Source organism: Nycticebus coucang, chromosome 6 (genome assembly GCF_027406575.1).
Source record: "Nycticebus coucang isolate mNycCou1 chromosome 6, mNycCou1.pri, whole genome shotgun sequence".
Lineage (NCBI taxonomy): Eukaryota > Metazoa > Chordata > Mammalia > Primates > Lorisidae > Nycticebus > Nycticebus coucang.
The window spans coordinates 62,569,397-62,683,095 of NC_069785.1; the positions used below are offsets into that span (position 1 = coordinate 62,569,397).

A 113,699-nucleotide genomic window follows, 5' to 3' on the forward strand; every position below is an offset into this window, starting at 1 on the left:
CACCAAGGCTGGCAGGTTTGAATCTGGCCCAGGCCTGCCAAACAATGACAACTACAACAAAAAATAGCCAGGCGTTGTGGCAGGGACTTGTAGAATTGCTTAAGCCCAAGAGTTTGAGGTTGCTGTGAGCTGTGATGCCACAGCACTCAACTCAGGGTGACATAATGAGATGCTGTCTCCAAAAAAAAAAAAAGAGTATTTGAACTGGATAGGCCCTAAATGCAATACAATCTTGAAGTTGTGTCATTGATCTAAGAGCTGGATTTGGCATGGAGTTGGGTATATTTGGGGCTCCATACAAAGCTAGTATTTTTTCAAGAAGAGGTCACTTAAACTCTCTGAGCATCACTTATTTCTTCTCCTTCAAATATTTATTGAGCACCTGCCATGTGTCAGCACTGAGGTAGGAGTTCTAGAACTGTCTCTAATCTACAACTGCATTGTTCATCCTTTTGTCCCCAGGACCTAGGACAGTCCCTAGCACATAGTACATGGGACAGTAATGGAAGTTGTCATCATCATCGTCACTCTTACCATTGGCAGGTAGGTTCACGCATGAGAAGAGAGGAACATTTTTCAGAGATGAACTCCTGTGAACTTCACGGAAGCCGTAAGTCCTGCTCCCAGCAGCTGTCAACCACCAAGTGACATTTTGCAGGGGAGTATAACAGAGTCCATGCTTCATCAGGCTTTCCCTCTCATGAGATTCCACATAAGTGATGAAAGCATGTTATCACGAGGCTAGAATGGGTTAACCTGTGAATGTGTAGGAAAATCATCCTTGTGCTCATCAGAAATCTATAGGGTGAGCTTTTAAGGGAGGCTTGCATATATCACACTCATTGCTTCTGAGCCAAACTACAAAAAGAAACTTAGTTAAGAGTCAAATTATTTTAACCATGACTTCTTTGACTCCCCAAGGCAGGGCACTTTTTTAGGCAATTGACATGCAGCGACTCACTTCAAGCTCATCACATCCTCCTGTGGTATCCTTACTGGCTTCCTGTCCTACTTCACAGATGAAAAACCAAGTCTGAGACCCCCAGGATGCCATGGAAGATGAGCAGGGAGGCCAGAGTGACACCTGCCAAGTCTAACAAATCCTTCTTCAGGAAAGAGAGCTAGGAAAAGTCCTGATAAGGGTGACTGGTGTGAGAGAGAACATAGGGAGTTTGGTGGACTGAATCTAGGAAGCCGTCAGCCTGGGGAAGATGGAAAATGATAGGTGACACGATCGAAGGCTATAAAATTGTCAAGTGTAGGGAGAACATAAACAAGGGTGTGTTCACAGAACGACAGACCAGACAAGGGGAATGTGAGGCGTGGAGAGAGCTCCAGGGCTAGGTGCAATTACCTATCTACAGAAAGAGATGAAGGCCAGGGTCAAGACTTAGAGACAGGCCAAGAAAAAGGCATGTCTACAAGACAAATATTTACTAATTCTCAACTAGGTTTCCAGCTTCATGCTAAGCTCTTTCCCATAGATGATCTCCTTTGATCTTTTAACAGCCCCTCAGGGAAGTGCTACATAACTGCTCTAATGCTTGGCAATTTAAATTCAGTCCTTGTGACTGCATTCTATAGGAACACCTAAGTCATTTTCAAGTCTTCATAATGTCTCCAAATTCATAGTCACAGTCACTCAGTCATGTGTTTATTACCTTATTCCTCTGTTCCCTTTCACTCTCTTGTTAAATTGGGAGTAACCCTGTCACTTTGCACAACTGTGCTTACCCAGATTCACTCTTCTCCTTTCTAATGAAGACTCCATCAATCTCCTCATCTTGCAGAAATCTAGGATTTCTGGGAAAAAAAAAAAATCCTCAAATCACAAAACAAAGAAAGCTATTTCCCCGGGATCTACAATAAAGCACAGTCGAGGTCCCAAAAGCTAGAATAATAAGCTGCAGGTATTTGATAAGGTGTTATTTAACTATGTTAAATACAAGTATCTTTGGTTGAAAAATAATTAAAAAAGAAACAGAGATCTGGTCAACAGTAAAGCCAATATGAATCACCAGGGTAATGCAGCTTCCAGAAAAGATAATGTGACTCAGGCCTCATTAACAGCGACTGTACTCCACACACATCAGAACCCACCCCCTGCCTGGACACTGCTTTCCCTTTCAGGAGCTGCAACTAGAAGAATAAGCTATCACTCGCTTGCAGCAAGTGACCACAATCGTGAAGAAACTCAAGCCCTGTTATGTGAGGAATGAGTCAAGTTAATGGGAATGTTTAGCTTAAAATATTGGAAGAGGCCCAGGGGTCAAGAAGAGACAATAGTAATCTTCAATTATGCAAAAGGCTTCCATGTGGAAGAATTGGTTTGTGTTCTACAACTCGAAGGAGCAGAACAAGAACCAATAATAACGATAATAAAAGCAGTTACCCTATTTTGTGTTCATTGTCTGTGCGAGACACTACGCTAAATACTTGATATTTCTTCCCAATTAATTGCCACAAAAATCCTAACATTAATGAGTGGTAGTTACCAAGAAACAGATTTAAAGCCAATGCACTGGAGAATATTCTAGCAAGGAGAGTCATCCAGAGGTGAAATAGACTACTCTGGGAGACGTTGAGTGCCCTGTCCCTGGATTTTATCAGTTGTGGGCTGGAAAGCCCTAAGTGAGGGGATGTCGTGGAGAGAATTCAAGCCTCAAATGGATAGAACAAAAAAGAGCACACTTCAAGTCCCATCTATGCCTTGCTAAAACAAAAGCTACTGTGTAAGCAAGGAACGGCTAGCAGATACTTTGAAATGGCTAAAACCAAAACACTTGAAACATGGAACGTAGGTTAGGAGAAATAAAAAATAATTGCAAGAAAAAGAAGATGCTGTTAATAGAAACCCAGACGTATTTAATAACACAGCAAATCCTCATCCCTATGGGTTTCTTCCTTTCCCCCGTGCAAATGAGGCCTGGAGGCTGGGTGCATCCTCCCAGTTTTGTGAAAAAAAAACTTCAAGTGATGTGCTTCCTCCCAGAATTTTCAGAACTTCATAGCTCCTAAATTCTAGAACCCAGCAGAAGGGAAGCCTCCAGACTCCCGTGGGTTCCAATCACTTCAAGCCGCTATTCTCTCATTGTTGCAATTATTAATACTAAAAAGCATCAGTATGTCAAAACGGACTCAGTTAATTAGCTGAGAAGCAGCCTCATGTGTTCTAAAAGAACTTCATCCAAAAAACCTACCAGCAGCAAGGAAAGCTTTGGGAAAATGAATACATTGGAATTCTTAAAGATGACAGTGGGAAGATTTGGGTATGTAGGGCAAGATGTGCGATGAGGCAAGTTTTTGAAAAACATCTCCAGTGCCCCATCTTAGTGCTTCTTTCTGCTTTTTGTGTGCTTTTTGGTCTAAGGGAGCAATCGGATATGTTCTCAAAGTTGTATTTTCTACAGGAAGAGGAGGAGGAGGGAAGAGAAAGTCAGGGAAGATGGTGGACTGGAATACAGAGGGGAAAGAGAAAGGAAAGAGAAGAAAGGTATGTTCACAGACAGATGCCAGGGCACCCGTTAAAGACAGGAAGGGGTCATGAAATGCCCACATCTAAGCAATCAGAACCTGGGTGTCAGTTCTACAAGACCCAGTACTGAAGACAAGCAGAGAACGGAAAAGTCAATCATCACCCAACATTGCGACCTGACTCCTTCAGAGCACTGCCAGGCAGCCAGAGAAGTTCATATCAACAGTGAACGTTCAAAAGCCTTTTAGACCAACTTTTTTCCAAACTGCTACCCCAGCCTATCAGCCACCATGTTCGTCCTGTAGTTTTGGCCTAGAAAGGCAGGACTCCCATTTGCTAAACCATCTTTCTGGAAGAAACCCGTGTTCTTGGGCAGCAGCAAAATGTGCAGGAAAATTCAATGCAAGCAAGAATCCCCTCAAAAGCAGTTTTTCCAAGTTCCCTTGCATAAAGCAGGTTGTTCTCTCCACTTAAACAATAACAATTTGTTTTACTTTGATAGGTCCTCGTGAATAATGGTTTCATCATTAAACATCTGGCTTCTTCTCAGCAGATTAGGCCTCCAATGAGGAAAGTGTGTTTATAATTCTAATTTGAAACACAGCACATTAATATGCTGATTCTCATAATGTTTGCCTTAACCTGTTTGGAGAAATTATGACTACAAATATATTGTACACAACACCTCTAACTACCAGCTTGTACAAACAACATAAGAGCCGGAGCCGCCTCATTCAGACGATTGGAACCACTTCAGAGGTGATCATGATTAGTGCTTTGGCTGGAAGCCATATTTTACACGTGAACTCAGCATCTGCATCTGAGATGCTGTCCCAGGCTGGCAGACCCACCTCTGCTGTCACTAATAAGCACGTTCGCCGGAGCCAGATGGGCTGCCGCGAAGCGCGCTGCCTTTTCCTGCGCTAGGCACACTGGAGGGAGGGCACCCGAGCCGGCTCCAAGTCATATTTCCTCAGGCTCCAGGTTTCTGCAATGCTGGGTGCAAACAGGCCACACTAAAAAAGAATGTAAATGAGGGTGCTATTTATTATTTACGGCTGGCACCTTGCCATGCCCTCCCCCTGCAGGCCGCGCTTGCCTGGAGGTACAGGGAAGGCGCGTGGAGCCAGGGCCGTCCTGGGGAGGGAGGGACAGCGAAGCAGTTTCTCAGCTTCTGCCGAGGAGGCTGCAGGCTCAGCAATTCCGGCCCATGGAGGAGCTGAGCTTTTCACTTTCTTCCTAACAAAGCACCGGAGTTCCTTGGCCCTCGTGTGTGTGTGTACCGAGAGGTTCATTTACACCCTAACCTACAAAAGCTGACTTGCTGCTCTGTTCGCATCCGTAGCCAGGTCCTTTACCCCATGGCTAGGTTCAGGCCCCGGCAGGGAGAAAAGAATGAAAGGGACGTGGGGGAGGGTGGGAAATGATCTGTACGAGGAGAGATTTACAAGCGAGTTCTAGACGACAGTGGCTGGAAGTTGCAGCCAGAGAATGACTCATTTCTTTTGGGCGAGCATCTACAGATCTTACACGATAGTACCAAATATTTCACAAGTTTCTATCATCTCTCCCTAACTGATTTGAGCTACATAAGGGCATAAATAAATATTCATGTAATTTTACATTATACTTATTTCGAACTTCTCCAAGTGCCCATCTAACACAGGGTCCAGAAAATCATCAATAAACTCAAATAATGGCTTTTAACTCTCTAGCACACTTTTTAAATTGACTATAAAGTGCGAAACTTAGCATTTTTAATTGAATTGAACTTATCTCAGCAAAAACTGAGCATTCTAGTTGCTGGGGTTGACATGGAGCAACTTTGTGTGTCCCAAATCATCAGCTTCCTTTTTGATCCCATCTTTCAATAGTATAATTCATAGTCAAAAATAAATTTAAAGATTTGATTATTACACATTGTATATATGTATCATGCTATCACATGTACCCTGTAAATATGTACTAATGAATGTTATGTAGCAATAAAAATTTTAAAAGATCATGGACACGTCTGTATGATATCTTGCTTTCATATGGTGTTGCAGAAAGACAAGGCCCAAGGGAGAGAAAGAGCATCCAAACACCATGTTTATACGAGGAAGGGCTTTATTCACCAGCCGGAGTTCCGGGGCTTATGGCATAGAAGAATTCCAAACAGCCACGCTCCCCCACTAGCTTGGTCTTTCCCTTTTTATTAACAGTCAAAAAGTCAAAAGTTCCACCCCACAGGTACCCTTCTTGTTGGCCAGTTTGAATCAAGCGGGAGATGCTATTCCAGCCCCTACAGAACTACAATGTTTCACAGAACTTGGAAATTTCCAAGTTCCAGGAAATTAAGTTTACAAATTTCCAAAAGCTGAGTCACCATAGAGAGGACCCTACAAGTGTATCCTTGTGGTCTCCTTGAGAAGACCGTTCTCCTAGACCTCACCCTTCTCGGGTAGCCTCCCTCAATAGAAAACTTTTTGTCTGATGATATAAAACATGTTGGGTAGTAGGATTAGTCTGGACTGTTTGGTTACAAGTGACCAAAAAAGGGCCAGGTGGAGAGATTTGTTAGCTTCTGACTTCAAACTATGAAAAGGGAAAGGATGGAGCTAGGCTAGGGGTCAGCTTGATTGGTGGACTCAGAGGCCGTTCTCTACTTATTACCCTCCGCCTTTCTCATCTCTTTATCTGTCTGCATATTTGCTTCAAATTCTCTGAATAGTTAAGCTTACATACTGAAAATATGGCTATAGGTAGTCTAGACTGGTAACTCTCTAGCCACACGGACAAAGGCAGTTTCAATTAGAAAAGGGAAGAATCCTAATTGGCCTAATGTGAGTCATGTACCTTGGGTCAGTCATGTGACCAAGGGAGGGTAAATGATGATTGGCCATCTCCATGGCCTGGGAAAGAGAACCATGAAGTATCCACCAGTATTGGCTGAAACTGAAATAAAGCCGTTTCCCAGAAATAAGATGTGCTTAATACTTATCCAGTTTTTCTTTATTCTTTGATTTGCTTCATTTTGTTTTTGTTTTCTGTTTTGTTTTGCTTTTGAGACAGTGTCTCTCTCTTTTGCCAAGAGTGCAGTGGTATCATAATAGCTCGCTACCACCTCAAACTCTTGGGCCCATGCAATCCTCCTGCCTCCACCTCCCAAGTAGCTGGGACTACAGGTACACACCAGCATGCCCAGCTAATTTTCTTATGTTTTAAGAGACAGGATCTCACTAATGTTCAGGTTGGTCTTGAACAATGATGTTGGTTTTATTCATTGATGAAACCCAAAGACCTAGAAGAGTGTCTGGCATGTAGTAGTTACTCCATAAATGTTCATAGAATGTTGAATTAATGGCTTATTTGAGAAACAAACTTAGGGGATCCCATCCATGAGAAGTCTGTACCAAATATTTGTCATCATTTTGGCTGTCCCGTGTCTGAACCCTCTTACTATGCTTGGGAGCTCCACAACTGGTGAGTCAGTCCCTTCTCCACCATAGAAGGAGAGACTTTCCCAGCTTTTCTTGTGGTCAGTGAGCAAGAACAGGTCAAGCTTTGCTACTAGAATATATCTGTCCTAAGTGAGGGCCATTCTACAAAACACCAGCACAGCACCTTCAAAAGGGCCAAGGTCATGAAAAACAAGGAGACTGAATAACTGGCATAGATTAGAGGAGGCTCAAGAGATGTAACTATGTACCTGTACATGCAACATGGAACCGTGGATTGGCTCCTGGAACGAAAAAGGACATTAGTATAAAATTTGGTGAAATAAGAATAAAGTCTGGGCTGGGCTCAATGCTTGTGCCTGTAAGTCCCAGCCACTCAGGAGGCTGAGGCATGAGGATTGTTTGAACCTACAGTGAGCTATGATTGCATCATTATTCTCCAGCCTGAGCAACAAACCGAGGCCTTATCTCTTAAAAAATAAAATAAAATTTGTAGTTTAGTTAATGTTAATAGCATTGCACCAATATTAATTTCTTAGTTTAGACATGTGTACCACCATTATGCTATGTATAAGATAAGAGAAGGGTATACAGGAACTCCTTGTACTAACTTCACAACTCTTATAGAAACGTAAAATTATTTCAAAATAAAAATATTGTTTAAAAAGAACCAATGTATTAAATAAAGTTTGGATATGGAGAGGAATCTTTAAAATATTGCTTTAAGAAAGAGGTATTTCAGCAAACATGATTTAATTTATACCTTATCCAAATTTATGACCAGGGCTTAACAGGAGTACTGTGCTACCAGAAAGCCCATCCATGTCCCTCTTTAGTGTTGTAAATTTGTGGTCTTTCATCACCATTCCAACAGTATTAGTCTCTTCACAGTTAAAGACCTAAGCCAGGGGTCCTCAAACTTTTTAAACAGGGGGCCAGTTCACTGTCCCTCAGACCATTGGAGGGCCAGACTATAGTCTAAAAAAAAAAACAACTATGAACAAATTCCTATGCACACTGTACGTATCTTATTTTGTAGTAAAAAAAACAAAACAGAAACAAATACAATCACATCGCCTCATGTGGCCCGCAGGCCGCAGTTTGAGGACCCCTGCGTAAGCTCTAGAAGAAGCATTGAAGAAAGATCCACATTACAAGTCAGGTTAGTTCCTAATGTTCAGCCCCTCAACAATCTATAATTACAATTTAATAGCTCATTTAGGATGAGATCATTAATTTCTAAAGAGTATTTGGTCAGTAAAGGGCTGACCACAGGGTCAGAATGGTCTACCTGCTATAGCTATAATTTCAACTGGGTCTTCTAAGAATCCTTTCTAAAGTAGTACGAGGGATTATAATTTTATCACTTCTATCTTTTTTTAAAATATTTTTAATAATAGATGTACATGTTTATAGGATACATAGTGTTGTTCTGATATACAAGATATATAAGATCTTGAAAAGATCAATAAGCATATTCATCATCTCAAACATTATTATTCCTTTGTGCTAGGAGCTTTCAAATCATCCTAGCTATTTGAAACTATAATAACATTGCCTTTAACTGTAGTCATCATGTAGTCCTATTAGACACTAGAACTTATTTCCCCCATTTTGCTATAATTTTGTATCCTTCAACAAATCTCTCTCTGATCTTAGGTATCTGTGCCATCTTTAAGTACCTGGGTCCACCAGAGCGTGGTGCCGCTAACCTTAGGAGAGATGGTACAAGCCTCGTCAATACCAAAAGAGATGTGGTGTTCTCGTCAGGCACAACAATATGTTTTTTTTCCATGAAGTTGTCAAATTATATTGACCAAGTGATGGTCCTGATTCCATGGATCTTTAATAGATGCAAAAGCCTGCAGAATTCCATAGACATTCAGAGGGAGTAAATCCATCAGCGAAGCTTTGATGGGCACTCCCAACTTAGCATTTGCAAAGCAGTCAGTGAATTACCATTCACTCAACTTCACCCCCTCCCAATAAAGCATCTCATTGCTACTGTATGGATTCTGAATGTCTGCCCCGCCCATGGGTTGTTCCTAGGGGAAGGATGTCAGAGAGGAAAAGGGCTGACCACAGGCTGCCCCACAGGGACAGGAGGGTCTGTAGCAAGCAGCTGCCAAAATGGTCCCTAAGGCTTGAAGATAATGAGCCTGGGACAACACAGCTGGAATGAGACAGATCTAGCTTTGTATTACTCCACGATTGGGTATTTTAACACTTTAGCTAGATAAAAATAGTTTGGGATATTTTTTTTTTTTTTAATGCCAAGGTCTTGGTAAATAAACATTTGCATTTATTCTAAATCCTGGGAACTGATCCACATGGAAAAAGTTGGGAGTACAAGAAATTAGGTGAGCACATCGAAGTAACACCATTTTCCTTGAGCCCTGTGCAAACGTCAATTCATCTGAAAGTTTTGAAAAACTGGAATGCGGGAAGATCAGGGATGTAGGGGAGGAAGGGACATTCCAATGATGAGGTTTGTGAGTTCTTGGCACACTTGCTCACACACATACACTTGCAAATCCACTTCCTCATCCTGTCAGAACACATGGCCTCCTGCACGGTAAACTGGTTATTTTTCTTCCTGGGATCCTAGTCCTCCAAAACAGCTATAGCACTTCTGCCAACTGGGGCAACACAGTCCACTCCGTCATCTTTTTGGTTTGAGATCTGGAATGTACTGTAGTGCAGATGTGCCACAGGAAAGGGTGACACGAAGCAAGAGAGGAAGAATAAGCCAAATACATTTTACCCACAGCCTGGCTATGTCTGGAGCCGGCCCTGAATCCAGCAATGCTATGTTGGATTGCAGCACTGCACCTGGTTACCCCTTACTGATCACAGCAAGCTCTGTTAATTATAGTATCCCCGTTTTATAGACCAAGAAACAAGTTCACTCGTGGTTAAGCCCCAAAGTTGGCCGAGATCACTAAGTTAGAGGTAAAAGTGGAACTCACACCGGACAGTCTGTGCACCAGCCATCCACCACAGTCACCACCCTCGCCTGACTTCACACCCTGGGAGGCCAAGAGACTCACACCCACAGAAAGCCAGAGTGTGAACAGGCACACACAGGACAATCAAGAGCAGGGGCAAAGGGGATACTTCAGTACACTAGCAAATAAATATTGTATTTAATGTAAACACTGGGTAGCAATGCAGAAGAACATTGGAAGAGGGGGTTAACTCCAAGGAAGCCTTCCAAGCTATCAGTAGTCAAACTGAAATCAAACTTAGACCCTCCTGGGAATGGGGTGCATTTGAGGAGCCATTTGCTCTCAGAACTAAAGACACACAGGGACAGAAATAGACCAAGAATCAACCAGATTTACCAGGATCAATACAAAGCTTCACAGCTCAAAAGCACTGGCCAATACAATCAATGAGCTTCCCCAAACCCACTTTCTCCCATGGTTGGGAGTAAAAAGAATGCTCAACAAGGATCTAGAACAGTGATTTTCAACCCATGTGCCATGAGAGGATCTTAGGTGTTCTGTGAAAATTTTTAAAGATCTTTAATTAAATTATTTTGAAAGCAGTTCAAAGCCATATTTTTCCCTTTTTTTTTTTTTATCAACATAATTTAAGTGAGCCACGGAAGTTTAACTCTAGGTTCAAGTGTGCCATGAGATAAAAGGGGTTAAAAAAACACTGGTCTAGAAGATCAGGTGTAAATTCCTATCCATCCGCTGGCTATGTATCTTTATGCAGTCGCTAAACCTCTCTAAAAGACAGATGTGGCCATTAAAGAATAATATTTTAAAAAGTACTGGACTTCAGAAAACTCATCCAGATCACTGCAGTCAAGTCATGGCTGAGCCTTGTGTTGAACAAGGCTGCTAACGTCTACCTGGAAGCAGTGCTGTGGGTGAGGAAACCTGTGGAGAGGAGCCAGGTGAGCTATCAAGGTGACATAAAATGATAGGGCTTACTGCCACCAAAAAAAAAGAGGGAGTCTAACCAGGAGAGCCTTCAAAAATTCCTCCTGGTTACTCTCCAATGATCTGCTGGTGGGAAGAGCTGATCAACTGCCTGCTTCTATAGCAAGTCCACTAGGTGACCAGCAGGGCCAGCGGCATGCATGTGTGACCGGTGCAGTGGCACCGCACGCTGCATTTAGAAGGGTTCCACTCTGGGACTGATGTCCTGTTGTTACGGTCTTTTTCACTCTGTACTGACTCCTGTGGGTCATGCAGCAGGCCCGGTGCAGGCACTGGGCTCAGAATCCAGAACACTGCTGTAAAACCAGCCAGCACCCACAAGGTGCTCCCCAAGCAAGAAGACGGTTTTGGAAGCAAATCTGACAAAACAAACAGGACACTTAAGGAAAGACAGAAGCTTGCATATTTTAATCCAAGATTGAAAGTTCCAAAGATTAAAGGGGCTATTTGTCCTCAGGACAGGCCCTGTCCAGCTTGCATGTGAAACTCACACACATGTACTTGCAGACTCACCCATCAGCACCCTTCCAGGGGGGATGATGTCTTCCTGCCCCGATGGCAGGCTGGGTCACGTCCACCCAGCTACACCTTGGGTAAATGAGTGCCTAGAGCTGCCCTTCTCAAGGTGTGGTCACCAGACCAGCAGCATGAGTGTCACCTGGAAGCTTGTTAGAAATGCAAATTTTCCAGCCCTACCCCTGACCTGCAGAATCAGAACCCCTGAGGGTGGGACCTGCAATCTGAGTTTTCACCCTGGAGACTCCCACGCACACTGAAGTTTGAGAACCATTGGCCTACGTTATCAAATATGTTCACTTTAATATATGGTCTTTCTTCTTCTTCTTCTTTTTTTTTTTGCTGAAGAAAGTTGATGAGTAGGGTGAGGAACTGTCAAGCTTGGGCCTTCCCAGCACCTTCCCCCACACCACAATCACTTGCGTTTCCCAAAGATTGGAATCTTTTGTATATTTCCTGCAAAATTCAGTGTAACTCACACACTTTGATTCTGCCTGCCCATGGAAGACACAGCGCAGCCCCAGAGTCCCTTGTGAACACACATCCCACTTGCACAGGTCAAGTATCTGATTCATTTAGACTTATCCCAATTGCTTAATGTCCGCAACAGAAGCCTCCTGATAGTCTTGTTGTAAACAGCTGAGTTAATACCCTCGGACAAAGGGGGCTTGGTGTTTGGGTGAGCTCCCCTGGGTCTGACAGCCACAAAGAGACGCTTGTTGAATGCACACATAAAAAGAGGAGAGATAGGAGGCAGATGCTGTGATCTTTATGACGCTCTGATTATTCCATCAGTTAGTTAAAGCATAAATCCATCCCCGGACCTAACAAAATACCATTTTACTTCCTTTTACTCCGTATTTTATCTTTTATAGCCAATAAAACATAAAAACCTTCCAAAAGGTTATGTTCTCATCAATTTTTGCACTAAATGACAATAAATTAAGCGGAGGTTACTGCAGCAGCAACACAGATGTCAGCTGAAAACTTTCTTGGAAGACAACCTCCCAGTGCAGACGTTGAAAGCTGCTAATCAAAGATGTCTCCGTTAAAACGAAAGCCCACCTTTAAAGCGGTATTTAATGCCATTCCATTAATTAAAGTCGTCTCTAGCCTTTTCTCTTGTTTCTGAAAATTTGCTCTCCAATTAAAAGGAAGGTAAAAAAGTAAAAAAATAGGGCGGCGCCTATGGCTCAAAGGAGTAGGGCGTCAGCCCTATATGCCGGAGGTGGCGGGTTCAAACCCAGCTCCGGCCAAAAACTGCAAAAATAAATAGAATAAAGTAAAAAAATAAATAAAAATGTTGCCAGGAGCACACACACATGCACACTTTGTGGAATCACTTCAAGTCCAATGTCTTCCAGTTGTTCTTATAATAAACAGTCTCTCAAACTTTCACAGCGCTAAATAGTTACCCGATATAAGAATTCAAGATTTATTTTTCATTTCTATACAAGACATTCTACTGACATTTGTCAAATGTTGACATTAAATGTGATGGCGATACCAGGCACACAGCAAGGGCTCGACAAGTGTTAGTTCCCCTCCTTACCCGTGGTTGCCCTTGCTGTTGTTGTCATTACGTTATACGCTCTTATGTGCTAAGTATTAGAAATATAATGACGAGTGAAACAGATGCGGCTCGCCTGCCCTCCTGAAGCTGATGGGCTAGTGGTGAAGACAGACATCCAATACTCACACAAGGAAATGTAAATCGCAAACTATTATAATTAAGACATAACCATATAAGAAGGAGGAAGACCCAAGAAAAGCCCAGAGCAGTTTCATATCATTTTGATTTTGAAACTCCTTGGATCTATAATGTGGACCAAATGATGACCTTTTCTCCAAAGGTTTTCAAGACCTTTTCATTTTATTATGCTAATTCCAAATGGAAAGCAGCCAAAAAGATCAGCAAACACTCACATTCATGATCACATCGCTCAACATCAGAATGTTCTCTCCAGATTTGTAGATCAAAATTTATTTTTGTACACTATTAACACTTCCAAGTACAGAAACTAGAGTATCCCCCCCAAATAAGCATATGATGACCAGATACATTTGAGGAGTCTTCCATATATTTTTTTTCAGAATTTTATGAAAACTGCCAAATTAATTTAGCCAAGGTTTACCTCTAAATACAGTACACAGTCTTCTTTCTTGAACCTTATGACTATTTCTAGATAACACCAATTGTTTTATTTAAAATGGTTTCTATTCTCTTAGCATGTTTTTAAGCTATAAAATATGTTTTCTGATGGCTTTACTTAGAGCCAAGAGCGAGGAAGAAAATGCGTGGTCACTGAATGTGGATATCCATTTTTAAGTAGAATCTGTTTTAAAAGGAGGACTAGAGAAATTCAGAAAGGCCCAGGAACGTGTTGACCGACAGAGTCTCGCTGCAGAGGCTGGAGCGAGAGGGCAGCCGGGAGATCACCCCCCACCCCCCAACTCCTGCAGGCACAGCAGGAGGGTGAGGGCAGGGCTCAGGGCCGGCTTATGTGTGATCTTAGGGCACAGAGCTTAAGTTTTCTCCGTTTCTGTCTCCTGCTCTGTGAAACAGGAACCAGAAGGAAGTAGTGAGGACTGGTGGGAAGACACACACCAACTCCCCTTAGCATACACTGAAACACCGGGAGACCTAGTTAGCCCAGCCTCTTCATGAGATAAAATCTAAAATTATTACTACAAAAAAACAAACAGGCTCCCAGAAATCCAGTTTCCACTGCCCCTTTGCTTCTACTTGGGCAGAATCATCCTCTCCCTGTCACCTGGGAAGCAAACTTCCTCTGAGCCTTTAGAGGCCTCCCTGCCCTGATCTCCTGATTCATTCCGCCCTGGCCCACATCTCATGAAGTAATTTATTACCGGAGTAGAAACTGTAGCTAAACCAATCATTGAAGTAGAACTTTGCCCTCTATAGTTACTTGATCAAGCAGATCATGTGTACTCACTGCTCATGAAGAAAAAAAAATATTTAGACCATTGTCCAAAACTCATTCACCCATTTACAACACGTATGAAGTGTGTGCTGTGTGCCAAACTCCATGCTAAGCCTGAGATATAAAAATGCATAAGACGTAGGCCTTGGCGGCACCTGTGGCTCACTGGATAGGGCGCCGGCCCCATATACGGAGGGTGGCAGGTTCAAACCCAGCCCTAGCCAAACTGCAACAAAAAGTAGCTACTTGGGAGGCTGAGGCGAGAGAATCACCTAAGCCCAGGATTTGGAGGTTGCTGTGAGCTGTGATGCCACTGCACTGTACCAAGGGCAACAAGATAAGACTCTTGTCTCAAAAAAACAAAAAAAAAAAAGACTCAGGCCTTGCCTATAAGGTATTTCCCAGTCTTGGAGGAGGGAGATACTTAATAGCTAATTATAACATAATGTAGTTGGTACAATGACAGAGTTATACACAAAATGCTTAAAAGTTTTCCCTTTTAAAAATTTGACTGACAGAGTCTCACTGCAGAGGCTGGAGTGAGAGGGAAGCTGGGAGATCATCAATATAATTATTCCAAATTATTCCACAAAAATAATTATACCTCATTGGCTTAGCTTTCACATCTCCTAAATCAATTGTAAAAGAACCATAAAATGAAGATAAGCAAAAAGAAAAATAATCACCTATACTCTTACCTCCCAAAGTAACTACGGTTAACACTTAGCTGCAAGGCCTTCTAGGTTTTAAAATACAGAATTTTTATACACAATATGAGATCATTTGATACATGATATAGTAACCTGAGTTTTTCACTCATCAACAAACATACAAAAACATATTTTGAGAATATTAAATGTTCTTCTAATTTACCATTTTAAATGGTTTTATAGTATTTCATGACAGGTACCATAATCTCTTTACCCTGTACTTTCGAATAGTTAGACATCTTCCAATTTTTTGGCTATCATAAACATTATGACATTCTTATTCACACATATTTTTAACCTAGTCCAATTATTTCTCCAGAATAACTTCCTAGAAGTAGAATTATTTGGATCAAAAGGAATGCACTTTTTTAAGACTTTGATACCTATTACAGAATTGCCCTCCAGAAAGATTGTGCTATTAAATACCACCATTTCCCCCACATCTCCACCCTCTCTGCATAGTAGTACTCTTTAATGTAATCACTTTGGCTAAAAATATTATTAATGGGAGCATCATTTTTAGAAACGGTTGTGACACTTACTGAAATTGGGCAGTGTTGAGCTGGGCCATAATTCTAGTTTGGGTTTGGCACAACGGTGCTTCTCCAACTCCACCATCCATAGAAATCACCTGAGGATATTGTCAAATTGCCGATTGAGTTTCATTAGGTAGGGGGTAGAGACGGAGACGCTGAAATTCCAACAAGATCTGTGGGACCCCAGTGCTGTGGTCCAAGAACTAAGTTTATGGAGAAAAGCCCTCAATCTTCTTATCTTGGATTCCTCTCAAGCCACCAAAGATGCCCACATTTCCCACCCCACCCCTCAGAAGCACCCTGAGATGGTTAAATTATTCTGCCACTCCCTTGTTGGATTATCTTGAGCAATTCGTTGGAGGGCAGAGGGCCTCTGTTTACCCATCTGTGAAATGAAAAGCTTGGAGTAGCTGGTGTTTAAATTCCTTCCCGTCTCTAACAAGAAAGAGTCTTCCCTTGTCCAAATGTAACTAAGCACATCCTAAATTGCTTTTCACTGGGGCAATTTTTTGAATACCTCTTCCCTTCATCCCACAGGGCTATGCTACACTACTGGAAAACAGATTGTGGGACCAACCTAGGAGCCGACGTGCAAGGCGAGGCTGTGGTGGAAGCACATGGCAGGGGATAATCCCCCGAGAGGGGGCGCTGTGCTCCAACCCACATTTCGCCTGGTAGTGCCTGGTTCTAACAATGTCCATTTTCTCTTCCCAAAAGGAATTGATTTCAGCAGAACCTAAGGCTAATTTACCCCTTAAAGGAAGGAGTGGAATTAGGGAGGAGATGGACAGAAATATTGTGTCTGTAAATACCTTGGCAAAGAGCCTCCAGAAGTCAGTTCCTGGCTCAGGGAGTTTCAGTGTCCTGGACACTTGTAATGGTTACTCCCTTCTGTTCCGTTCTCCCTCTTGCTTTTCTGCGACACTGAGGGGTGGGCAGGAGCAGAACATCGTCCTTAATGTCTTAGCTGCGACAGGGGCTGTGTAAGGGATGGGGCCAACAGACATACTTTCCTCTGGAAATGCTGCATTCCAGTTCTGTAAGAACATGAAAACATGCCTTATCTCCCCTAATAGGAGACTAATTGCAGTGCTCCCCAGTTCAATTAAGTTATCAAATAAGACCATGAATGGTTGTTTAATTCAATTCCCTGTTTTTGAAATACTGGGCTGCCCAGAGTGATTTATTTCTAGTAACAATTCACTCCCCCCCCACACTCCACCTTCCAACGACATTTTTCTCCTCCTCTCCTTTGACTGCAAGAGAGTTTAATTTGTTCACAAAAATGCTTTTTCCCATGTTAGCTTTCCTTAAACAACCCAGTATGTTTTGACTCCTAGGTCAACTTTGCTTTCCTCTCTTAAGGAAGACGCCCTGTCTCTCTATCCAGGGTGTGTCTCTTTATCCAGGGTGTCCCACAGCATTAAAAGATTTTGTTTCTTAAATGAGGCCAGAACTAGGTCTGCTGATCAACTCTAATCAAAGATATTGGCCAACCTGCCAGCACCTAGAATAAAAATAAATAAAATAAATCAGCTAGCATCTTCCACATTGAATGTTGATTCTGCTGGGCACGCCCTAGAACCCACTTCCATGCTGCAAGCCCTCCTTCTGAGCTGTTTGCAGTCTCTTGCTCTCCGGTTTCAAGGTGGGTCCCCAGCCACAATGGACTTCTCTGAAGAGCTGCCCTAATTCCTCCTATCACTTGGAGGCTCATCAGTGGGACCCGAGCAACAAGATCAATAGGAAAACAAATCCCAACTTATTAGGTCCTGTTTGATCTTAAAACCGCATCATCCAAGGTTTCAGCTACCTAATGCTCCAGATAAGAGGAGCAGAGTTTTCTTATGAAAATAAATTAGACAAGCACAACAAGAAGAAAAAGAGAATGGACGCACAATTGCTGAAATGGCCAAGAGCCCTCAACGTGGCCGGCGAGCCACACAAAGGTGGTGGTTTCTTTTAGCCTCTACTCTCCATTCTCCCTGTGGCAAAACAAATACTTCTCGTTCAACACGTATTTTTAAGTCCCTACTTTTCAATTAGAGATGGCTTTATCTCTTCTGGTTGCTGGGGTTTTGTTTTTCCCACTGAAATTATAACGACGCTAAAGATGGCAAAGGGAGGCCCTCAGAGCAGCCTTGCTACGTACAATCCATCAGCTGTGATAATATCAAGATGAATATATTGTCAGGAATCTGTATGTAGCATTTCATTTATCCTACCCCCTCTCGTAAGAGCTGCTCCACTGGGGATTACATTATTATTCAAGCTTCCTGGACTCACTCCAAATGCAGATTGCAACTACAATTCAAAGGCAAACTTATAGAAGGTGATAGGAAATAGACCTTCCACAGAACATTTTTTTTTTTAAATTAACCTTTTCAGACTTTAATTCCATCCTATATACCCATAAATAGACCAGCTTTCAGGAATGAAAAGCTAATCCTACAGTAATAACACAAAGCTCGATTTCTCATTCCATATAATCATTAATATTGCTTTAAAAATCATGAGAAATCTCTTCAACTTCTTAAGCTTTGTAATTCATTTCTGTACACCGATTCAAGAAACCTCATTAGTTTAGGTGGCCTTTTCGCAGTACACACAAGGCATGCAAATATTTGGAATTTTTACCTGAGGTCAGAGTTTAAGAAAAAATTAATTTCTCATTTTCAGAAGGAATTTAGGAATGTGGAAAAATGCTTTTGTCACAGTAACATGTTTGTGTTGCCTAATTCACAAATAAAACAGACAGGCAGAAAGACTATATGAAGCAAAAGAGAGAAAGAAAAAAGAAAGATGTTTTAAAAAATGGTAGGGATTTTTTTTTTTTTAAGAAAGAAAAAACAATCTTGTTCCATCTTTAACATTCTTTTCTATAACCCAGTTTCGATATTCTAATCAAATGTAAGATGGAAAAGCTTTGATTTGGGAGGGAAAAAAAATCCTTTGAACATTGATCGACATACAATTTGTGCAATTATTTAACCTGGATTTAACTCCCTACACTCTATCCTCAAATCATTTGATTGACTGAGATGCTGTTTCATTGAGCTGGGTTTACAATTATCCTTAAACAAGCGAAACTTCAAAGGCTGCTCAATGGGTATTTTCCATTCTTCATTAGAACTCGTAAATGTATAACCTGCACATAAACAAGTCACTCTACCTAATTAAATGGAATCTCTTCCTCTCTATTAAAAATTTAGAAGTGCTGCCTGGGTATAAACATGTCATCTGAGAAGGTGGGAGGGGAGACCTTCTTAATATCCGTGAATAACCAGCTGAATCTCCTTTCAGCAAAGCCACGTTAATAATAGCACAGATGCACATAAATTATTCTTATAATTTTATTATCAGCAAAGATTGTTTAAATGTAAAGGGTGTTCATTGTTGGCAATTACACACTCAAGTTTTATCTGCCTACTAGGGAAATGCAGTCTGGGTTTTAATTTACTTTGGAGACTATCACATAGCTTCTAGCCCACTTTTCTTTTCCAAGTATCTGTATCCTAGAAGAGGTAACAACAGCATTTTCTCTGATGGCCCTGTCTAGATTGGAGAATGAGCTTTGTATCTTAACATATTTCTAAACTTACAATTCTTAGATAATTCACAAGTGCTCTAATTTGGAAATGGAAATGTTCTTAACGTGTCTTGAGTTTGTTTTGTGTTGTGTTGTTTTGCTCTGTTATTAAAGTAAGGAAAGGTTTTTGGTAAGTCTTTGCCCCTTTTGGGAAACAACTGATGGAGTTAATCAAAGTATTTTAATTTGTGCACAAGACTCACTGCTGAGACTCCTAACCTTCTTTAAAAAAACTCTTTTCATAAAGTTTGAAACAATATTTGTGACAGATGTTAAGCTTTATATCCTAAGACCTGCCAGAAATTGCACCATGTAAATGTTTGAGAAGGGAGATGTATATTTTTGAGCTGCGAGGCGTTTTGTTGGAGCGCCCTCTTGTGATCTAATGTCATCAGGACAACTCTTTCGCTTTCTTTTGAGGGTGCATTTGCAAACCCATGGTGGCTCAATTTTGACAAGGACAAATTGCAATTTAGTCAAACTTTTTAGTATTTTTTTGGATTTTGGATCATCTCTCCTTCTCCAAAAACACTTTAAAATGCATTCATTCAAGCAAGCAGAAACGTATGAGAGTTTTAAATGTACGAGAACAATTCAAATACATAAAAATTACACATGAATGCAAAGTAATGGTCCTTAGTGATTTGGGAACAGAGAAGGTCTTCTTCATGAAATTACACTCATCCCCAAATGTGCTGGAGCTGGCCGTGGAAAAGATGGTTCCTCCTCCTAGCATCAGCACCACTTGTCAGAGGCCAACAGCATGAGGTTGATGCAACGGTTATAGGCTGGTGAATAGTGTCACCCACCACCGCCTAAGACTTCCTAAAATACTGTCACATATCCCTTGTGGATCAAGGCCCCAGCTGCATCAGTGCTTGAATAGAACCAAGTTTTCCTTTCCTCTGATAGCTCTTCCAACAGGGTTGTGGGAATTTAAAGTAAGGGAAAACCTATCAAAGGGAGTCATTATATTCAAGCATTTCCATAATTCATTAACTGTGTAAAATTTGAAACCATTTTTATGGTTCAAAATAATCTACTTAGAAGGTTCACTAAAAATAAGGATCTCTGCGAAAATTCCTGCCTTTGAACAGAAACCTGGGTTGGTAATGACTGAAAAACAAGGGCTTCTCTTTGACATCTCAGATCACAGGTCTTGAAGGGACCCTGGAGATTACAGATTTCAAAGATGTCATTTTACAGATTTTGTTTGTTTGTTTTAAAAACCCAAACCTAGTAGAACCTGCCTCAGGTCTCATGATAAAAAGCATCCAACCTGGGATTAGAAGAGAGTATCCCAGCTGTAGCTAGCATGACCCACTGTCCTTGGCTCCATCTTGCTAAGGAGCTTTTTAGTATCCAATTCCCCACACTGGCCTGCAGTCCTTTATTTGGCTCAGTCGCCTCTGCACCGCTACTGAGGAATCTGTGCCTCTACTGACTTGTCTGCCAGGATTCTTTCCTCATAATGATAAATAAATGATAACCACATTATTTAAGCTGTGACTGGCAGCTTTTTGAAAACCACAACCAAACTCAATACAACACTGAATATAAAGCATCCTCTCTGGAAAAGTCTGGAATTCCCACTCCATGTAAGTCTGGGCACTATAGTATTTAAAATTAAATTTTATATACAATGGAATTAGAATATGTAAAGAGACTGATAATGTGCTGTTTTATTATAAATGTCAATTTCAGTACCCCTTAATGACTGACTTTATAGGATATAAAGTACCTTTTAGTCATTTATGGAAATAAATGCGCATAAAATTATTCAATGTAGGTTAAAGAAACTAAAGAAAGGTACTTGATCAGTTGTCCTAAAGCCTTCAGATGGTATGTTACATACAAGTGTGTACATATACAGGACGGTTGTTGGAGATTGGTGAACATCCCTTGGGCAAGATCTGCTTTGGCTGTGGTAGTAGTAGATGTCCCCACAAGATGGCGCTATTCTTTGTTTTTCATTCATCTTACTCTTTAAAGGGTGATTTTTACAGTCTCAGAATAAAAACTGTGAACTATGTATATGATAGCATATATTATCAGGTTTAATGTAACATGCATCACAGTTATAAAAATCTGCACCCTCCCCCCAACAAGAAAGGGCCTCCTGGGACAGCAACCAAGGGATGTAATATCGCCTACCACGTGGGAGAAGATGGTTCTCAGAGGAGGCGAATGAAGCCAAAGGAAGAGAATCCTGAAGGTTTTTTACTCCTGATTCCAGTGAAATGTGAAGCCAGAGTTTCAGACTTCCCCAGAGTTCCATGAGATACTCCAGTACTCTTAATAAACTCCCCTTTCCCCCGCCCCCAGGGGGCCAGGCGCTGAGAATGGAGGACTCCTGCCCTCCTGCCTGGCTTCCCTGAAGCTCTGGTGAGAGGGGCAGATGGTGCTCGTAGGGAAAGCCAGGCCTTGGGAGAAAGGCTGTGTGTGTGTGTGTGTGTGTGTGTGTGTTGCAACTTTCTGTGTTTTTCCTAAAAGGTGAATGCAGTCTCAAAAGTATATGAATTAGGTTCTCTCATGTATGAACCATTTTCTATCAGAGTTGGGTGTCATGGGTCACTTGAGGCTGGCAGTTCAAGACCAACCCAGCCAAGACAGTGAGACACCATGTCTAAATAAATAAATAAACACAGATCAATAGTTATAGATGGATAGATTAAAAGATAATTTTGAAAAGAGTTTTCTATCATTATGCTAAAGCAGAGGCTCTCTAGCCATGGCCCTTTCCTCTGAAAATTCCTCTCCTGAAGGCACTCAGCTGTCTCTAGGCCCTTCCTGCCACAGAAGATCCTCTCCTAGGCTATTAAAATAGCAATGGCTTTATAGTTCTCCTTAGTAGCAGCAGACAACATAGCTGATTTAGCAGGAAAATTAGTGAAAAAAAAAACAATAGTGTTTATTGGAAAACCTCACTGCCTGGGGCTGTAGTTCTCAGAGTTTGCTTCCATACTAGTCCCATGTCTAGTCCCATCAACATGACAAATATTTTGCTAATAAAAAAATTAGTGTTGGGGGGTGCCTGTGGCTCAAGGAGTAGGGCACCGGTCCCATATGCCGGAGGTGGCGGGTTCAAACCCAGCCCTGGCCAAAAAAAAAAAAATTAGTGTTGGTTTCTCAACAAATGGTGGTGGAACCATTGGAGACAAAGACCTCTTAACTCACACACAGATTAACCCACGATGGATCATTGTCCTAAATGTAAAATGCAAAACTATGAAACTTCTCAAAGAAAACATAGAGAAAATCTATATGGTCTTGGGTTTGGTGATATATTTTTAAATACAATACCAATAGCACAGTCCATAAGAGAAAAAAATTGATAAGTTGGACTTCATGAAAATTACAATCTTCTGCTCCACTAAAGATACTGCTAAGGGAATAAAAAGGCAGGCCACGGGCTGGAAGAAAATATTTGCAGAGCACAAATCTGATTAAAGACTTGTATTCAAAATACAAAAGAACTCTTAAAACTCACACTTAAAAAACAAACAATAGAATAAAGAGGCAAAAGATCAGAACAGACACCAAAGAAGATATATATGGCAAATAAGTATATGAAAAGGTGCTCAATATCGGTTGTCACTAGGAAATGCCACAGAAAGTAATAGAGATATCAATACACAAGTATTAGAATGGCTGTGCCTCCCCAAAATTGACAACGCCAACTGCTGGCAAAGACGCAGAGCAACAGGAACTCCCCTGCATTGTTGCTGGTGGCCACGCAAGATGGCACATCCACTTTGGAAGACAGTTTCTTACAGAACTGAACATAATCTTATCATATCACCCAGCAGGTATTTACCCAAATGAGCTGAACTTATGTACCGACAAAAATTCACTCAGGACTATTTATAACTGCTTCACTCAAAGGCACCCCAAACTAGAAGAAACCAACATGTTCTTCTACAGATGAATGGGCAAACAAATCACAGCATATCTATACGATGAAATATTATTAAAAAAAAAAAAATAAGCTATCGGGCAGTGCCTGTGGCTCAGTGGAGTAGGGCGCTGGCCCCATATGCCAGAGGTGGCGGGTTCAAACCCAGCCCCAACTAAAAACTGCAAAAAAAAAAAAAAAAGCTATCAACCCATTGGAGGACATAGATGAGGCTGGGGACAGTGGCTCCCAGCTATTTGGGAGGCAGAGGCAGGAGGATCACTTGAGCCCAGGAGTTCCAGACTGCAGAGAGCTGTGATCACCCCTGTTCTCTCTCTCTAGCCTGGGAGACAGAGCAAGCCCCTCTGTGTGTATGTGTAACTCCAACGTAATTAGGAGAAAATGTCCAACAAATTCGAATTAAAAATTCTCCAAAATACCTGATCAGTAATCTTCAAAATGTCAAGGCCGCTACCAACGAGGATACTCTGAGAAACTATCACAGCCAGGAGGAGCTTGAGAAGACATGGCATTCTAGATGGGGTCCTGGAAAAGGAAAAGGATATGAGGGGAAAACCAAGGAAATCTAAATCAACTTTGGACTTCAGTTAATAATGACGTGCCAGTACTGGCTCATTAATTGTGACAATCATATGATGTTAATAAGAGGGAAACTGGGTAAATGGAGGCACAGATACTCTCTGGACTACCTTCACAATAATTTTGTAAATCTAGAACTATTCTAGAATTAAAATTTTAGTTTAAAAAATGTCGATAGATGGGGAGGAGGAAGCAGGAGAGGGGCAGAGGGAGGGGGTTGGTGTGCTCCCACCCAATGGGCACAAGTTAAGGGTTTATGACACGCCTTTGGGCTATGGGACACACCTGCAACAGGAACCTCACCTAACAAACACAAACATTGCAACCTAATCATTTGTACCCTCATTAATTTTGAAGTAGAAAAAGAAAAATACTATCGATAGACATTCACCAATTTTGTACGTACACAGAGTTTAATGGATACATTTTTCTTCCCCTTTTATTCAAATTGCATCCCCTTGCAGAGGTGTAGGCGGAGGGGGCTTGGGTCCTTCTTCTTCTATAGCCCAGTGACTTTGGGAAAGTCTCGTAAGCTCGCTGAGCCTCGGATCTCTCACCAGTCAGATGGCTCATGACACCTCCTCCCCAGGCCAGCTGGAGGAATCAACTGCCGTAACCTATGTCCAGCACCCGGCAGTGCCCGGCACAGAGTGGACTCCCAACATTGTTGCTTTCCTTAGCCAACTAGTATGGATCGGAGGACTAAACAAATGTCTGGGTGGTACATGGATTTAAACAGAAAAACTCAGAATGTTTGTGGTGGACGAGAGAATGATAAATTCTTACTTTTAATCCACCAAGCTCGACTATCAGCTCCGGAGAAATATTCCATTGGTTATTTACCCCAGGTCCAAGCAATGTCTTCCAACTAGCAGAAAACCCTTGAGAGTTTCTTCTCAATCTGCTCAACCTGACCCCTGGGCTCAGCCCATGATGTGGGGTCTTCAGAGTCCGGAAGCCAGCGTCTCCTTCCCTCTCTCCTTCCTGGCCCTTGCGCCTTTTTTCACGTCGCCTTTTCTTTTGCTCCTTCACTCCCCTTTCTCCCCCCAAAGCCCCTCCATCCCTCCCTCCCATGTAGGACGTATATGGAGTGGGCATTCCTGCTCCATCTTTGGCATTTTCTCCATCAGGTTCGGAGAAAATAGGAAGGACTCATAGACCACAGCACCCGCGGCCCTGCAGAGATTCACTCCTACTAGCAAATCGCCTTCCTGAATGTTATTAAGCTAACGGTGCCCACCTGCATTTCGAGTCTCCCTGTAAAAGGCCGCTTCCATTTCCTGGCCAGATTCCAGGAAGACAGAGGAAGAGAGGCGCAAGGTGACGGAGAAAACCCTTCACCGGACATGGCATTTGTTAGAAATACTCCATGCATAACTGTTTCAGGCATGAAGCCTGCACATATATAATTAAAATTTCCCATTAGTAAAACTGCTCCTAGTTGATATAATAAATGTAAGATGGATTTTTATTCCGTGATGTTCCCAGAACTGACTCGGCCCCAGGAGCAAGTGTGAGAAGAACCACCGGAAGTGAGACTTACCAGGCAGATTGAACAGAAACCAAGAGCTCAGGATTCCTGCCCTTTCCAGCATCTTCTAATCTAGGACCAAATCTCCCCTGAATCTGGTCAGCATGATGCTTCCTCCTGGTTTTACTACCTCCATTTAATTACAGAGTCCCGGTCACATGGTTCCGGGAAATGAACACTTAAGTCCTCTCCATCAAAGAACTGGTCCGTGTCAGGTCACCAGATTATTAATAAAGGATTTTCAGGAACAGGAGGGATTGGCCATCACAGAACCTATTTTCATTAACTTGATATGGAAAGTTGATGGAAACACTTTTTAAAAACTGCCTCATTGCCACGAAGATAAATGAAGTTGCTATGTAGGAAACTCAAGGCCATCCCCACTACCCCCAAACACTGCACACGTCCCTGATGGCTCACAGAGACAGGTTCTGATTCATGGACAGACAGGGAGGTAGGAGACAGGAGGCACATGCGAGATGACTTGACGAAGGAGCCATGAGAACCAAGGAGGTCAGATACCCAAGTGGAACAAGACAGGAGGGAACCCTGAAATGATTTCCCAGGGTCCTCTAGGGCACTTCCCAGGGCAGGAAGTCTTTCCTAGGCCCATGAGGGCCAACTCCCGAGTAATGCTGTATGATGTTGCTTATTTGTATATTATCGTTTAACGAATTAAACTTATTTATTCAATTTAGTAAGGGCATCCTTTATACCAAGAACTATGCCAGGAACATGACATGTGCTACCTCATCTAATCCCTGACAGCAACCCTATGAGACAGACACTACTGTTCCCAGGGGGGTAGACCCATTGGGGACACTAATTGGAGAGACTCCAGGTAAAGGATTCAGCTGAAGAGAATGTCTAGGCCCCTGGTGGGGTTCAAGGGAAACAGGCATTTGTTGGGGGGTGGGGGGTGGAGGGTGGAACCCAGACACCATCTTCCTGACTGTCCGATGGCCCTCTTACTGGGGACTTCCAGCCTCAGACACCTGCTACTCAGCAGCCTAACCTCTGAGCACCTTCATTCTTGCACACCTGATTTGGTAAGGTTGGGAAATGACTGATTTATTTAAATCACCTCTGAGGGGAGCTCCCCTAAACTTCTAGTATCAAAGCCAGAAATCCGTTGCAAAATATATGGAAAGTACACATAAGATGGGCCACTAATAGTGGCCCATCTTATGTGGCCCTTCCAGTTAAGTGTTTAATACACAGCCTCTATAGTTGACCATCTCTCTCCATTGACCACCTCCTGCTATTGACCTGATGTTCCTAGACTGGACATGCACCACATGTACATGTCAGTCCAGCAGGCCTAGTTCCTTGTGGTGACAACCTCCACATGCTGATCAATTCATCACAGTCTCTTAGGTGGTCAACTTACAGAGGTTCTACCGTATTTCGTTTCCAGTTATGCTGTACACTTCATTTTCCTCATACTCTATTGTATATTCCCTATCCCGTGTCCCATATTTTGAGAGCCATATTCTCTGTTGGAGAAATGATAAGCAGATATAAAATCAGGTATACCACCACCACCACCACCACACACACACACACACAATTAATACAGTATTTGTGCTGGAGGCAAGTCCTAATGCAACAACTAATGTCACAGGTGGAGTTCCTGGCAGAAGGGTGGAGGGATAGGGGAAGAAAGGAAAGGTTGTCATATGGTCTCTGAACTCGAGTAGCACACTTTTTGTGCCAAACAAAGAATTCGTGTCAGTGTGTGAGCTCATCGGCGCCAGGTGGGCTGTTAGTAAGATTAGGCAAGTGGGGAGCTGTAGTAAATAGTTACACATGATGATGGAGACAGCAGACCTCGGATCGAGTGGTAGGATGTCCCAGGTGCTAGGCAAGCCCCCCAGCCCCGTGAGAATTGCTGCCCCCGTTATATGGACTGTCACCCTAGAAGGAACTGAAGGGAATAGGGCAAGGAGGTGCAGGGAGAGGTCCCGGGCACAGGGAGGGGCTGATGCCAAGACAGGGCTCGGGAGCCTCCAGGGATGAGGTCTGCACCAGACAAGAAGGCAAGTCGCAGCCACCTCCACGGGGCCAGGGTTACCAGGGCAGGGACAAGGTGTAAGCCCAAGGCATGGCTCACCCCTTGCAGAGGGGTAAGGGGCTGACAGAGTCCTGAGGGCAGCAGGAGGCACAGCAGGTTGGTTAAATGCTCCCTGTTCAGGCCAGGACAGGTTGGAAACCAAAGGCCAGCCAGGGGGATCTAGATCTACATGGGGATCTAGACGTCATTGCCAAGGCGAGAAGCAAATGGGACAGAAGTCAGGAACGAGACTGATAGCCCATACCATCCCCTGCGTCTGTGACTCTAGGATGCTGAGTCTTAGCGACATGGAAACCTCATTTTAAAACAGCACTGGCACCTCTCCCACCGGAAAGCTGCAAAGTTTTGATTCTGTGTCTTCCACCATTTCAGCTATGCTCTGAAACCACTGTCTCTGGTTTCTTTGTTTTCCCAGCACCTTGGAATCCAACATGCAGACTGCAAATTTCATTTTCCTTTCCTTGTTTTACAACTCTAATGGGAACCTGTTTTCTCTGCCGATAAGTAAAATTTTGTTAATTTGGGCTCTTCAAAAGCACAAAGTGAGATAGAAATTATGGGGCCCTGAGGTGTGTGTAATAAATACTTACTGTGATTTATCAAGGATAGATATTGTAGCTCATAAGATGTCAAAAAGAAGACAAGGCTGGGCACGGTGGCTCACGCCTGTAATCCTAGCATTCTGGTGGATTGCTTGAGCTCACAAGTTCAAGACCAGCCTGAGCAAGCACGGGGCCCCAGCTTTAAAATAGCCGGGAATTGTGGCGGGCACCTGTAGTCTCAGCTACTTGGGAGGCTGAGGCAAGAGAATCGCTTGAGCCCAAGAGTTGTGGTTGCTGTAAACTATGATGTCACGGCACTCTGCTGGGAGTGACAAAGTGAGAATCTGTCTCTTAAAAAAAAAAAAAAAGAAAAAGGCATAGTCAGAGGGCACACTTAATAAGACTTCCTTCCAGCTCAGCTCTCCAGTGGGGTGTGCAGGCTGTCCTGGTGGCAAGGAAGAGGTGGGATTGAATCATACTGAGTTTGAAAGACAGGTTTTAACCCAGGGCAGACCTCATGCCCTATGCCCATGGTAGTCACCCCAACTTTCCAGAGGTACCTGACACTGTTAGGGTCGATTGTTGACTCTCTCACCTCCCCTGGATGCCCTATCAGAGGTTGGGGCACACCAGGCACTGCGTGGGGACTGGGTGCCTCCCTTCTCAGGCACCGGGGCTCCAGCTGTCTCAGGGGTAGGTTAATTTCTTCTCCCTTTCACCCTCTCTGAGACAATCCAGGCTCTACATCCTTTTGAACAAGACATTGAAAAATCTAAAGTCGGCCTGCGGTGGCTCACACCTATAATCTTAACTCTCTGGGAGGCCCAGGCAGGTGGATCGCCTGAGCTCAAGAGTTTGAGACCAGCCTGAGCAAGAGCAAGACTCCATCTCTACTAAAAATAGAAAAACGAGGGAGCCTTGTGGTGGGTGCCTATAATCTCAGCTACTGGTGAGGCTGCGAGGCCTTGAGAAGGCCTTCTCTTTTTGAGAAGATTGCTCAAGCCCAAGGGTTTCAGGTTGCTGTGAGCTATGATACCACGGCACATAGCACTCTCCCCAGGGCCCACCCTCTTGAGAAGGGAGAGAGAAAACCGCCTCCTGTTTTTCCCTAATGAGCTTACTGTCAAGGAAACAAGACTTAATTCTCAAGCAGGTCGTCCTGCCAAATATGTTACCAGTGATTCATTCCAGCTGAGCTTCCAGGTGATTTCAACTTTTTTTTTATACTTTTCTTCATTTTTCAAATTTCTGCATGATTCCCCTCTTAAGAAAAAAAATGCCATCACTACTCCCTCGCCTCCCGCAAAAAAATCCTGCTTTAGGGATTTTCTCCCTCAACGTAAAAGAGGATCAGCCACTCTGGATCCCCAAGCACCTGTGGTTTCCTCGGTTACCACCTTTATTCTCATTCAACATGGCCAGTGTTGCCTTTTCCTTATTCTCAGCTATCACCACATCCCCAGGGCTTAGTTCAGGGACCAGCACATCATGGGTATGTCTGTTGAATAAATGAATAAATTGATGCGGGAGGAAGCCAATGACTGAGGCCCAATATTACCTGCATCACTGTAGACTTTTAAAAATCTTCCTAGGCCTGGTGCAGTGGCTCATGTCTGTAATCCTAGCACCCTGGAAGCCTGAGGTAGGTAGATTGCTTGAGCTCACAAGTATAAGACCAGCCTGAGCAAGAGCAAGACCCCATCTCTACTAAAAATAAAAAAACTAGCGAGCACTGTGGTAGGTGCCTGTAATCTCGGCTACTGGTGAGGCTGTGAGGCAAGAAGATTGCTCAAGCCCAAGGGTTTCAGGTTGCTGTGAGCTATGATACCACAGCACATAGCACTCTCCCCAGGGTGACAGAGTGAGACTCTGTCTCAAAAAACAAAACCAGCCTGAGCAACATGGTGAGACACCCCTCCACCACCACCCCCAACTCTACAAGAAAGTTATCAAAATTAGCTGGGTATACTGGTACATGCCTGTAGTCTTAGGTAGTGGGAAGGCTGAGATTGGAGGATTACTTAAACCCAAAAGTTTGAGGCTGCAGTGAGCTATAGTTAATGTCACCGCACTCTGGTCCATCTGAAAAACAAAAGGGAATAGGGTGGTGCCTGTGGCTCAGTGGGTAGGGCGCTGGCCCCATATACCGAGGGTGGCGGGTTCAAACCTGCACCCTGTCAAACTGCAAACAAAAAAATAGCCAGGCGTTTGTGGCAGGCGCCTGTAGTCCCAGTTACTCGGGAAGCTGAGGCAAGAGAATCATCTAAGCCCAGAAGTTGGAGGTTGCTGTGAACTGTGATGCTACGGCACGCTACTGAGGTTGACAAAATGAGACTCTGTCTCTACCAAAAAAAAAAAGGGAATAAAGATATTCCTGGCTCGGGAGGCGGAGCAAGATGGCAGCCGAGTAACAGCTTCCTTGCATCTGGGCACCGTGAGTCTGGGGAGATAGGACTCCAGGCATCTCTGGCTGGTGGGAACTGCCTATCATCACTCCTATGAAAATACAGGGAGTCAGCGAGAGACTTCTGGACCCCAAGAGGAGGACTAAAACAGTGGAAAGCCGGCAAGTGGTCGCGTGTGTTCAATCCGTCTAAACCCGCCCACAACTGTAAGTTCAGTAGCAGCGAGACTGCAAACCAGAAAGGCCTTACCTGTGAACTGTTTTGATGTCCTTGGACTTGGCACTGAGTTGAACTGCCTTGGGGAAGGCCTGAGCGGGAGTGCGGAGAACTTTGGCCGTTGTCTAGGGCCCCAGTCTGAGCCACTGAGCCAGACGGAGCTGATAGTGTTTGGCGGTGGGTCACACGGATCCATTGTCAGTGATCTGCCCCGGCAAGCTCTGCCCTCAGGGTCGCAGAGCTAGAAACGGGTGGGAGCTGGGTAACCCAGCAACCAAGTAGCCTAAGGGTGGGGTCTGAGCCGTCTTGCAGCCCTAACCCTCAGGGGCAGAGTGAGATCGGTTTTGGCACACTGAGTAAGTGCATAGCCACTTCAGCAGCGATTCCAGCAAGAAAGCTGGGAAAGCTTCTGCTCAGCAAGTTTACAAGTTCAAAGTGCCTTTTAAGTAGGCTGAAGAGAGATTTAGGGTGTCTACCTGCTGGAGTTTGAGAAATCAGCAGCCTCCAGTCGTATCAGAACTGTGACTAACATCTCATACCCCAGAAGACCACGTGTTGCCCAGACAATATTCAATAACATATACAAACTGCTTTGTTTTTGGTTGTGTATTTTTTTCTTCTTTTTTTTTTTTGGTTTGGTTGATTTTTTTGTTTGTTTATTTTGACGTTGCTGATGTTCTTTTGTTTTTTTAATTTCAATCTTTTCCACACAGATCCCTTTTTCTTTCTCAATTTTCCTAGTTTAACTATAATTTCCCATTGCTGCCTTTTTTAATAACTTCAACTTCATTTTTGCTAGTGTTTCTACCGATATAATTTGGTTTTTCACCCAATTTTATCCCCGTAAAGTTTTCTGTTTGCTTCTTTTGGTTTGATTTAAAGCGTTTTTGTCTTTCCTCTCTACTTGGTGGAGGTGGGGTACTGTGTCTGATCAGGTTAGCAAAGAGCTGCTGACCTCAAGGGAACCACGCAACTGGGCACCCCCAGAAGGTGGGGTTTTTTAAGGTTGTGTCAAAGTACCCTACTGTACACCTAAATTGCCCTGTCTCCCTCTTTCTGTGCCTCTCTTCTTTTTGTCAATATTCCTTATACCCACCCCCTCTCCTTTCTCTATCTTTCTTTTTTTCTTATCACTCGGTCCTCCTTTCTTTCATCCCCTTTTTTTGCTCTTCAACCTTCTCACCCTTCTGGTCCTATAACCCTTAGTCCACAGGCACAAGAACTTAAAGAGCAAGAGGAAGTGAAAGGAAAATTAGGGCAAGGAAACAGATAAAAGAAATCACTCATGAGGAAGAATCAGCAGAAAACTCCAGGCAACATGAAGAACCAGTCTAGAACAACCCCACCAAGGGACCATGAGGTAGCTACTGCAGATGATTCCACCAGTATAGAAATGTTAGGAATGACAGAAAGGGAATTTAGAATACACATGTTGAAAACAATGAAAGAAATGATGGAAACAATGAAGGAAATTGCTAATAAAGTGGAAAATAACCAAAAGGAAATCCAAAAACAGAATCAAATAAGAGATGAATGATATGAAGAATATAAAAAGGATATAGCAGACCTGAAGGAACTGAAACAGTCAATTAGGGAACTTAAAGATACAATGGAAAGTATCAGCAACAGGTTAGACCATGCAGAAGAAAGAATTTCAGAGGTAGAAGACAAAGTTCTTGAGATAACTCAGACAGTAAAAGAGGCAGAAAAGAAGAGAGAGAAAGCAGAACGTTCACTGTCAGAATTATGGGACTTTATGAAGCGTTCCAACATACGAGTTATAGGAATTCCAGAAGGGGAAGAAGAATGCCCCAGAGGAATGGAAGCCATACTAGAGAATATTATAAAAGAAAATTTCCCAAACATCACCAAAGAGTCTGACACACTGCTTTCAGAGGGATATCGGACCCCGGGTCGCCTCAACTCTAACCGAGCTTCTCCAAGACACATTGTGATGAACCTGTCCAAAGTCAAGACAAAAGAAAAGATTCTGCAAGCTGCCAGGAGTAAGCGCCAGTTGACCTACAGGGGCAAATCCATCAGAGTGACCGCAGACTTCTCTAATGAAACTTTCCAAGCAAGAAGACAATGGTCATCTACCTTTAATCTACTTAAACAGAACAATTTTCAGCCCAGAATTCTGTACCCTGCTAAGCTAAGCTTCAGAATTGACGGAGAAATCAAATCATTTACGGATATACAAACATTGAGGAAATTCGCCACAACAAGACCAGCTCTACAGGAAATACTTCAACCTGTTCTGCACACTGACCACCACAATGGATCAGCAGCAAAGTAAGAACTCAGAAATCAAAGGACAAAACCTAACCTCCACACTGATGCAAAAGATAAAATTAAGCAATGGACTCTCACCAAATAAGACGAATAGAATACTACCACACTTATCAATTATCTCAATAAATGTTAATGGCTTGAATTCCCCACTGAAGAGACATAGATTGGCGGACTGGATTAAAAAACACAAGCCATCCATTTGCTGTCTGCAAGAAACACACCTGGCCTCAAAAGACAAATTAAAGCTCCGAGTCAAGGGTTGGAAGACAATTTTTCAGGCAAACGGAATTCAGAAGAAAAGAGGAGTTGCAATCTTATTTTCAGATACATGTGGATTTAAAGCAACTAAAGTCAAAAAAGACAAAGATGGTCACTTTATATTGGTCAAGGGAAAACTACAACAAGAAGACATTTCAATTCTAAATATTTATGCACCCAATTTAAATGCTCCCAGATTCTTGAAGCAGACCTTACTCAGTCTGAGCAATATGATATCTGATAATACCATCATAACAGGGGACTTTAACACACCTCTTACAGAGCTGGACAGATCCTCTAAACAGAAATTAAACAAAGATGTAAGAGATTTAAATGAGACCCTAGAACAACTATGCTTGATAGATGCATATAGAACACTCCACCCCAAAGATAAAGAATATACATTCTTCTCATCACCCCATGGAACATTCTCCAAAATTGATCATATCCTGGGACACAAAACAAATATCAACAGAATCAGAAGAATTGAAATTTTACCTTGTATCTTTTCAGACCATAAGGCACTAAAGGTGGAACTCAACTCTAACAAAAATGCTCAAGCCCACCCAAAGGCATGGAAATTAAACAATCTTCTGTTGAATAACAGATGGGTGAAGGAAGAAATAAAACAGGAAATCATTAACTTCCTTGAGCATAACAACAATGAAGACACAAGCTACCAAAACCTGTGGGATACTGCAAAAGCAGTTTTGAGAGGAAAATTCATCGCTTTAGATGCCTACATTCGAAAAACAGAAAGAGAGCACATCAACAATCTCACAAGAGATCTTATGGAATTGGAAAAAGAAGAACAATCTAAGCCTAAACTCAGTAGAAGAAAAGAAATATCCAAAATCAAATCAGAGATCAATGAAATTGAAAACAAAAGAATCATTCAGAAAATTAATGAAACAAGGAGTTGGTTTTTTGAAAAAATAAATAAAATAGATAAACCATTAGCCAGACTAACTAGAAATAGAAAAGTAAAATCTCTAATAACCTCAATCAGAAACGATAAAGGGGAAATAACAACTGATCCCACAGAGATACAAGAGATCATCTCTGAATACTACCAGAAACTCTATGCCCAGAAATTTGACAATGTGAAGGAAATGGATCAATATTTGGAATCACACCCTCTCCCTAGACTTAGCCAGGAAGAAATAGACCTCCTGAACAGACCAATTTCAAGCACTGAGATCAAAGAAACAATAAAAAAGCTTCCAACTAAAAAATGCCCTGGTCCAGATGGCTTCACTCCAGAATTCTATCAAACCTTCAAGGAAGAGCTTATTCCTGTACTGCAGAAATTATTCCAAAAAACTGAGGAAGAAGGAATCTTCCCCAACACATTCTATGAAGCAAACATCACCCTGATACCAAAACCAGGAAAAGACCCAAACAAAAAGGAGAATTTCAGACCAATCTCACTCATGAACATAGACGCAAAAATTCTCAACAAAATCCTCGCCAATAGACTACAGCTTATCATCAAAAAAGTCATTCATCATGATCAAGTAGGCTTCATCCCAGGGATGCAAGGCTGGTTTAACATACGCAAGTCTATAAACGTTATCCACCATATTAACAGAGGCAAAAATAAAGATCACATGATCCTCTCAATAGATGCAGAAAAAGCATTTGATAAAATCCAGCATCCTTTTCTAATTAGAACTCTGAAGAGTATAGGCATAGGTGGCACATTTCTAAAACTGATTGAAGCTATCTATGACAAACCCACAGCCAATATTTTACTGAATGGAGTAAAACTGAAAGCTCTTCCTCTTAGAACTGGAACCAGACAAGGTTGTCCTCTGTCACCTTTACTATTCAACGTAGTGCTGGAAGTTCTAGCCAATACAATTAGGCAAGACAAGGAAATAAAGGGAATCCAAATGGGAGCAGAGGAGGTCAAACTCTCCCTCTTTGCTGACGACATGATCTTATACTTAGAGAACCCCAAAGACTCAACCACAAGACTCCTAGAAGTCATCAAAAAATACAGTAATGTTTCAGGATATAAAATCAATGTCCACAAGTCAGTAGCTTTTGTATACACCAATAACAGTCAAGATGAGAAGCTAATTAAGGACACAACTCCCTTCACCATAGTTTCAAAGAAAATGAAATACCTAGGAATATACCTAACGAAGGAGGTGAAGGACCTCTATAAAGAAAACTATGAAATCCTCAGAAAGGAAATAGCAGAGGATATTAACAAATGGAAGAACATACCATGCTCCTGGATGGGAAGAATCAACATTGTTAAAATGTCTATACTTCCCAAAGCAATCTACCTATTCAATGCCATTCCTATCAAAGTATCTACATCGTACTTTCAAGATTTGGAAAAAATGATTCTGCGTTTTGTATGGAACCGGAAAAAACCCCGTATAGCTAAGGCAGTTCTTAGTAACAAAAATAAAGCTGGGGGCGTCAGTATACCAGATTTTAGTCTGTACTACAAAGCCATAGTGGTCAAGACAGCATGGTACTGGCACAAAAACAGAGACATAGACACTTGGAATCGAATTGAACACCAAGAAATGAAACTAACATCTTACAACCACCTAATCTTTGATAAACCAAACAAGAACTTACCTTGGGGGAAAGACTCCCTATTCAATAAATGGTGTTGGGAGAACTGGATGTCTACATGTAAAAGACTGAAACTGGACCCACACCTTTCCCCACTCACAAAAATTGATTCAAGATGGATAAAGGACTTAAATTTAAGGCATGAAACAATAAAAATCCTCAAAGAAAGCATAGGAAAAACACTGGAAGATATTGGCCTGGGGGAAGACTTCATGAAGAAGACTGCCATGGCAATTGCAACAACATCAAAAATAAACAAATGGGACTTCATTAAACTGAAAAGCTTCTGTACAGCTAAGGACACAATAACCAAAGCAAAGAGACAACCTACACAATGGGAAAGGATATTTGCGTATTTTCAATCAGACAAAAGCTTGATAACCAGGATCTATAGAGAACTCAAATTAATCCACATGAAAAAAGCCAACAATCCCTTATATCAATGGGCAAGAGACATGAATAGAACTTTCTCTAAAGATGACAGACGAATGGCTAACAAACATATGAAAAAATGTTCATCATCTCTATATATTAGAGAAATGCAAATCAAAACAACCCTCAGATATCATCTAACCCCAGTGAGAATGGCCCACATCAGAAAATCTCAAAACTGCAGATGCTGGCGTGGATGTGGAGAGAAGGGAACACTTTTACACTGCTGGTGGGACTGCAAACTAGTACAACCTTTCTGGAAGGAAGTATGGAGAAACCTCAAAGCACTCAACCTAGACCTCCCATTCGATCCTGCAATCCCATTACTGGGCATCTACCCAGAAGGAAAAAAATCCTTTTATCATAAGGACACTTGTACTAGACTGTTTATGGCAGCTCAATTTACCATTGCCAAAATGTGGAAACAGCCTAAATGCCCACCAACCCAGGAATGGATTAACAAGCTGTGGTATATGTATACCATGGAATACTATTCAGCTATTAAAAAAAATGGAGACTTTACATCCTTCGTATTAACCTGGATGGAAGTGGAAGACATTATTCTTAGTAAAGCATCACAAGAATGGAGAAGCATGAATCCTATGTACTCAATCTTGATATGAGGACAATTAATGACAATTAAGTTTATGGGGGGGGAAGCAGAAAGAGGGATGGAGGGAGGAGGGTGGGGCCTTAGTGTGTGTCACACTTTATGGGGGCAAGACATGATTGCAAGAGGGACTTTACCTAACAATTGCAATCAGTGTAACTGGCTTATTGTACCCTCAATGAATCCCCAACAATAAAAAAAAAAAAAAAGAAAGAAAAAAAAAAAAAAGATATTCCTGGCTCGGCGCCCGTAGCACAGTGTTGTGGCGTCAGCCACATATACCGAGGCTAGAGGGTTTGAACCCAGCCCAGGCCAGCTAAGCAACAATGACAATTGCAACAGAAAAATACCCAGGCATTGTGGGGGGCGCCTATAGTACCAGCTACTTGGGAGGCTGAGACAAGAGAATCGCTTGAGCCCAAGAGTTTGAGGTTGCTGTGAGGTGTGACAGCACTCTACTGAGGGAAACATAGTGAGATTCTGTCTCAAGTCACATTCAAGTTCATATCTGTTATGACAGAAGTGATTCATTAAGACCAATATGGCTTTCCAAAGTTCAAGAATCCATGGTAAAATTTGAAATCTGGCAACCTCACTGAGATAGTAACCTAAAATGTGTTTTAAATATTTCTTTCCTCCTGTTCCAATCTCCTTGCTATTTCTTAGTGTTTGGTTTTTTTTTTTTTTTAGAAAAGGGGTCTTGCTATGTTGCCCAGGCTGATCTTGAACTCCTAGTTTTAAGCAATCCTCCTGCCTCAGCCTCCCAAAATGCTGAGATTACAGGTGTGAGCTGCTGTGCCCAGCCCTTCTTAGATTAATTAATCCATCTTAGACATTTACTTGAAAGTATAATAACCCCAAGGTATAACGGATTATAGCTAAGAACATTCTCATTTGTCATCACCTACTGTTTAAAAATATCAGCCACCCCACAGCCAGGTTCCTTTACATAAAATGTCTTTTCTGGTTTGTGTCTCCTTACTAGAAAGCTAACGGTTCAGCTACAGCTCAGCAAGTGGGGGGGAGGGTCTGTTGAAGAAGTGCTGTGATCAAGCTTAGTATTTAAACATCTTTTGTGTTTTCTTCTTCCACTGTGATTTAAGAGCCTAAAAAAGCCCTGTTGTACTCCAACCATTTTCCATTTCCTCACTACTACTCTCATTCTTGTAACAGAAGGACAAAGCTTTTATTTCAGGATAGACTATAAAGTCTGCCCTACAAACCCACCTCGGGCAGAGGACATAGCAAGGTGTACGCAGCATGGTACAGACACTGACAGGAGAGAGGGTCCAGGAGGAAAGCTTGGGGGACTTAACTCCATTTTTGACCCCTTCCCAATTTTGCCCATAGCTTGCCTAGCTTTTAGTCTAGATTCAGGCTATTTGAAGTTGGAATTGTTCACAATCCCCAAGACGTAGAGTAACCCAAGCAACCATCAGCCCAGGAATGGATTAACAAACTGTGTTACATGTATACCGTGGAATACTATTCAGCCATAAAAGGTGGAGAATTTACATCTTTTGTGTTACCTGGATGGAGTTGAAAAACATTCCTCTCAGTAAAGTAACGCCAGAATGGGGGGCGGGGAAGTACCCAATGTATTCAATACTAATATGAGACAAATATATAAACAACTACACACCCACATGAAAGGAAAACATAAGTATAGTCTAGTGGGGGGAGGGGAGAGGAAGGAAAGGAGAGGGGGGTGGAAGCAGGGTGATTGGTGGGATATCACCTAATCTGCATAATGTGAGGGTCCTCTGCACACCCCCTGGGTGAAGGGCTTAACTACAACTTGAACTTTACCTTAGAAATAAAGAAAATGACGCTGGGCACAGTGGCTCACGCCTATAATCCTGGCACTCTGGGAGGCCGAGGACAGGTAGAATGCCTGAGTTCAGGAGTTCAAGAGCAGCCTGTGCTAGAGCAAGATGCTGTCTCTTTTTTTTTTTTTTTGTAGAGACAGAGTCTCACTGTACCGCCCTCGGGTAGAGCGCCGTGGCGTCACACGGCTCACAGCAACCTCTAACTCTTGGGCTTACGCGATTCTCTTGCCTCAGCCTCCCGAGCAGCTGGGACCACAGGCACCCGCCACAACGCCCGGCTATTTTTTTGTTGTTGCAGTTTGGCCGGGGCTGGGTTTGAACCCGCCACCCTCGGCATATGGGGCCGGCGCCCCACTCACTGAGCCACAGGAGCCGCCCAAGATGCTGTCTCTTAAAAAAAATATATATATATATAGCCCGGAATTGTGGTGGGTGCCTGTAATGGCAGCTACTTGGGAGGCTGAGGAAAAAGGATCACTTGAGCCCAGGAGTTTGAGGTTGCTGTGAGTCATGATGCCACAACACTCTACCAAGGGTGACAGAGTAAGACTCTGTCTCAAAAAACAAAAAAGAAAGAAAGAAAGAAATGAAGACAAGTAACCTAAACATTTGTACCCTCATATCAATCTGAAATAAAAAATTAAATTAGGGTGGCGCCTGTGGCTCAAGGAGTAGGGTGCTGGTCCCATATGCCGGAGGTGGCAGGTTCAAACCCAGCCCTGGCCAAAAAAAAAAAAAAATTAAATTAAAATGAAAAACAAAAACATAAAGTTGGAATTGTTGGGTCTGGATTTGAATTGTTGGTTCTTAACTAAAAAGTGGCTTTGGTTCACTCTCGCCTTACACTGTACTGTGGAGAACAAGACGGAGCAGCCTGATTCGGGATGCACAGCTGGGAGCAGCACAAATGCCGAAGACCGCTTGCAAAGGGGGAAAGTGTGCTTTTCTGTTTCAGGAAACCTGCTGACATAGGGAATGCCTCTGTTTTTCTGCAGAAATGCTGCCTTCAGTGGACAAAATTCAGCCACAATCAAGCTAATTGAATGCACAAATGTAATATTTTTCCAGGGCACCTCCAATTTAATGCTTGATGAAATTGTGTCTTTCGCACATATTTACAAAAGCTTTTCTTCATCCAGAAATGTCTGTTAAAATTGCTTATAGATGCTGAGATAGCAAATCACTCTTCTAATGTAATGAGATAAGTCATCTCTATAAACTTTGCTTGCTCAAATGTACTCGCATAAAAGAAATCAGGCTACAAGCTTTTTTCAATAAATAGAATGAACAACTAGAACTTGATGGCTTTAGCGTGTTCTGCCTCATTGCTAAGGGATGTTTAAAATTGCTCCCTCTCTCTCCATCTCTCTCTCGCACAGTGGAGTTTTCATTTTGGTGGTTGATGGGGAAAGGAGGTCAGATAAACTGATGTAAGAAGCCAAAGCCATTTGTCAAAACACAGGGAGAGGTCTAGAGACTGGAGTCATTTAAAGAGTAAAAATTGATTTAAAAGATTCCTATCCTTGAATCGTTCTTCTTGCTAAATGCAGCCATTCCGTGTGCCTGAATTTCCCTGCTATGGCTATCTTTATTAATAATTTGCACCAAGGGAACTCCGCCTACTGGGGAAGGTTCATATACATAATCATTTGTGCATAGCCTGGTAAAGCTGGTTCAAAGATCATGAGTCCATGAAAAAGTCAAGACCTTTAGGAGATCACTCATTTATTTTCAAGTAGTATTTGTCTTCCAAATTTTTAATCTGGAAGCCAATTCTGTAGTAAAATGTCTATTAGGCTATCTCACACATATCTGTAGGGGCATCATGTATGGCTGCTCAGGTTGCACACTGCAAAATTCCAGGGGAGATACCATTCACCTAGACTACAGCGTGCAGTGTGTTCTCAGGCTCTGTGCAATGGGATAGCCCCTGAAGGTCAGGGGAGGGCAAATGATCTTCTTGATCACAGTGTGTTGTGCTTCATGGCTACATTGTACCCGTTGCCTTTTGATGCCTCAAGGAATAAAATCAAAGTTCTGATTACCGACTCCCAAAATGTTAAAGCCTGCCTGGTGCCCTTTTCCTTCCTTTTGCAGAGTAAAATTGTTGGAGAAAATATTCAAATCTCCAGATGGTTCTCTTTACTTCAAGAAATGGTTTGGACAGCTTGACTGAGGACAGGCTGAAATCCAGACGAAAACGGGACCAAATTTCAAGTGCCCTTGCTATCAGTTTTGGAAAACACCAATCAGTCCCCACACACACGGAGCAGAGACAGCGGCAATGTTTCCAACAGCTCTCTGGGATCCTTCCCTGTGCCAGCCTGCCTTGTGGGTTTTCCCTCACACCTGCTGAAGGGTCTAGATTGGCCAGATGGGTGGTCAGGCTGTCCTGGGCACGGCAGGAGCAGAAGCTCCCCATCCCCACAGCACGGCCTTGCCGCCTACTAAGGCTGAAATGTAGTTATGGATGAGAGGAAATAAAGCCTAATTTTTCCCGATCTCACACATTGCTCTTGACAGCCTCTGCACAACTCTCAGTGCAACATGATAATTTATCATTAAACAGCGAGGTTCTGGCTCTTATGCAGTTCCTTGAACTCTGCTCCAAGCACATAGAAAAGTTTATTTGGGCATTTAGGGGATCAATTCTAATATGCATAGCAGTACACATGTGATAAAAGTCCCCTATTTTGGTATAAACTGCTTTTTTTTTTTTTTTTTTTGCAGTTTTTGGCCGGGGCTGGGTTTGAACCCACCACCTCCAGCATATGGGGCCAGCGCCCTACTCCTTTGAGCCACAGGCACCACCCGATATAACCTGATTTTTTAAAAATATCTCAGTGAACCTACAGATAGTTCAGGGACCTCTGGTGCCTCAAGACCCGTGCTCCATCTAAATCTCCATTTTTGACAAAGGGTCAAAAACGCCCTATCAGCTCACAGACATTTTGTTTGGTCACTCCCCACTGTTGCTGCTGTTTTCATTGACTATGAGCACCTGAAGCGGAGCTGGTGTCCCCTGTGCCTCTAGACTCTTCACTTCTTTTCGGCCTACTCCCTTCACACATTTATTTGCATTGCCCGTCTAGTCCCTGCAGACTACTGAGATTGTCCCACATCAGCCAGCACAGGATGAGGAGGGAATATAGTAGAAAGGTTTGGGACAGGCATCGACTTCCCCTCACCCCCCAGCCCTACACTCTGCCTAGGAAAAGCACTTGGGTAAAAAGGAATCCGCAGTATCCTGGGCTGGCCGCCTGACCAACACCCTAGCACTTCTTAACATGGGTACCTAAATACAGGCTGCCCCGAGTCATAAACACCCAGCTTACATACAGTGGTAGCGATTACAGTCAAGTCCCCGAGTTACAAACTTCTGACTGACTGCGACTAGCACTAATGAACAGAGGCTATTACAGGTATTAGGTAAACGTACGGGGTCCAACTTACGAGCAAAGCTATATAACCTGTCTCATTCATAATCTGGGCACGGCCTGCACGGATACATGCTTATCGTGCGGAGTCTGTCCACGCACAGATTATTCTCTCGGTACCGTCTGTGGACTTTGTGACCTTTGTACCAGTTGCATGAACCACTTACTGTCTGTTATCGGGGCCCTAAGAACCTGCACAGGCCCCCCCGCTGTGAGACTCCACCTTAGACTTCAGAGCACAACTCACAGGTGTCCGTCCTCTTTGTTGCCTTTCTCAATCCTCCCAAACAAAACCCCTTTCTCCTCTGAACCCTCAATCCACCTGTGTTAGATTTCCTTTACCGGAATGCTGTAGTAGCCTGATTCATGGAAGGGTGAGTCCTTGAGGTTGGGGCAGGTTATTTATTTCTGTATGTCTAGTGAGATTTACAGTTGTAATATTTGCTGAACAGAATCCTCCACCTTATCCCACCCCTCTCCCTGGTCTGTGGCCACCAGTGATGCTTGTTTTGCCTGTAGAAAGATGAGCAGGTGAAGGGTCATCCTGGGACGGGATCGCTCATCCCTGGGGCACAGAGCAGCGCTGCCCTCAGGACATTCTGTGATGCTAAAAATACTCTCTACCTGCATGTCCAAAACACCAACTGCTAACCACACGTGGACACTGAACGTTCGAAATGTGGACAGTGATTCAGACATGGAAGTTTAATTGTATTTCATTTCATTTAAATTTAAATAGCCATATCTGGATAGTGGCTATCCTGGGTAGCTCAATTCTAGAGCTTTCTTCTTCTAGGGACAAACTTACAGCTGAACAATACAACCCTTAAGTACATTTAATTTTCAAACAATTAAACTGAAAGCAAGGCCAACAAAGGACTCATTTCTAAAGTAAAAATTCAGTTTATTCATCTGTTTATGACACAGGACACAAGAGGCAAAGTGTTTCACATCACAGACTTCGCTTCCCACTCCTTGGAATGTTCATTTCTTTGGCTTAAAGGAGAGACTAGACAAGAAAGCCAGGCGATGCTCAGGCAGCTAAAGTAAGGCTGGGGGCAATGCTAACTTCATCCTCACAGGGACTGCCATGGGGGCTGTTAGGCGCAAGCTGGTTTTCTAGGCCTGTTAGCTGGAAGCACAGGGAGCGTGTTCCTGGATGCTGGTGCCGGGCCCGGCTTCAGTCATCTCCCCCGCACAGGTACAGCAGCGCTTTCTGGTAGTCACCCTTAGTGTCTTGCTGCAAATGGCCCAGAAAAGAAAGAAATATGGTATCAGGGAAAAGACCAAACCCCCAAGAACAGCGTGTAAACAACCTCAGTGTATAGCAGAGCCTCTCCCCCCAACACAGAACAGATTCTGCAGGACCCGCAAGACACAAAAAGGCCTGGCAGGCCGCACCGAGGTCACAGCCAGCGGCCCCTCTGTGAGTGTAGTCAGAGGAGCAGACAGGGAAGACGTCCAAGTCCCCTTAAGACTGGAGAGAAAGTGAGGTCCTGAGGCTAAACGGGGTGGGTGGCCAGAGCCGCTCTTACTGGGACATCCTGAGCACACCTCCCCCCTCCTCCCTCACCCTCACCTCTTACTGGGACATCCTGCAAACACCTCCCCCCTCCTCCCTCGCCCTCACCCCTGCACAGAGCAGCATGCCTTCCCACCTTGCTCTGCTTCTCCTAGATCCCTAAAGTCATGAGCTGGTGAGGTGAGGAGACAGCGGCTAAGACCCCAAGACTCTGACTAGTCCCCTGTCTGTAAACATGTGCCCTAATAAACCTGGTAGGCCAATTCTGCCTCTAAACTCATCCCTGGAAGGCATGGCATGCCTTTTTGGAAATCTCAGGATCTTTTTGAAAAGGGAATTGCAAAGCCTGCCTGAAACCACCATGAACGCCGTCACTCCACACTTGCCAATGGGCCATCATTCAAAAATGGGCAGAGGCTAAACTGACTTGGAGACATGGGAGTTCTGAAAACTAAAGTTGTCAGGTGTATCTCAAGATGTTTCAAGACACAGAAATATAATAAGTTATCTTCCAAGTCTCCGCAGGATGTCAGCAAATTTTGCAAGATTATCTTTATGAACATCAATTATCCCTGCAGAGTAACAGATGTCTAAAATATAAAATACACGACTGAGTGTCTAAGAGTCCAGGACATATCATAAATGGTGCTTTCAAAATAAATTTCTGATATTTGATGACCAGCATTTCTTCTCCAGAGACTTAGAAAACAGAAGATCACCATTCTGCTATCATTTTGACAGGCCGCCTCGGGCCTTACCTGGATGTAGTAGTACAAGGACTTGCCATACTTTCTCTTGAACTCAGACCTGATTTTCAACATGTCCACTTCACTGCGGGAGACCATGATTCTAATCAGGACCTTATCACGAGTGCCCTTGCCCTGGAAGTCAAAAAGAATGTTCCAAGTTAAATTCACTAACAGAGAATATTGTCACTAACAAAGAGTCTACAGGCTGAGCATCCCTCACCCAAAAGCCTGAAATATGAAACGCTCCAACATCCAAGAGTTTTTGAACGCCAATATGATACCACAAGTGGAAAATCCCACACATTGTACTTAACACAAGCTTTGTTTCATGAACAAAATTATTTAAAATATTGTATACAATTACCTTTGGGCTACGTGTATCAGATGTACATGCAACATAAATGAACTTGATGTTTATACTTGGGTCTCATCCCTACGCTATCTCATTACGTATATACAAATATTCCAAAATCCAAAAAAACCTGAAATACTTCTGGTCTCGAGCATTTCCGATAAGGGACACTCAGCCTATAGTATGTGTTCTTGCATGTGGAACTGATCTGAATTCTTGATGCTGCCCTCTAAGAGATTGCAACAGTGACATTATTTCCTTAAGAAAAATGAACATCTTGGAATTCCACACACACCCAGATTTAGTCAGCACAAACTCCCACTCTGTATATGCAATAAATGTATCCTGAGTGCCCTACGACTGCAAGGCTCAGTTCAAGAAGTCTGGGAGTTTACATATGTAACGAACGGTTTCTCAAGCTCAGGGCTCAGAGGGGACACACCAACACCCTTGTTTCCGGGCCTGCCATTTTTAAATGGTATGAGTAGTAAGGACCACTGAGTTCACAGCCAGAGCCCCAGCCCAGGGCACCCATGCGTCACATCTGATGTAGAACCACCAGAGGAGACGGGGGAGATGCTCCTAGAAGAAATGGCAACACTCTGGAAGCTGGGAAACATGCGGTGCATTTGAGGCATGGAAAACCAGATGGCTTCGTGGGAAGAGGCAGTTCATTCAAGGGAGAGTTGCAGGGCTGGCTTTCGAGTCAGACAGAGCCACGTGCAAATCTGGCCTATACAACCTCATCTCATCTATAAAGATAACCTGATAAGCCGCAGAGGTTGTTTTGCAATGATTTAAAATAAAATAGTAGCACACGTCAACTGTCTAGTGGATTCTTAATAATCTCTCCCTTTTTCACTAATCTTTACTTTGAGGAAACCACTGAAACACCAGAGCAGGACTCAGACACATCTACCATCTCATGTCTTTCTCTCCCACGGGACTCTATTTTCTGCTTGCAGACACACACCTGTCTTTAAGCAGTGGAGGGAGAAAGAAGGTGGACTTCTGATTTTGTCACCCATCAGATACAACCAGAGCCCAGTAGCCCAGTAGCCCCTCTCACTGAGAGGACCCTTTTCTCCAGCCACTAGTCAAGGTGACTTAGTTTGGGACCCAAAAGAAAACCCTAAAGCCTAAAAGCTCTTACCTTCATGGAGTCATACAGCCGATCGGCAAAGTACAGGGGCCTGTTCTGAATGCACTGGACTGAGGAGAGAAGGGAGAAGAGTCAGGAGGAATAGCTACTTCTCTCTCCCCAACCATGACCCCAGGCCACAAACTAAAATGACCCGGAGGCAACAGAAATGGGCTGCAAAACAGGCAAGGCTAAGGGAAGTCCAGGAACCCTCTGAAATCTACTGTGGGCTGGACTCAAGGCTGCAGAAACCCAAGGGCCGGCGTTGAGTTTCCCCAGCGCAGCCCTCCTTTCTCCCGTTGTCTTGGTGCTCCTGGCAATAATTGGCTCTGCCTGTTCAGGCCCTTCTTCACTATCACATCCTGATATTTATATAGTCAAGACGCTTCAGCACTGTCCACTGAAAGGTGCCGTCCCCAGAGGCAGAAGCCAGAACACTCACCCAAGTTCAGGAACGCATTCTCCAAGTCTCCCTTGACCTCCTTCTTGATGCTCTCCAACATGTCATAAGGGCTGTAACTCTTATACCTATCAAATACTGAGGAGAAGTGGCACATAGTTATCAGATCAGAGTTGTCAGTCAAAGATGTCAGTCATCACCCACACAGTCATGCACCACGATGAACCCCCCCCCCCAGGAGTTGCCATGGTAACCACAGCTAACAGTGCACCAGCATGTCCTGGAACAGCCGGACCCTGCACCTGTCCTGAATATTTTGACTATCTCCAACTCCCCTGAGTAACAGTACGCAGTACCCAGTAGAGTCCATGGCTTCAACAAATAGGACAGGACAAAATGACCATCGAACAAGACAGGGCAGGAAGCTCATGCCCCAAACATGGAAACCAGCTGGCAGAGGGAGGACTTACGGAGGGGAAATGGGTGGGCCCAGGAGAGTGCCAAGTGGAAGACAACCTTGTTCCGGGAGCCCCAGCCCCAGTGCAGACAGGCATGAGGCCACCCCCAGGCCCTCACACCCCCTCGACCATTGCCCACCTTTCTGGAGATGGCACACACTCCGCTCCGTCATAATGCTGATCCACTTGGGAACATCGGTTCCTTTCCTCTTCACTCCAGCATCATAGAGATCCTGCGAACACAACCAACCAGGAAAAGTGAACCACACAAGCCAGAGCAAGGTCGTAAGAAATGCCAGGCAGAAAACCCACAAAGCTACACATTGAAAATGCCACAGGAGACCAGATGACTGCACCGCAGACATGGGCAAAAATGTACTAGTTAGGTCAAAGGTCTTAATCACAAGCAGTCGTCCTCAGGCACCAACAAATAGAATTTGAGACCGCAGATTGTCCATGAGGTCAGGGCCACACAATCTACTTCCCTGAACAGAAACAGGAGGGCCAAGAGCTCCTGTTCGCATAAAGGACCTCATGAGTTCGTTAGCACATCCGCAGAGGCCAGAGGCCCTCGACTGAAGACAGCTACTTCCTAGAGACTCAGGAAATGACGGGAGCCACAAAAGGAGCTGGTCCAATCTCATTTTCAGCTTCTGGAAAATTTAGGGGCTACAACTAACGCTAACAATGGCAGGAAGGGCAGGAGGAAAAGAGGCTGATGCAAACGTGGATAGCCATTCAGTATTGCAAAAACCCAACTTTACCACCCCCTAAAAGGGCTCGCTGTGGAATATACTGAATTTTAAAACCAAAATGAAAGTTTTTTAATTTTTTTATTTCTTTATTTTAATTTCAGATGAATATGAGGGCACAAACAAATATTATAACAGATAGGAGTTACACTCTTGGCATTTGTTGGGTAAGGTCCCTGCTGTCGTTGTGACCCTGACCTTGTGCCCATTAGGTGAGAGCACACCAGCCCCCTCTCTCTGCCCCTCCTCCCAGCTTGAATGAAACTGAGTTTTTCTCTGGTGTGGGCGTGCACATTAGATCATCTACTGACTTCATGGCAGTATTGAGTACCCTGGCTATTCGCTTTTCTGTTCTTGTGATACTTTACTAAAGAATGTTCTCCATCTCTATCCAGGTTAACCCAAAAGATGTAAAGTCTCCCTCGTTTTATGGCTGTGTAGTATTCCGTGGCACACATATCCATTCATGGGTTAATGGGCACTTGGGTTGATTCCATATCTTGGCGATTGTAAATGAAGCTGCAGTAAACACTCTATTGCAAATGTCCTGACGACAAGATGACTTTTTTTCATCACCTAGTGATGAGATTGCACTAAAATGAATTCTTTTCTGTAGCTATGGTGACCTGCTTTGAGACAACTGAATAAGGAACGCCATTCGTAGCAGCTTGAATGAGCATAACAAATAGTGCTCAAAGATCATGAAATTAGAACTGGTAGAAGTGCTATTTAGCTGGAAAGGAAGGCTGGGCCTCTGCTGCCCTCCCTCTCCCCAGCAGGAGGAAGAGGAGCCGTCCAGCCCCCGGCGGTGCCTTCACCATCTTCTCCTGCTCCCCACTCACTCGCTCCCTTGAAATACACGCACAGCAGTGTGCACAGCCGGCTCACACCCTGCACAGACTCCTGCCGCCATGCAGCAAAGCCTGAGCGAGCAGATACAAGTCAGCTATTGATCCTGTAATTAATACCAGGAATATCTTTTAATAACTATTGCTGTCAGACTGTGGTGGGTTTAAGATACGACCACAAATTGTCTGATATTCCTCCCTTCCAAAGGTAAAGGTAAAGCCCTAGTCCTCTCCCATTGACTATGAGCTAGACTCAGTGACTCACTCCCAATGGAAAGACTGTGACAGAAGTGACAATGTGTGATTTCTGAGATTAGGTCACAAAAGACACTGTGGTTTCCTCTTTACTCACTGCCATGTTGTGCGGACACGCAAGCAACCCCGCAGAGAAGCCTACGAGGAGGGATTGTAAGGTGTCCTGCCAACAGTCATGGGGGTGTGTCACCTTGGAAGTAGATCCCTGATCCAGTCAAGCCGTCAGATGACTGCAACCCTAGCCAACATTTTGTCAGTAGCCTCGCAAGAGACCCTGAGCCAGGACTGTCAGGATGAGCCACTCCTCAGTCCCTAACCCACATAAAATGAGAGATACTAAGTGTCTGCTGTTTTAAGCACCTGTGTTTGGGGTGTTTTGCCTTACAAAGGAATAGATCACTACACAGACTATCCGGAGACTTAACAGAAAACAGAAGCGCAAAGCAAAAAGCTCAGAACTTACCCGGGCGTCTTGGTCAATCAGTTCATAATCAATGACTGAGCCATCCTCTGCTCTTCTACCCTACGGTACAAAAATGAAGAATATCAAATCTGTTTCTCTGTATATTTTAAACTAGAAATATTTCCCAACTTAGGTAAGCCATTACTTGATATCCTGAACAAACAACCACTTTAAATTTTTCTTCACTTTGAGGTCTAGATAGGACCAGGGAATGGTAACTGGGTGGTGTGCCTCGTCACCATCCACCCCCCTCCTTTGTACCTAGTCCTGAGCAGAGGAGACCTTACAGAATTCTCATCCCTGCCCCCCCAAAAAAGCTAATGAGATTTAGTTCCTTTCCTCAGAGAGTTTGCAATCAGATGGAGAAATAAGCATAGAACAAATGGAAAAACAACATGATAATCTATAGAAACTCTCAGAGAGTGAAGTCAGCAGAGTAAGAACAATGGGGTAGGGCTTGAACGTGAGTCGGATGTGGCTGGTGAAGGGCAGGGGAAGAGCACCATTCTGCCCAGCGGCCAGCACAGGCAGGGGCAGAGCACGCTTGCAGGTGTGGGGGTGCTGTCCCGCCAAGCAGAGCTGAGCAGGAGAGAAGCCAGACAAAGATGAAGGGAGGGCGGGCCAAGCCACATACCTCATTTTAAACTTGAGAGTGAATTACCTAAATCTTTTGTGTCTGCATCAGAAATTCACCTGCATTTCTGACAGCAGGTTTGCACTGTCACTGCAGGACCTTTAAAGGCAGTTGAGACTTTGGATTTGAAGTAGCAGAAATGAGTTTTGAACAAGTGAGTAAAATGGTGAAAATGTATTTCTAAGAAGTCTGTACACAGGGCAGGTGGGAGAGGGAAGGGGAGAGCCAGGGAGCTGGTGTGGTAACGGTGATGTGAGTGGGCCGGGACGCTGCACACTGCTGATCATTTGCCATCAGGGCTCTTTGAGAAAATAATTTCTCTTCCCTCCTCTGGCATGTAGGCATTAAGTTACACACCAACCGGAACTTGAGACTCATAGGGGAAAGGGCTTTCCTCCATGTTAATGTGCTAACATTAGCATTCAGCCCCATAAAGACGCCCTCACACTCCAGAAAAAGGGACACATGGGCAACTCCTCCTCTAAGAAGGGAGACCAGGGGAAAGAAACAAGAAGGTCACTTCCCACGGGGTCCTATGCAGTCACTGGCAGAGGCAAAGTAACCTTCCCTTGGTCATGAGACCAGGGCTGGCACGTAAGTCCAGGCCAGGACTTGAGAGCCACCCATTTCCTCCTCTGGCCCCCAAAGTCCATGCGGTTTTGCAGGATAAGAAATCCTATTATACAAAAATGACAACTCTGCAGCGACAGTGCAAAGCCACTGTCGAAACTGCGGCTGAATGTCTGATGCAGGCACAGAGGATTTAGTTAATTCACTCCCTAGTATAAAATGAGGTATGTGACTTGCCTTGGGAGGAAGCAAGGGCAGAGAAATAAACCGGAAACCAACCTTCGCGAGGGCAACCATCAGCTTGCGGAAGTCTCCAGATGTGTCAGAAACAATGTCCTTCTCCAGGTCAGTCTTGTACACTTGGAAGAGAACACATCTGGTTTTTCACTTCCCATCCTCACCCATCCCAATCACCCCTGTCCCCACGAAGACTCAGAAAAGCAGAACAGCTGTGTCAGCTGGACAGCTCCACCCTTCTTGACCCAGACTAAGGGCAGACTCTCTAGACTGGCTTGTACCTTTATGAGAGCCAGGGTGATTATCAGGGACGAGGAACAGACAGGGTTACATCAACCCAGGGATCCTCAGACTCACCTTTGACCAGTGACTTTTTCTGCAGTTAAAATACTAGGTCCCGACTTTCTTGACTATAAGTATGCATTCTGAACATCAAGAAATTTGGAGGGCTGCACCCAAGCACACACAGTCATGTAATTGTGCTTTATTATCCAGTGATTGGGAAAATGCAAATGGCAAAAACTAGTATGAATAATTCTTTTAATGTGTATTTCAGTATTCAAAATAACATCTATACTGAAGTGCAGTTACTAGAGATGAATTATAATGTTCCCGAAACAGAGAAAAGTAAATGTGTGAGGTGATGGCTACTCCCATCACCCTAACTTGATCATTACACATTGTATACATACACCAAAATATACATGCCCCCCAAATACGTTTGCCTACATCAACTTAAAATAAGCGCAGTAGCAAAGTACACTGCACTGTCCCTTCTACCCACAGCCCCCTATGCTGCTCAGTGCGCACAGGTCCACCGGGGTCTCTTGTAATCACTCTTCAATTATCCACTGTTCAGAGCTGGGAATCTCTTACCCAGAGACCGAACAGCACCCAATATATGGAATCCCTGTATAATGCTTTCTAGTTCTCCTCATCAGATCTTTCCTTAAAATAAATTTTGTTTTCTCTCCTTTCCTTTCCTTCCTGCCTAGCCTTTTACAGAAGTTCTAGTGGAATGTAACATTCAAAATGCAGGCAATGAGGAGGAAACAGAGAGAGACCTTGACCACAGCCAAGACCTCGACCTTGCCTGAATGGTCAAGGAGGCAGGCAATCTGCATCCCTATAATCCAGACATCCTCTCCTGAACACGAAGCCAGGTAGCCACGACAGAGTCACAGAATTGGGGCTAAGAGGACAAGTCATAGAAATAGGGATACTCACTTTCCTTGTAGACTCTGTTAATTTCCTGCAGCTCCTGGTTGGTCCTGGAGCAGATGATCTCAATGAGGGAGTCCTCGTCAGTCCCCAGCCCCTGTGAACCAGCGAGAAGGCAGCTCAGCAGGGAATGGCTTCTCCACCCCTAGCCTACTTCTCTGATCTCCATCAAGTAAACTGTAGATGTGTACTAGTCTCTCGGCATTCTCTTTCCTACATTCCCACTGAAGACGCTGCACTATACCCTCAGCACAAAGAAATGGTATTTTGTATTCCTTTAAAAAATGCCTCACCAGAGCACATGATGTGATACGTGGCATCTTTAAGTTCAACTTACATTTGAAAAATATATATATATTGAACAGGAAGAGACACCAATGAAATGCACTAAAATGTTGAAAGTGGTTGCCTTTTGGTGATGGGTTTATAACAAGTCACTTTTTCTTCTTCTATTTTTCTTTATTTTTCAGTTTCTATAATAACCACACACTATTTCCGTAGATAAGAACTTCCTTCATTAAACAATTCTTCTCGCTAATTTAAAATAAAAGAGTATAAAGAGTGTATATTGTCATTTCGTTAGCATCATTAGGTCAGAGTAAGTCTTTTTACGAGGAAAGGTAGAGTTAAGATAAAATTTTTAGCTTCGCCTCTTTGAAATGTAAAATTGGGTTAATGTTAAAAATTTCATTCTTTGGCTTGATTATTATGCACTCTTCAGGCATTTTAGGGAAGCAAAAGGAAGTAATGAAGTGCCAAATAAACCTAGATACCAACACGCTACTAAAGAATAAGAATTTGATGGGTGATGTATTCAAATTTAATATAGACACTTTTGAGCGTGCTAGCTAGCTTGAAAGGACTCGATGAAACATGTATTTCAAAGCTGGCTTCATGATCAAAGTCAAGATTGAATAATCAGGATTCTTTAATACTTGTCTTTCTGAATATGGAAATATCACTTTGAACTAAGTAGAATTACAACTGTTTAAAATGTAAATCAATTATAAGGTGTTAATACAATAAGAAACTTACTTATCCACATGAAAAGTGTGTTAGCTATTAATTAAACTTATTAGAGTTTATATGCTCCTGAAAATGTAGCTTGTGTGATACAAACTAAGCCTCAGGTTAATGGTTAATTTTGAATTTTATTCTTCATCTAATCTTTGAGCCAATGGCTATTCTACCAGTTTTTAATCATGATTTGTAGAGGTTTCAGCAAAGCCCCCAATTATTTCCTTGATAGCAAAAGGTCCACACAGCATTCTATACAAATGTTATCAAACGTCTACTGAGCCTCTTTGAATATTTTAGGGAGGGCCAGTTTTTTAATCTCGAGGATGATAGAAATATACTCTAAAAATAACTCATGCATTGGAAGAAATGCTATCCCCTGACACTGTGGAAATGGCAGACAGGCAGAATAATAAAAGATTTGTTTCCATCCATCACTGAAACACCTATCAGAGGTAGTATCTGAGAGTTCTAATAGTGTTTTAATCTCCTCATTCAAAGGTGACCTTGGCAATTTCCAAAACTTGGCCCAAGCTTTCCACAGATTGTCCACAATTCCTATCACAAGGGCAACTTCTACTGTAACATATGGCAGATACTGCCACTGGTATTGCCAGAAGTCAAAACATATTTTTTTTTTTTATAGCATAGTTCAGTGAATGTCACTTCAAGCTTTATGGATTTCAGAGGGGTACTCGATTGTAATAGCTAATGGAAGAGCTGGCACAAGGTCAAAGATTTAGCAGTTAAAGCACCTTTCACTGGGCCCAATTACATAGATTATTATAACAGTGCCTGACAGTTCAAACAGGTCTGTTTCAAGTCACTAATACCTAGTAATAGATACTAGTAAAACCATACAAATCACATCTAAATGGATTCTTGATGAAAACAGGATAAACTGATTTAAAGCACTGATGGTCAGAAGAAACCCAGGAGAGGCTGGGTCATCCATCCATCCATGCCACCAAAGGTCCAAAGACTCGGTTCCCAGGAGCGCTATCTTCATCAAACAGGATCATCAAACACTGTTGACATTTTATCGTTCCTAATCATGCCTTCCCTGCAGTATAGCTTACTTAGGAAACTCAAAGCAAGTCTGTGCAAATAAGCTGAGAACAGCTTGAGCCCAGCTGAAGAACCAGAGGGAGAAAGAGACTTAACAAATCTTTCAGCAGCTCTGAACTATCAAATTCGATCCCTCGAAATGCCCAGTGTGTGAAGCAGCCTCACTCTTGATGTGCTCTCTGGGGAAAGGATGACAACTGAACTGTGACATTGGCTCTGGTGACAGGCTTACAGCTCAGTCTGTTCATAATTCAGGAACAGTGGCATCACAGAAAACACACTGAGACTTAGAATTAAAAAAATCAGGAATACGGCTTCCTCCCCGCCACCCCACAGCACAAAGGCTTTTCCCAGTTTTATCAGCAGAGGGCAGTGTCGTACTATCCAAAGTGTTGCAGGCACAGTATGAAAAGAACCCACATGCTCGGCAACATGTATGTTCGGATATGCACAAAATGCAAGGAGTTTCTAACCTGGAATTTTTGCTATCTAATCTCACCTAAAATTCAATGTTCAAAGCAACTTTGCAAAAGAAAAACATAGAAAATAAAATGTCTTACAAGACTTTGAACTAAACACAGGTACCATTCATAATCTGAAATACCCCCATGTGCACTATGATGTTCTAATTTCGCCCAAATTTGAAACAAACAATGGAACTGACGGGGAGATCAGAGGAAGAAACACCCACGAGAGCATGGACAGATTTTGCAAGCTTCACTTAACAAAAGCTATGAGTTTTTCTTTCGCCTTAACATCACAACATAGCTTTTTTAAGGAGGAAGTGTAATCAAGGAAGTAGTTTTCCCAAATGGTATTCCAATTGCCCAGGTGCTGAGTAGTAGCAGCAGCTGGTAACTGACTTCTCAGCACCACGGAATTTCTTTACAGTCGTAAAACAAGTAACTGAAATATTTTTGGTACCAATCCTGAGAGTTGGAGCTTCAGTTCATTAAAAAAAAAAAAAAAAAGGTTCCAAATGAGAATTCGACAAAACTGAAAATCACCTAATTACTTCCAGAAAGCTGTAATTCACAAATATTAATAGCAGATTTGACAGAGATGACATCTCACACGCATTTACCTTCATGGAAGCTTTTAGCTCTGAAGCATCATACTGAGCAGGTGTCTTCAGTAGGCCCAAAATCACTGTCTCCAGGTGGCCAGATAAGGCTGACTTCAGCGCTGATGGAAGGTCCTTCAGAAAAACAGGCAATCAATCATATGGAAAATTTGGTTGGTAAGAAATACTCGCTTTAAAATTTTAAAACCGGTGAGTGAAAACAAGAAAGGAGGATCTGTTTGTAAAGCAGGCTGGGCGCCTTTGACCACTCTGGATCCTCGGGTCAAACTCCCTCAACTATATCCTCTTCAACAGACCCAATGTTAGAAACATAAAAACTGTGCTTCACTGTACCAAATCCCTGAAAATCAAAGCAGATTTGGCCTGTTCCCTCCAGTTACTAAAAGGAAACTGGAGTAGTGTATAATTCCTCAAAAAGCTGTGTGTCTGTAGGCACTTGATAATCTGCCAGCAGCTGATAACACCTAGGGTGAGCCAGACGACCTTCCGAGGTCAAGGCTAAGGGGGAGGTGGTCAGAGTGCAGAGCCTCCTAGGAAGCAGTCCTCAGGGCCTGCTATCCTGTAAAACATGTTTGTGCATCTGTTCCAGGGATGACTTCCTAAAGTCACCAGAGGGAAACGGAGGCTCCCACATGGCTGGAAGTGGGGTCACGAAGTTCTCCTATGCAAAACACTTCATCTAAAACTAAGAAAACACCTATTTGTCCACATGCAACTGGGACAATGGGTATAGATGTGAGAGAAAACAAAAGCCCCCCGTCACCCCCCTGAATTCCTGACTGCATATAATTTCTTAAGGGTTCCACCGTCACCATGAATCTAAGATTTCAAGCCCGTCCAATGTGTGTGTTTTAGATACTTCCTCGGAAAAGAAACTCCCTACAAATCATGAGTGATAACTGAACTCTCCTATTGTAATAATTTTCTTGTTTCTTTTCACCCTTTCCCTTTTCTCCCTTCTTTATTTCTCTCCTGCTTTATAATAACACCCGTAGCTTCTAGGGTTTAGCCCCTGGAGGTACTTGCAAGCTGAGAGTGACGTACAGCTTGCTTCAGAGACAGTCGCCTCTGAATCATTCATACACGTCGAGAACGCTAGAACTGGAGGTGCCTGCAGCTCAGTGTGTAGGGCGCCGGCCGGATACATCGAGGCTGGCGGGTTCAAACCTGGCCCAGGCCAGCTAAAACAACAATGCCTACTGCAACAAATAAAAATAGCCAGGCATTGTGGCAGGCGCCTGTCATCACAGCTACTTGAGAGGCTGAGGCAAGAGAATTGCTTAAGCCCAAGAGTTTGAGGTTGCTGTGAGCTGTGTCGCCACGACACTCTACCCAGGGCGACAGCTTGAGACTCTGTCTCAAAAAAAAAAAAAAAAAGGAGCTTAGAAATCACCCGGCCTGCGCCTTTCCCTGCCTACTTTCTCCTGCTTCCCGATGTCCTAGGAACACACAGCACTTAGGAGGGGATTTAAAAGCAACGCCTCCCAATTAGAACACCAATTTTCCAGTTTGGAACTTTGAGGTTGGGTATCTCCAAACTTAGCCTACCCTTGACACTCCCCTGTATCCATTCTCTGTCCAAACCTCAAACGGCATTTGGGCACCTACTGAATTCTTCCACGTCTATTCTAAACTCATTATGGCTGCTCAACTTCCTGTTTCTTATAGTGTCCAGCAGAGAACTTTGCACTAACGACGTGCTGGCAATGTTTGATAAATAAAACACAGCCGTTCCTTCCATGGAGAAATCTGGCATGCAAGAAACATCAACTCAGATGTCTCTCCCAGCCTCTCTCACTTCTGCGGGCTGTGCCCAAGCTCTTCATGTTCATCCCCCAGGCAGCCGGTGTCCACATCCCAAAGTGCTCTATAATGCATGCCTTTCTCCTGCAGTTTATAAACAACTCCTTTCAAATGGGGAGGTTCTGTTTAGCTTCTAGGATTCCCTTCACAAACGATCTCAAATAGTACACACATCTTTTGGTAAAAGACGACGATTCTCCTTGGCCCAAGGCTGAGAGCAAGAATCAGCAGAATGGTGCTGGTGAACCTCACCCAGCACATGGCAAAGCCTGTAAGGTCTTGGAACCGTATCATGATTCTTCCTTCCAGAAGGGTATGTGAGAGCTTTGTTCTCCTTCAAGATCCAGGCTCCTGCGTTTGTATGTGTACCTGTGTGTACATACCTAAATGTATTCCAAGACTGTATGCTGTGAGTGACAGCTGAGGGACCAATTTTTTGCCTACCACTCAAATTTTGGGCCTTCTACTCCAATGGGAACTTGACTCTACCAGCACACAAATCTTTCCAGGAAGCTGCAGAAATAAAACACTTCCCTCTACGCCTCACTACAGAAGATTAATGTTAAGTCTACTAGAAGAAAAACTGTAAGGCACACGAGATGAGAGAAGCCAGATGCTTTCCTATTTATGTCCTTTTCAACGGTTTTGGGGGGTGGGGGAGGGCGCTAGAGCAAGGCTTGACCTCCAACGCCAAGAACCCTGGTGGTGCTGTCAACCTCAAGGGCAGAAATGTCTCTTCTAGAGGCTTCCAGCTGACCCCCACAGTGGCTATGAGTGAAAGCCCTAAGTCAAACGGGAGCCGCAGGAAGCCGCACTTACTGCACCATCCAAGAATAAATCAAAAGCTTTTAATAGCAAGAAGTTAAAAATAAAGCAGCACATCCTTAAAAATAAAGTTTCCTAGCACTGTGACAAAATAAAGGATGAACAAGTGCCAGTTGTTTCTTAACCACAAGTGGACAGCAAAGGAAAAATCACACAAAGGCCCTTTAAATAGCGGGAGCCTGGCACGCTGAAGATAGCCTTGCAGCCCAGACGAACTACCAGCTGAGCCCATTAGTTACAAAATTCTTAACAATTCAAGTATATATTTTAAGAAGGAGAGGAGCATATTAGGATCAATCCTCAGTGGAGGATAATGTGCTGAGATTCAATTAGAAACATCTTACCAACAGCCAGCAGAAGTCAAAAAGGTGAAATGAGCTGTCACGTCTAGCGTGCTTATTAGCCCTCAGCACAGTGCCTGGCACAGAGTAAGTCCTCAATCAATGACATCTATCGTTGTTGCTGTTGTTATTTTTCCCTATGCCTTTCTAACTTTCTATCCCCAGAACTGCTCCCTCCGTGTGGTCTGGGTTGGAGCAGGGTGTTGTCCGTACAGATGAGCTCCCGAGTGCCCTAGCGACCAAATGTGTATGAGTAGTAATTTTCACGAGGATGTGAGATACCCAAGGGTAAACGCAGGCTTTTGCTGGGGACAGCCACAAATCATGAAAAGACAAAAAGCAACGTGTGAAGAAATTCAATTCCCCAAGGAATGCCATTTGTCCCTGAAGTCACCCGTACCTTTTTGGTCCTTCTGTGGTAGGCGAAGGCGATGTCCTGTCTCTGTGCATTGCTGCGGTTGGTCAAAATGTTGACGATGGTGACCTCGTCCACACCTGTGGAAGTGGTGAACAGTGACTCAGCCACGTGCTCTAGTCCTCTGGCCCTCACACAGATGGCGTTAAACGCAGTTTTCCAAACTACAACGTACGTACCCTTTTCCAGAGTGAAATACCAAGACACCAAGATCGGTTCCCTCTCTTTTGTCAGCACCCTCTGCCCAACCTGTACACCCTCCTTCCTTTTTTTTTCCTGAGAACCTCAAACCTCAAGCTTAAATGGACCTTTTAAATATTTATATTTTAAAAATTATTTTATTCATAAATTGGTTTCTGGAATCAACAGTAGGAGGTGCATTTGTGGGGCTGTGGCAGTCAGACGGAACAACAAAGATTTAGGAGGATTTTAAATGAAGGTTCCCAAATTGCCATTTAACTGAGGATTTAATAGACAGTAACCACGAGCTGAATTAATAGAGACAATTATTTATATTTATTGCAGGATTATAGCTATGTAAGCAGCTAGGTATAATTTCTATAATTATAGAAACTGTCATGACAAATGGGTCAGATTTAATATGGCAGTTGTATTTTAATAGCATAATTGATTAATACAATTGTAGTTATTGAAGACTAAATTGTTTTGTAAGGGAAATAAATGTTCCACTGCTTTTAATCTTCAATAGGCAATTTTAATAATCAATTTTATAACTTTATTAAAAAGAGTAAGTGTTTTAATCTAAATTAAATCTAAATTGGGAGGTTTGAAGTGCCACCAAAATATTTTAGTACCTATTTTAATTGGAACATGTGTATTTACAAAGATAAGCAATGCCTTCTGGTATCTGAAAGTTTCCAATTTTATATCAGAAATACTCCTCACATGCCATTTAACTTAAGAAAGCACAATTTTACGAATTGAGAATATGAAAGGTCCCTCTCCTGATTAGGGACTTCGTTTAATAAAAGGAAGAGTATTTGCCGTAACTGGATAGGTAATTCTAGGGTGACAGAGTAGAGTTGCTAAGCCCCCAAGGTCACTTGCAAACCACAAACAGCTTGGCCTAAAGGAAATCAGAGGAGTTCAGAGGAAACAGCAAGGTCAGGACCGCAATGCTCTGGGGCAAAGCAAAGAGAACCCTGGTGGAGGGGACGCCCTGAACGCTCAAGTAAGTCAGAAAGATCGAAAAGCATAAAGTTAGGACTTGGGGATATAAAAATAAATAACAGTCTAGTGCAAATGTCCTTATGGTAATTTTTTTTTTGTTTTGGGTAGATGCCTAATAATGGGATTGCAGGATCAAATGGGAGGTCTAATTGGGAGTTCTTTGTGGATTCTCCATACTTCCTTCCAAAAGGGTTGTATTAGTTTTACAGTCAATTTACAATCATCAAATTGTGGAAACAACCTAAATGCCCACCAAGCCAGGAATGGATTAACAAGCTGTGGTATTTGTAGACCATGGAATACTATTCTGCCACTAAAAAAGACGGAGACTTTACATCTTTTGTATTAACCTGGATGGAGGTGGATCACATTCTTCTTAGTAAAGCATCACAAGAATGGAGAAGCAAGAATCCAATGTACTCAAATCTAATATGAAGGCAGTAAGATGAGCTAAAAGAAGAGGTGGGGTAGGGGAATGAGCAAGTGGGGAGAGGGGAGAGAGCAGAGCATCGGGGGGTCGTGGTGTACAGCACACCTCTTGCCGGTGGGACACAATTATAAGAGGAACTTTATCTAACAAATGCAATTAGTGTCACCTAATTCTTGGTACCTTCAATGAATCCCAAATGATAATAACATTTTAAAAAATTTATATACTCTTTTCAAAGCAAGTTCACACCAACATGTTGCTTGTCTTAACTGTAGCATCTATAACTTCAGCTCTGATTTTTCGAGTAGTCGATGTAAACATAGAAATCCAATTGCTGTATGAGATTCAGCTACAGAGATGCTGATCTCAATATTGTAGATAATACTGAAAAATATCGGGAAGAAAACCCTATGTCTAAGAAGAGACTGACTAAATATTCTTTTGCACATATAATGGGATAGTAGGCAAGTCATTTAAAATAATGGCACAGAGGTATTAATATCAAAAATATTCACAACATATGCACTGTTAAGTAAAGAAATGCAGGTTGCCAAGCAGTGAAATGCACAGATGCATAATATATGCACATATAAGAAAATACCAGAAGCCTTTAAGCAAAATTTTAATAGTCATCATCTGAGTGGTGGAGTTAGGGGTAACTTAAAATAGTCTTTCTTTTGATTATCTGCACTTTTGAAGTTCACCACAATGACCATCTGAGAGGTTTCTTTTTTCTTTTTCTTTGTTTTTTTTTTTTTTGAGATAGATTCTCACTTTGTCACCCTGGGTAGAGTGCCATGGCATCATACCTCACAACCACCTCAAACTCTTGGGCTCAAATGATCCTCCTGCCTCAGCCTCCCAAGTAGCTGGGACTACAGGCACCTGCTACAACATCTAGTTATATTTTTTAAGAGATGGGGGGTCTCCCTCTTGCTCAGGCTGGTCTAGAACTCCTGAGCTCAAGCAATCCACCTGCCTCGGCCTGCCAGAGTGCTGGGATTACAGGTGTGAGCCACCATGCCCGGGCCAACAAAAGTTTCTTAAATACACAGTGATTGGCATACAGTCATTGATCCAGAATCAGGTAGTGGACTTCATTTCAAGAGATTCCCAGCAGGGTTCTTAACACCTCAATTAGAAGAAAACACAGTATGCATAATAACTGGCGACTGCCATCTATATAATTCTCTCTCTTCAGCTGTCAAACATCCTGACACAAGCATCTAATCCTCACAGCAATCAAGTGGGGATAGTTACTTCCCTTTCTTTTTACAGCGAAAGGACCGGAAGCTCGGAGACACAGGCCTAGCTTTGCACGTGTTGCCTGTGCAAACATTTGTCCTCCTGAGGTCTCAGTTTCTATACCCGTGCAGGTAAGGGGGCTTGGACAATGACCTCCAGTTCTGCTTCCATGAAACACTCACAGATATCGATGAGCATTAACTTACATTTAGTTTCAGTTAGGTACAGGCAGGACAGATTTATTCAGACTCTCAAGTGGACGTGCACCTGGGCTCACAGGCATGCTCGCCTCCCCACACCCGTGTTCCCTGGCTTACGCGCTCTCGCTTGCTCTGTCTTCATAGTAGGAGAACCACTTTTTTTTTTTTTTTTTTGAGACAGAGCCTCAAGCTGTCACCCTGGGTAGAGTGCCATGGCATCACAGCTCACAGCAACCTCCAACTCCCAGGCTCAAGAGATTCTCCTGCCTCAGCCTCCCAAGCAGCTGGGATTACAGGCGCCCACCACAAGACCGGCTATTTTTCGGTTGCAGCCGTTGTTGTTTGGCAGGCCCGGGCTGGATTTGAACCCGCCAGCTCAGGTGTATGTAGCTGGCGTCTGCTCCGCTTGAGCCACAGGCGCGGAGCCAGAACCACTTGTTCGTTAATGGGTTTTTGCTTTATGCTTAATTTCATTACCCCCATCTGAAAATGCTAACGAACAACACAGTATCTAATTCTCTCTCCTAACTTCAGTTCTAATAGTTCCTGAAATCAACTCAGGGGCTCCACTGACTGGATTGCGTACCAGGAACATTGACCCATGAAAAATTATTTTCTCTTGAAAACAAATGCAAAGTTTGTGTCCGTGTCAGAATTTGGCCCTTGGCTCACCTGCGTTAAAAACACGTGAAGCACTTATTTAAAAGACAGTCTCATGGGCCCCACCTGAGATGTACTGCTTAAGACACTCTGGGACAATGATTTTCAACAGGTCTACCACAACACACCAGAATCTCAGATGTGCCGGGAAAATTGTTAAAGTCCTTTATTAAATTATTTTTAAAAGCAGGTCAAAGGACAGTAAGTATATTCTTTTTTTACTTTTTTTTTTTGATCAACATTATTGAAGTGTGCCATGGAAGTTTAACTATAGGTTCAAGTGTGCTATGAAATTAAAACGGTTGAAAACCATGGCTCCAGAACCTGAGATGCAGGATGCAGCATTTCAACAAGCTCCTTGGTAATTCCTGATCTGAGACTCGCGAACAGAGATGGACAGCCATGGGTGGGAAATGGAAAGGTATTTAGCCACCTGCCTGGGTACAAGACTTCTGTGTCACCTCTCCCAACGGCTTCTGTGAGGTTCAAGGTTGACGACAGCTCTGGAGAAAGAAGCGCTTAGCTTTGTTCAAGCAACCCAGGTAAGAAATGACACCTAGAAAGAGTTCACAGACTGCCGTGCAGTCCTTCGGTCCTAGCCAATGAAACAGCTTTTTTCCTGTCTCTATAGCTAAGTATCCAGGCAGCAGAGCTGGAATTCAATCCAGTTATGGGAAATCCCTGTAAAAAGCCTGGGTGGTTAACCTGAAGCTCACTTAGGAGGCAACAACAACTAGAGTCTGAAGGAATCTAAATGTACTTTACCTAAATTATTTACCGAGCAAACAGCCTGCTGAGATGCAGTATGTAACACGCTGGGACTTTACCAGGGGAACAAATGCTAATGCCAGTAACTCCAAAGACAGAAGTGGGAGACTCCTCTCCCACCAGCCAGCCCCAAACTCTCCAAACCCTCACCAGCATCAGCTGTTTCTCCCATACCACAGTCTGAAGGTTTTGACTGAATTGGAAGAAGGAAAAAAATCATGGAACCCAGGATCATCAGCTGCCTCCTCAAAGCCACGTAGGGCATGTCCAATGTTTTAACACCAAATACATAAATCTGCCAGTGGGATAGAACCCTCTTATCTTTAGAGCACGGCTGCTTCCTCTTCACCTGCCTTTATAATTGGTGAGCCAGTTTATTCCTGTGGAAAACAGCTCAGTGCAGGTGGAGACTGCAAGGATCATCCAGTTTCTGCCCAGGATACAGCTGAAGGATGAGGACGGAACACTTGGCTACCCGTGTCGCACAATCACAATGGACACCCAGCGCCAGGACACTAGGAACTAAAGCACCCTGGAGGTGAGGCCCTGCCTCTCTGGATTTGTACCCTCTGACCTCTCCCCTTGCAGGTCTAAAAGGAATATGGTGGGGGTGGGGCACATAAAGAAACAGCAAACCTGAAAAGTGCTTCCTTTTCCCCTCCATTCCTCATGCATCTGATAGGGGCGGCCACCAAGTAACCTAAGCAAAGGGTCACGCTGGAAAGAGTGATGTGGGTGGGGTCACCCTACTGAATGTGGTGACAGCATGGTAAATTCTGTAATCCACACAGATCTTGAAGAATTTCTTTTCAAACTAGGAGTTCCAGTTTTCTAAGATTGGTGAGGGACCAAGACAAATCTATTGGCTTCTGAAAGCAAACAGCATTAGAGTTTTTAAGCATTTACTCCCTGACTGAATGGAAAAAAAAAAAAAAAACAGCTCATCTAATCAGATAACTACAATACTTCCAGCCTTCAGGGCAAGGGTGGCCAAGAGGTCAGTGGCTTTTCTTGGAGTAAGCAAAGCTTAACTAAGGGATGGCCACGGGGAGGGACGGCTACAGGGAGGCAGTGCTGACGACAGGGCTGAAAGCTGGGAGTCCTGGGTACCTTAAATCGTCCTCCATATTTTTCAAGCATTTAAAAAAAAAAAACACTTGCAGTTTAAAATGACTGAATCCAGAACCACAAATCAGCTTCCTGGAGTTTCCTCCTCTCTCGGGTGGAAACCCCAGGTCAGCTCCAGCGTCTGGCATTCCATGGAAAATGTGTGTCTTTATAGCCCATGGCAAGGCACCAACAGCCATTCTGAACAGGATGCTGACTCACATCTGCCGAGACACAGCGACTGCACAAAGAAAATGGAGATCAATTGTGTTTGATGAAGGGCTCTGGAGGCCCTCGGCACAGGGGCTGACTTAGAAATTAAGGAAAACTGGCCAAAAGTTCTCCCTTAGGAAAACCATGACTCAACTTAAGATTATCAGGGAAACTAGGGTTAAAGCGTAAAAGAAATCATCTTAACAAGAAGGGTAGAGACAGGCCGCAGAGAGAGGATGGGGCCACAGAGCTATGGGTGTGTACAATGGATGTTTTTATTATAACAATGGCGACCATTTCCTGAGCGCCTGCCACGTGCCAGGAATCTCACTACGCAGGTCATGTGCACATCCAGTCGTGTAATTCTCACCACACCTGTGAGGCGAGTGTCACTGTCATCCCTGCTATGTCAGGGAGAAAAACCAATGCTCTTGGAAGGCAGGGACTCACCGAGGTTGCACAAGCAAGTCACTTGCAGGGCTGACATTCAAAACAGGATTGAGGACCCTGGCTCACTGAGCTGGGCAACCCTGCCTCCTCTTAGAGGAAATGATCCAAAACTTGAAAATATGGCAGGAAGACAGCACGCCCTCACTGTCTGCACCAGAGTGCTGACCAGCAGGCTCTCAAAGACTCAGGCCCCGGGCAGGTTCTTCCTTACCTTGCTACTCACTGCTGACTTGGGCGTAGAGTCCGTGGGGTTACGTGTTCACTTGGAGATTTTGGTCCAGTAGAAACAATAACTCCCCAAATTATGGCTTCACTGCCTTATAGGACACTGATGGTCTTGTACCCAATCCACCAAGCTTCCTCTTGCCCCAGTGCCAATCGATGCCCAGTCTCTAAAATTTCCCTTTGAATCAGCATTACGTGAAAACAGATGTTTGACACACATTCCTCCCACACAGCACAACACCTCCCTTTAGCACCTAGAAAACCATCTGGGATAGTGATGTGTCCCCCTGTGTATAGAACCAGGCTGGCTGTCCAGTACATGCAAATGCTTAGTGTGATTTTTTACCCAGTAACCATGTATGACCGTGGAAAAGATAACCCAACTGAGGTTTTTTAAACAGAAAGAGCCAAAAGACTCTCTCCTGGAAATGGCCATCAATAACTCAGTGGAGGGAGGCAGTCCTTCCCAACAGCCCCCTAGGCCAGCCAGTCATCCATGTACTGGAAGTGGTTTTAGGAATAGAAAGGTTCCCTACCCACACCCACACCATTGCCCAAAAGCATCTTCTCCCCCGCCGGCCATGGTTTTGCTGGCCCAGAATCCCTGGTCTCCCTCTGGATCATTCAGGACACGTGGTGCTGAACAATCCAGATGGGCCACAGATGCAAAAGGAGGCCCCTGGATGGGCAGCAGGTACAGCAGCAGCGCTCTTGACATTCAGTGGGACTCAGACCTGTTAGGGTCCTAGGACATGTTAGTTCCTCCCTCTATGCCTATAAAACTGATCATGAAATACTCAGTTTACAGGGATGCAGAAAAGACTGGGTGGGTTAACAACTGCTTTCTACATTTAGCTTGCCTGGTCCCTGCCTGCATTTGACTTTTGGTCTATGAAAATATGGGATGCAGAAAAGATAATACATTTTGGCTACTGGCACACATTGGATTAGCAGTCTGGTTATATGATAGACTCTGGCAGCTGCCTGAGAGATGGGAGAGAAAATAAAATTGCATAGGGCAGGAAGAGAGGCCGGGAGGGGAACATGGGGGGAGGTCTGGCACAGCTGGGGGACACAGTCCCAACTTGGGCAAAGCCCAGTTTAGTCAAGTGCCTAAGAAGTTTTAGTCCAGTAATCAAAGTCTTTCTAACCCCATTCTGTTCTGATCGCACTCAGCTGAGTTCCTTAGAAAGGATTTAAGGAATCAGTGTAACTGGCTTATTGTACCCTCAATGAATCCCCAACAATAAAAAAAAAAAAAAGAAAGGATTTAAGGGACCATCTACTTGTTAATCCCACTGGACACTTGAACAATCCCAAACCCTGTCTGCATTCCATATATGATTATATTTCTGAAATACTCTGTAGGACCAGCAGGTAAACACAAACTCTGCCATCACTCTAGAGTCAGGTCAAAGGAAACCGTGGATGAAGGGATACGTGTAAAATGCAGGCACTGTTCTGTGCCCCGTGATGCTAATGGGCCTCATGAAACAGGAAATAAAAAATCCGAACAGATGCAAGAGAAACTGACGTACCCACCCGCTCATAACTCAGTCAACACGGGAGAAGTTTGTTGGCATTGCCGACAGCCGGTAAGAATCCGGTTGCTGCCACTGTTTCAGGGTCAGACTGGCGTTTGGATTTCCTTAGGGCAGCAGTTCTCAACCTGTGGGTCGCCACCTCTTTGTAACAATGGAAATACATCGCAGCATTAGGAAGGTTGAGAAAGGAGGCTACAGATTTTACAGAAAAGAGCAAGCTGACGAGAGGCAAGCAAGAAAAGCTGATGCCACAATTAGGAAAGGGACTCTTTTTCCTGTGTGTTACAGCTACCTGGCTCAGGTTTGGCACCTCCATGGCTTCACAGACAAATATACCATGACAAAGAACATCTGTGCTCGAGCCCCAAGGTGGCTATGACTCAGCACTGGCCTCTTGGTCCCCAGCGCCGCTGTAAGATGAGAACTCAGTCGAAAGTAAACTTGAACACAGAGAAAAGCCTCAGCAACAGAGAACAGTCTATTCTCTCCCATTCCTTTCAGGAGGGTGAGAAGGCTCTGGGCCACCAGGCCTCTGCCAGATGTGCTCTCTGCACGCTCGGCCCCTCCCTCACCACCTTTTCCCAGCCAGTCTGCTGTCCTGGCTCCCTCAAGAGAATATATTCCTTATTGCTGTGCTCAGCTGAATGAAAATACCTCCAGGGTGCAGGTGAAACCAGAAATACACATCCTGGCTTGCTCTCCCGTGGCCCGAGAAGTTAGTCTTTTGGCCATGCTGGAAATCTTAAGTAGTTCTATTTTTAAAAAGTATAAGAAAAAAAACAAGTACAAAACTTGCCACAGTTACGCTTCTATACTTGTACTTAGGAGAAGAGGGGGGGGGAAAATTCACTCGCTTTGCATCCCTTCCGGAAAACACAAATACTGCTAAAATCAAAACTGGCAATAATAATAGGACAACTCATTACCCTCCCCTTCCAGTTAGAGACCAAAGCTGTACCAGCTTATTGGCACTTACGCTAACTCTGGGGTTGTGCTGCTGCTAATTACAATCTATTTTATGTAGTCTAGATTCATCCTTTTCTAATTTAGCTGACTTTCTTTTCTAGTTATTTGGACCCATATGGTAAACCATTCACAGCTGTGTTGTACACGCCACAGTTCATATTTAACCCAAGGCCCATCCAGACCTAGAGACTCCTACAGATTGTCTCAGAAGCCTCTTGTTAATTAAGCAACATTACTACTTTTCCATGGTTTTACTCGGTTTCCAGCTAGATATAAATTAAGGTAAGTAATTGCATAATCTACCTCCAGCTGAAGTTCGCAAAACCACCATGCATTTGGTTTAGGTAAGATGCTCTAAAATACCAAGATCCCTTCAAACTAGAAACAGAGCAGACTTGTGCAAGCGAGCTCAATTCATCTAGTGACTACAGGTGGAAAGCTCGCCAGAGGCTGTGAAACACTGAACTGTCCTTGGCTGTCTCGTGTCACCACTGATCCACACTCACCTGCCTGCTCTGGTTTCTGCGTGTGTTTTGACTACTTGAGTTAAATTTTTACCTTCTCACACAGTCCCACTGAAGGAGGCATTGAAAAAGGTAAATGAGGGCGGTGCCTGTGGCTCAAGGAGTAGGGTGCCGGTCCCATATGCCGGAGGTGGCGGGTTCAAACCCAGCCCCGGCCAAAAACCACAAAAAAAAAAAAAAAAAAGAAAAAGGTAAATGAAATTAAGTGCTTGCCTTTAAGGAGCTCACTGGCACGCCCCTGGGAGAGACAAACCTGTATGTATGTAATTCTAACACAGTGTGACAAGAGCCGTAAATGTGTGTGAAGTACCACACGTGATGGGAGCACAGACTGCACCTGCCTCCTCCTCAGGGACAGCGCGGGGAAGATGCTGTGTTCTTGGCTCAGGCTGAGAGGCGAGCGGGCACTGTGCAGGTGTTAGCAGTGGGGAGAAGGAGGCCACGCACTGCCGAGAACTACAGCAGAGGTGATGACAGCAGGTGATGAAGCTGGGAAGATACTCTGTAACAGCGGAGGCAGGGAGACCCCTCAGAAGACATGTGCCACAATAGCCCTGAGGAGAGAGGGTTGGGGGAAGCCGGATAGAGCTGCTTCCCAGGCCACTGGAGAGCAAGCCAAGATGTGTATTTTTGGTTTCACCTGCACCCCTGCAGGTATTTTCATTCAGCTGAGTACAGCAATTAGGAATATATTCTCTTGAGGGAGCCAGGACAGCACACCGGCTGGGAAAAGCAGCCTCTGTTCTGTGGCAGAGGGGTGGCCAGGGAGAAGCCAAGCAGAGTCTGCCGTCTACAGGGAGCACATCTGTGAGGGGCCTTGGTGACTCACGGGGCCGTGAGCAGTCCACACAGTGCCACCTATGGACCTCTGACCAACTCTGCCCTCCAAACAATAGTCCCCACATCAACTTGTGCCTGTACATAATCCTTGGTTTAACAGCAACTAAGGCCCCGGCCTTCCCAACGTAGCCTGCTCCCAGCTCTCCTTCCTGAGAGTGCACAGGGAACAGGGGAGTCGATGGAACCTCAGATGGAGCCGGTGATGTCCCAGCATGCTCACAAGCTCACATCCACACACCGGCTGCCCTCATCTAGGAGGGAAGAACACCCAGATAGTCATCTTTTCATGGCCCTTTGGCTTTCATTTGTATCAACAGTTGAGATTTCCACTTTGCTTCTTTTGATGTCAAGAAAATGCCAACTACTTAACATCACATCCTCCTGATAAAGGGTTTAAGGTAGGAGTGGGACCCGGCTGTGGCACAAGCTTCTTAATTACACACAAGGTAGAAGGCATTCCAAAAGGAAACGAACGATCTTAATCAGCTCATTTTAAAGTGGTGTTAGTGATCTAAAAATATCAAGGGCAAGGAGAAAGGAACAAAAGGGCTGTTACCTTTCCCATATAATGACTTCATCTTTGGTTTTAATTAAGTTTACTGTCTTCTATTATGAAGGTAATGCGTGTCGTCACAGAAAATTTGGAAAATACGGAAATATACAATATACTAAAAAGCCCAAGAAAGGAAAGAAATCAATTACCCATACGTGTCGGAACACGGGCAGAGCTCAGAGATACTGAGATACTTCGGGTTTGGTCCCCGACCACCTCAATGTAGCAATACATTGCAATACTGCAATACAGCGAGGCATGCCCTTTTTATCACTTCCCAACCCATATAAAAGTTATGTCTACTCTATACAGAGTAGTCTAAGTGTGTAATAGCATTGTGTCTAACAAAAGTACGTGCCTTAATTTAAAAATACTTTATTGCTAAAAAAAAAGCTGACACAGAGACACCAAGTAAGCACAGGGGTTTGGAAAAATGGCATGGACAGATTTGTTCAACATAGGGTTGCCACAATGCTTCAATTTAAAAAAAAAAAAAAATCACAGTATCTGCAAAGTGCAATAAAACGAGGTATGCCTATATTGGTTGCGAATCCTTTTATTTTTTCCTTTTTTTTTTTCGTAGAGACAGAGTCTCACTTTATGGCCCTCGGTAGAGTGCTGTGGCCTCACACAGCTCACAGCAACCTCCCACTCCTGGGCTTAAGCGATTCTCTTGCCTCAGCCTCCTGAGTAGCTGGGACTACAGGCGCCCGCCACAACGCCTGGCTATTTTTTTGTTGCAGTTCGGCCGGAGCCGGGTTTGAACCCGCCACCCTCGGTATATGGGGCCGGCGCCTTACCGACTGAGCCACAGGCGCCGCCCTCCTTTTTGATTTAAAAACCTTATTACGGTTGTGAACGCACAATTTAAATTGCACACAAACTTTATGGCCACCCTGTATACTACTTTATATCCATTTAAAGACACCAGATTTAAGGTGTCTGGATATTAAAATGAGTTATGGAATTGACTGTAGTGACAGCTGACAACCCTGTAAACACACTAAAAATATTGAATTGTGCACTTTATATAGATGAATAGTATGACATGACTATCTCAGTAAAGATATCAAAAATGGCTTGTAAACTTTATTTTTCATGTCTATATAACATTCTATAGACATTCTGTGTAGGACAGGAAGTCACATAGTACCTATGTAGCATAGTTTTACTTATCATTTACTTAATCACTCCTCAACTAAAAGGTATATCTGGGCAGCACCTGTGGCTCAGTGAGTAGGGCGCCAGCCCCATATACTGAGGGCGTGGGTTCAAACCCAGCCCCGGCCAAACTGCAACAACAAAAAAAAAGGTATATCTAGGTTTTTCACTAGAATAACCAATGCCAATATTAACATGTTTGGTGCACTGAGCTCTTATGAATATCACATTCTTTCTTCCCAATAGTTTCTTAGAAGGATTTAAGGTTTTAAAAATACTGACAATTCTGGGTGGCGCCTGTGGCTCAAAGGAGTAGGGAGCTGGCCCCATATACTGGAGGTGGTGGGTTCAAACCCGGCCACAGCCAAAAAACAAAAAACAAACAAAAATACTGACAATTCTAGAAATTATATAAATGTCCAATGGATTTAACTCAAGAAAATTTAGTCACCCTCTCACATCACTAGGCATAAATAAGTAAATAAAAAGTAGACTGAAGTAAAACTTTCTGAACATTAATTCTGGGGAAATTAAAAACAAGGTGGGGGGCAGGGGAGACAGGTGTCCTAAACTGTACCACAAATGTGAAACATACCGGATATCAATAAGATCACAGCCAGACAATGATTTTCAGGCCTGAAAATAATTTAAGGCAAAGAAAAAAAAATTCTAACAGGTGGTTGCTACAACTTCGTAGAGCTTCAGAATGCAGGCCTGGAGCTGGACAGCGCTGTTCAAACCCGTTTGAACAAAAGCCAACAGGCCTCAAGCTTGTATGCATCACCCAAAGATTGGGGATGAGAAAAGACTACATCAGATTAATTGAAGTTCACCGAGGATGGATGTTCCTGAAGTGCTTGGCACAATACGTGCCCATGATGAGCACTCAGGCAACAGTCACTCTGACGATGACAGTGATGTCAACTGCTTTTGATCTAACAGGAATGCAGGAGTCCAAATCTCAGCCCTCCAGTTTCTGTTTAACGACAGTATTTTTCTACTAACTCAGAAAGGGCCTGAAGGTGTTTTTATTACCGTGAGAGTTTCAGCTGTGGCCAGGGCTTATTTGCGCAATCTTTACATTCCAGCGCGCTAAATGCTTTCTCATGCAGGGATAAAAGCAGCCTTTGTCCTAAGCTTGTGAAAGGCACCATCTTTGTGAGATGAGTTAACTGTTAAACTTCGAGTGTGTGACTGCAATGGCATGTTGAGAAACCGCAAGAATCTAGCACAAGGAGCGAAATATAATGAGTTCTTAAAAAGTGGATCGTGGATGGGCAGCACCTGTGGCTCAAAGGGGTAGGGCACCAGCCCCATATGCTGGAGGTGGTGGGTTCAAGCCCAGCCCAGGCCAAAAAAAAAAAAAAAAAAGTGGATCCTGGGTGTGTGCATGTGTGCAAAGAGTGGACCATGCATATGCACACATATGTGCATGTGTGTGTTTTTTGAGTACACATTTTGAGTACTGTCTACGTGCCAGGCACCACACTAAATGCTTCATATTTTACACAACCCCATGAGGTGAGTACTGGGATCACTCCACCTGATAGGTGAGCGAAGTTGAGGGTTTCCCCAGGTGGACCAGTGAGTGGGTGGAGGAGCCAGGATGGAACCCAGAACGCACTTGCCCTCAGCCACGCCACGCCACTGACTACAATTAGCCATAGTGAGGTCAGCCTTGCAGATAGTAATTTAGTTTTTTTTGATCAGTAACTTTTGGCAAGAACGGTTGTTTGTTGAGACAGTCTCAAGCCATCACCCTGGGTAGAATACTGTGGCATGACAGCAACCTCACACTCTTGGGCTTAAGCGATTCTCTTGCCTCAGCCTCCCAAGTAGCTAGATCTAAAGGTGCCCGCCACAATGGCTGGCTATTTTATTTTTTTTTCAGTTTTCGTTGTATTAGCTGGCCTGGGCCAGGTTCGAACCCGCCAGCCTGAGTGTATGTGTCTGGCGCCCTACCCGCTGAGCTATGGGTGCGGCCCACGAATGGTCATTTAAAAGCACCAAAACAAAAAGAGTTTTTTAAGGTCTACTCTGGCTGCTTCAGCATTCTCTGCTCAGCTGTGCAGGCAGCCACTCTAGGTTTGGGACAGAAGGCGAGCCTGAAGCTGATGACATAAACCCTTGCATCTTGTTGGAACCACAAGACATAAATGACTTTCCTACTCTTCCTTCCTGACTCTGGAAACAAAAGTCATCGGTTTTTATAAGAGTGTTAGGAAAAGTGGCCATGCAATTTATTCTCCAAAATAAGATAGTTCTGAGAGTGACAGGGGCACTATTAGTAAATGTGTGGGCACAAAGCCGGGCATAATGGCTCACGCCTGTAATCCCAGCACTCCTCAAGGCCAACGTGCATGGATTGCCTGAGCTCAGGAATTCGAGACCAGCCTGAGCAAGAGCGAGACCCTGTCTCTATTAAAAACAGAAAAATGAGCCTGGCTTTGTGGCAGGTGTCTGTGGTCCCAGCTACTTAGGAAGCTAAGGCAAGAGGATGGCTTGAACCTAGGAGTTTGAAGTTGCTGTGAGCTACAATAATGCCATGGCACTCTACTCGAGGTGACACAGTGACACTCTGTCTCCAAAAAGAAAATATGCAAGCATAAAGCAGGACATGTTACCCTAGCTTTATGTTGCCAGGTCATCCTGGCTGCAGTTTCTTAGTCTTAGAGTAGGCTGTGTATATGAATTGTGAAAGTGCATCAGTAACAGAACATTCCACTTAGAAGACAAAAACGTGCCATGATTCTTCAGCAGGGCCATGACCAGCAGCTGCTCTGATCGCTGGGTCACATCTGTTTCCAACTCTAGCTTCAGGATGAAGAAAATGCCCTGTTCAAGGGGTGAAAAGTGAGAATCACAAAAGTCGCCACCATAACGGCAATGTTTTCAGGGATCTGCAGGATGGGGCCACTGCAAATATTGCTTTACTGACAACAAGCCTCCCAAAGCCAGAACATCAACTTTTATAGAACCAGAAAGCGATAGGATGACCTAAACAAGTTCTTATTCAACCCTAACCAATTAAATGTTTTATTTAGAAAGGGAGGGTTTCCATCTCCTGGTCTTCCTTACTCATCCTGGAAGTCAAGGAAATACACCTGGACAGCTTTTCTTATTCCAGCTCCAGATCTAAGGAGGAAGATGTCCCAAGGGCAAAAAAAGTCTGGCTTTTCACTCCCTGGATCAATCTAAGAGCAAAGCAGCAACATTTTCCCATCAAATGTAATGAAATTCAAAGGGATTCAGAACAAGAAAGGTTTTCAGGAACTACCAGGACCAACTTCTTCCTTATAGAAGAAGAGCTGATACCTCGGTGAAGAGCCAACCCCAAAGCGAGATCTTATGGGACCAGACTAGTTCTTCGCCTGTTTTGCTTTTATTGTGCTATTTGGCTAAAACACCATCTCATGCTTTAGATCTTCTTCTCTACAAAGAGGGAAAGAGGGGAGAAAGGGAGGGAGAGAAGGGAGGGAGGGAAAGAGGGTAAGGCGGTGACAAGGTCTATATTCACTCCAGTAAGGCTCAATGACAATTTCAAAAGGCCAACGTATGGATACAGAGACAACCAGAAAGTCCTCAATAAGACCCTGACAAGAGGAGGACAAACGTGTGGCCCACCTTTGGTCTTGATGGCCGTCTCGATGTTCAAAGCATCCCGCTCAGCATCGAAGTTGGTGTAGGCTTTGACCGACCCATACGCACTTGCGGGTGTGGAGTGCTGGGGTAAAAAGACAAACACACAATTTAAAATCTGTGATTTTAATAAAATAAAAGCTGTTATTTTAATAACAATTCCTAAACTAAATTTTTTCTGATTGTTTCTTCTATCAATTCAAATCATTCTCATACTCAGTAACAAAGTTAAGCATGATAGGCCAACACACATCAGGTAAGAAATTTCTTTTTGTCTAAGGAGAATTCTTCCTCAAAGTTTCACCTCGTCTAGAATATGTTATCGAAATTTACCACTTTTCGTGTTACTTTAAATGAGCGCTCAAAAGCAGACCTGAAACTAGCATTCACTCGGGAAGGCTTTAAAAGCATTAAAATGGGCTGGCAACAATTCAAAACAAGCTACAAAGGTAGAAAAGCCTGCACGACAAGAGTGTTTAGCCAAGTTTCTGCCACAGGCACATGAATTTCCACTAGGCCCCTGTTTAGGAGCGCACAGTTCAGATCCATGAGGGACGCAGCGTCCTCCACGCCACTTTGGTCTTGAGTGGCGCCCAGGTGTTCTAACCAGACAGCCACATCCTCTCCATGTCTGCCAAGTTCCTGTTCTTCTCTGTCCTCCCCACGCCTGTCCCTCCTCTCTCCTCGGCCTTCTCTAACACTATCTCCTCTGTCTGCCTCTCTTCCTGGCAATTTTTCTGTTATCATCTCTTCCAATGTACTCTTCCAATGCCTTTCAAAGTCCATCATCCCTTCTGATCTGCAGGGGGAATCCCTCCACCTGCATGCTGATCCAGAGGAAGAGAGGGATGATGGCATGCTTCTGTATCAGTGCTCCTTTCCAAAGCTCCAACTCCCCTCTCTCCTTACTACCCAGTCTCAAAGCAAAGGACAGACCAGGAGGAAGGACAACGCTGTTTTGGATGGTGGATGGCCGGTGGGCCCACCCCCCAGTACATAATGCCCACAGAGTGTGAGAACTTGGCCTTGGCAGTTTCTGTGATGGGTGAAGAGCCCGAGATGCCCTGACTCCCTTCTCCACCAGCAGACATCATGTTAAGAAGCACCCAGCAGTTACAGTGACAGGCAGTCTGGCCACTGGGCCATATCACACACAACTTCATTTATCAGGAGACATGTCATCTCATTTCCAAAACAACAGTGAGTGGGGAAAAGTTCTGTGTAATTTTATAGCATCACTGGAAGCAAAATTAAATGGAAAACTGAACTTATTACCTATAAAATCTATTTGTCTGAAAATCAAATTATTGAGGCAAAGGTGATCTTTTTTCCCCTCAAAATATTAGGGAATATGTGACATTTTCTATTTCCATCCCATCTCCTCGAAGCTGAGAAATGCATCATATTGGAGTAGAGAAACTTCACAGGCTGCAGGAAAAGCCTCATGAAATCTGATACTACAAACAATCTAATGATTAAATCTATTAAAGAAATAAATTATTTAGCACTTGGACTTGTCCATGCCTCAACATGCAGCAGTACTGTTATCAAAAACAGCACGCACAAGTTCCAAGAAGAGGAAAGATTTTTAAAAAACTATATAGGCTGTGTGCACTGAACAACCTGTGTTTGCACAGACTCTGTTTATCTGCACATTTGATAGCAAGGCCCACAGACAAGACACGGGGTTTTGTGGTATATGATCCAAATCGCTGCCAACTATCTCTTGAGTGCTTCTTCACACTTTAATTTCAACAAAAGCATATTTTGAAATATCTGCAGGATATGGCTATAAACCAGTGTCAGTGCTGATTTGCTGCAAAAGCCGTTTCGCCAAAATGACCTGGAAGATGTATAGTGTTATTAGTTATTTTACATATTCATAATTCAGATTCTGCTTAATCCTATAAGTATTTTAAATCACTTATAATCTAACATATAGCTTAAAAATGTTTAACATATTGCTTAAAAATACATCAGAATTTCCAGGTTTGCATATGTTCCTGCCGAAGACAATTAAATGTAATTCTGAGCTCCCTGATAGCCAAAGCAAAAAGGGAAACATGATAAATTATGATAGTTTCATTATTTTGCTTTAAACAAAAATGTCCTAGATCTTTCAAAAAGCCTTTTCCATGAGCTAAGTTAAAAAAATAAAAATTAGCGGTCTTTATCTGGAAAAACTTCCTGAGCACTGTACAAAGCCCAAAGGATGCAGAATCATTTTTGATATGGCTATAGCTTATGCCAACCATTAAGAAGATCCAAGGGCGTGACATTGCTATGCATCATCATAGCAATTATTACCATTGACAGGGACAGCAGGATAAAATTCCAGCCACCCTAGTGTCACTAACTCTGTCCAATTTTAATGTGATGCCAAAAAAGTTTCCAGGCCATGACATTTTCTTCAAATTCAACTACTAAGGAACAGCTCAAGTAATGAGACAAGGGGAGAACCAAATAATGACTGTCTGAATTTTGTCCCCATTTTCCTTAAGTGTACAAGGGAAGAGTAGCACAGTTATCCAGAGAGATATCCAATTTGCACAAATTACATAAAGTGGAAACGATCTACTTACGTCACCCTCCAAGCTGAGCTTGCACAGAATCTCATGAACAGTAGACATTTTGAAAGAAGCTGGAAAAAAAAGTACAACAAAAAGTCTTTAGAAGAGGCTTTCCTTCCCTCTTGCAAGTATAACGATGCAAGTGGTTCGTTATACTAATTTCTGCTTCTTGGACCATTTCATCTGAGGATATTAGAGAAATTTTTGCAAATACTCTAATATCTTTTGCAATTCTTATGCTTGAGAAAACGAAAGCTGAGAGATGGTTTCCCCTGGGTTGGGATGGCCTACTAAACTAGCCAGTCTTTCACTTGCTCTGTTTAAAAAGAACCCAGGGAGGGTGATTTGCGAATGCAAAAAAACAAAATGTTCCCCACAGCTCATGCAACTTGTTCCAACTGGATAAAACCAAGCTGTCCACTTCTCATGAAAAGTGTTAAGCTTGTCAAACCAGCCACTACTTCTGAATTTCTCACAAGTAATGGAACATATTGAGAAAGACCTGAAAGCTACAGGTGTGAATTGAAATCAGGAGCATTTGCACTTTGGCCTGTTCCTAATTGGAAACCTTTGTTACTATCCATAATTATTTTCTGAGTCCTGGGATGGTTGGAAGATATTAAACTGTTTACAAGAAAGACGATGGCCAGATTTTCTGACCTTAACTCATTCCGTAAAGGACTGACTCCCTTGTGTTTAAGATTCAAAATGGCTGAAATGAAGTCATCTTCCAGTTAATACACTTAATGGAGCAGGGAGACAATAGCCTGATGGATTGGCTTTCCAGCTCTGCAACCTTACAGTTCTCGGAATTTACACACAACCTCTGCCAACAAGGAGTGCTCAGCTGGCAGCAAATGTGTCTCCACTAACACAAGACAGGTCGTTCAGCATAATCACCCCCAAACTAAAACTAGAGCAGAAATAGGAAGGACATTTCAACTGCAGCATCTTCTGCTTTGGTCTTTTTTTGCTTCTTATGCTTTGATCAAAAAACAAACACCGTACACATGCAAATCCAGCTTTCTGTTCCATTCAGTTTGTTCAGTTTAAATATTTTCATAAAACTGACTAGGAGGGAGTATTTCGAGATAGATACTTGTCAACTTAAAGGAATATTTTCGACTAAGCACATTCTAGGCACAGTGTGCACATTTTAGGCGGCAAGGGGCTGTAGAAGGAGGGATTCACCTTTATTTACAGTTAGGGATGCATTTCTGCAAGATTTTCATCCTGAGCCTCCGCCCCTCTCTTCCTGGTGGTCACTGAAGCTTGCTAGGCCCGCAGAAAGTCACTCAGTCAAAGATATTCCAATTAGCCCCACTCCCACAACTCTCAAACTGGCTTCCCTTCCCCATACGTCCCATCCATGGGTATAAATCCGGTTTGTCAAAAGCCTTGCACTATAAATAAACTGTGGCACATCCAGACGATGGAATATATTGCTTAGCATGGGAAAGAAATGAGCTTATCAACCCACAAGAAGATGTGGAGGAACCTTACGTGCATATTGTGAAAGACGCCAATCTGAAAAGGCTACATACTGCATGGTTCCAATATATGACATTTTGGAAAAGGCAAAGCCATAGAGACAGTACAAAGGTCAGTGGTTGCCAGGGGGGAGGAGGAGGGAGAAATGAATGCGGGGAACACAGATTTTTAAGGCAGCAAAATTTCTCTGTATAATACTATAATGATAGGTACATGTCATTGTATGTTTGACAAAAGCCACATATGACAGTAACAGTGAGTGCTGATGTAAACCACAAACTCTGAGAGGTAATGAATTGCCAATGTAGATGCATTGATTATAACAAATACATGTATGCCACTCTGATGCAGGGTGTCCATGGGGGGAGGCTGTGTGCATGGGGAGGTGGGGGCATTCAGGAGCTCGGTACTTCCCACTCAATTTTGCTGTGAACCTAAAACTGCCCTAAAAAACTAAAGGCTGTTAAAGCAAAGTTTTGCTCCATAGCTAAACTATCCAATACAGTGGCCCCCAGCCTCCTGTGGCTATCAAGCACTGGGACTGTGGCCAGTTCAAACTGAAATGTGCTGTAGTGTCCAAGGACACACTGAATTTTGAAGACGTGGTATGAAAAAAAGGACGTAAAATCTCTAATAACTTTTACACTGGTTGGTGCAATGGCTCACCCCTGTAATCTCAGCACTTTGGGAGGTCAAGGCAGGAGGAACACTTGAACCCAGAAGTTCGAGAACAGCCTAGGCAAGAGAGTGAGATCTCGTCTCTACAAAAAAATTTTAAAAATTAGCTGGGTGTGGTGTTGGGTACCTGTAGTCCCAGCTACTCAGGAGGCTAAAGCAGGAGGAACCCTTCTGCCCAGGAATTTGAGCTGCGCTCATGCCACTGCACTCCAGCCTGGGCAACAGAGATTTTTATCATATTTAATATTATATATTAATAAATAAATACGTATAAATAAATATTTTTATATTAGTTACATATTGCAAATATGATAAGTTGGGTAGATTGAGTTAAAATTATAGTATTTTAATTTCACATTTCTTTTTCTTTTTTTTTTTTAATGTGGCTATTTAATGCACATATAACTCACATTCTACTGCTCCTGGGCAGGGCTGGTCAAGAATATCATAGAGAGCCAGCATCCAATCTTCATCCAAAAACCTTTGTGATAGCAGGGTCAGTTGAAGCCTGAGCTACCTTATGTCAAGACCAACAAGTTTGAATCTTCCTTGACACAGCAACATATCTCCAACTTCAACTTGGACGTAGAAACATTCTAGAGGGCCTCATCAGTATCCTTCAGCCTGAGAATTACAGAAGTGGATTTGAATTTCCTAGGACACTGAACCACATAATCCTGGCCTTAACCATCACTCCTGGGATGCAGTCAGAACTGGACTAGGTCTGCGGCAAGGTATAAACCGTTATTATCTGCTTTGCATAATTCTAGTCATTACTGTTAACAGCTAAGAAATAAACATGCCAAAAAGTAAAGCAAAACACTGGGGGCCAGCAAGTAAAAGTTATTTCCACTCTCAATGCATGTATTAAAGTCCACACTGGTTTGAAATCAGGTATCACACTGGTTCTGATGGTCAGGACATCTCGACTAGAAGCCAGTAAGTTTTCGCTGTTGTCTCAAGCTCTGAGCACTGGCTTTGTACACAGCTACCCAGCCGTGTCCCACATAGGACTCCCCACTCCTGCACAGATCAAAGACAGCCTGATGGGCTGACTTTACGCGCTTAGTTTATGTTAATTCTTCTCTCACAGTCACAGCACTGTGAGGAGGCAAATAATAGGGCCTTTTTAAAGCCCTACAGATCGCCCTTTACAGTTCACCATTCACCCTTGTGCCGCTATCGCGTCCTATCAGTCCTGTGTGCTACTATCAACTAAATCTCTACTTGATCTTGCCAAAATAGTTCAAAATCAACCCTCCGCGGCTTTCTCTGACCCCGGCAGGGCCCAGCCTACAAAGACTAGCATCAGAATCCAGCCTCAGCTCCTTCTACCTACCCATGCAAAAGCAGAGTGGAGGCCAGACTATTACCTACCTCTCCCCTTGGTTCATGTCTCCTCCCACCTCATCTTCCTCTCACTTTCTTGGCTTTATTGAGACCTGCCCATGCCTCATGTCACCACTACTTTTGAGGTCTGCTCCAACAGGGTCACCACAGCCCCCATGTCACAGAACTCCCCCCCTGCCTTCACCCACAGCACTTTCCGAGACTATTCCATTCATCCTTTCAGCAAACCAGAAAGTACTGAGCCTGCTCCCCATGTGCCCAGGATTGGAATTCCGAAGTGCAATGCAAAACAGCAGGGAATGTGGTTTACCCTTCTTCCCTACGGAGTCCCAGGTCCCTCAGGCATTTAATTAAGAGTATCTTTGCATACTCTAGGTGCTAAATAAACACAAAAAGAATGAGTTGCTATTTTGTATGAGTAATATTTATGTCACTTGTAATCATTCTGCAGAAGAAGCAAAAATTTCACCATAACCACAAAGTCATAATTACCACAAAGCAATATCCATGAAGGCTGCCATTAACCCATGTAGTACCTTTTGTAGCCATATAAATATTTTCTATTTCTTTTTTTCTTTCCTTTCTCTCCCCACCCCCCTCCTTCCTTCCATGATCATAGCTCACTGCAGCCTCAAATTCCTAAGCTCAAGTGATCCTCCTGCCTAAGTCTCCCAAGTAGCAGGGACTATAGGCACAGGCCACCACACCTGGCTAATTTTAGTATAGTTCTATAGAGACAGAATCTTGCTATGTTGCTCAGGCTTGACTACAATTCCTGGCCTCAAACAACCTTCCTGGCCTCAAGTGATCCTCCTGCCTTGGCCTTCCAAAGTGTTAGGATTACACCCATAAGCCACAGAGCCTGGCCACGTATTTCCTATTTCATGCTAGTTTAATGGCAAATATATTTTCACCTTAGAAAAAAAGTACGGCCATTGTTTATTTCCTCCATCAAATACCCTGGCAATGCAAAGTCATTTTGCATATGACTGATTAGTCACTAGAAGAGTTATAATGTTTGTTAAAACAATAGCTTAATATAGTACATTTGACTAATGAGAGTAATATGTCAGTATGTTGCTACCCTTGAAAGCAAAAAAAGACAGTCTTGGCAGTATCCAACAAATCCATCACAAGCCCATACTGGGCCTATTCTACATTCAGGTCTATAAAAGACACACACAAGAATATGAAACTCACGCTCTCACCGCCCAGGACCTTTGGGCTCTCTTCCCCTCATGCCTCCGTAAGAGACCTGAGAGCCTGGCCCAGGGACAGAGTAGCTGAGGCAAAGCAAGAACCCAGATCCCCTGACTCCCACGCCATTGCCCTTTCAACCTCCAAGAGATTAGGACCTGGAGAGAAAGATCAAAGTAATAGCAGGGACATCAGGGAAGGGCTTATCGGGGAGATACTGACTAGTAGGCTGAGGAGGTGTGTCACCACCAAAGGGAGGCCCAGAAGGGAAGGAAGAGCCCAAGGTGGTGGGAGAAGAGGAGGACAGGGTTGAGAACCAGGCCAAGGGGGTGTCCCATGAGGAGCCTAAAATATGTTTTTGAAAGGTGTCAAATTAAGCTTGCCCGTGGAAAAACTGGAGAACCCCAGAACCAAAGTGACTGGGACCCGATACTTTTATTTACCTGTTCTCACCAAAAAACATTTGCCCTGGAGGCTGACTTTTCTCGCTGAAAGCAATCACTCTGACTTTAGTGCACCTATTGTTTTGAATGAGAATAAAAAATGAAGTCTGAGGGCCATACAAGACAATTCTACCTCTACTAACTCCTCACCATAGTATAAAAACCCTAAATGCCTTAGAAGCAGAACCACCAGTCCTTTTCTGGCAGATTTCTCTACGGAACATGCAAAGGGCAGTCTAAATCACTCTTTCCAACACTTGAACCTCACCCAGTTGGCCGACTGGTTTCAACTTGCAAATAAGAAAAAAAAGAAATCAGCAAATTGAATCAGTGGATGAGCAGCTCTGCATACCAGTACCTTTGGTTCCCAGGGAGGGATGGGCCATTAGACACGCCATGTTCTATCAAGGGAAAGGTTTTCGGTTTAAGAAAATAAACTAGAGAGGGACAGGGAGACTTACTGAAAGTGCTACACCCACCTCAAACTGGTTTGAAATTATTCATCACTGGGGTGGGAAAATAGATAACTTGGCTCCACCCTAATGAAGGGAACAATTTCTTCTGCCTTGAAAAGATTGGTAAATGAGACTGTTGATTGCCTGACTAGAAAAGCTCTTAGTACAAAGCTCAACATTAATGAAATCTATGTAGTTTTTGAAAACCAAGTCATTTATATTTAACATAGGACTATCCAAAAGATAATTTAAGGGTTTGTCCTTTTTAAAAAAAAAAATTTCTACTTCCATTTCTTGTTCTTTTCTTTCTTTTTTTTTTTTTTTTTGTAGTTGTTGTTTTGCAAATGCCCTGGGGAGGTTAGTCCTTTTTTAAAAACCCTACACACTTTATTGTATTTTGTTGTTTCACTTCGAAAGCATAATGGCAATAAAAAGGGGGGGGGGCACGTGAACAGTAAACACAAGTTCCACTGAACTAAATTTAAAAGAACCAGCTACAGAAAGCCCAGATATTATTCAAATGAACAAACAAACAAACAAACCCAAGCTGCAACAGCCTGGGTCTGCCCATCCAAATCTGAGTCAATCCAGCGGCTCACTGCCAAACCCACTTCATAGTTTAAACGTGGAGTGTTGATGTGTCGCCACAAAACAGATCCCTAGCAACCATGATGAATCAATCAGGGACTGATGATTCAAACGAAGATTTTAAAGCAAAATGGAGTGTGAGTAAGAGTGTGGAGTCATGGGTTTCCCCACCACGGCCCTCACTGTGCACTGTCCTGGGCACTAGTTTACAGGTAACCTTGGAATTTTTAATTTTAAAAAATGCACAGATTTTTTGGGGGGAAGAGGAGTCCCCTCCGTACTCCACTTTCTACTCACTCTCTAAAAACATCTTTATTCAACAGAATCTTCTTGAAGGCACATACTTTTCCCCTTGGTTTTATGGTCTTGATTAACGCCTGAGTCACAGGGCTGAGCCATACCCCAAAATTCCTGGAATTCGGCCCAGTGGCCTGATCAAACTGAGCAGGAGAGACAAGAGCATTCGCTCCAGCTTGTCCCTTCTGCTGCCTGAGCTGAGTCAGGATTTGTTTGCAGCTTTGTGCTCTCCACAGCCTCTCTGCCCTGCCTCCGGGTGTGGGGCTGGAGTGGCAGGAGGAGACCTGCAGGAAGAGAGTTGTCACCTGGCATGAAGTGCTGTCAGCGCTGGGAAATCCAGGCCTTCATGTCCATAGCTCAATTTCAGTATTTTATGGCCCGAGTACTGTCCTTTCAACAGGGCCCAGCTGCCTACAGAAAAAAGTCCAGGCTCAGCATTCAAGATCGTCCACACTCCACCTACCTACCTTTCCTCAGACACCTTCTACACACACAAGCACACACACGCACAAATACGCACACCCACACCCCGCATCGAAGTCAGACTACACTGTTAACTCCTCCAAACACACTCGGCACTGTCGGCTACCTGGAACCTCTATCTTGATCAGCAGAAGGAAACTTTAGGGGACAGCACAGCCCTCCCTGCCCTGTGCACCACCCGCTGCTCTGTTTGTCTGTGGAATGTGGGGTGAGTGTGTAAAGGCTGTCTTCACACTACACCCCACAGGGTTTCTGCCCTGCCAGTCCCCGCTTCCACACAGCACCTGGCACAGGCCTCCAATCGCAGCTCAGGAAGGCTTACACACCCTGGCCTTCCCAGTTTAGAAGGTCTTTTCTTCTTCTTTTCCAACACACTCTCTTCCCTCAATTTTCTTTCTCTCCTTCAGATCGAACATTCCAAATGCAGTTCCAGGTCCATCCATTTCAGGGCCGGAGGTTTAAATTCCCAGCCCTTGCAGCAAATGTGTGCAAAGCTGGGCAGATCACTCCCGGGGCAGCCTTTCTCACCATAGGTAGGTAGCCCCTGCCCTCCACCTCTGTGCCTTCTGGGCTGCTTGGGTCCTAGCTCCGTGCCCAGGGCAACACGGGAGTGTAATCTCTCTCTCCTTTAGGTATGAAAGCAGGCAAGGAGGATGTCCCAGAGGCCTTGGGACTCAGACTTCCTCTGGGCTGTGAGTGTGCAGGCTGGGTGTGGCAAGGAGACAAAGGCCATGGACAAAGGGCTGCAGGACACAGCCACTCCCTAGAGTCACTCCCTTGTTGCTTTCTGCAACAAGCCTGGGATTAGAACTCAGACTGCCTGAGTATTCACTGCTCTAACAAGGTTCAATTTGGATGATTTAAACACTTTAGGGCATACCCCAGAAGGGAGATTTGGTGGTAATCTCAGTAGAAACATTCAGAAGCACAAGTGTGGGCATCTCCTGACCCTACTGCTGACCTTGCCTCCTCAACAAAGTAGATGAGGACTGCCTCTGGCAACAGCAAGAGAAAAAATATACCAGACAGTGAACAGGTGGAAAGAATATTTTTAAAGGACTGGAATTTCCTTTGGCATGGCCTACAACTAGAATAGGGTGTGGCACCAGGGAAAATGAGAAAAGAGGATTCTCATGTGCAAAAAAAAAAAAAAGAGGAAGGACATTCCATTTCTACTTAATTCCTACAATCAAATCTGGAAAGCAGGTTAAGACCCTATAGCTTCAAACAATAACGTCCTGAGATGGGCTAAACACGATGCTTGGGTCTGTGGAACAGTTGGATTAAAAAGGAAATAAGCCTCAGCTACATGTGGAAAATAACATCAATCTGGGAAAACATAAAGTTTAAAATCCAATCTGTCTGGGTGAAGTGGCTCTTGCCTATAATCCTAGGACTCTTGGGAGGCCAAGGCAGGAGGATCATTTAAGGCCAGGATTTTGAGACCACCAGATTGAGCAACATGAGACCTCGTTTCTACAAAAAATAGAAAAATTAGCTGGGCGCAGTGGCACACACCTGCCCAAGCTACTCAGGAGACTGAGGCAGAAGGATCACCTGAGCCCAGGAATTCGAGGTTAACAATGAGCTATGTTAGTGCCACAGCACTCCGGCCTGGGCTCCAGAGGACAAATCTAATTAATGTCTGTACAATTCACTTATTCTGTCTCTTTTCTTTCTTTCTCTGCTAGATTTAAGAGCTAAAGAGAGGCATTTTTTTTTTCTTTTTAGTCTGTTTGGTTCACTGTTGTATCTCCTTATAGGCTGTCTACCTATAATGGTGGGTGAACATAGTGTGTGATTAATATTTCATGGAGTAAACGGACGTTTAAAAGCAGCACTCTAGAGCCTGGGACTCCTTTTGTGACACATCCACCCTCCTTTAATGAAAAATGGCTAGCCAGGCCCCAAGCCCTACACAAGCAAAGAATGAGAACAAAGCTTGTGACAATGCTTCAGAGCCAGATTCTAGGCCCAGGGGTGCAGGCGGAGCCTACAGCCTGCAAAATCAATAGCAATTATATAAGACAATTTACCTTTCCAGGAAAACTACTTAAATCAGAAATTACCCAGGAGACTAATGGCCATCACTGTGAGCCTAGTGTCAATCAATATCATTATTTAATAGCTCAAAGATGTAAGATGTTACATATGAAGACTCTAGTCTAAGACTGAGACTCCAGTCCAAGACTGAGCTCTTAATCAAAGACAGTGAGTCAGCAATACTTCCTGGGCATTTACCAAGAGCAGGCCACTTGGCACTGAGGGAATCATAAAATCCAAGCAGCCTCCAAATAATAAACCTCCACCTAAAAAAATGTGCATGATGGCCACACCCTTCCACTGCAAATGGGATAGACGCTTCTGGAGAACCTTGAAACTTTTAGATAATAAATGGACTTAGAAGAAGGTAGGAAATTGCTAAGCAAGAATGTCTTAACACCCTTGGCTGCAAAGGTCTTCCTAACTTAGTGACTGTTAATTCAATTTGCTGGTCTCTGGCTGGATGCGAGGACACTGCAATGAAAAAGAGGCAATGTGCCACCGCTGGACAAGCCTGGATGGCTGCTGTCGTGTCAAGGAGGTGGGAGGAAGGTGGAGAAGGAAGGTGGAGGGGCAGAGACCTAATTTTCTTTTTTTTTTTTCTTTGCAGTTTTTGGCCGGGGCTGGGCTTGAACCCACCACCTCCAGCATATGGATGGGGCTGGCACCCCACTCCCTTGAGCCACAGGTACCAGGACCAACCTTAAACTTACAAAAACTTCCAGAAAATTCTTTCAGTGATTAATTCTTTCTCCTCATCTTTCCAACTCTCCACCCACCCATCCACCCACACACACCCCACCAGAGGCAGTACTTAGACACAGTGCTTGTTCAAAAGGTTTTTCTGGGCTAGCCTGGGAACATTGTTTCAGTGGGAAAGTGCAAGTTGCATTCCAATCCAAGTTCCAGATTCTGGCACACGTGTGCACAGAATCCATCAGTGGTCAGTCTGAGGCCCAGGCCGGTGGACTCCAGCGCTGAGGGTTTGTTGGCAAGGTCCATGGGTGTACCCAGGAGGCCGAGGGTCTTTCACACACAGACTCAGAACACCCACAGCTTTAAACTGCCAATCTTACTACAAAAATGACCCTTTGCATTTGTAGCCCACCTAAGTGTTTTCGGTGTACTTTACATATTTATTTCTGAATGAACATGTTTTCTTAAATCTTCGATAACCCTGTTGGGTGGGAGCGTCCTTACAGATCCTGCCTCTGCAGTTGACGACACCGAGTCCTCAGGCCCTGGGACCTGCTGCTGTGCGGAGCGCGGAGCTGCCCCGGGCCACGCCCTTTTCTGCGCCCTCAGCCCGACCCCGGGCCGCATCGCCCAAGTAACAGGACAGCCCTTCGCACAGGGCCATGGGGAGGACGCTTCCTTCCTGATCAAAATGGGTTCAGAAATCCGCTAAGAGATTCCAGAGAGAGTGAAATCCGAAGTTGCTATCCTACAAGATAATCTAAACAAAGCGGAACCACGAACTGAGGCTTTTCCTTTTATTGGGGGTGGGCGGGCTGGCTACTCAAAACGCTCGCCCCCATCCGACCCGCCCTGCGGGTCGGTTTAGGTTTAGAAATACGCATTTCTTTCAAGTAAAGTAACTTGGAACAGCCAGGGGGCTACTTTCTAGAGCGCGGCAGAGTCGCGGCTGAGCATGGAGGACAATGGGACCCTGCCCCCCGCCACCGGGCAGCTCCCTCGGCGGCCACGCCCTGTGCCCGCCGCGCCTGGAATGCGGGGCCTCCCCAGCTCGCCGCACCCGCTTTCCCGCCAGGACTTCAGGGGAATGCCCGGCCCCCAGCCCCGTGCCCTGCACCCAGACCTGTGCGCTAGTGCCCCTTACTCCTGCCCCGAACACCTTGCCCTCCCCGCCGTGTGCCCTCCCGCAGACCCCGGGGTGCGGGCCGTCTCTCCAGCCTGCAGCCCCGGACAGGCCCTCGCTGCCCGCAGCCCCTACGAGGCCGGCCGGACTCTGTTCCCGGACTCTCCGCATCCCGCCATAGCGGGCGGGCGAGCGGGCGGGGCGCGCCCCGCTTACCTGGGCCGGGCGCCGAGAGCTGCGAGCGTCCCCAGTTGCCGAGCGGAGGCGGCTGGCCTGGGTGGGGCTTTTATACCCGCTACATCCTCCGGGTGCAGGCGAGCCCGCCCCGCCCCGCCCCGCCCCCTGCCCGCTCCCACCCAGAGCCGGGTGACTCACCCTCCCCGGCCCGCTGGGCCGTTGGGGCAGCCGCGCCCCGGACCGCTCCCCGAGCCCGGCCGTGCGGGAGCGGCTTCGCGCCCACTGCCCTGCCCTCCGGGAAAGCCCCGCCGAGGCCACCCGGGGGCCCAGTACGGGCCGCTGCTTCCTCCCTTCCTCATTTTACGTCCTGAGTGCCACGTCGAGGTCTCCGCCTGGGTTCGGGATAATAAATCAGAAAGATTTTAGTAGACTCTGGGCTTGGTTAAGTCACTTTTTTCTTGGCGTCAAGGCAGTGGAGGAAAGAATTGTTCCAAGACACATAAATCTGGGCTCCCCCGAGCCAGGGCCGTTGGCACCAGCTCCCATTACCGTCTGCAAACATATTAGCTTAACCTCTGGCCGCCCGTTCCCGCGAGGATCCCAGGGAGGGCGATTCGCCCTGGCCTGCCCTGCAAAGCCTGGCGGAGCCGCGCCCGGGAGCCAGGGCCTGAGTGGGGGTAGGAAGCCAGGACCCCGCCACGCTCGGGAGTCCCCTTCTCTCTGGGAGCTGGGCCTCTCTGCCTGGCTGGGTGGGGCCCCTGGCTTTAAACCCCAAGTTACAATAAAGAACTTTCCTCCCTTCTTCTTTCACGACTGCCGGTTTTTCCCTTCGCAGCCGCTCAGCCAGCTCCTGCGCTGAGTTCTGCTGTTTCTAGCTTTTCTTCCACAAATCACATTGGCAACACGTGGGCAAACATACTGGTGTGTATGACGGCCAAATACAGCGTTCAAACCTCATACTAGCAAGAAAGCTCGAAAGCTTTACTAAGTTTCCCCCAAAGACCTTTCACTGGCTCTTTGAACTCAACCTTAACCGACACCTTGCCCACTCCACGCAGATTTCTTTCTTTCTTTCTTTCTTTCTTTCTTTCTTTCTTTCTTTCTTTCTTTCTTTCTTTCTTTCTTTCTTTCTTTCTTTCTTTCTTTCTTTCTCTCTCTCTCTCTCTCTCTCTCTCTCTCTCTCTCTCTCTCTCTCTCTCTCTCTCTTCTTTCTTTCTTTCTTTCTTTCTTTCTTTCTTTTCTTTCTTTTCTTTCTTTCTTCTTTCGTAGGTGTGGGTCCTGCTGTCTGGCTGGAGTACAGTGGCTTCAGCATAGCTCACACAACCTCAAGCTCCTAGGCTCAAGCAATCCTCCTGCCTTGTCCTTCCGGGTAGCTGGGACTACAGGTACATCACCAAGCCTGAATAGTTTTTGTATTTTTTATAGAAACTGGATCTCCCTATTGCCCAGGTGGTTTCAAACTCCTGGCCATAGGCAATTCTCCTCCAAATGCCTCCAAAAGTAGTAGGATTACAGACAGTCATGAGCCAACTGCATCAGGACTCTTCCTCCCAGTCTTAATGATTCTGAATTTTAATCGTCCATTTAGTTTAACATCCATGTTAACTTTCCAGGTGAAGTTTCATTCACACCTGGGAATCAGAATTATGGCAAAGTTGACCCACATTCAGTGCTGTGCTTACTGTGACGTAGAGAATTAGCTGCACAGTCTGCTATAACTGGGGTCTCTTAAAACCCAGCCCAGAGCTTTCTGTTATCCGGCACTGTAACTAGGGATTATACTTGATAGGTCCTTCCAAAAGGATAAATAGGAAATGAAGTAGCAGTTTTGATGCAATTTCCAATTACCTGTATTTTTCTGTGTATAATGTGCACGTTTGAGCCAAATTTTTGAGGGAAAACAATATGGCAAATACTAATCAGTATCTTTGCAATCTATATAAATGTTTTTAATTCTTTTATTTATGCTTGTGCATTAAAACTGTAATTCCAGAGAGCAAAAACAATATTCGTTTGCAAAATAAGACCCTGGAATACTGTAACTGGTTTTGTTGAATTTACGGCAAACTTGGAATGCAAGCGTTTTTGGCCAATAAAGAGCGACATATTTTTCTTTGTACACATGAGATGGGAGCTAGCAATCTAGCTGATATTTTTACAAAAATTATTGGAAAATGTCTTCTGTTATAGATACTGTCCCCTAAGTGCTTGAGTTTGTTTCGTTCACACTTTATCTGCTGCACCTCAACACATCTAGCAGTGCCTAGCCATCAATAGGAGGTGCTCACCGAATATGATGGAATGATAGAATACAATTATTCCCTGAATACTAAAGTGTCAGAGCAAGGAGGGGCCCTGGGGATTAACTTACCCTATCCTTAACTTTATGAACGAAGAAATTAGAACCTGAATCAAGTCTTCTGCCCTAGGGATTGTATAATGCACCGAAAGTCCTTGTATTAGTTACTCTTTGTGATGTAAGAAATGCCCCCAAAATTTAGTGGTTAAAACATAAACAACTATTTACTTGCTCATGATTCTGCAATTTGGGTAGGACCCCGTGGGGACAGCCTAACTCTACTCCACCTGAAGTTGGGTTAGGTAATTCATCTGGCATTGGAGGAGGGACAGTGGCTGCTCTCATTTGTCTGGCATCTCAGCTGGGATGGCTAGAATGACAAAGAGAAGGCAGGACCTTTCTCTCCCTTGGTGTCTCATCCTCCAAGTCCTCCTTTCTCTTAAGTTAAAAAGAATGTAGTAATGGAAACTGGTTTTCGAGAAGTCAAAGCTGGCTGGGTGTGGCGGCTCATGCCTGTAATTCTAGCACTTTGGGAGACTGAGGCAGGAGGATCACTTGAGCCTAGGAGTTTATAACAAAGGCTGAGCAACATAGGATTATGAGATCCACGTTGCTCCAAAAAAAAATTTTTTTTTAAGAAGCAAAAGTTGAAGCTGCCAAGGCTCTTAGTTCACAGGCTATGTAAAAATAGGCAATAGACTGGAATTTGGCCTATGGACTGTAGTTTGGTGATACTTGCTTTGTTTTTTTTTTTTGTTTTTTTTTTTTCAGTTTTGGCCCTGGCCAGGCTTGAACCCACCACCCCCAGTATTGGGCCCGGTGCCCTACTCCTTTAGCCACAGGTGCTGCCCATGAAACTTGCTTTAATTTATAGTTTTGGCTTTGCCTTCTAGACTCTCAGCTCTGTCCTCTGAGATGTCCTTTCCTTTCCTTAAGAATGGCCTATATTTGTAGCTGAGCAGATCTCACAGTCTGCTTCATGCCAATACATAAAGGTCTAAAAGCCTCTCTTGCTTTTGAACTATTTCTGTGTTTAAGCTGGCACATGTTTCATTAATACAAATATCTTAAAAGCCAAGTGGATTTTCTATCAGTCTTATTGAGGTCCATGTCATGCTTCAAAATTCATACCCAATATAATGTTCTCAAAAACTTCATGAGTTTTATGTAAATCTTGCTCCAAGATTCACATCCTTTCTTTTGAAACATCTCTCTCTACTCACATGGAAGGCTGCAATGGGACACTCAAATGAAGATTCTTAGAAGACCCTGAGATGGTCTTCAAAGCACCACATTAAATCTTTCTGGAGTCTTTATAGTCACACACATGATTTTATTGTTATCTCGAGGGTATTTTACAATTTGCAAATATTTCACTGATCAGAATTCTACTTGAAAACCAAACAGATCTGTGTGTAGTGCAGCTTTTTTCTTGTCCTTTATCATAAGCAGCTATAGGAGGCCTGTTGGCACGTCTAACACTTTACCTAGAAATCTCTTTGGCTACATTCACAAGTTCATTGGTGCATGCATATTCTATCAATGAAGCTACCGCAGGCAACATCAATGTCCACCATCCTGCCATTGCGTGATATGTGTTGCCTCTTCCACAGTCCCCCAGAGTAAATTCCTTACTGCTTTCAACCTCCACTAACAGTCTTCTCTCTAGTTGCCACCTGGCAGTAAAGTCAATGTCCACATTTTAGGTTTTGGTTTCAGCAACGCTCCACATCTAAGTTTCAATTTCTATTTAGGTACCCATAATTACAAAATGAACCACCTCCAGATCTTAGAGATTTAAAACAACACTACCATTTACTCGTTCATGATTCTGCAAAGGACATAGTTCATCTCTGGTCTGTCTAGCGTTAGATACAGAAGGACCTCTCTCCAGCAGGGTCACTCACTTTCAAAAGGTCAAAGTAGAAGCTGCCAGGCCCAGAACTGGAACAGCATCATTTCCACCAGATTCTATTGTTTAAAGCAAGTCACATAACCCAGATTCAAGGGAAAGTGAAATAGACCCCACTTCTTCATAGAGGAGTGACTTGTGTTTATGAGGGTAGAATGGATTGCTGGCTACTCTCTTTACAGACAATCCACCACAATCCTTAAACTAGTAAGTGGCTGAACTGAGGCCAGAGTATATTTTTCTGCCCTTCAATGCACTGCTTTTTCCATGATACCACATTTCTTAGAGACCACCTCTGTTTCAGTGAGATACAGGCTGACCCCAGCCCTTCTACGCTGTATGCTTTAGATATGCACTAACCATAAAGCTATTACTGGTATTTCCCCCAAATCTGCATAACACATAATGTAATCAATACACCATGATGTCTTACATTTGAAGGCAGGGCCAGAAGAAAAAAAAGGGATGTATTTGGGAAATCCATCATAACACCACATAATAGGGGTTCTAGAAAGAAAGAAGAGGCAGGAGAAGTAGCAGACAAGAATTTCCTAAGCCATGAGTTTTTAGATTGAAAAAGCTGCAGTGAATGGAAAATAAAACCAAGGCACATATTTCAGAATACTGGGAGGCAACAAGGAGAAGCTCCTGAAAGATCCCAAGGAGATAAAACAAACCACATATACATCAGAAATGAGAGCGGTCCATGGGCCATTACAAAAGCTTTGATATATACAAACATCAATTATATAAAATATGTGCAGAAGAAAACAAATGAAGCCTTCCCAGCAACACCGGTAAGCTGATAAGCTGAGCAAGTTGAAACTTGCATGGATGAATCAGAAAGGACGCTGTGGACTGTGTTTCTTAGAAGTGAAATAATGGACCGTAAAACAGACTGTCTCAAAACCTTTGCCATGACCTGCACATTATATGCAACACTGAGATCTTGGTTCCTAAATACTATTTCTCTAAAAAAGGACCCAGGGCTTCTTGGAGAAAGGGCTGATCCCAGAGATGGGACAGAGAAAATACAAGGTGAGCTTTGTGCTAAACAACTAATGGGGACATATCAAAAAGACACGAAAGGCTCAGCCCCTGTGGCTCAAGCAGCTAAGGCGCCAGTCAATACACCTGAGCAGGCAGGTTCGAATCCAGCCCAGGCCCACCAAAAACAATGATGGCTGCAACCAAAAAACTGCCGAGTGTTGTGGTGCATGCCTGTACTTGGGAGGCGGAGGCAGGAGAATTGCTTGAGCCCAGTAGTTTGAGGTTGCTGTGAGCTGTGATGCCACAGCACTCTACCCAGGCGACAGCTTGAGGCTCTGTCTCAAAAAAAAAAAAAAAAAGACATAAAAGCCAGTTTGAAGGGGTTCTCACTGGAAAAATGTAGAATAATTGAGCATCGAATTAAATAAAGATAGGAATCAGTTCTATCACATTGGATCGTCTAAACTGAAGGTAAAATAAAATACACAAAAATGTTGACTAGGGAAAGCTCTTCTTTATTAATGAATGACAACTATAAATTTATGAAGAAAGCTACCTGGCCACTTGAATCCTTTTAAACCCTCCGTTTTTTCATCTGTGATACTGCAGGACTATTGTAGTATAAAGAGTGCCTGGCAGATTGTAGGTGATGGAAAAAACTATGGTTATTTCCTTCAATTTCTGAGTCTTTTCAGCATCTAGCCCTCCTGAACTCACAGTTAGACCTCATCAAATCTTTGTTGAATTCGGGTGTCATGACCTAAAACACACAGTGCTCTTGGTATGGACAAACCACAATTTCTATATTGTTTGGAGATATTCTCCAGGAAACATCTATAGTGATCCCAATGTCTCTTTCTCAGTGGTAACAGATCTTTCCATCTAAATTCATCCTCTACAAGGCAGCCAGAATTATCTTTCTAAGGTGTAATTCTGATTAAGTGATTGTTCTCCAGAAACTCTCCCCAGCAGGGTTCTGACCTACCTGGACCTCCCTTCCTGCAACTCCCCCCAACAGCTCCCTGCGCCGCTGCCCTAACAGGCCAACCTTGTTCATAGCTCCCTGCCTTTCTGCATCCTGTGTCTCTGTTGGAATGCCCTTTCCTCCTTCCCTCAATGGTGAACTTTGCCTCATCCTTCAAGCCTCAGAGCAAATACGATTTCCCTCTGGAATAAAGCCTTTCGCAAACCTTCTAAGTAGACGCGGTCCTAATCAACTTCTCTTGGCCTTTTTTTACATACCTCTTCTCTGCCCTTGCCAGCTTGCACTGTTATTTTTTTACTTGCTAGGCAGGAGCTCTGTTAGGACAGGCATTTGGTGTTTCCTCCTGGTGCTAACATCATTTCACCTACTAACTGTTACCACTGGATTTCTTTCCATATGTGCATTACCTTGCCTTTAAACTCACCTGACAAAAATTAAAGGCTGATAGTATCAAGGTGACAGAAAGGGGTATGAGGGGAATGCTCACATATTATTGGGGGTGGGGGCATTATGGCAGTATCTATGAATATTTAAAATGCTTATGTCTTTTGAGTCACGGATGTTGCTTCAGGAAAGGTATCCAGAAGGGTCCTACGCGATCACAACAACATGTGTAGAAGGATGGTTATTGCAACAGTTTAAGGCCAAAACACCCTAAGTGTCCATCAATAAGGTCGAATTAAATTAATTATAGAATATCTGTACAATGGAATAAAATAGAGTAGATCAATATGTTTTAACATGGATAGATTTCTTTCTTTCTTTCTTTTTTTTTTTTTTGTGGAGACAGAGTCTCCCTTTACCGCCTTCAGTAGAGTGCCGTGATGTCACAGGACTCACAGCAACCTCTAGCTCTTGGGCTTCCGCGATTCTCCTGCCTCAGCCTCCTGAGCAGCTGGGATTACAGGCACCCGCCACAACGCCCGGCTATTTTTTGGTTGCAGTTTGGCCGGGGCTGGATTTGAACCCGCCACCCTCCGTATATGGGGCCGGTGCCCTACTCACTGAGCCACAGGTGCCACCCAACATGGATAGATTTCTAATGTCTCTCATCGTGTTGAAAGAGAGGACCAGCAGAATGTATGTAAAGCTGTGTTTGGTGGCATACTAAATTACAATATTGATATATACAATATTACAAAGACTGACTTGGCTATAAATGCCCACCCCGTCAAGAGGATTTTTGTATCAACTCACTGTGTTACTGGGATCTTCCTGAGTTGTAGCATCTTAGTTCTTTACTCAGCACATTTTGCTGCATTTTTATACGTTGGCATGTCAGAGGATGAAGATTTCAAACTCTCATCAGCTTCCGTTCTTTCTTCAAGCAGCATTTCCCACCTAATTTCGCACCAAATACATACAAATACAGTGTTTAGGTTCTAACTGTTATCAATAGAAAAAAACTAATTTGGCAAACAATATTTATTTCTTAGCTATAGAGCTATTCAACATAGGATAACATTTTTCATAAAATAAAATATTTGTACATTTTAATGGGTATGAAAACATACAAAAAAGGCTGGGCGCAATGAGTCACGCCTGTGGTCTCAGCTACTCTGGAGGCTGGGGCAGGAGGACAGCCTGTGTCCAGGAGCTCAAAGCTGCAGGGAGCTATAATGTGTCATTTCTCTCCTGTCTGGGCAACAAGATCTTCTCTTAAAACAAGTATATGTATAACTGCATTCTGAATGTTTTCATCTTTGTTAAATGTCCACTAGATGTATTTTGTTTTTTGTTTGTTTGTTTGTTTTTTTAAGACAGAGTTTCACTATGTCGCCCTTGGTACAGTGCCGTGGCATCACAGCTGACAGCATTCTCAAACTCTTAGGGTTAAGTGAGTCTCTTACCTCAGCCTCCCAAATGCCCTGTTTCCCCGAAAATAAGACATCCTCCAAAATAAGACCTACTCACAGGAAAGATAAGACGTCCCCTGAAAATAAGACCTAGCGCATCTTTGGGAGCACACCTTAATATAAGACACTGTCTTATTTTTGGGGAAACAGGGTAGCAGGGACTATAGGCGCCCACCATAATGCCTGGCTATTTCTTTGTTGTAGTTGTTATTGTTGTTTAGCAGGCCCAGGCTGGGGTTGAACCCATGAGCCCTGGTATATGTGGCCAGCGCCCTTAACCACTGAGCAACAGGCACTGAGCCATATTTTGGTGTTTTGAATATTTTTTTAGCTTCGAAGACTTTATGTTGGCTGAGAAAAAAGGCAAGTAGCATAATAAGACTAATTTGTTTCTATTTATGTTAATATCTATGTGTGTATAGGTAGGCACGTGTATACGCATACGTAAATCATGGAAGTATATACGCCAAACACACATTGGTTAACTTTGGGGAAAATATGTGCAAAGGATCATGTGTACATTTTATCATATATGCTTCTTTGCATTATTTGATTTTTTGTTAACAATGAAAAAATTACTTCCATAATTTTAAAAGCGGTTGAGAAACAGTAAAAAACATACATAGCTAGTGAAAAGAAGGGCTGCCTTCTCCCATTTAAGATTATGACAGCCCGTGCCGGACTTAGGGAAAAACGTGTATCTTTTGGATAGCACGTTCCATGTGTATTTAAGAAAACACAATCATTAAATAATCCTTAGAGGAAAACTTGGACATCAGAGCACCCTCTGCTGACAAAGAAAACACTCACTATTGTAAAGTCTTGTTGATTTTATTTCTTCTAATCATAATCTATGAGAATACAACGTAGGCAGGGCCAATGCTTACATATTTCATATAAGGCATGAAGAAAAGCAAGGTTTGGTAATTAAATCAATATGATAACTAATGTGTGGGGTGAAGTTCATGGGAAGGATGAAACAGATTTGTTTGTGTCACCTTTGTGTTGTTAGTATCACATCGTTCATCTCGGGGACCATGACTGTTTTTCCATGTCAGGCTGCACCATCCGTTTAGAAGCTCCTTGTTTCCGGCGGCGCCTGTGGCTCAGTCAGTAAGGCGCCAGCCCCATATACCGAGGGTGGCGGGTTCAAACCCAGCCCCGGCCAAACTGCAACCAATAAATAGCCGGGCGTTGTGGCGGGTGCCTGTAGTCCCAGCTACTCGGGAGGCTGAGGCAAGAGAATCGCGTAAGCCCAGGAGTTGGAGGTTGCTGTGAGCTGTGTGAGGCCACGGCACTCTACCGAGGGCCATAAAGTAAGACTCTGTCTCTACAAGAAAAAAAAAAAAAAAAAAAGAAGCTCCTTGTTTCTCTTTGTAACCCCAGAATCCCAACCAGTGTGGAGCTGACAACAGGCTCCCCGCGTTTAAAGGCCTTTGTTGGAGTGGACTCTATTGCTGGGCACTCTGGTAATCACCAGAGAACTCGGGAGGCAGCGGCACTGGTCCTAGTCCTAGCTCCCACATGAATTGGATACACTTGGCCACTGCACCTAAGGTCTCTCAGTTCTGTTTCTCATCTGGAAAATGAGGGGCTTTGACTAAAAATTCAAGTTCTTTTTTTAGCTTTAAAATGCAATCCTTAATATGCAAATATTTAGGCACATTAATCATGTCCATGCACATGGATATGGCTAAGCAGAAATTAATTTTATCTATTCATTATAAAGCCCAATAGGATTTTGTTTTGGTTTTCTTTTTATTGTTTGGATAGAGGATGTATCAGATATTAAACTGATAAGAATAGATACTACACTTGATCTTAGCCAAAAGGCCAAGAAGTGATTTTTTTTTAATTTTTTAACTAATTAATTATTTTTTTTTTTTTGAGACAGAGCCTCAAGCTGTCACTCTGGGTAGAGTGCTGTGGCGTCACAGCTCACAGCAACTGCAATCTCCTGGGCTGAAGCGATTGTCCTGCCTCAGCCTTCCATGTAGCTGGGACTACAGGCGCTGGCTACAACACCTGGCCGAAGCAATTTTTGTTTTTTTTATTGTTTGGGATTCATTGAGGGCACAAAGTTAGATTACACTGATTGCATTTGTAGATAAAGTCCCTCTTATAATTGCCCAACAGGATTTTGAAATAGGAGTAATGAATCATAAAACGCTACCTTTTTATAAGTAGATCAATAGATCATTTTTATCAAAGACAATTGTCTTTTCTCTCTCTGAGTTCCCTTTTTGTCTAAATGATTTGGCAGGGTATTCCTATGTCATTTAATATATCCATATAAAGTTGTTGCTTCCCCTCCGACTCTTTGGATTGTGGGGCTCCAACATGTTTCCAGTCCACAAATCATTTAAATACATAACTGTGACTGAAAAATATCACGGTAAAGTAAAATGAAGCTGTGAAGAATATTGTTCAAATATTAACAAGGCAACTGTTAAATATCCCTAATGTTGCAAAAGGAATTTAGACTTTGGTTTGGTTTTTAGCTTTTTAAAACATTTAATTTTTATGGATAGGTAAGAGCTGTACCCAGATTTCTAATAATGTGACCCTCTGATAACCGCCGCAGGTAACCAGACATGGGGATGTACACTGGGGACGCACTAAAGCTGCTCTGTCAGGGAGCACTGGCAAAGAACAAGCAGCATAAACCCCGTGTTCAAGCCCAAGGCCAGAGTTAGTGCAGGGATGCTTTGTGAGGATGTGAGAAGTTGGGGTAGAGCTAAGCTAGATACCAAGGAAGGAGCCAAGGACACTAGGATCTGTCCAAAAGTCTAAAGCCCAGGGCAGAAGCAAAGCAGGAGCTGAAGCCAAGGCTGCACACGGGAAGAACAGAAACAAGGAGCAGGGGGTGGGGGAGGAGGTGAACAACTGCGGGTGGGGCTGGAGTGGGGCTCTAACCCCCTCAGAGAAGCCGGGGCGGGGTCAGGCGGGGCTGGAGTGAACAGCGGGACGGATTCTGCAATAGATGACCTCTGTCATATCTTCAAACAACATCAGAAAAAGGAAAGAATGACAGGAGGACAAAGAGGAAAAAAAGAGAATGATAGCCATGGAGGAGTGTGCTGGGAGGGGGGTTCCTGTGAGACTGTGACACAGAGAGAGCTGGAGGGAGTCTATACTCCTGACCAAGGTGTAACTGTAATTTTTATTTTGTGTTATTTTATTTTATTTTATTTATTTTTTTGAGACAGAGTCTCACTATGTCATCCTAGGTAGAGTGCTGTAGCATCACAGCTCACAGCAACCTCAAACACTTGGGCTTAAGCGATTTTCTTGCCTCAGCCTCCCAAGTAGCTGGACCTATAGGCGCCCACCACAATGCCCGTCTATTTTTGGGTTGCAGTTGTCATTGTTGTTTAGCAGGCTCGGACTGGGTTCGAACCCACCAACCTCGGTGTATGTGGCTGGTGCTGTAACCACTGTGCTACAGGTACCGAGCCCATACCTATAATTTTTTAACATCCCAATCATAATTTCTTAGCATCTAGGAACCAGATATTTTGCTTCAAATCATCTATAAGTTCCTTGCTAGCTTTTAAATTTCTAAGACCCTGCTGAAACAGAGTCTTGAATTCTGTAAGACTCAGTTAAAACAATCATCAAAAGACCTATAATCCAACTTTATTACTTAGGCAGCAGAATTTCAGTTCAACTCCATAACACTTTGGGATCTGGTTTTCCTGGGGCCCTTGGTGAGAAGGCCTGTTTGCTTTCTAATAGGGTGGGTCTCAGTATTGTGTTAGAAGCAAATGGCAAACAGATGGGTAAGCTGCCCTAATCAGCAATAGAAAAAAAAAAAAAAACTTTTTTAGAATGAAAGGTTCTTCTTCTCCAAATCCCAAGGCTCCACTACCTAATTTGGAGATGACCCAGATGATTACTCTGGTCTTTCCCTTGTCTGGTTTCTATGATTCATCAGCTATAGCAACAAGGGTGGGGTAAAAAACTAAAAAACACCAACTCTCCAGTATTCAAGTTATGTTGCAGCTCATGAGGAAGAGCTACAAGGATTGTAAAAGAATGAGAAAAGCTAACTCCTAACTCAGAAATGTTTCCTAGGAGGCTTCCCGCTATCTGGTGCCCATTGTCTTTCCTTTTAATTATCAATTACACAAACTTTTCTGTTTATCAAGTGTCTTACAAGTATGTTTCTGTGAAATTGAAGGCAGCTATGGTTACCAGAATACCATCAATGCTCTTCTATGAAATTGGAAAAGAAAAAAAAACCCAAACCACAAAACAATGCTTATTATAGTTCAGATGAAAGCCTAGGCGGTTTTGACCAGCCGTGTCCCTGAAATAGCTGCCAGTATCTACCTGAGCCAATCAGGGAACTCTTAAGACGAGACTTGTCCAATTTAACCAATGTTGAGACTGTACTAGACTCCGGGCCGGGCAGGACTGTACTGCACATATATAATAGGAAAAAACATGTCGCTCCTCCGTAAGAACCAGTCACTAGTGGAAGTAAATATATTATTATAAATTGACAAATGCATCGGAAATGGAATCAAAGTGCTAGGGGCACCCCGTAAGAGACTGACTAATCCTGCAAGTTAACCATTAGTGAAAGGCAGCTGGCCATTCCATCTTGGTCAAGGCATTAATAGTTACTCAGAGGTATTTGAAGTCATTGTGCAAACCATAAAAGAGGAAACAGGGCACAGACCAATGTATTCTGTGTCAGCAGGAAGTGGTAACGTAGAGAGGTGTGACTGTTTATCTTTAAACGAACCATCCAGTATAAAAACAGGTGAAGAAGATTAATCACTACAGAAGGTATACATTTACCCGATGAATGTCACCATTGTGAAATTTGTAACGATGAATCGTTTTTGAAATCCTTTATTTCCCTCAAAGCTTAAGGCAAATTCTGATCACTTGATAGTTTTGAGAAACAAAGCTAGTGACTGGAGGGCACAGGAGAGTGGGGGAAGAGGATACTGAACAACCAGGGGGGTGAAAGCGTCATGAAGCCAGGATCAAGCCTTCTTTTGATAACATTGTTTGAGAAATCAGCAGGTTTTATTGTCTGGTTTGAAGAAAATGTGATCATTCTGATAAGAGATCTGAAGTGGATAATCTACGCAGGTATCAATCCAATCAAACGTTTTGAGTTCCTGTTATAACATTCAAAATCATATAGTATTATTTAAAAGTAAGTAATTTGGGGTGGCGCCTGTGGCTCTGGCCCCATATGCCAGAGGTGGCGGGTTCAAGTCCGGCCCCAGCCAAAAACTGCAAAAAAAAAAAAAAAAGTAAGTAATTTGAGGGGATAAAATGACCAAAATCATAGTGGACTGGCATGGAATCTTCAACGATGACATACCTATGGAAAATGTACTTATACACCAAAAAAGAGTTTCAAAAACCAAAACTCCCATAAGCAAGAGAATAGCCAAGTGTGTTGCAGTTTCCGATGCGCATGCCACAGGTAGGTCTGAATAAAAATGGGTTAACACCACCCATCCCTTTCCTCTTCTGGAGCCAGTGGTATGTTTCTGGGCATTCTGGATAGTGGGAGCAGTCTCAGACATGAACCCAAAAAACTGAAGAGTAAAGGTTACTCTTTTTCATAGAAGGTTACAGAGTTAGTGGATGCACAGTTGGACCTGAGGGTCCTCACAAATGTCGGCCACTCTTGGAATAGTTAACATTGTTTCTGTTAGCCTCTTACTAAATCAGACAGCTAATCAATGGTGTACCTAATGAAATTATCTGCCTTGTATTGTTAGAAAAAATACAAGAAGACTTCATACCTTTAACATCAAACTGAAAAGCCAGGTGGGAGCATGGCCTGGGACCCACATTTTCTGGCAATATGGATTCTCCATTTTACTACTTAGTTTATATTGGGTAAGCCCAACTTTCTCCTTTAAGACTACAACCCCATCTAGTTTAAACATTTAAGCATTATCTTAAATGTAACATAAACATTAAAACACCCTGGAGAGGAGCTTAGAGGTTGACTTACTCTGACCCGTCAAGCCCCTTAGGGAGGCAATCTGGGTTTTATTTTGGGCGTTTGAGCTCAGCTGCTTGGCTTTCTTTGTTTTTCTTCCCTATACTTCAGAGTCCAAGTTTTAAAAGGTTAGGAGAACTACCTAAACCCTTAAGAAAAAAAAAAAGGTTAGGAGAAAGACTAAGTAGGCAAAAGTAGCATTTAAAGAGTTAACCATTACTTTTCAAGTGACTTTCTTGGGAAGTTAACCAATCTTTTGCCCAGATGCAGAAATCAGTTCCAAATGATATAATTGGAATGTAATTCTCCGAAGAAAAATGCTTGAAAGGAACCCCTACTCCATTTAGCTTTGGGCCTAAAAGGAGAGGCATCTGACCCACCACGTATGAGGGTCTGCAGTCCTCACCACCCTATGGTAACACTGGTCCATCTCATCTTCCATCTCCGAGGTGGTTGCACACTCACAAACAAGGCAGGCATATTTGTTACCATAGACACAGGGTGAAGAGCTTGCCAAGTAAGACTGATCACTGTAACTTCAGGTCTAAATTGAAACATATCCTCTCCTCACCTCCCTGCCCTCAGACTTCCCTAGTTTCCATGCGGTCCCCCAAGCTCTCCTACCTACTATAGCCATACTCTCCATTCTCCAAGTCTAACCATCCTGCCTTCTCTCACTCCCACGCCCTGTTAAAAAGCTTTTGATTACTCCCCATCTCAAGATAACATCCACTATCTTTAATCAAAGCACCCAGGACTTCTTATCCACCAGTCCTCCCCAACATGCTTTCTTAGATTCCATTTCTTCTCTGTCACAGGCAGCCTGGCCAGGCCCCCGCACAGCTGTATGACTTGCCACACAACTATGCTATGCCTGTTTGTATCTCTGCGAAGTTGCACATACTTTGTCCCTGAACTTGAAATTCCTTTCCACTCTAGCAACCTCTTTTCAAATTTTGGCTCAAATGACACCTCTTATCGATTTGACCTGACAATACTTCTCATTTATACAGTGATTTACATTTTAAAAAGCACCTTTATATCCATTATTTATTGAATAGCTGCTACAGCCTGTAGAATAATCCAGGCATTAATACCTGGATTTTACAGTTGGAAAGGCTTGAAGAGGGAGGGCTAGCCTTTGCAAATGGTGGCACTGAGACTCTGTCTCAGCACTCTCCGTTCTCCCTTCCCTGAACCGCCTCTTCCAACAAACTCCAACTCTGGGCTGGCTCCTTCTAAGACTCAGCCTCTCATACTTCTCTTCCTCTCAAAGTTGCAGCTGACAAGTCTTAACATTCTGAAGACTTCCCAATGCTGGATGTGAATTAACTCTAGCACTGGGCTCCTGGGAGGCAGAAGACTTGGTTGACAGCAAACTCAGCACTCCCTCATATGCAAAATGACATTTTGGCCTTAGGCACTTACTAAGTTATAGAGTCCTGCTCCTTAAGAGTAAAAGTTTTCAGGCACTAGAGTGTAGCATTAAAAACAGCCAAACTGAATTAGGGACTGGCCTACCACTTAATTAGCCTTCCTGCACGCAGACGTATGCAGACACATTCAGGCCCACTGCACTGTGACTTCACAGTCCACGCCTCTTCTTCTGAACTCAAACGACACTCATTGTGCAATTGCATGAGATTGCAGATGGGTACTGGACAGAAACTATTTCTAGCTGCCTGTGTGGCACTGGGCAATTATAATTTGCATCACTTTTGGTGGGGCTGAGGGCAGGTATTATACTTGCTAAATGTGCTCCATTTTTTCCCCATAATAATAAAACTACTGTTGATGTATTGTTGGAGCCTCTGACTAAATAGTTAAAAATTAAACACATAATCCATAAAATACAGACTAGGTATAAGATGCAATCTATTCGTTAGTTGTATAGAAATGTTAACTTTCTCATTCAATCAAACAAATGGTTCTTAATCATTTATCCTGTATCTATTTCTGGCTTTCCGTTGACAACTTCAGGAATAAATGTGAACACTGTCTCATGAAGGATTATGTAGGCAGTAAGACTGTTCCTGGACATGATATTCTCTTTATTTGGAGCCCCATCCGACAGGTTAAATCCTTCCCCGAAACTTTACAGTTTAGTTTTAGCAGCTTAGGTTGGGCTAGTTTGCAAAACTGTGGATGACTCATGTTTACACGGCACCGGAGAACATCACCTACAGATGGTGAGGTGCTTGAGAGAGTGGGCGCCTTTTCAGCACACTGGAGATGGGACACATCTCTCCCTGTGATAAGCGGTAAGTCTGTTGTTGTTACTGTTGTTGCCCCAGGAAGAATCACAGGATGCATATTCAGGTCTAGACAAGTTTTGGCTGATAAGTACAAGGTGTTTAGGAGGTTTTGAGATATGCTATCTTCAAAATTGTTAAATCTGAACAATTTTGACTCTGAATTTGGACTCTGAATTTCTAAGGCAAACCTTTGCACCTTTGCATTTGTACTTCTTCTGTTGCCCTTAAATAGAGTATTATTAAATGAGATAGCACTGTACAAATATATCACAACCATGGAGCTTAGTATTTAAATAAGGAAAATATACCCACGATCTAATGGAATACGAAAGGTACTGATTGGAGGGATAGCCGTGACGAGTGTGGTCTTTGATAAACACAAAATTGGGGGTTTTAGTTTCTTTCCTTGTGCAAGACTGCCCTTGAGTTGCCCTTGTGAGCAGGGAGGTTTAAAATTCAGGCGGAGACAACCTAGCTACCTACATGCAGGTGTTTGGGAGCTCTTCAGTATCAGCACAATGTAATCCATTGAGCATCCAGGCTTTGTATAGCCCTCGGCCTTGTGTTAGCTACGCAGCCACGGAGAGACGCAATCTCGCCTGTGATGAGCTTACCATCTGTTTAGATTATATACACGGCAGATGAAACATTTGACAGAGGAAAATGTGAAGTATCATCTGATACATAGAATTTGTGGCATTATAATTCTGGAGAATTATAATTATAAAATCATTAATTAAAATTCAGAAGAAAAGACTTTTAGGAGTGGCAGTGTAAGAGAATTTTCATGCCCTGGACCTAAAAAGCAAGAGTCCTTGATTTTCCTCTTATTTTAACACTTTTGTCCTTATGCCTCTCTGAATCGTTTGTTAGAGGATGACTCTACCAGTCTTTAGTAGGACATTTCTGCTCACAAGTAACGAAAAAACCTATTGAGACTTGCAAATAAGAAAAGGGGTATCTTGGGTAAAGGCACCAAGAAGTCTGGGTCCGTCAGGACTCCGACCCTGTGAATTCCTTGCTTCTCCCTCAGAGTCTGGACTTTATCTTTAGGGTGGCGTCTGACCTACTCACATGGTGAGCAGCAGCATCAGTACTGTGGTGTGTCTGTAGGCACACCCAGGAGAGAGTGCTTCATCTCATAAACATCCCCTAAGAGTCCAGGACCTTGTGCGGGCTAGATACAATCCTCCATTCATACCCTAGGCCCGAGACGTTTACTAGGTACTGACTGGTTTAGATCTGGGTTACTGTGCAAATCACAGAGATTAGACCCACCAGGGCCCATTCCTGGAGTTGGAGGTAGGGTCAATTTCACCCAAATTTCTTGGCAGCTAAGCAATAGGGAATAAATTGGTGTGTGTGTGTGTGCGCGCGTGCAGGAACTGGCTAGGGACAGGGAGACTCTGAATTTCTAAGTCAAACCTTTGCACCTAGAATCCTGACCTTATTGTCCACCTCCCTCTCATAGCCTTTCCCCGGGGCTCCCAACTGGTTCCCCACTAATTATTATCTCTTCAGTCTTCGTGTTACATTGGCTGACAGGTATTCTTCCCTTAATCTGTAACTATAAATAGATTCCCTTGGTTCCTTTACCTGATATCCTTTTCTTATTTATGGTCTGAGTAGGCTTTTCTGTTACTTGTGACCAGAGATGTCCTACCAAAACAAAACCAAAACCTCTTCTCCTGGATTCTCTGCCTGGGTAGCGCCCTCCCTGTCTCCTCTGGCCCGTCTCTAAGTGGCCTCCATGGGCTCCTCCCCCCTGCCCCCCCCTTCAAGCCTCCTTGCCGTGACTCCTGCTCTTGCTCCATGGAATCCTCTGCTGATAATCCATGAAATTTCCCTTAGTTTTCATCCTCCTTGACTTCCCCATGGTACCTGACACTGAACAATACTCCTTCAACAAACTTTTTTTTTTTTTTTTTTGTAGAGACAGAGTCTCACTTTATGGCCCTCGGTAGAGTGCCGTGGCCTCACACAGCTCACAGCAACCTCCAACTCCTGGGCTTACGCGATTCTCTTGCCTCAGCCTCCTGAGTAGCTGGGACTACAGGCACCTGCCACAATGCCCGGCTATTTTTTGGTTGCAGTTCAGCCCGAGCGGGGTTTGAACCCGCCACCCTCAGTATATGGGGCCAGCGCTTTACCGACTGAGCCACAGGCACCGCCCTCCTTCAACAAACTTTTAAATATGAAATCATCTTAAATTTAGGAACTTGTTGCAGAAATACTACACATAGCTCCTGCACATTTTTCCTTAGGACTTCCTGTTAAGCTTTCCCTGCCCAAATCCTCCAGTTTGAGATTCAGTTGTAGACCTGATGCCTCATTCCCAGTTTCTATTCTGGTGTTTATTTCCTAAGTATGAGACGAGCTCTGACATAACCACACCAAAATCAGGAAATTAATTTGTTAATTAATTAATTAACCGACACATCATTACCTAACACATAATGACATAACCACACCAAAATCAGGAAATTAATTTGTTAATTAATTAATTAACCGACACATCATTACCAACGAATCCACACATTCCATTCAAGTTTTGCAAACTGTTCAAATCTGTCCTGTATGGGACCAGGACGGGATCGTGGGTCATATTCAGTAGGCTTTAATCTGTAACAGTCTTATAGTGCCAAAGACAGGTAATCTGAAGATTACTGACCATTTACTTTATAATCTGTCCCTCAGTCTGGGTTTCTCTCGTATTTCCTCATGTGGCAGGAATACTCCACAGTAGTGATGCTCTGACTTCCTTGGTGCTTCTCAGGAAGCACACTGTTGATTTGTCTCATTACTGGCGATAGTTTTATTCCTTTGTGAAGATTGTTTCTGCTAGGTTTGTTAGGCATCAAGTAACAGGTGTACTAAACTTAATAACAAATCATAGGTGATTTGTGGGGAGAGTCTGCAAGGCTATGTAAATATTCCTATATATCATAAAATTTTCACTTATACAGTCAGCATCCATTGATGATTCTTAGCTAATTATTACCCTAATGGTTGCAAATTAGTGATTTTCCTAATTCCTCTATTCTGTTTCCTGGCTGACCTTCTACTGTGGAACAGAATTTTCCCTTCTTCCCCATTTATTCACTCCTATCAGTATATGCTTCTGAGTTCCCATTTTACTCAAAGGGTTACATTGATTACATTCGGTTAGCATCATCATTTGACGCTCAAATTTTCCTGGAGCTAGGAACTCTGTTTTTAGAGACAGAATCTCGCTCTGTTGCCCAGGCTAGAGTGCAGTGTAGTGGTATGATCACTTCAGCCTCCTGAGTAGCTGGGACTACAGGGGTACACCACCACACCTATTTTATTATTATTATTATTTTTTGTACCCGTAAAGTCTTACAATGTTGCTCAGGCTGATATCCAACTCCCGGCCTCAAGTGATCATCCTACCCTGGCCTCCCAAAGTGCTGGAAGTACAGGTGTGGACCACTGCACCCAGCCCTAGGAACTCCTTTAAGTTAGTTTCTGTGTTCTTTTGATATGCCTTTTTTTTGAGACAGAGTCTCACTTTGTCACCCTGGGTAGAGAACAGTGGTGTCAGAGCTCACAGCAACCTCAAATTCTTGGGCTTAAGCAATTCTCTTGCCTCAGCCTCCCAAGTAGCTGGGACTACAGGCAACTGCCACAACGCTGGACTATTTTTTGGTTGTAGTTGTCATTGTTATTTGGCAGGCCTGGGCTGGATTCGAACCTGCCAGCTTTGGTGTATGTGGCTGGCGCCCTAGCTGCTGAGCTACAGGCACCGAGCCTTGAAATGCCCTTATCATTCTTTGAGTCCTTTCTTTCTGGTGCCATGTGAACCCCATCTTGGAATCAGTGATTTCTTCAAGGAGCTTTTGTTTCTTTTAGTGAAGAATGGGATTTAGAAAACAAGGTCTGGGACTGGGTGTGGTGGCTCACACCTGTAATCCTAGCACTCTGGGAGGCTGAGGCAGGTGGATTGCTGAAGCTCAGGAGACCAGCCTGAGCAAGAGTGAGACCCCATTTCTACTAAAAATAGAAAAACTAGTAGCCAGGCATTGTGGCAGGCACCTGTATTCCCAGCCACTTGGGAAGCTGAGGCAACAGGATCGCTTGAGCCCAAGGGTTTTGAGGTTGCCATCAGCTATGACACCATGGCAGTCTACTCAGGGTGACAGAGTGAGACTCTGTCTCAAAACAAAAAAGAAAAAGAAAACAAGGTCTAGGTGCTAGACACTAGATGTGTTCCTTGCTACTGGAATGTCACTGCTTTTAAATTCTCAGAATTAGGAAATACGTATGCAAATGTATCTACACAGGTATAACTGTTTTTCCAGCTCTCCCAATGAGCATATTAATTACCATAAATTCACTCTGATACTTCCAATTCTAATCCGGTATCACAGACTTATCCTTGCTTTCTCTTCCTCCTTATTTTCAATGTATTTCTTCGTATGTTCAGTTAACCTGATTTAAAAACAAAGTCCTAGTCCCTTGGCCCAAACAAAGGGGAAAAGGAGTGTCTTGGTCAGTTTTGTGCTGCTATAACAAAATACCATGGATCGGATGATTTATAGAGAAGGGAAATTTAGTTCTCACAGCTCTGAAAGGCAGGAGGTCCAAGACCTTACTGCATCCTCACAAGATGGGCAAGAGAGGACAAATGTTGAGTCATCACGGCAGCAGCCAGAAGGGGGGAATCGGCCCCCACAAGCCCTTTTTATAATAGCATTAACCCATTCACGACCCCGCCACCTCCCAAAGGCAACAACTCCCAGCACTGTTGCATTAGGGATTAAGTTTCCAACGCGTGGGTCTTGAAACCACAGGAAGGAAGAAAGAAAAGAGGAAGGAAAGACCAGCTTGGTCCCGGACTTGCCAGCACTGCCTTTTCTGGAGTCTCAGCACAAAGGTGGGTCCTTAACGTGCTTATCTATTTCTCTCCTGATTTCTAGACCCACATGTTCAGTGCTCTATAGGACATCCCTTTTTGTTTGTTTGTTTTTTTAGGACATCCCTTAATTGTACTGTTGACATTTGGTTGAAAACTAAACTTGTTGTCTTTTCACCCCATCCTATTCTTCCTCTGATACTTTCATTTAAGTCAGCGGCAGCTCTTAGTAAAGACCTCAGTTGTCTCTGAAACGTCTTACTTCATAATCACACACACGTGCTGTTTACTTAGCGGGCTGTGCCTTTGCTAACTCTGCTCCCTATTCTGCCCCCACTTCTAATTCCATCAGCTTGAAGAACATGCGCACATTTGCACACATCAATAATTGAATACAGATGCTCAACTTACCACGAGGTAACATCTGGACAAACTCATGCCAAGCTGAAAACACTGTGAATCAAAACTGCATTTAGTGGACCTAACCCACTAAACCAGGCATCCTCAAACTTTTTAAACAGGGGGCCAATTCACTGTCCCTCAGACCATTGGAGGGCCCGACTATAGTTTAAAAAAAAAACAACTATGAACAAATTTCTGTGCACACTGCACATATCTTATTTTGAAGTCAAAAACAAAATGGGAACAAATACAATTCACACCGCTTCATGTGGCCTGCGGGGCCGCAGTTTGAGGACGCCTGCACTAAACATTACAGCTATATAACATCAGCCTAGCCTACCTTAAACATGCTCAGAACACTTACATTAGCCTACAGTTGGGAAAGATCATCTAACACAAAGCCTATTGTACAAAAAAGTGTTGAATATTCATCTCACATAATTTATTAAATGCTGTACTGAAAATGAATTCCACCTTACTACTGGTTGTAAGGGTACTCAAAGTACGGTTCCCACTGAACCCGTGTCACTTGCACATTATTGTAAAGCCAGAAAGTTTTAAGTCTAATCATTGAGACCATATGCACATGTTTATTGAATGTTTACTATTTGCCAGGCTTGGTTCTAGATAAGAAGTGACGATTTTTAACTGAAGTTTCACCTTATTTATGAGATCTCTTTTGATGCCTCTGGGCAGGAGCAACTCCTCTCTCTTCATGTAACTCTGACCAATCACATGAACTAATTACAATACTTGTATTTTTGTACTTCTTTGGATGTCTTCCTCTTTCTGAGACTACAAACACTTGAAAATAAAGTCTAATTCATCTTTGAATTCCCAACACCTAGCTCAGTGTCTATTACCCGTTGTGTGACTTGCTATCCTATCAGTAAGTATTCATTTTGGGGACAGGGTCAAATTTGCTACCTCTTACCATTTGTACAGTTAACATCTCCTTGTCTTTCTCCTCTCTAAATAATCCTTCATATTGTAACAGTCCTAAAATTGATTGTGTTATTTTACTCAAAAGGCCTCCAATGTCTCCTCATTACCTTCAGAATCAAATCAAACTATCTGGAGTAACGTTCAAAAGCTTCTATTATCAGTCTCTAACTTACTTCTTCAGACTCATCTTCCCTTTACCATCTTTCACTTGCATGCTTGTTACATCGGCATCTTTGCTATTTCCTAAAACCAGCACCTTTCCTGAGTTTTCTTTGCTTTGTAATTCTCTGCTTCCTTTTTGGTCCACATCAACACTTTCTTTACTTATCATTCAAACACATTTCTACCAGGCCTTTCTCTTATTTCCAGCTGTCCCTTTCTCTTACTCCTTTGCACTATCGTGTCACTTTAACATTCTGCCCTACATTATAGCTTGTTGTTGCCCAAGTAGAATAGGAAATACCCTTAAGGCAGAAACCAATCTTATTTATCTTGGACTCCCAAAAGATTTGTATAATGTGTAACACCCGACAGATACTCAGAAATCCATTATCAATTCAATACAGAACAGGCAAGTTTTGATAGGTGAAAATAAATCCAAGCAGAGGTGTCAATAGATTCATGTGCAGAGATGTATTAACAGAGCATGCAGCAGGGATGGTGGAGCCGGAATGCAGATATGGCATTAATACAGCAGTTAGAAGGCCCTGGAAACCCTCCAGTGTGGCTTTGCCGCCCAGTAGCTGACTTTTAGGATTAATGGGACCATGTTGTGCTTTGTATTTTTGGATAAGCAAAACTTAGGATATAGAATATAGAAAGGATTTCGTCTCACTTTCATGAGAAATGCAGATCCTCAAAGGAAGGTGACGTTTAACCCAGGAATCATAGAACCTTTAGGGTTCTTCACTTTAAAAACAGCAATTAAGTAGGGTGTGATGGCTCTCACCTGTAATCCTAACACTTTAGGAGGCTAAGGTGGGAGGATTGCTTGAGGCTGGGAGTTGGAAAACAGTCTGTGCAACAAAATGAGTCCCATCTCTATAGAAAATAAGAAAGCAAGCTGAGCTTGGCGGCAAGTGCCTGTAGTCCCAGCTACTAGGGAGGCTGAGGTAGGAGGATTACTTGAGCCCAGGAGTTTGAGGCAGCTATGATCATGCGACTGCACTCCAGTCTGGGTCACAAAGTGAGACCCTATATCAAAAACAAAACAAAATCCCAGCAATCAATTTACACTCAGGCTCCTGCCAGCCCCCATTCCTTCAAGAATTAACAAGATTGGGCGGCGCCTGTGGCTCAGTCGGTAAGGTGCCGGCCCCATATACCGAGGGTGGCGGGTTCAAACCCGGCCCCGGCCAAACTGCAACCAAAAGATAGCTGGGCGTTGTGGCGGGCGCCTGTAGTCCCAGCTACTCGGGAGGCTGAGGCAAGAGAATCACTTAAGCCCAGGAGTTGGAGGTTGCTGTGAGCTGTGTGAGGCCACGGCATTCTACCGAGGGCCGTAAAGTGAGACTCGTCTCTACAAAAAAAAAAAAAAAGAATTAACAAGATTATAATTCATATTTTGAAAGCAAATACATCTTCCAAGACAAACTCTTGACTGTCTCACTTTCTCTGATAAGGCAATCTAGAAGTGTGGACCTCAACTCTTTTTGGTATGATTTGTGTGGCTAGTTAGACCCAAACCCCGGATAGGTGTTTTGTGTCTGCCATTATATCCCTTGGTGAGTAGTCTGCACAAGGGAACAGGCGACAGTGGAAAAATCACTGGAATGCATCCACTTTATTTCTGCATCTTAATGAGAAACCCAACATATCTTGCCATCAATTACTTCCAGGTTTGTTTAAAAAGTACCACAGACATGCAACTTACAGCAAATATCTTAATATTTTTACTACATGTCTATTGGGACCTGCAGATTTAGCATGTTGGTAATAAAATATTTAAAAAATTGTTCTCTTCACTCTATTCTAAACCTACTTTTCCTTCCATCTCCAAAATGTTTTTAATGTTCAAACCCAGAATCCGAGTAGAACAGGAAATGAACAGGTTAACTTACTTTGCAGTTCTGATCTAAATCAGAAAACGATTTCCACGTTTTGCTGATCAGTCGGCAGTGAAGGATTTCAGTCTCCACCTCACATGTCTGTTCCACACTAGACACTTTAAGAAACTTCTTGCACTGAATTTCTACAGTTTTTCATGTGATTCCTTATTCTACTCACGTCTGCTGTGTCATCTCGTCTTTTTCTGATTTCGGTCACCTATGGATACCCTAATGATTCCAAGTCTGTAATGATGAGATGAAGGCTATCACTTGAGTTCAACCTTCAAATTATCAAATATCTGACATCAGCTTTTTTTAAATCTCAGATTTAACACACTTTTTAAAAAGTGTCCTTTTGCCAGGCATGGTGGCACATGTCTGTATCCCAGCTACTCGGGAAGCTAGCAGAGGTGGGAGACTGCTTGGGCCTCTATGTTCAAATCCAGCTTGGGCAACACTGCCAGACCCAGTGCTTTAAAAAGTGTCCTTTCTTTTCTTTCCATGCTGGATCTAATTCTTCTATATTCCTAAAATGTTCATGGCATATGTGGTGATTTAAAAATATATTCAGACATTCTTTCCCTCCAAAGGAAGGAGCTCAGTGTGCACTCAGTGCCTTACTTCTAACAAGGAGAAATACGGCAGAAATGAGTGACTTCCAAGACAAGCTCATCAAGACACTGGGGCTTCCTCCTTGTTCTCTCTTGGACTGTTGCTCTCAGGTGAGCCAGCTGCCATGTTGTGAGGACACTCAAGCAGATCTAAAGAGATGTGCATGTGGTGAAGATCTGAAGTTTCTTGTCAACAACCACTGAGAAACTTAGGCTTCCCACCAACACCCAGGGAGTGAATCTTCTTAGACACAGATGCTCTAGCCCTAGTCGTGGCTTTAGATGACTGCAGCCCCAGCCAACACGAGAAACCTTCAGCCAGAGGGACCCAGTTGAGCTGCAACTGAATTCCTGATTTACCAGAAACAGTGTGATAATAAGTATTTTTTTTTTTGAGACAGAGCCTCCAGCTGTCACCCTGGGTAGAGTAACGTGGCATCACAGCTTACAGCAACCTCCAGCTCCTGGGCTCAAGCTATTCTCTTGCCTCAGCCTCCCAAGTAGCTGGGACTACAGGTGCCCGCCACAAGGCCCGGCTATTTTTGGTTGCAGCCATCATTGTTGTTTGGTGGGCCCGGGCTGGATTCAAACCCGCCAGCTCAGGTGTATGCAGTTGGCGCCTTAGCCGTTTGAGCCACAGGCACCAAGCCAATATTTGTTGTTTTAAGAAAGCTACATTTGGGATAATTTATCACACAGAAAATCGGTAACCAGTATGTACAGCATCTAAATTCAAAATTCAAAAGTAGAAATGGTTAAAGGAAATGAACACTTCAACTGAACTTTCTTCCCACTCTAACCACACTCCTCCTACTTCGTCAGTCAGCACCACTCTCACCCAGTATCTCAAACGAGAGCCTGGAAGCAGCACCTTGCTCTCCCTAAACCACATAACCAAGTTATTTTTTTCTCTTCTATTATCATTTGAGCCCACCCTACTCTTAACTGCTTTAATCCTGGGCTTTAGCATTTTTTTTTTTTTTTGCAGTTGTTTTTTTGGCTGGGGCCAGCTTTGAACCCACCACCTCTGGTATATGGGGCCGGCACCCTACTCCTTGAGCCACATGTGCTGCCCAGCATTTTTCTTTTTTTTTTTGTAGAGACAGAGTCTCACTTTATGGCCCTCAGTAGAGTGCCGTGGCATCCCACAGCTCACAGCAACCTCCAACTCCTGGGCTTAAGCCATTCTCTT

At 43.6% G+C, this 113,699-nt stretch overlaps 1 protein-coding gene and 1 pseudogene across 3 annotated transcripts; both read right to left on the reverse strand.

Annotated features, from left to right (window-relative positions):
* Positions 1-42,773: 42,773 nt before the first annotated feature.
* Positions 42,774-87,485, reverse strand: ANXA2 (annexin A2). 3 transcript variants are annotated; one of them, XM_053593344.1, is made up of 14 exons: positions 87,388-87,430; positions 81,487-81,561; positions 76,340-76,398; positions 73,743-73,842; positions 58,027-58,121; positions 54,658-54,771; positions 51,495-51,585; positions 50,310-50,389; positions 48,827-48,886; positions 46,648-46,741; positions 46,093-46,188; positions 45,663-45,721; positions 44,167-44,289; positions 42,774-43,126 (listed from the first exon to the last, which is right to left on the reverse strand). In XM_053593344.1, the coding sequence occupies exons 3-14, from the start codon at positions 76,385-76,387 to the stop codon at positions 43,067-43,069; spliced, it is 1,020 nt and encodes a 339-aa protein (XP_053449319.1). In that variant the 5' UTR covers positions 76,388-76,398; positions 81,487-81,561; positions 87,388-87,430; the 3' UTR covers positions 42,774-43,066. The 3 variants fall into 3 exon arrangements, with proteins under 3 accessions (XP_053449319.1, XP_053449318.1, XP_053449317.1); XM_053593343.1 differs by lacking the exon at positions 81,487-81,561 and having other exon boundaries at positions 87,388-87,485; XM_053593342.1 differs by lacking the exons at positions 81,487-81,561; positions 87,388-87,430 and adding an exon at positions 83,132-83,231.
* Positions 87,486-97,123: 9,638 nt separating this feature from the next.
* LOC128589569 (uncharacterized) lies at positions 97,124-97,235 on the reverse strand (annotated as a pseudogene).
* Between the last annotated feature and the right edge of the window lie 16,464 nt (positions 97,236-113,699).

Excerpts from the sequence above, each read along its gene's own strand:
- ANXA2 (XM_053593342.1), bottom strand. Across the intron at positions 46,742-48,826 it reads TGATTGACCAAGACGCCCGG|GATCTCTATGATGCTGGAGT; the intron begins GTAAGTTCTGAG and ends TTGTGTTCGCAG. Across the intron at positions 45,722-46,092 it reads GAATGCGTTCCTGAACTTGG|TCCAGTGCATTCAGAACAGG; the intron begins GTGAGTGTTCTG and ends TTCTCTCCTCAG.